This window comes from Procambarus clarkii, chromosome 69, assembly GCF_040958095.1.
Source record: "Procambarus clarkii isolate CNS0578487 chromosome 69, FALCON_Pclarkii_2.0, whole genome shotgun sequence".
Classification (NCBI taxonomy): Eukaryota; Metazoa; Arthropoda; class Malacostraca; order Decapoda; family Cambaridae; genus Procambarus; species Procambarus clarkii.
The window spans coordinates 24852295-24996473 of NC_091218.1; the positions used below are offsets into that span (position 1 = coordinate 24852295).

General features: G+C 42.7%; 2 protein-coding genes across 4 annotated transcripts; one reads left to right on the forward strand and one right to left on the reverse strand.

Moving 5' to 3' along the window:
- Positions 1-27483: 27483 nt before the first annotated feature.
- Positions 27484-102091, forward strand: Usp32 (Ubiquitin specific protease 32). Of its 3 annotated transcripts, none has more exons than XM_069311258.1 (32): positions 27484-27679; positions 29541-29668; positions 32115-32220; positions 32401-32522; positions 33325-33484; positions 33914-34095; positions 47256-47427; positions 47947-48110; positions 50431-50598; positions 50740-50882; positions 52651-52851; positions 54772-54907; positions 56908-57048; positions 58741-58885; positions 59085-59260; positions 60015-60180; positions 62397-62641; positions 64909-65082; positions 66569-66743; positions 72168-72319; positions 74192-74375; positions 79338-79456; positions 81860-82036; positions 86270-86368; positions 90146-90237; positions 91164-91371; positions 91495-91674; positions 92472-92699; positions 96316-96422; positions 96567-96741; positions 97643-97735; positions 101329-102091. In XM_069311258.1, the coding sequence occupies exons 1-32, from the start codon at positions 27622-27624 to the stop codon at positions 101497-101499; spliced, it is 4947 nt and encodes a 1648-aa protein (XP_069167359.1). In that variant the 5' UTR covers positions 27484-27621; the 3' UTR covers positions 101500-102091. The 3 variants fall into 3 exon arrangements, with proteins under 3 accessions (XP_069167359.1, XP_069167360.1, XP_069167361.1); XM_069311259.1 differs by having other exon boundaries at positions 52654-52851; positions 101329-102038; XM_069311260.1 differs by having other exon boundaries at positions 79341-79456; positions 101329-101636.
- Positions 102092-128417: 26326 nt separating this feature from the next.
- On the reverse strand, positions 128418-141776 carry ND-B8 (NADH dehydrogenase (ubiquinone) B8 subunit). The gene is made up of 3 exons (XM_069311261.1): positions 141617-141776; positions 133321-133427; positions 128418-128572 (listed from the first exon to the last, which is right to left on the reverse strand). Exons 1-3 carry the CDS (start codon positions 141709-141711, stop codon positions 128484-128486), a joined length of 291 nt encoding a protein of 96 aa, XP_069167362.1. The 5' UTR covers positions 141712-141776; the 3' UTR covers positions 128418-128483.
- Between the last annotated feature and the right edge of the window lie 2403 nt (positions 141777-144179).

Consider the following 144179-nt stretch of genomic DNA (forward strand, 5'->3'; position numbering starts at 1 on the left):
TCATCCCAATTAATGACAATTCCCCATTAAATATTGGCAAAAAATATGCCAAATCATATCACAGCCAAAGCCCATTTCACCCAAGTTTTACCTATCCCATATAAATTTAATGTGCATTTTCAATATCTAATATCCAGGTGCCCTATGTCACGCCCTATTCCCAAGACCATTTCATAGCGCAGTGTCCATCCAGCTGTTTCCAAATATCCAGATGTGTTTATATATCTTCAATCCTACGAAACCAGACCTAACCTAACACACAGCTAAGGCCAAATTTATCCCAATTTAATCCAATTTCCACCTAATTTGATCCAATTTATTCAAATTTAATCCAATTCCCGCCAAATTTACCCGAGTTTACCATTTCATAGCACAACCAAAGCCCCAATTTGACCAAGTTTCACCTATCCCAATTAAATTTAATGTGAATCTTCAATATCAGGTCGCCCCCCAATGTCACAGCCAATTCCCAAAGACCATTTCATAGTAATAGTGCAGTGTTCATCCAGCCATTTCCATGTTCCAGATGTGTTTATATATCATCAAACCTACCAAAAGCTGACCTAACCCAATACGGCTAAGGCCAAATTTAACCAAATTTTCCCCAATTTAAGATAATTTCCACCTAATTTGCCACAATTTTATCCAATTTCCACCAAATTTTACCATAGTTCACCTTATCATAGCACAGCCAAAGCCCCAGTTTGTCCAAGTTTCACCCATTCCATATAACTTTTATGTGTATTTCCAGTATCCAATATCCAGTGGTCGATGTCATACTTCATTCCCAGAGACCATTTCATAGTGATAGTGTAGGGTCTGACGAGCCATTTCCAATATACAGATGCGTTTATATACATCAATCCTACCTAAAAACCAGACCCAACCCTAACATGGCTAAGACCAAATTTAACCAAATGTATCACAATTTAAGACAATTTCTACCTAATTTGCCCCAATTTATCCAAATTTAAGACATTGTCTACCAAATTTACCCGATTTTACGTATTATAGCAAGGTCACACCTCGAGCTACGCTACGGGACACACCTCGAGCTACGCTACGAGACCAACGTGATCACGCTGCGCTCCTCACTCTAAGCTGTATATCAGCCCTTATACTATTGCCAGATGATATGTAGACCGCCACCCACAGGCAGCTAAGTACATGGAGTCCTAGCATGTTATAGCAAAACCAAAGTAACCGACCAAAATCAACTCATTCCATCTCAATTAAGTTTCAAAACATTCCTCTACGGCTGTGAGTACCAGTGCCTGCTGCCGCCACCGCGCTGCCTGACGCAAGTTTCTTCACAACATATACCCCCAGTCCATTCTAACCAATCATGTCTCCTAAACATGGGGCTGTGCAGAGAAAGAAGGACAACAAACCCCTTAACAAGGCAACCATCCCAGCCAACTTAAACAATATTCGTGTTTCTCCGTCTGGAAGCTCTGGGGTCCAGGGCAGCGGTGCTGCCCTCCCCTCCACCCCTTTGAGCAAGGGAGCAGAGACATCTCAACCCTCTCCTATGGACATGCTAGCATCCCACTATAAGCAACTCAAGCGAGCTTCCGGTCCCTCACCGGAATTCTATAACTGGGCCGAGAATCAGTGGTTCAAAAAGTTGTGCCAAGTCCTCGAGTCTCAAAATGCTATCATCTTGAGTCTTCTTAATGAGAATCAAGCGATCCGCGCTAATCTCCAACAACAACAAGAAATAACCCTCCTCCGCGAGGAAATTAGAAACTGCAAGGCAAGCCAAGACCAACTACAGCATGATTTAAATGATCTCCGTGAGGAAAGCAACCTTCTGAAAACTGATGAAGCCATTAAAAAACAGGAGGAAGGCCTCAACAAAATGACTGCATGTATCAGTACATTTTCAGCCCAGCGTTCTGTCTCCCAGGATGAACAAGACCAGCAAAACCTGCTAGACTCTGTTATAGTGTCGTCCCAAGATATACCTGTGGAACATGATGGTGAAAACTGTGTCGAAATAGCTCTGGATCTCATAAAAGACAAATTGCAGCTCATTCTAAACAAATCTGACGTTATTGCTGCCTACAGAGTAGGCAAAAAGAATCCATCAAGTCAAAACCAACGGAAAATTCGCCTGAAGCTGTCTTCCCAGTTCACGAAATCCAATCTAGTCCGGACAGCTGTAGCCCAACTGACGGGATTATACATCAACGAGTGCTTGACTAGGAACAGACAGCACCTCCTCTACCGCCTGCGTCAAATCCGTCAAAAAAACCCAGATGCGATTCATCAGTGCTTCGTTAGAGATGGACTGATAAAGGTGAGAAAAACCGCAGAGGGCAAAATGTTCACTATTACTAAAGAAGAGAACCTCAACGCTTTCCTCTCCCAATGTGGTCTGTCTCAGCTCATTATCACTCCCAGTGAATTAACTTAATTAACCCCCTGTCAACTAGTGGGGCTAGGTTTCCTAAGTCTCATTGTTTCATTTTCTGACTTAATTTTTAACTTACTCTTAACTAGTCATTTACTGAAATTTTTTAATTGAGTGCATAAATAGTTCTTCAGGTCTTATTAATTATACAGTCATAACTGAACTATTTATAATTAATAATCATTAGCTTAAATTTGCCTATGCTTATTATTCAACTTTTCTTTGATTCCATTTATTACCTAGGTTGCCTAGCCTTGCCATGCTCTCTTACTCCATTGTACCCCTGGCTTTGCCTGCATCTCAAATTGCAAATTGTTACTTACAGTGTACCTGAGAGTACTTGTAAGCAATCTACCTCATTTTTCATTTTTGCTCAATTTGTTTTTGTATTGTTTAGTCTTGTTTATATTTTTGTTTTGTATTTCTATATCTTGTGTTTTGTATAGTCATGTTTATATGTTTTTTCGTTAATCTCATTTATTACCTAGGTTGCCTAGCCTAGCCATACTCCCTTACCCCATTGTACCCCTGTAAGCCCCTTTTGAGTTTGCTTTGTTCTGTATTGTGTACATCTTTTTCCCTATTTTATAGCTTATTTCTACCTTGTTATTTGCCTTTCTTCCCTTGTTTTTCCTGCAATCAGCTTTTTTTATGCAGACAAGTATAGACCCTGAACTTAACCTCTTATCCACTATCTATGACAATTATCACTTTAATGATCTAAATTGCAGATATTTTGCAGCACATGATGTAAACAATGTATTAACTCATAATCACAATATCTCTGTAATCAATTTGAACGTTAGATCCCTAGGTAAACACTTCGATGATGTTAGTGCCTTGATTGAAGCTATTGACAACAAATTCTCTTTTATTATACTTACTGAAACATGGTTGAAAGAGGATACTACTCAGCTCTTTAACATGCCTAACTACTCAGCAATTCACAACTGTCGTCAAATTCAGAGAGGTGGTGGCACTGCTCTTTACTACCACCAAGAACTAACATGCTTAAAAGAAATTAGAACCAGAGACTGCTATGGGGAGTATATCTTCGCCAGCTTCAGAGTCAAGGGTGCCGAGTCTGTCCTGACTGTGGGTGCAGTTTATAGAATTCCTAACACTGATGTGTCCGAATTCAACTCAAACCTTAGAAATCTAATACTTGATAACAGACTGAACAAAAACCACCTAATTATCGCAGGGGACTTTAATATTGACCTCTGCGAGCCTGAACACCCCACTGCTGTTAGCTTCCTCAACTGTATGAATTCCTGCTTCCTCATACCCTTAATCACTAGACCTACTAGAATCACTGATAGCACTGCCACGACGCTCGATCACATCTGGACAAACATAACCTCTCCGCTTACTTCAGGTATAATCACCGATAGCACTACAGATCATTACCCCACATTTCTCTTAACTAACATTAGCAAACCACCTCTTGAGTCAAGAGTGATACGTTTTAGACTGCACAATGAAACTGCTATAGACAATTTTATAACTGCTGCTGATAATGTCAACTGGGAGTCCGAGTTAGGTAACATAGTGGACATCAACCTTGCAGTACAATCTTTTCTTCAAAAAACTCTTAGCCTTTATAATACCCACTGTCCTATGCTTACAAAACAAGTCACAACCAAAAGGCTTAACAATCCCTGGCTTACAAAGGGAATACTTAAATCTATTAATAAAAAACATGACCTTGAGAAGAAGTATAGGTTAGGAATTGTCTCCAAAGAATTCTCAAAGAATTACTCATTATTGCTGTCTAAGATAATTAGACGAGCCAAAACTAAATACTACGAAGATAAATTTACCCAAATAAAGAGCAACATTAAACAAACTTGGAGAACAATTTCTCAAATATTGGGATCAAAGAAGTCTTTAAATAACAAACCGACTCTCCTGTCTAATAACGATGGTCAGCTTTCAGCCTCTGATTCTGCTACTGAGTTCAATAGGTTCTTCTCTTCCATTGGTTCATCCCTTGCAAATGATATTCCATCTTCCAGTACAGACATTAATAACTATCTTTCAGGTAACTATCCACAGTCTCTGTACCTAAAGCCTATTAATTCCACTGACGTCAATGAGATAATCCTTTCCCTTAAAACCAAGTCTGGTGCCCTTGAGGAGATACCAACTTTAATTTACAAAAAAGCCTCCAGATCTTTAGCCCCTGCTATTGCTTTGCTCTTCAACAAGTCACTTGAACTCCAAACCTTCCCAGATATTCTAAAAAAAGCGAGAGTAACGCCTGTCCACAAATGTGGTAATCTCACAGATGTTAACAACTACAGACCTATATCTATCCTGTCAAACTTGTCAAAAATTTTTGAAAAACTAATCTATAAGCAGCTTTACTCATATCTAGCCAAACTCAATATACTTAGCCCTTGCCAATATGGCTTCAGACCCAAAAAAAGCACTAACGATGCACTTATTAGTATGCTTAACTCGATTCATACAGCTCTTGATAAAAATGAGTTCTCTGTTGGGTTGTTTGTGGACCTGCGTAAAGCTTTTGACACTGTCAACCACCAAAACCTTCTTCTTAAATTACATCATTATGGAGTCAGAGGACACTCCCTACAATACCTCAAATCCTACCTTACTGACAGGCTCCAATATGTTTCTGTGAATAATACAATTTCTCCCACCCTACCCATCAACATTGGTGTTCCCCAGGGCAGCATACTTGGCCCTCTCCTCTTTCTCATCTACATTAATGACCTTCCAAATGCCTCCCAACACCTCAAACCAATTCTATTTGCTGACGACACAACCTTCATTTACTCCAGTCCTGATCCCCTTGCTCTAAATGCCACAGTAAATACTGAGCTAAATAAAGTCCATCTGTGGCTAACTGCCAACAAACTCACCCTTAACATTGACAAAACCTTTTATATTCTGTTTGGCAATAAATCCTCTAATCAAATAAATCTCAAAATAAACAATACCCAAATTTGTAACAAATTAGATGGCAAATTCCTTGGCATTCTCATTGACCACAAGCTTAATTTCCAGGGACACATTCTAAACATATCAAAAAAAGTTTCAAAAACTGTGGGCATTCTTTCTAAGATCAGATATTATGTACCACGCCCTGCCCTGGTGACTCTCTATTACTCCCTTATCTATCCATATCTCAACTATGGTATTTGTGCTTGGGGCTCTACTACCCAAAATCACTTACGTCCTCTAATTACTCAACACAAAGCTGCTATTAGGACAATATCCAATTCTGGCCCCAGACACCACTCGGTACCCCTACTTAAATCTCTGAATATGTTAGACATTAAGTCACTGCACATTCTCTCATGTGTATTATACATATATAAAACGCTAAACTATAATGCCAATCCTGATCTCAAAAGCTTCATAGAAGGTTGTAACAGAACCCATGAGCATCACACCAGAAATAAATACAGTTTTGATATTCCTAGAGTACGACTTAATCAAACTAGAAATGCTCTACAAATCAAGGGGCCCAGAATGTGGAATGACCTTCCCAACCATGTTAAAGACTGTACCTCTCTCAACCAGTTTAAGTTAAAAGCGAAGCTATACCTAATAAATTCCTTGTAACCTACCTTACCCTTCTATTGTCAACCAATGTCTGTTTTTTTCTTTAAAGAGCGCTGTTTGTCGACATAATTGTATTTGTGCTGCTTTTTCATCTATGTTTTCATTTCTTGTTTTCATTCTACTCATTATGCTCAATTCGTATTAAGCTTGTCATTTAAGTTTATCATGCCCGAAACGCTTTGCGTAATAGTGGCTTTAGGCATTGTATGTACTAGCTATACCTATAAGTCAACCAATCCTTGTAAATATTTATTGTATGTATGTACCTTACCTAAATAAAATTGTATTGTATTGTATTGTATTGTATTGTATTGTATTGTAAGGTCAATGCCCAATTTTCCCCCCCAAGTTTCGCCTATTCCATACACTGCAAATTTAAGGCGCATTTTCAATATGCAGTCCAATAATCTCGACTGTTTTCTTTTTTTATTTGTTAGTTATGGATCTTTGTTAAATATTGTATTTTATATTCTTAGAAAAGTATTTGTTTGGATATTAACCCAACCACCCGGTACCCTAACCTGCGTGGATCTTTGCCGAATATTCCTGTCAATGTTGTTTATGGACTCAACAACCCTGAAGCTAACCTGCCTTGACCTGACGTTAATTGTTGCACCTTCTTTTTTTGGGGGGAAAGTGATGTTTTTGCATCAACCCAACCGCCCTTGCCCATACCTCTGATACCAAAAATCTTGGTTTCATATATGGTATCTTATTCTTGGGACACAGCCAATCCATCCCAACCTAACCTCTATTAACTATGGGTTTAATGACCATTTTTCTCTACATCAGTTCAAACACAACCCAACCTCATATAAATGGATCTGAACTCCATTTGTACACATGTTCTTAGGAAACATGATAAAATTCGCCATATCTCTATCATTAAATAATAAAATTTTCTTAACCCTGGCCTATAATCCCCCCCCCCCCCCCTCGAAATTCTGGCAAATTATGGATATTAAAGAATTAAAGTAGGAATATATTTTCACATTAGCTTAATATAACCCAAATCTAACACAAATTTGTCCCAATTGGGGGGGGGGGATTATAGGCCAGGTTAAGGAAAAATTTTATTATTTAATGATAGAGATATGGCGAATTTTATCATGTTTCCTAAGAACATGTGTACAAATGGAGTTCAGATCCATTTATATGAGGTTGGGTTGTGTTTGAACTGATGTAGAGAAAAATGGTCATTAAACCCATAGTTAATAGAGGTTAGGTTGGGATGGATTGGCTGTGTCCCAAGAATAAGATACCATATATGAAACCAAGATTTTTGGTATCAGAGGTATGGGCAAGGGCGGTTGGGTTGATGCAAAAACATCACTTTCCCCCCCAAAAAAGAAGGTGCAACAATTAACGTCAGGTCAAGGCAGGTTAGCTTCAGGGTTGTTGAGTCCATAAACAACATTGACAGGAATATTCGGCAAAGATCCACGCAGGTTAGGGTACCGGGTGGTTGGGTTAATATCCAAACAAATACTTTTCTAAGAATATAAAATACAATATTTAACAAAGATCCATAACTAACAAATAAAAAAAGAAAACAGTCGAGAGTATTGGACTGCATATTGAAAATGCGCCTTAAATTTGCAGTGTATGGAATAGGCGAAACTTGGGGGGGAAAATTGGGCATTGACCTTGCTATAATACGTAAAATCGGGTAAATTTGGTAGACAATGTCTTAAATTTGGATAAATTGGGGCAAATTAGGTAGAAATTGTCTTAAATTGTGATACATTTGGTTAAATTTGGTCTTAGCCATGTTAGGGTTGGGTCTGGTTTTTAGGTAGGATTGATGTATATAAACGCATCTGTATATTGGAAATGGCTCGTCAGACCCTACACTATCACTATGAAATGGTCTCTGGGAATGAAGTATGACATCGACCACTGGATATTGGATACTGGAAATACACATAAAAGTTATATGGAATGGGTGAAACTTGGACAAACTGGGGCTTTGGCTGTGCTATGATAAGGTGAACTATGGTAAAATTTGGTGGAAATTGGATAAAATTGTGGCAAATTAGGTGGAAATTATCTTAAATTGGGGAAAATTTGGTTAAATTTGGCCTTAGCCGTATTGGGTTAGGTCAGCTTTTGGTAGGTTTGATGATATATAAACACATCTGGAACATGGAAATGGCTGGATGAACACTGCACTATTACTATGAAATGGTCTTTGGGAATTGGCTGTGACATTGGGGGGCGACCTGATATTGAAGATTCACATTAAATTTAATTGGGATAGGTGAAACTTGGTCAAATTGGGGCTTTGGTTGTGCTATGAAATGGTAAACTTGGGTAAATTTGGCGGGAATTGGATTAAATTTGAATAAATTGGATCAAATTAGGTGGAAATTGGATTAAATTGGGATAAATTTGGCCTTAGCTGTGTGTTAGGTTAGGTCTGGTTTCGTAGGATTGAAGATATATAAACACATCTGGATATTTGGAAACAGCTGGATGGACACTGCGCTATGAAATGGTCTTGGGAATAGGGCGTGACATAGGGCACCTGGATATTAGATATTGAAAATGCACATTAAATTTATATGGGATAGGTAAAACTTGGGTGAAATGGGCTTTGGCTGTGATATGATTTGGCATATTTTTTGCCAATATTTAATGGGGAATTGTCATTAATTTGGATGAAATTAGGTAGATGGCCACAGCACTAACACTATGAAATGGTCTTGGGAATGGGGAATATGTGGTGGCTGGATAATGGGCATTGGAAATGAACGTTATTTTTAGATGAGATAGAGAAAACTCGGGTGAATTGTTCCTGGGGGGGGGGGGTTGAGTGGGCGGGGGAGGGGGAGGGACAGTATATATATATATATATATATATATATATATATATATATATATATATATATATATATATATAACTGAAAACTCACACCCCAGAAGTGACTCGAACCCATACTGCCAGGAGCAACGCAACTAGTATGTACAGGGACGCCTTAATCCGCTTGACCATCACGACCGGACATAAGGAAGTGATAGCCGAAGCTATTTGAACCACTTCCCCGCCGGCACTCGGATGGTAATCTTGGGCATAGCATTTTATCAAATCACCTCATTCTTAGGGGCACACGTGAGGAACACAAATGCAAACAAGCCTGAATGGTCCCCAGGACTATATACAACTGAAAACTCACACCCCAGAAGTGACTCGAACCCATACTGCCAGGAGCAACGCAACTAGTATGTACAGGGACGCCTTAATCCGCTTGACCATCACGACCGGACATAAGGAAGTGATAGCCGAAGCTATTTGAACCACTTCCCCGCCGGCACTCAGATGGTAATCTTGGGCATAGCATTTTATCAAATCACCTCATTCTTAGGGGCACACGTGAGGAACACAAATGCAAACAAGCCTGAATGGTCCCCAGGACTATATACAACTGAAAACTCACACCCAAGAAGTGACTTGAACCCATACTGCCAGGAGCAACGCAACTAGTATGTACAGGGACGCCTTAATCCGCTTGACCATCACGACCGGACATAAGGAAGTGATAGCCGAAGCTATTTGAACCACTTCCCCGCCGGCACTCGGAATGAGGTGATTTGATAAAATGCTATGCCCAAGATTACCATCCGAGTGCCGGCGGGGAAGTGGTTCAAATAGCTTCGGCTATCACTTCCTTATGTCCGGTCGTGATGGTCAAGCGGATTAAGGCGTCCCTGTACATACTAGTTGCGTTGCTCCTGGCAGTATGGGTTCGAGTCACTTCTGGGGTGTGAGTTTTCAGTTATATATATATATATATATATATATATACTAGTTATATATATATATATATATATATATATATACTAGTTTTCAGTTATATATATATATATATATATATATACATCCAGCAGACTGCTGCTGGATGGGTTACAGTTGAGCCAAAAACAGTTGGTCAGGACGAGATACGGCCTCATTTTAGAGACATTTACTATAGAAAAAAACTTGAACGTCGGGGACTGAACGCGGGCCTGCACGAGAGTTGTTCATGACACTCAAATGTTTAGAGATTAAAATCTCTATAATTAGAGGGGGCAACTAAAATACCGCATTATTTAGTGAAATATTGCAATGTCCAATAGTTTGGATGTTGGGGAACTGAGTCAGGACTTGCACGAAGGTTGAGGACACACGTGGGAGAAAGAGAGGAAGCAAGATTTACTCCCTCGGAAAACCTTAAAAAAAAATTTGTAAGCCAGAGTTTTGAAAACATTAGCAAACCTTTTGATACAGAATGAAACTCTTAAATATTAACATATATCTTGAAGAATAAATTTTCCTCTATGAGATATATCTTTTTAGTTAGTTAAAAAGTTTTCATTTATTGTAAAAATGATGCCTTCCTAACCTGGCTCATTAAAATATTTTTTTGTTTATGAAATCGTGTAAGTATTTATGCAATATTTATTATAAAACAATCATAATACGCAGTGGCATATCATTTTTATAAAGAGGCTTTATAAGGTAAATATAATGGCAATGCGAAAATCTTTCTATCTGACGTATTTTTGTTTTAAATAAATACACTTGGGCGAAAAACATGTCTATTGCCCGCGTGAGCGACTTGGGTGGGCTCTTGCAGATTCTATGTATTTTAATCTCTAAACATTTGAGTGCCAAGAACAACTCTCGTGTAGGCCCGCATTCAGTTCTCGATGTTCAAGCTTTTGCTATAGTAAATGTCTCTAAAAATGAGGCCGTATCTCGCCCTGACCAACTGTTTTTGGCTCAATTGTAATTTCCCATCCAGCCGCAGTCAGCTGGGCAGGACCCAGTGCAGGTTTGGAAGGCTTTGGAAATTAAAGCACCGTAAGATTGTGAGTGTTCAAGTCTAGGGGGGACTAAGCATTTTTTTGTGTGAATGTGCAAAGCCCGTGTTTATTTGTGTAAGTTAAAAATTGAGTTTTTGTTTGTGTATAAGAGTTTAGCAATGTGTTTAAGTAAGATTGTGCAACTGTTTTAAGTTTAGGGGGGACTAAGTATTTGCGCGAATGTGAAAGCCCTGGGTTTATTTGTGTAAGTTAAAAATTGAGTTTTTGTTTGTGTATAAGAGTTTAGCAATGTGTTTAAGTAAGATTGTGCAAATGTTTTAAGTTTAGGGGGGACTAAGTATTTTGCGCGAATGTGAAAGCCCTGGGTTTATTTGTGTAAGTTAAAAATTGAATTTTTGTTTGTGTATAAGAGTTTAGCAATGTGTTTAAGTAAGATTGTGCAACTGTTTTAAGTTTAGGGGGGACTAAGTATTTTGCGCGAATGTGAAAGCCCTGGGTTTATTTGTGTAAGTTAAACGAAAAAAAAATGAGTGTTTTTGCGAGCGAGTTTGTTTAAGAATGTGCTATCATTAAAAAACTTCCAAAGTAATGACAGTAATGCCAAAATGAATTCATCTTTTCACTTTTTTGAAAGGTGGAGGTGTAACATTTTCTGAAAACAATTGCGCTTGATATACCACGGCACTGACTTAAGTCGATGCGCTATATGAAGTTATTGGGCCCCCACCACAATAGCTGAAAACTATTATGATGTTAAAAAAGGAAATTAAATACAAAATACGAACAGATTCCCAGTATGTATTAAATTGCTTAAACCACTCAACTACTTTCCTTTATAGTATATTTACGAGTGTCAAATTAATGATTGGAGTGTCAAACCCAACACAATATGGCTGAGGCCCCACTATTTAAACTTCTTTTCGTATTCTATGAAATATCACAGGTATTGTTAATGCTTGTAACGTTTATTACAAAAGATAGACATACATTTGATGCTATTTTTCATATTAAAATCTAATTTGAGGCCCGAAAAATATATCTATAAACAGGTTAGAACCATACAAATTCAAGTATGCCTTTTTCACCAGTAATCAACTGTATGCCACAGAAAATGGAATCTTTACTTTAGCTACAGAAAACGGAGCAAAGCCAAGGGGGGATGACTGAAATAAACAGTTTCCAACCTGACTCTTCCCGCACATAAACATGTCTTTCTTGACCTCATTTCAAATTATATAGAGTACTGAAAGCTCATTTTCCATGGCAAATATACTAAGGAACTCATTTTACGACTAGAACGCAAACTAGGACCCCTCATTCAGATTCAAAACACGAGAATTATTGACTGAACATTTCCCCACTATCAAGCACACAGGACTCTTTAAAGCTATCTTAACTTCTTTAAAACCCCAATATGTCCCATTTCACATGCAGATCCTGTTCTATGACTCGCCCTTCATGTCAATGTACCCCACAGTATCATGCAAATTCAAGATAAGGCTTACTACACCTATATATCCAAAATGGTCTTTGTAAGGAATCTTGACCCCCCCCTTGTATGCTTGACCCCCACTGGGGTTATCCACCTCTGACCATTACAGAAAATGGAGCTGTGCCCAAGGACTCCCTATACTATTCCGTCATAGCCTCATTAAAGTACTCCAAAAACTTCTATATTCGCTTTCAACTGTGTTTCTTGGTTTGAATCTATTGAACATTCACCCTCTGATCCATTCAAAAGTAAGGGCCCCCAAATTGATACCGTAGTACTCTCGTAACACCCCCGGGACAAATCGTGCATTTTTGCTCATGCCATTAAAATACTCCAAAAACGTTTATATGCCTTTCACCAGTGTATTTTTTGGTTTCCAACTATTGAACATTCATCCTCGGTACCTCTCATAAGTAGAGACCCCCTCCTTGAGGCCCTAGACTCATCTTAAAAGCTCGAGACGAATCGTGCAAAAAAACAGGTTAGGATAGGGCACCTGTTCCTCAGGTACACCATGGGTGGTGGTCCCCCCGGGACCCCAGGGGGGACAACCACCCCACCCCCGCCAGCCAGCCAGGAGCGCGCTGACTGTGCCCTAACCTAACCACCTAAAACAAGAGGGATGGACGATCTGGCCCGACAGGGTCAAGTCGGCATGGAAGTGCCCAACCGTTTCTGAAATTTTTTTACCTCAATCTGTCTCCTTATTCACTACTACACCTAATCTAACTCCTGAGGCACATATAAATAGGATAACGACAGCAGCGTACTCTACACTGGCAAAAGTTAGAACATCATTCAAAAACCTAAGTAAGGAGGCTTTTAGGGCGCTTTACAATGCCTACGTGAGACCAATCTGAAATGCACATAAGTAGCAGGTTGTGGAAGCAAATTCTATTCATAATTTTAAAACTAGATATGATAGGGAAATAGGACCGGGAGTCATTGCTATAAACAACCGATGGCTAGAAAGGCGGGATCCAAGAGTTAATGCTCGATCATGCAGGCACAAATAGGTGAGGACACACACACACACACACACACACACACACATGAGGAAAGAGAGGGAAGGAAGAGGTGGGGGTGGTGTAGCTCTGCTGGTAAGACAAGGCTGGGATTTTGAGGAGATGGATATTCAGGGCTGTGAAGGTTTCAGTGACTACATAGCAGGTACTGTAACAAATGGAGGGAAAAAAATTATAGTCGCAGTCATATATAATCCACCACCAAATGACAGAAGACCTAGACAGGAATATGATAGAAACAACATGGCCACCATTAACATAATAGAAAGAGCAGCTTCTGTTGCTAGCAGGAATGGATCTGGACTACTAATTATGGGAGACTTCAACCATGGGAAGATAGATTGGAAGAACAGAGACCCGCATGGAGGACCAGAAACATGGAGAGCTAAGCTGCTGGACGTGGCAACAAGAAACTTTCTAAGCCAGCACACCAAAGAACCAACAAGAATGAGAGGAGAAGATGAACCAGCAATGCTTGATTTGATATTTACCCTAAATGAATGGGATATAAGGGAAGTTAAGATGGAAGCGCCCTTGGGAATGAGTGACCACAGTGTATTGAATTTTTAGTACCTGGTAGAGCTAGGACTTATCTCCCCCCAAAAAGAACTAGGAATCAAAAGGCTGGCATACCGAAAGGGGAATTATGAACAGATGAGAAGTTTCCTAAGTGAAATACCTTGGGACACAGACCTCAGAGACAAGTCTGTACAGGGTATGATGGACTATGTTACCCAAAAGTGTCAGGAGGCAGTAAACAGGTTCATCCCGGCCCAAAGGGAAAAATCCGAGAAGCAACAGAAGAATCCATGGTATAATAGGGCATGTATGGAAGCGAAGAAACTGAACAAAAAGGCGTGGAGGAACTTCCGGAATAACAGAACACCAGAAAGCAGAGAGAGATACCAGAGAACCAGGAATGAGTACGTCAGGGTGAGAAGAGAAGCAGAGAAAAATTTTGAAAATGATATAGCAAACAAAGCCAAGACCGAACCAAAGCTACTCCACAGTCACATCAGAAGGAAAACAACAGTGAAAGAACAGGTATTGAAACTTAGAACAGGCGAGGACAGGTATACAGAGAATGACAGAGAGGTGTGTGAGGAACTCAACAAGAGGTTCCAGGAGGTCTTCACAATAGAACAGGGTGAGGTCACTGTGTTAGGAGAAAGGGAGGTAAACCAGGCGGCCTTGGAGGAGTTCGAAATTACGAGAGAGGAGGTCAAGAGACACCTGCTGGATCTGGATGTTAGAAAGGCTGTTGGTCCAGATGGGATCTCACCATGGGTACTGAAAGAGTGTGCAGAGGCACTTTGCCTGCCACTCTCCATAGTGTATAGTAAGTCACTAGAGACGGGAGACCTACCAGAAATATGGAAGACGGCGAATGTGGTCCCAATATACAAAAAGGGCGACAGACAAGAGGCACTGAACTACAGGCCAGTGTCCTTGACTTGTATACCATTCAAGGTGATGGAGAAGATCGTGAGAAAAAACCTGGTAACACATCTGGAGAGAAGGGACTTCGTGACAAATCGCCAACATGGATTCAGGGAGGGTAAATCTTGCCTTACAGGCTTGATAGAAAAGGGGTGACACAGATTAAGCAAGAAAGAGAGGACTGGGCGGACTGCATTTCCTTGGATTGTCGGAAAGCCTTTGACACAGTACCGCATAAGAGGCTGGTACATAAGCTGGAGAGACAGGCAGGTGTAGCTGGTAAGGTGCTCCAGTGGATAAGGGAGTATCTAAGCAATAGGAAGCAGAGAGTTACGGTGAGGGGTGAGACCTCCGATTGGCGTGAAGTCACCAGTGGAGTCCCACAGGGCTCTGTACTCGGTCCTATCTTGTTTCTGATATATGTAAATGATCTCCCGGAGGGTATCGATTCATTTCTCTCAATGTTTGCGGACGATGCTAAAATTATGAGAAGGATTAAAACAGAAGAGGACTGTTTGAGGCTTCAAGAAGACCTAGACAAGCTGAAGGAATGGTCGAACAAATGGTTGTTAGAGTTTAACCCAACCAAATGTAATGTAATGAAGATAGGTGTAGGGAGCAGGAGGCCAGATACAAGGTATCATCTGGGAGAGGAAATTCTTCAGGAGTCAGAGAAGGAAAAAGACTTGGGGGTTGATATCACGCCAGACCTGTCTCCTGCAGCACATATCAAGCGGATAACATCAGCGGCATATGCCAGGCTGGGCAACATACGAACGGCATTCAGAAACTTGTGTAAAGAATCATTCAGAACTTTGTATACCACATATGTCAGGCCAATCCTGGAGTATGCAGCCCCAGCATGGAGTCCATATCTAGTCAAGGATAAGACTAAACTGGAAAAGGTTCAAAGGTTTGCCACCAGACTAGTACCCGAGCTGAGAGGTATGAGCTACGAGGAGAGACTACGGGAATTAAACCTCACTTCGCTGGAAGACAGAAGAGTTAGGGGGGACATGATCACCACATTCAAGATTCTGAAGGGGATTGATAGGGTAGATAAAGACAGTCTATTTAACACAAGGGGCACACGTACTAGGGGACACAGGTGGAAACTGAGTGCCCAAATGAGCCACAGAGATATTAGAAAGAACTTTTTTAGTGTCAGAGTGGTTGACAAATGGAATGCATTAGGAAGTGATGTGGTGGAGGCTGACTCCATACACAGTTTCAAGTGTAGATATGACAGAGCCCGATAGGCTCAGGAATCTGTACACCTGTTGATTGACGGTTGAGAGGCGGGACCAGGGAGCCAGAGCTCAACCCCCGCAAACACAACTAGGTGAGTACACACACACACACACCTACCTTATCATCCTCACAATATTGCATGTAAAGCACCGCAGATTTTGCTCAAAAGCAGGTGAAATATGGATCGAGTTTCTATCAGTGAGGTGCCGCCACCAGCCTCGCTCGGGGATCCATCTTGCTCGCCTCCTGATAAATGATGGAAATACCGGAGCCGGCGCCCCCGGCCACAGGCGCACCACCCGCCACCCTCCGAGGTGTCCCGCTGTGTCTCCGTCATAACTGCTCTTCTTCTTGTCTTAGAGTTAGCTACTCAGAACGAAATGGCCATGTAGCACGGGCTATGGCGAGCCCGTAACCTAAGTGATTATGCTAAAACCTTTAATGATAACTAAAGTAGGCAAAAGATTAATGTGTTTTGGAGGGAAACTAGAGTTTCAATGATAATATTTATACCATTAGGGGGTCTCTACTCCCCTCTACTCACCTCACTCTCCCCTCTACTCACCTCACTCTCCCCTCTACTCTCCCCTCTACTCTCCCCTCTACTCTCCCCACTCTCCTCACTCTCCCCTCTACTCTCCTCACTCTCTCCTCTACTCCCCTCACTCTCCCCTCTACTCTCCCCACTCTCTCCTCTACTCTCCTCACTCTCTCCTCTACTCTCCCCTCTACTCTCCTCACTCTCTCCTCACTCTCCCCTCTACTCTCCCCTCTACTCCCCTCACTTTCCCCTCTACTCTCCTCACTCTCTCCTCACTTTCCCCTCTACTCCCCTCACTCTCCCCTCTACTCCCCACACTTTCCCCTCTACTCCCCTCACTCTCTCCTCTACTCCCCTCACTCTCCCCTCTACTCTCCCCACTCTCTCCTCTACTCCCCACACTCTCCCCTCTACTCCCCTCACTCTCCCCTCTACTCCCCACACTCTCCCCTCTACTCTCCCCACTCTCTCCTCTACTCTCCTCACTCTCCCCTCTACTCCCCTCACTCTCCCCTCTACTCCCCACACTCTCCCCTCTACTCTCCCCACTCTCTCCTCTACTCTCCTCACTCTCTCCTCTACTCTCCTCACTCTCCCCTCTACTCCCCTCACTCTCCCCTCTACTCCCCACACTCTCCCCTCTACTCTCCCCACTCTCTCCTCTACTCTCCTCACTCTCCCCTCTACTCCCCTCACTCTCCCCTCTACTCCCCACACTCTCCCCTCTACTCTCCTCACTCTATCCTCTACTCCCCTCACTCTCCCATCATATGCACGATCGTTTGCCTTTTAATTGATTGTTTGCTTGTTGCTGGGAAGAACAGATGAGGATGAGGGGAAGGCTTCAATGACCCGACCCGAGGTAATGAAGATAAATGGTATCACCATCAAGGGGGCATACACACACACACACACACACACACACACACACACACACACACACACACACACACACACACACACACACACACACACACACACACACACACACACACACACACACACACACACACACACACACATATATATATATATATATATATATATATATATATATATATATATATATATATATATATACATATATACACACACACACACACACACATATATATATATATATATATATATATATATATATATATATATATATATATATATATATATATATATATATATATACATATATATACACACACACATATATATATATATATATATATATATATATATATATATATATATATATATATATATATATATACATATATATATATATATATATATATATATATATATATATATATATATATATATATATATATATATATATATATATACCTTGAGGTTACCTTGAGGTGCTTCCGGGGCTTAGCGTCCCCGCGGCCCGGTCGTCGACCAGGCCTCCTGGTTGCTGGACTGATCAACCAGGCTGTTGGACGCGGCTGCTCGCAGCCTGACATATGAGTCACAGCCTGGTTGATCAGGTATCCTTTGGAGGTGCTTATCCAGTTCTCTCTTGAACACTGTGAGGGGTCGGCCAGTTATGCCCCTTATGTGTAGCGGAAGCGAGTTGAACAGTCTCGGACCTCTTATGTTGATAGAGTTCTCTCTCAGAGTACCAGTTGCACCTCTGTTTTTCAACGGGGGTATTCTGCACATCCTGTCATGTCTTCTGGTCTCATGTGATGTTATTTCTGTGTGCAGGTTTGGGACCAGCCCCTCTAATATTTTCCACGTGTAAATTATTATGTATCTCTCCCGCCTGCGCTCAAGGGAGTACAGTTTTAGGCTCTTTAGTCGGTCCCAATAGTTTAGATGTTTTACTGAGTGGATTCTAGCAGTAAAGGATCTCTGCACGCTCTCCAGGTCAGCAATTTCTCCAGCTTTTAAAGGGGCTGTCATTGTGCAGCAGTACTCCACTCTAGAGAGCACAAGCGTTTTGAAAAGTATCATCATCGGTATAGCATCTCTAGTGTGAAAAGTTCTTGTTATCCAACCTGTCATTTTTCTTGCAGTTGTGACGGCTACTTTATTGTGTTCTTTAAAGGTAAGGTCTTCCGACATGAGTACACCCAGATCCTTTATATTGTCTTTACGTTCTATGTTATGATTTGCCTGAGTTTTGTACGTGGTTTCCGTTTATATATATATATATATATATATATATATATATATATATATATATATATATATATATATATATATATATATATATATATATATATATATATATATATATATATATATATATATATATATATGTCGTACCTAGTAGCCAGAACTCACTTTTTGGCCTACTATTCAAGGCCCGATTTGCCTAATAAGCCAAGTTTTCATGAATTAATTGTTTTTCGACTACCTAACCTACCTAACCTAACCTAACCTAACTTTTTCGGCTACCTAACCAAACCTAACCTATAAAGATAGGTTAGGTTAGGTTAGGTAGGGTTGGTTAGGTTCGGTCATATATCTACGTTAATTTTAACTCCAATAAAAAAAAATTGACCTCATACATAATGAAGTGGGTATCTTTATCATTTCATAAGAAAAAAATTAGAAAAAATATATTAATTCAGGAAAACTTGGTTTATTAGGCAAATCGGGCCTTGAATAGTAGGCCAAAAAGTGAGTTCTGGCTACTAGGTACGACATATATATATATATATATATATATATATATATATATATATATATATATATATATATATATATTAGTATATTTTGGTAGCAGTCTTTCCTGTAGACATATATTATTAAATATGACCGAAAAAGTAAGATTAATAATTCTAACACGAATTTTCTCAATCTTTCGTACATTACGCTTCACTGTTGGAGGTAAATCAAAAATCACTTCTCCAAAATTCATTTTTATTTCTAGTCTGACGCGACACGGGCGCGTTTCGTAAAACTTATTACATTTTCAAAGACTTCACAAATACACAACTGATTAGAACGTATCTCTGATTTTATATCTACATTTGAGTGAGGTGGGAAGGGTGATGTGGCATTAACACAAGACAGAACAGGAGGGGATATTAATAGGGTATTAAAAGTATCAACACAAGAAGAACAGAAACAATGGGTATTGAATAGAAGTGTTTGTAGAAAGCCTATTGGTCCATATTTCTTGATGCTTCTATATTGGAGCGGAGTCTTGAGGTGGGTAGAATATAGAACCAGAAAAACGGCCAGCCTACTCATGAGAAACTCTCCAGACACAAAACAGAACGCTTTAAAAGAGACTAATGTCGTCTATGCCTTCAAATGCCCACTTGGGGACTGTAAGCTCCAAAAAACCCAGTATATAGGCAAGACAACAACATCTCTTTCTAGGCGTTTAACGATGCATAAGCAACAGGGCTCCATTAAGGAACATATAATCTCTTCCCATAACCAAACCATCGCCAGAGAAATCCTAGTAAACAACACAGAAATCATCGATAGATACAGCGATAGCAGGCGGCTTGACGTTTGCGAGGCACTACACATCAAGAAGTCAACACCAGCAATCAACAGCCAATTATTGCACAACTATATTCTACCCACCTCAAGACTCCGCTCCAATATAGAAGCATCAAGAAATATGGACCAATAGGCTTTCTACAAACACTTCTATTAAATACCCATTGTTTCTGTTCTGTCTTGTGTTGATACTTTTAATACCCTATTAATATTCCCTCCTGTTCTGTCTTGTGTTAATGCCACATCACCCTTCCCACCTCACTCAAATGTAGATATAAAATCAGAGATACGTTCTAATCAGTTGTGTATTTGTGAAGTCTTTGAAAATGTAATAAGTTTTACGAAACGCGCCCGTGTCGCGTCAGACTAGAAATAAAAATGAATTTTGGAGAAGTGATTTTTGATTTACCTCCAACAGTGAAGCGTAATGTACGAAAGATTGAGAAAATTCGTGTTAGAATTATTAATCTTACTTTTTCGGTCATATTTAATAATATATATATATATATATATATATATATATATATATATATATATATATATATATATGTATGTGTGTATATCACGAAAATAAACACGTGATTAAGAATGTGACAATGTCAGACCACGGAGGAAAAATGAAACAGGAAATTTCCTTAAGTACTTTCGTATATTAAATACATCTTCAGAAGGTCATTTTACAGATCGAGTGATGGGTATAAATAGGCAGGAAGGAGTGGTGAAGTAAGGTGAGGTACAATACTTGGACAATTGGCCATGTCTTACAGAGTATTTATGTTGCGATATTCTACATTTTAAATCTTTAGATGTTTGCCCGACATAGAACTTATTACATTCCTTACAAGGTATTTTATTATAATACCTTACAAGGTATTTTATTTTATTTATATAATTGCGTCATTTATAAAATACCTTGTAAGGAATGTAACAAGTTCTATGTCGGGCAAACATCTAAAGATTTAAAATGTAGAATATCGCAACATAAATACTCTGTAAGACATGGCCAATTGTCTAATGCTTTGTTTGTGCATTTGTCAGAAAAAGCTCACCAAATTGATTGGGAGAGTGCGTCTTCAATAACAAATTGTAAAAGCACCTATAACAGAAACATAATTGAATCTGCTTTGATACAGATCACCAAAGAAAGTAATTTGAATATTAGCATTGGTCTATATAACTTAGATCCATTTCTAATAGATCAGCTAAAGGGCGATTTAAGTAGAATCATTGAAAAACATTTGTCTCACTAATTTATTGTATATATATACTTCTTTAAGTTATAATTACCTATATATTATGCTTGTATGTCTGCTGTATCAGATGGGCCATTGGGCTACATCGGATGTGTCAATTGGGTGCATCTGATGGGCCAATGGGCCGTCTGCGTTGTCCAAGTATTGTACCTCACCTTACTTCACCACTCCTTCCTGCCTATTTATACCCATCACTCGATCTGTAAAATGACCTTCTGAAGATGTATTTAAGATATATATATATATATATATATATATATATATATATATATATATATATATATATATATATATATATATATATATATATATGTAATATGCGAACTAGCCTGAATGGTGCCCAGGCATATATGCAACTGAATATTATATATAATATAATATATAAAACCCGCCAAATCGTTTAACAAGCAGGTACCAATTCACTGCTGGGTGCACAGAGGCTGTAGTTAAGGATTGACGCCCAGTCAATCCTGCCCAGCCAGGATACGAACCCCGGCCAAAGCCCCGGGCGAGTGCTTTACAACTGCGCCACTAAGGAGTGGCCAGCCACCCCGGAACACCAGGAGGGAGGCTAATGGCTCAACACCACCACCCACAGCACCCCTCCTCTCTGGCGAGCACCGGGGGGGGGGGGGGGATGGGGGCGCTCTACAGGAAGGGGATGGTAAAACAAAAGAGTAAGGAGAGGCTCGTATAGGATATTCAACCAGTCCTTGTTCAAATTACGTCGCTTTTCGCTGGTATGCGCACTCAGGCTAAAAAAGGACGTAATTGAAAATGGAATCGGCTCGAGAAAGTGACGTAGTGTTCCGTTTTCTGTTTCGGGTCCTCTGGTTAGGAGAGGAAATTTTCAGTTAACCGTTTTCATGACTTTTTAAACCTTTGGAGAACTTCCTGCCCTCCTAACCTACCAAAGGACCCTTAACTTGTTGGTTTGGAAAACAAAAAATCCAAAATTTATTTTCAAATTACGGCCGTAGCGTTAGTTTAGTTTAGTTCATTTATTATGCACCCCATACCCATCTTGTGGGCGGTAGTGGAAAGGGTTACAGAGGCACATAATGGGCTCAGGGACTGAACCCCACAATTCATTTAGCTAAGCAAGTTACAATCTTGATGAGTTAGTTACAAAATTCAATATAAGTCATCACATCAACAATGGGTTCGAGATCGACCTCAAGTACAGGTTCTAAATTAAGCAACTGACATATGTGGAGAGCTAGTGTCACAATTGATATGTTTGTCCTGCACACCGCCCCCCATCCAGTGGGCAGCGGTGGATAGGTTACAGTCACTCAGTTACTACCTACAGTTAGCAAACTGGGGATATTTGGCTAAAATGTCTGGTAGCAGATCATCATAGCTCCTTCCCTCTTTTTGTCTTACCACCCCCTTCCTGTATAGCGTCTCCCCCCCCCCCCCCGGTGCTCGCCAGAGAGGAGGGGCGGTGTGGCTGGTGGTGTTGACACCAGCCATTAGCCTCCCTCCTGGTGTTCCGGGGTGGCCACTCCTCAAACAACTCCACGCCACCCACACCTCTCCCCCCCACCACTCTCCCTCCCCTCTGTGCCCTTCCTTGCTCCTCTCCCCTCCTCCACCCCCACTCCCCCATTATCCTACACCCGGCCGTCCCCCCCCCCCCCACACACACAAGTCAAATTTTAAATTGTTATAGTTTGCCCCGAGGAGCGAGTTTACTGGGCAGCGCCACGTATCTTCTATCTGTAAACTACCTCAAGCCCATCATCACCCAGCAACAATCTGCTATCAGAACTATGACAAATTCTGCTTTCAGACAACACTCAGCACCCCCCCTTCCCCCACCCATGTTTAAATCCCTAAACATGCTAAATATAAACTCACTCCACACATTCTCTTGTGTCATTTACATGTACAAAACCTTGTGCCTAAATGCAAATTCTGATCTGAAACTCTTCCTTGACAGATATAATAGAACCCATAATCACCACACCAGAAATAAATACTGTACCTCTATGATATCCCCAGAGTCAAATTAAATCTGTGCTAACTTACTATGCAAATAAAGGGCCCTAGTTTATGGCCCACAATCTGCACATCTTGGTGACTGTTTAGTAGCGAGAGCAGTTGATTCCCGCTACTAAAGCGAGAGTCACCAATGTCCTTGTGTCTAGCATTGTGGTCACCAAGAATGATGGTGGACTCTGCTTGAGCGCAGGCTGACAGTTCAATATAATTTAACTTTCCAGCTGGAGCATATAGATTAAATACAAATACATTGAAGATAGAGTTGCTCACATAGAGCCCCACTCCATAATATTGTTGACCTGCAGTTTGTTATTTTCAGGAAGATGATGGGGGAGAGATACCAAAACTAGTTTCATAATTGTGCTTATTTTGGATGGAACAAACATGGGTATTGTTCTGTCCGTGTAAAGGAAACATGTGTCCGGTGTCACGTGTCAGATAGTCACGTGTCACACCTCTTTTTTGATGTGTCAATCTTCAGATCTAAGTGTTGTGTGTGTATAAATCCACAAGGGCCGTGATGAGGGTTCGAACATCACGGTTCGGTTCGTGATACAATACAATACAATACAATTTTATTTAGGTAAGGTACATACATACAATAAATATTTACAAGGATTGGTTGACTTATAGGTATAGCTAGTACATACAATGCCTAAAGCCACTATTACGCAAAGCGTTTCGGGCATGATAAACTTAAATGACAAGCTTAATACTAATTGAACATAATGAGTAGAATGAAAACAAGAAATGAAAACATAGATGAAAAAGCAGCACAAATACAATTATGTCGACAAACAGCGCTCTTTAAAGAAAAAAACAGACATTGGTTGACAATAGAAGGGTAAGGTAGGTTACAGGGAATTTATTAGGTATAGCTTCGCTTTTAACTTAAACTGGTTGAGAGAGGTACAGTCTTTAACATGGTTGGGAAGGTCATTCCACATTCTGGGCCCCTTGATTTGTAGAGCATTTCTAGTTTGATTAAGTCGTACTCTAGGAATATCAAAACTGTATTTATTTCTGGTGTGGTGCTCATGGGTTCTGTTACAACCTTCTATGAAGCTTTTGAGATCAGGATTGGCATTATAGTTTAGCGTTTTATATATGTATAATACACATGAGAGAATGTGCAGTGACTTAATGTCTAACATATTCAGAGATTTAAGTAGGGGTACCGAGTGATGTCTGGGGCCAGAATTGGATATTGTCCTAATAGCAGCTTTGTGTTGAGTAATTAGAGGACGTAAGTGATTTTGGGTAGTAGAGCCCCAAGCACAAATACCATAGTTGAGATATGGATAGATAAGGGAGTAATAGAGAGTCACCAGGGCAGGGCGTGGTACATAATATCTGATCTTAGATGAGGGCAGTATCAATGAGGGTTCGGTTCGATCATCCTGGATGTAAGTTCGAACCTTTCTCACGGCCCTTGTGGATTTATTAATTTGATATGTCACGCTATTGTGATTTCTGTATGTGTTGTGTATGTATTTTGTGGGAAGTAGAGTAGCGCACATCAACCATGGAGCGTCTCTCCTCTCCGCTAAGGACGGTAATATCTAGATAACTTATCTAAGTGCCGTGAGTAGTCACCATCACACGATATGTTTAGTGTTTAGTATTTATATCGAAACTATTCAGATTGTGTAAATAAAGTTTATCACTACTCTTCACCTTATCACTCGTATCTTGCTATCAGCACAATCTTATGTAAAAAAATCAGGGAAATCTAAAATTCTTGTCCTTTAGATTGTTTATAAGTAATCTTGAGCCAGCGTTTTTCATATATTTGCTCAAATTCTCCGGAAGCTAACATAGTCCCCAAATTATTTAATAAACGTATAAGTTAGGAAGCATGTGAGAATTTAAAATAGTTTGTCAATTCTATATGGGCTTGAAGGATCGTTTTCTTATACATAACTGTTTAATTCGTTTTCTATTTCTAACTTCTTTGATAACCTATAACAAATTTTCAAGAATTTTGCCTATAAAGTAAAAAAAACAAAAAAACACTCAAAATGTTTATTCAGGTAAAAGTACATACATAGAAGATGAGTTACAAACATAATGTTGGATTTATAGATAGAGCTAGTACATACAATGCCTAAAGCCACTAATACTCACAGGTTTTTTCGGGTAATGGACATGTTTCCGTTGAATTCCTTATTCCATTCCATTTTTCCAAGTATTGAATGTGGTATCTCTATAACTGAATCCGGAGCTCTTCATCCCCAAAAAAGAAGCAGTGCCTCTCTAACTTTCCAGGTCAATAACCTGAACATTGAAACATGTAATTACTTAAGTGTAGTTACAGGATACCTAAGTATAGCTGAGTGTAGTTACAGGATACCTAAGTATAGCTAAGTGTAGTTACAGGATGAAAGGTACGCTCGTGGTGTCCCGTCTTCCCGGTACTCTTTGTCATATAACGCTTTGAAAAGATGTAGGCAGCACAAGATGCTGTCTTTTGCTCTATGGGTTAAATAAAGCTGTCTCATCCATAAAAGTTCTTAACTTCCAAGCACAGTCTCCATGAACTTACGAATATTGGAAGATATTCTTGTGTTGTACCCAGATTTTGCTAGTGGAGGCTAATATTAGATCAGCCTTACATTTTATATTCTCTCCTGATTTGAGTTGATTTGTTTTTGTATTGAGGCTGGTATATGCTCCCCTGATGCCATTTATGACTTACCATCCTGTGAGATGGGAATATTAGATGAACTTATAGCTAGTTTTTTTTTTATTTACACTGTGTAATCTTTCATACAGAATAGGGTAGGAGCATATACAGTGCATAATATAGAGAGATGAGAGAAGAGTTAGATACATAATATCTGATTTTGGAGAGTATACCAACTGTTTTAGAGACTTTCTTAGCTATGTGTTGCATGTGGGTGCTGAAGTTGAGTCTCTTGTCTAGTAATAGGCCAAGAAATTTTCCATCATTTTTATTACTAATGTTTACATTGTCTATCTGAAGCTGAATTTCATTTGTAGATTTGCTTCCAAATAAGATTTGGAAGCAATTTAGCAAGCAATCTAGGAAGCAATCTAGGAAGATTTGAATTAATCTATCCAACAACGTAACATACTCTTTCGTTACAAGAAATATGCAAATGTCACCCCTATTTTCAAAAAAGGCAGAAAGAGCTCAGCAAAAACTACCGGCCTAATAACTCTATGTTAAGTTATCTATAATTACTTCATACACTCAGGAATATCTATTGATCCAGCAAAGAAGACAATCGTTTTTGATTGACGACCGAGCAAGCTCAGAATGACATGTCGGTTTGCAGTATCTTCAGCAGATTGGCTCTGCAGTGGAGATAAAAGGTGCTGAGGTTTTAGTTTAGTTCATTTATTATGCATCCCATACCCATTTTGTGTTGAAGGAGTATGGGTCCTACCCATTTTCGCACAGCAACCGCCAGTATCTACGATACTGGCGACCGTCAGTATCTATGATACTGACGGTCGCTGAGATGTGCTAGTCTGTATTAGCCTAGGTTAGATTGTATTTCACTCGGTTGGGTTAGGTTAGGTTGAGTTAGGTTGGGTAAGATTAGGTTAGGTTGAGCTAGTTTAAGTTAGGTTTCCAATCGTCATGTGTACGATGTGACTTGTATTCTATCGTAGCAGACGATGCTGTGTTGAGTGCCAGCATGAGGCGCCCAGTAATTTATGCTGTTTTTATATTAAAGTTGCGTGCAAGACTCTAATTTTGTAATGTTATAATTTTATATTTATTTCAACTGTATTGTGTATGTTATTACCTTCAATGTGTGTGTTTATGGAAATAGACTAGAACAAAACATTGCAGCTCGTCAGGTATTGGTAAAAGATTCGACAACACTTGTCAGTCTTGGTGGTCCCTTCAATTTTCATGAAATAAAACTTTTGACACTAATAACTAAGAAATTGCAGATAGAAGTTGTATTTAATTATTTAGTCCCATTATTATCTTAGAATTTATATTACTATTTATATTCTCTGGAATTATACCAAAAGCTGATATTTTATAAAAAATAGTGACCCCAATCTCACGGGTCCAGTTTTCCGAGAATCAAGTTTATAAGGAATGATTAATAAATGTGATATAAAATGGTAAATGTTATTACTACGGGTAGTAGGTAAAGAGGGCGGGCAATTAGTAATGTTGTATTAGTGAAGGTGTAGGGAGCGGGGCGGGGAGGGCCAGTCTCCTGCCTTCACGTAAACAGGGAAAGTAATCAGGAGAGTAACTGCGCAGGGTAATACTGTCATGTGCACTCTCCCTTAACACCTCACGCCTCACTACTCATACCCAACGCTACTGCAATGTCGAAATGGGTGGAAAAGAAAGTAAACCCATCTCTCTCTCCTACGAGGAGGCAATAAAAAGAGGTAAGAGCCGTGCAAGTGTTGTGAGCAGATATGAAGGAGTGCCACACAGGACTTATTAAAGTGCCAAGCATGCCTCATGTGACCCACAACTGCTCTCATAACAAAGGCACTTCCACCATCCAATTAGGACTCATAAGTTTATAATCATTAACTCCACTGTCGGAAAACTAGACGATAAAATTATCATCCAACAAGTAGGATTTTTTTAGAGCACCAAATTCCTCCTTATTTTTTGTTCACTGATTAGTTATAATAATAATTTAATTATTATTTGCACCTGTGGGGTACATTACACTGTGACTGGCCGTGGTGTTGAGGTAATATGCTTCTCCTTAGACCCATATGAAGAGAACACTTAATTCTCCTAGGATGATGCCTTAGTCCTATGCAGTAAAGTATAAAATATAGTCGACTTAATCGTGAACTTAGAACCCAACACTTGAGCTTACCACTGGCCAGTATATGTAACCACAAGCCATAACTTGGGTACAAGATCACATTTTATATTTATACTGTGGTCAGAATAGCGAGTTTACAACCAGAGGTCCCATCCAGCCACTTCGACTGGACGGTAGAGTGACAATATCGTTTCGTGCAGGTCGGCGTTCAATCCCTGACCATCCAAGTGATTGGGCACCATTCCTTCCCCCCGTCCAATCCTATTTTAACATACATGATCTACCTTAGCTTTAGCCCCTCTAGGCTCTTTTTTTTTCTTTCTTTCTCTTATGTTACTATCTGGCTCCATTTCATCTTGTTCTCTTTTTGCCATTTGACCTTCTGCAGTTTTCTTTATTAATATAATTCAACCTTATTCCTGTACGTCAATCTTATTCCTGTACTTCAACCTTATTTTTTTTTTTTTTTTTTTTTTTGAGATATATACAAGAGTTGTTACATTCTTGTACAGCCACTAGTACGCGTAGCGTTTCGGGCAAGTCCTTAATCCTATGGTCCCTGGAATACGATCCCCTGCCGCGAAGAATCGTTTTTTCATCCAAGTACACATTTTACTGTTGCGTTAAACAGAGGCTACAGTTAAGGAATTGCGCCCAGTAAATCCTCCCCGGCCAGGATACGAACCCATGACATAGCGCTCGCGGAACGCCAGGCGAGTGTCTTACCACTACACCACGGAGACTGCTAAAGTATGGGTAAATAAATAAATAAATAACTAAATATTCTTATATTTCATCATTTCATCTCACTCTCTTACCTTATAAATTGACCTTTGTTTTTTAATTAAAATAAATTTTAGTTTCTTTTCATTTGGCTCTTATCACTAACTTTCTTAGGTGCCATGGTGACTATTTTATGCTAAGAATATAAAAAATATCCAAGAAAACATGAAGTTTAGAGAAGTTTAGCTGTGTTGTGCACTGAATGACAGCTACTGGCAAACTGATTCATCCGTTACGCGTGTTTATGTTTGAATGCTGAGCAAGCAGTCGACTACCGAGCATAAACACAGGCTTTAAGTACTGAATTGTTCGAGTTGGGAGCCATTCGAGTATCGAGGTTCCTCTGTATTTGAAAAGTGCTGTTTAAGTATTTTTTCCCATATTGAGCATAGTAGCATAATGTTTAGGCAATTTGCAATTGTTATCCACAAAGCATTAAATTTTGGCAAATTTTAAACTTTGTCAAGGCAGACCTGTAGATAATATTAATATTTATATTTATATGAATATATAAATTTATAAAAATATATTTATATTTATTAATATTTATATTAATTTAAAAAAATCTTTTTAGATCAATGTTAATCAAGAATTATTGTTCAGTAGTTTTCTAGAATATTTGCATATTGAGTAAAATGTTAATGGGATATACAAGTTCTAAAAATTCTTCCTGTTTCCAGTCAGTGATGCAGAATTTGCACGCCTGAAAGATGCATACAAAAGAACTGCAACGCTTAATGGAGCCATCACTAAGCAGGCTTTCATTAGAGAAGTTCTGGGAGAAGGAGTTCCCTTACAGTTAGCAGAGGTAAATAAATTTGATGTTGCAATCCATGTATTTTATTTATGTATTTTTATTATCTTTTTCAGGGGGGATGGGGCACCCAATGGCTCCCTGAAGCTATCTTGCTGAGATTACTTCACACTAAAAGTCACATCAGTCATGGAGGTTCTGTTTTGCCTACTGGACACCAGAGCCAGTACCTGGCCCCGTTACAGGTGCAGGGAGCACGTGACAATTCACAACCCTACTGCAAAAAGCCTCCAGAAAGTCAGCAAAGCCTTACAGACAATTGGAAAGTTCACAGAAAATAAAAACTCAAATCTGCCAAATAACTCTACAAACAATTCACGCAAAACAATATTGGCATAAAGAGTTGACACGTGTGGTTTCTGTAATTTGCTTTCTTGCCTCTAGTGGTTTGCCATTTCGTGGAGAAAATCAGATTATTGTGTCACCAAAAAATGGCAACTATTTAGGTATACTTGAGATGCTGAGTGAATTTGACCCTTCCTTCAGAAGAACATCTCAAAATGTATGGAAATTCTAGAAAAGGGTACCTATACCCTTTTACCTATACATTATGTGCCTGGGTACTTATTTATTACTAGGCGGACAGGATCATTAGGTGATAAGAAGCGTGCCTAACCATTTCTGTCCCTCCCGGGAATCAAACCCGGAATTCTCGATTGTGGTTCGAAAACAAACCTCGACTGTACTTCTGGACTCTTAATGAAACCCCTCTTTCTGGAGGAGCCCCTGTGGCTCCCTGATTCATTGTTTCCTCTCAGGTTCGTTGAGGGATTGTACATCAGAACTGGCTGGTCGGGGGCTGGCTGTGGCTGGGCAGCCTGGTGCTGGTGATAAATACTAACAAGTTTTGACTTGTTAGTGAATCCTTCGTTGTGTGAATCGTTTACTTTATTGTTTAGCAGTTTCAAGCCTTCATTTTCTGTGAACCTTCTAGTTGTCTGTAAAGCTTCACTTTCTTACTGGAGGCTTTTTTTCAGAGGGATGGTGAATTGTCACTCTCTCCCTATGCTTCTGTGAGGAGGGCTAGGTTCTAGCTCTGGTTGTCAGTAAGCCAAACAACTTCTGTAACTGATGTGAATTGTTTTAGATGGAGTAATCATGGTAAGATACCTTCAGAAAGCCACATAGGCTACTCCAGAAAGAGGCATCTCATTACATGCAACGATGGGGTTATATCACATTAGGTGATTAAGTGTTAATTAGTAATAAAATTAGTTCCCCTCCATCAACCTAACTTATAAAGGATGTCAAAAATGTATACATACTTTAATAACCCATAAGTCTTAACTTTCATAGTTTTTCATGGAGAATATACATTACTGTACATAATTCAGGTGTGGCATGTCATATTTCTGCATCAAAATTATAGCACTGTCTGCCTTAAACTTACCACAAATGTATGAAATGAATTAGCAGTCATCCAAGCCAAGAAGCAAATAAGGTTGGGATATTTTCATTGACCTTGATCCAATATTGACGTGACACCTCAGCTCGAGGTGTCCCGTCTTCCCAGCACTCTGTCATATGACGCTTTGAAATTACTGATGCTTTTAGGCTCCACCACCTTCTCGCCTAACTTGTTCCAACCGTCTACCACTCAGTTTGCGAAAGGGAATTTTCTTATATTTCTTCGGCAGCTTTGTTTAGTTAGTTTAAATCTGTGACTTCTTGTTCTTGAAGTTCCAGGTCTCGGGAATTCTTCACTATCAATTTTACCGATTCCTGTTACTATTTTGTACATAGTGATCATATCGCCTATTTTTTTTCTTCTGTCTTCTAGTTTCGGCATATTTAATGTTTCTAACGTCTCCTCGTAGCTCTTGTCGTTCAGTTCTGGGAGCCACTTAGTGGCACGTCTTTTCACCTTTTCCAGTTTGCTGATGTGCTTCTTAAGATATGGGCACCATACAACCAGCGAGAACGCTAGGAAGCACCATGTGGCTTACTCGTTAATAGAGCGAAAGCTCGTCAGTAGAGACAAATTTTTGGCAAGTAGCTCGTCCGTTACTCGAAATGCTCGTAGATAAAGCCGCTCGTCACTCCAGGTTCCACTGTATACAATTGTTACATTTATAACTCAAGTTTTCATGAAATAACTTGTTAAACCTCTTCAGTAGTGTTTGGGTGAGTATTTAATAAGTACTTTAGCCATATTTGGTTGACTAAGGACTTGGAAAAGTACCATCACAGGAAAGAACTTATTTTCAGTTATTTTGGCTAAATGTTTTGCAATAAAAGGAAAATAAGATGTTTTATAAAAAGTGAATTACGGTATGTAGCTGGTGAGACATAATGACAATAAATATATAGAGATCCTGTTTGTTTTTTTAAGTTACATGTAAAATATAGTCAAACCTTTATAATATTAATGTCATGGAAGTCTGTGTTTCATGTCTACAGTAGTGCTGCAATTTCTAAGGATATTCATCTTCAATTACAGCTGATATTTTTGGCATGTGGAGGAACAACGAAGGGTATTACATTTAAGGATCTGTTATGCAGCCTGGTGCTCTTAACACGTGGAAATAAAGAAGAAAAGATCAAATGTGAGTTTTGTTCAGAGTTTTCTGAAGTACTGTAATGCCATATAGTTCACTTTCATAATTGAATAATTTTCAATAATTTAATTTCGGCACAATTTTCCTGCTCTTGTGTAGTATATACATTACTGTATTATTCAAACCCAGAAAATGGCGTTTCCTTACATTCAACGCTGGTTTTTTCAGTTATTTATGGAGTGTATGCCAGTGAAACCGGAACTCATGTTATAAGAAGTGAAATGCTCCGGCAGCTACAAGCTACAGAGGGGGGCTACACACCAGAGATACTGCACAAGTGTTTTGGTCAGGTGAGAAAGTAATACATTTTCTTTGCAAACAATATTAAAGGCTGTAGCCATTCAACATAGTACTGTATTAGACTTTCAATTCTTTGAAAAATTAAGGAAGGGAGAATAAAGTAAAATGGGGAGAACTAATGAAAATCTATTATATGTTGGAAAAGAGAAGGGGAATAGTAGACAATGATAAGTGGTAGGAAGGAAAATGAAAAAGAAATAGAGCTCATATGGAGGATGACTAGTTTGGAATGAGGAAATTAGAAAGGAAATGAGGAAATTATGGAATGAGGAAATTAGAAATTAGAAAGCCAATCATGGAAAAATATGCTTGAGGGGATTCAAATAGTGCAGTAAAAATGTATAATTATGATAAAATACTGTAGTAATGAGAAGCAGTATTAATAAAGCCTTGTGAGATATATGAATGTAAACTGTGAAACAAAAAAGCACAGCTGGAAATGTTTAATAATATTTTAACACTTGTTCTAATAAAGATAAAAGATTACATTTGTGCAGATTTATAATATTAAAAAAAGCAGTGAAGGAATGGTGTAAAAGGGTGAGACAAGGTAATAAATTATGGAGAAGATAGCAAAACAAATTTTCGAATTTGATTTGTAGATATGTGAAATCTAGAAGAATATTGAGCAAGTGAAACACTGCCTAAGAGTAACCTGCATATTGCATATTTGTTAAGTTAAAAATCTAGTTGTATTATTTAATATAGATGTTATTTTAGTGTACAAAATCTGTAATTACAGTATATTGTAATTGTAAATCTAATTGATTTTTAAATGTTATTTTGCCACAGAGTGAACGCATTTCCTATGAAGATTTCAAAGAGTGGTTGTTAATACACCCTGATGCCACAACAGTGACATGCTGGCTGTTGGCTGAGCCTTGCCATGTGTCACTCTCCAACGACCTAGAAACTCCAACCTTCTATCAAACACTAGCTGGTGTCACCCACTGTAAGATCAAGATGCCTCTCTCTACACTCACTTCACACACCTTGAGAAACTCTTTCTCCTTTAACATGATCGCATAATTTTTATTGTTTTGGAATCTTGTTAATTTTTTCTTATAATATTTATGATATTTTAAATGGATTTGTCATTTCTAAGCTGTTTTTCTGAGTTATTACTCTTTGCTTGTTTCCTTAAAGATTTGCTGGTCATATGACAGAAATTATGAATAGTGAGGCAGAACTATATTCTGGCAGAAGCATCTTAGGGGTTCTTCAGTCATGTGTGTGTGGTCATAATGGGTGACAGAGAATCACTGCACAAAACTAACTCCAGTCTAGAATGACTGACAAATGTTAACTTTTCAAATATGTAATTAATGCAAACATATTCCTTTTTTTAATATATTGCTCTAATTATTGGTAATTATTGCAGTGGAAGAGACAGATATCTTGGAACTTGAAAAACGATACTGGTATTTGAAGGGCTCTTCACCAACAGGAAAACTTGATCCAGACACTTTGGTCCCCATGATTTCTCCTCCACTTCCTCCAATGCTGGCAAAAGGAGTATTCAATGCCTTTGATGAAAACAGAGACAACCACATAGACTTCAAGGTACTATTTATAATAGTGTTTTGGTGTTCAGAAAATTTTAGTACAGATTTGTATATTTTCAATTATCAAAATCTTAAGTAGATATTTTTATCTCAGGAATTTTGTATCCAGCTACAGCTACATCATTCGTTTTGACTGATGCCACAATCTAATTTATTCATATCAGCCCAGATAGCTCCGGATAGCCTCCGGGTCTCGGCCAGAAAATGGAGTTTCATTACATTCAACGTTGATTTTTTCCCAATTTTCACTTGCTTTTCTGGGGGGAGCCCCGTCGGCTCCCCGGAGCTTTACCGGCTGATATGCTAATGTCAGACTTTGGCATCAGTCATGTGTATGGAGTTCTATGGCCTACCGGGGACCACGAGCCAGAACCTGTCCCCCTCAGAGAGGCAAGGGGAGCAATGGCCTATAGAAACCCCCGTGTGGTTGGAAGCATTCTATGTCTGCCATCGACCGGGTCAAGCATCCAGAAAGGTAAGCATTCCAAAACAAACCCCTATTCTGGTGAAAATTGCTACCTAAGCCAAACTAGTGGATAGAACTCTTCAACAGAAAACAAGGAAACTAGTATGACGTCATACGTCACCGCGCCGCTGTCTGCGCAGCTCCCCCCTCCCCGGGAGGGGGAAGGGGGAGCCCCAGACCTCCCACGCCGGCTATCCACCCATCAGTTCTTCGGCTGATGCTATAGGCAATGGTTATGTGCTCCGGCTCCAGTGGTTGTTTCAGCACTGTACCTAGAGTGTGGTGTCTGTTTTCTAGGTGGTGCGTGAGCCGGGAGTGATTCTTCAGTACTCGGGCTGCATGCGCCTAGGGATCCCTTCCCTAGATGCCCTGTAAGTACTGCCCTTGGGGCTTGGGGCCACCTTCCACAAGTTCCTTGGGTCCTGCCCCTGCTTGGCCGTTTACTGCTTGGTTTTCGGCCGCTCTTTGTGTGCTCGGGTGTTCTGTCTCCCTTGTTCGCCTTAGAGTAAGGGGCAGTGTTTGCACTGGTGGGGCGCGGGGTACTCTGCAGCTTGTCTTTACCAATCATAGCGGCCGGCTCTGTTCCGCTTGGGTACGCTGTCCTCTTGCGGGGTTTTCTTTTTCTTTTTGTTTATCTACCTGGTGGGGGGGTCTGTCTTCGTTCTTGCCCCTTGTGTCCCTTGTGTTCTGAGTATTTTCTGGTAGTACCCCTGCTAGGTCCCCGTGAGTGTACACGTCCCGGGGGTTCAGCTCTTAGAAAGTTGTTTGGTAGCTTTGGGTGCCGGTTAGCAGTACCCTGCCTGGGATTACCTGAGCGTGAGTCCTCTTAAAGTAAACGCTCGGGACCCTGGGAAACCCCTGGGGGCGCGCGGGTCCAATGGATGTGACCCCAGAGTCCCCCCCTCGCTTCCAGCGAGTTTGAGGGTTGCTCTCACCTTTTGTCTCTGGGTGACTCTCTGTTTTGCCTCCGTCTGCTGCCTGTGGGGTCGGTGACACCTTCGACCCGGAGTCCTGCGAGTTTGGTTGCTCGTTGTGGCTCGGTTACCCAGTTGTGCTAACAAAGCGGGTGCGGGCAGCAGGGGCGTTGCACTTGAGCCTTGGTGGTGGCAACGTTCTCGTGGTTTCCTCCCCGGGAGCCCCGGGGCTGCCCCGTTGTAGTTCGTTTTGGGACTTGGGGGTGTTGGTTGCTTCGGTTCCATCCACGCCCCCTTGTCTTTCCCCTGGTTCACCCTTCCTGCCTGCATCTGGTTCCTTACCGTCTGTAGGTTCGGGGCGGGGTTTTTGGTGGTGTTGAGACTCGGGCAGTCTTGGGGAATTCCCCTTCCGGGGTAGTGATGGGGGCATTTGGGCCTGTTCCTCCAGCCGTGTTGTATGAGTCTGCCAGTGGGCTCCCTTTCTTAGTGTTTTCACGGCTGCCCCGGTTTTCTGGTACGGCCGGGGCTTTGGGGGAACGGCTCGGCCCCGGGGCCTGTCGTGTAGGTTCCCGGGGCTGGGGAGGGGCTGACTTGGGGGGGCCTTGGCCCCGTTAGACCCCGTGGGGGTTTTTATCCCCCTCTAAGCGGGGCTTGTGGTTACGCGGAGTGGGGTCTTTCCTCCCCGCTCGCCGTACGTGCTGTTGGACGTCGGCCCCTCCCCGGGCTCGGTTCCTTGGCCTTTGAGTCGGTTGGTTCCGTCCTGTGGGTGGATGTTTCCTCCCCCCCCTTTTTGGGACGGTGTTTTTGTCATGTTTCCCCGTTCGATGGGGTTCTGCGTGTCTTCTGATCTCGGGTGCGCCTGCGCCTTCGTGTGCCTTTGGGACTAGTGTTGGCTTCTGTGTTCTCGAGGGTACGGGAAGGTTTTTCGCTACTTCCCGCATTATTGGAATGTCTGTCGGCTCCTCGTACTTGTCGCCCTGTTGGGCTACTTGTCGCCCTGTTGGGCTACTTGTCGCCCTGTTGAGCTACTTGTCGCCCGGTTGGGCTACTTGTCGCCGGTTGGGCTAGTTGTCGCCCGGTTGGGCTGCTTGTCGCCCGGTTGGGCTGCTTGTCGCCCGGTTGGGCTGCTTGTCGCCCGGTTGGGCTGCTTGTCACCCGGTTGGGCTGCTTGTTGCCCGGTTGGGTTCCTTTTTGGGCTCTTTGCTTCTTTGGCCGGTTTTATTGTTCCTGCTTCCTCTTTTGGCTCCTTTTCTCGTGCAGTAGTCCTGGCTGGCGCCTTCCCGCAGGGAGGGTGTGCGGTTCGGCCAGCGTGTTATGCGCATGCGCCGTGGAGTTTGTTTTGGTCTGGGCGGTGTTTCAGTGCTGGGGTTTTGCGCCCTTTTTTGCTACAGTGCTTCGCCTCTCGTTCTTCTCCCTGGCTGCGGTATGTGCCCCTTCGCGCCGGGGGTGTCCTGGTTCCCAGTTGTGGGGAGGACACCGCGGTTTTCCCTGTGTCATGGGTGTGGACCGCCTCCTTCGCCTCTCCCTGTTCTCCTGCGGGTCCGGCAGGGTCCGGCTCTGGCGTCTTCACCTGGCGGTGCTCCCAAGTTCTTCTGGGCACGGTTGAATCGTGTCAAGTTCGTGCCACCATTCGCCAGGTGAGTTTCTGCGGTCTGGCGTCTTTTGGCCGGGCGCTGGATGCGGCGGTGTTTATATACCTGTCTTTATTTAGGTATATTTTTGTACGACTGAGACCGTTCGCACACCAGTGACTGTCCCTTTATCACCCCTTCCTGTCCCCCTCATGTGCATGTCCAACCCATGCTGGAGTCATTCAGGGGACCCTCCTTTTTTAATGTTGTGAGGTGTGGGGGTTGTAGGGTTGGTTCTGTACTCACCTGGTAAGGCTCCTGGCTGTGCTTGCAGGATTTGAGCTCTGGCTCTTGGGTCCCGCCTATCTGGTAGAACTTGCGGGATAGTACCAGTGGAGTGCAGTGGTGCTGTTGGCACTTTTGGGGAACACTGTATTACCATCAGTGGTCTGTGCTTGTTACACGACCTACTTGCGAGCATAAGCCTTCTTGCTGGTTCGTCCGTGGACTTCCAGGGCGGTCTGGACTGTTTTCGTATGGCAGTTCCGGCCCATCCTGGTTGTGGGGGTATGTGGGCCGGTGGACTGCTCCTAGCAGCTGCCTGGTGAGCCATCCTCTGGCTGGTCTGGCCTGACCTTGGGCCGGGCTTCAGGTGTAAAAGAGCTCCCAGTACCTCATCCAGCAGGTATCGAGCGGGGTTTCTCCGCCGTCGGTCACCTGGTGCAGGTTTCTGGGCCTGCAGGGTTTTGTCATGTCTCCGTTGGACCTGTCTGGGGTCTGCCTCCTCCGTTCTCTGCCTTTGCAGAGGGGAGTTGCTATTTACATGTTGCAGTGGTGCCTGTTGCTGCTGCTGCACGTGTGCATTGGTACCGTGTTTCACGGTGGCGTGTCCTTGTCCCTGTGTCCGGTTGTGGAGTGGCACTTTGCTGCCGTTTTGTGCCTGGGGATTGCGTGGGGTTTTTGTCCCTGCCTGATTGTCCACCCCTGGTTGTTCTCCTGGGGTTTTTGTGCTTCTGCTCTTTCTTCCTGCCTCCTCTGCAGCAGGGATGTTCTGCGTGTGTTCTTAGGCGTTGGTCAGCCTGTGTCCTGTGATGTGCTTCTTTGTCTCGGTCTATTGCAGTTGTTCGTACCCCTTGGTTCGGGTCCTGTTCTGGCGGCAACCCTTCCGCCTTCTTTGGTTTTCCTAGCTTGCCCTGCCGGTTTTTTTTTTTTTTTTTTTTTTGGGGGTTCTTGCGATGTCTCGCGTCGGACCCGTCGTTTCTGAACTCCTGGCGGGCTTGCATGCTTTGGGGAGTTTTTCTGTTCGGCAGACGTTCCATCTCCTTGTGCCGCCTGGGTTTCGGTGGTCGCGCCCGAGATCTTCTCGCGGCTCCGCCTTTTCCTGGGCTCGGGGGGCCTTGTCGGGGCTGCTTATGTTCTGCCTCGTGGTCTCGCCTCCGGTTGGTGGTCGGGTGGCTTTGTGGTAGGTGTTCCACCTGCAAGCTTCTCTTGGCGGCAGTATGGGGTATTTTGGCGGTCCTTCCTTTTCCTGTCCCTTCTTAGGTGGTTACTCTTGTTCGCTTGGTTTACTCTCGGCTTGGTTTTCTAGTGGGGGTTGGGGGCCGTCGTCTTGCCACATGCTGTCGCCTCTTTTCGTGCGGCGCAGGCGGAGCCGCTTCAGCTTGCTTTCGGTCTTGGTGTTGCTTCTGCACCATTAGTCAGCTGTCTTGTGCGTCGTTTCACCTCCGGCCTGTTCGTGCGCCGCTTGCACCATCCTGGTCTCTGGTCAGCGTGCTCTGTCTTCTCCTCGGTTGGTAGTGCCCCTTCGGTTCCGGTGTGTTTTTTCGTCGGCTCTTTCCTTTGGGCCTTTGCCTCTGGGGGTCGAGTCGCTGAGTTTTCTTGCTCCTTCGGTTTTAGCGTTTTGGTTGTTTGATGGCAGCAGTCTCCATCTTTTCTGGCGCGGGGTGGGGCTGCTGCATTCTGGAGGGGTCCAGGGTTTGTTGGTGCTTCGTTGGTCGGGCCGGGGGTGTGTCGTTTTTGTGTTCAGTGGCGGCCCTCCGCTGTTGTTTGCGTGCCACGGCGTTTGGGTCCGGAGCGCGTTTTGCGTTGATCCGGTTCTGTTCTTCCCGGTTCGCGGGTGCTAGTGTCCCGGGTGGTCAGCCGTGTTCTTGCGGCTAAGCTGCCTGTGTTCTTCCCTCATGCCTGTGGCGTTCGTGGCTTCGCTGCTCTCGCTGCCGTCTGGGCGACGTGGCCTTGCAGTCTTCAGGCATGGATTTTTGGTGTTCGTGCAGGGGCCTTGCTGCTCGTGGTTCTCGTGTTGTTCCCGGGATTTTCGGGGCTGTGGCGCCTTGGGTTGGCGTTTGCTGCCGGTTGTCTCGCCTCCTTGGGGGGGTGCGTGGTGTCCGCCTCCCGGTTTTGTCCCTTTAGACCTTCCTCTGTGGGTAGTTAGCTCCGGGGAGCCGACGGGGCTCCCCCCAGAAAACCAGCGTTGAATGTAATGAAACGCCATTTTCTGGGTGAGACCCGGAGGCTCCCCGGCAACCCTCCCTCCCTCCGGTCGGCGTTTTTCGCGTGTTTTGACATCCAGCCTCAGAACTGATGGGTGGATAGCCGGCGTGGGAGGTCTGGGGCTCCCCCTTCCCCCTCCCGGGGCGGGGGGCGCTGCGCAGACAGCGGCGCGGTGACGTATGACGTCATACTAGTTTCCTTGTTTTCTGTTGAAGAGTTCTATCCACTAGTTCGGCTTAGGTAGCAATTTTCACCAGAATAGGGGTTTGTTTTGGAATGCTTACCTTTCTGCATGCTTGACCAGGTCGATGGCAGACATAGAATGCTTCCAACCACACGGGGGTTTCTATAGGCCATTGCTCCCCTTGCCTCTCTGAGGGGGCCAGGTTCTGGCTCGTGGTCCCCGGTAGGCCCTAGAACTCCATACACATGACTGATGCCAAAGTCTGACATTAGCATATCAGCCGGTAAAGCTCCGGGGAGCCTCCGGGTCTCACCCAGAAAATGGCGTTTCATTACATTCAACGCTGGTTTTTTCACACAGTATTTGTTTTATCTCAGTTAATTTTAAAATTCCGTATACATTTATGTTACCTGGGGCACTACTCAGTCATCAAACTGTCTACAATACTTAGGTAGTTGGAGTTTCCTGGCATTCCTGGATGTAGGAGCAGACTGGCTAGGTGACCAAAACTATGTGATCCCCCTGGCCCCTGACTTCTATGTGTTACACTTTGGGTATTGTTAAGTAATTCTTATCTGCCTGTTTGAACACCTCTTGTCACTGTTTTGTTGTGGTCACATGTTTAATTAGTCAAAAAATGTTCCCTTTGCATCTGAGATATTTGTTTACCTCATTTCTCTGTTGGTCAGTTTGTCATATATTTCTCACTCAATTCAGAGCTGGGTTTTGCTCCTTGCAATTTTGAAGAATGCTTTTCTGGGGGGAGCCCCGTCGGCTCCCCGGAGCTATCCCAGGCTGATATGCTAATGTCAGACTTTGGCATCAGTCATGTGTATGGAGTTCTTAGGCCTACCGGGGACCACGGCCAGAACCGGGCCCCCTCAGAGAGGCAAGGGGAGCAATGGCCTATAGAAGCCCCCGTGTAGTTGGAAGCATTCTATGTCTGCCATCGACCGGAACAGGCACCCAGAAAGGTAAGCGCCCCAAAACAAACCCCTATTCTGGTTAAAATTGCTACCAAAAACCGAACTAGTGGATAGATCTCCCCAACCGAAAACAAGCAAACTAGTGTGACGTCACACACTGCCGCGCCGCTGTCTGCGCAGCTCCCCCCTCCCCGGGAGGGGGAAGGGGGAGCCCCAGACCCCCCGCGCCGGCTACCCACACCTCGGTTCTTGAGGCTGATGCTATAGGCGATGGTCGTGTGCTCTGGCTCCGGTGTCGCTACTGCACTGTGCTTTGCGTGTGGTGTTAGTTTTGTGGGTGCGAGAGCCAGGAGTTATCTTCAGTACTCGGGCTGCATGCGCCTAGGGCTGCCTTCCCTAGGTGTCCTGTAAGTACTGCCCTTGGGGCTTGGGGCCACCTTCCACAGGCTCCTCGGGGTCTGCCTCTGCTGGTCCGTTTTACCTTTCGTTTTTTCGGCCGCCTGTTGGGCTCTTGGGTGTTTCTGTTCTCCCTTGTTACCGGCAGGTAAGAGGCAGTTTGCACTGGTAGGGGCGCAGGGTGCTGCTCAGCTTGTATTTCCCGACATCGCAGCCGGCTCTGTTCCTTGGGGTTCGCTGTCCTCTTGCGGGGTTTTGTTTTTTCTTTTTCTTTTTGCCTGGTAGGGGGTTCTGTCATTTTATTCAGTTTGTTTTTGCCCTTCCACTGTTCTCCTCGGTGGCGCCCCCTGCTAGGTCCCCGTGAGTGTACACGTCCCTGGGGTTCAGCTTTAGAAGTTTGCTTGGTAGTTTTGGGCGCCGGTTTGCAGCACCCTGCCTGGGACTACGTGAGCGCGAGTCCTCTTAAAGTAAACGCTCAGGACCCTGGGAATCCCCTAGGGGGCACGTGGGTCCGATGGATGTGACCCCGGAGTCCCCGCTCGCTGTGTGCGAGTTTGAGGGTTGCTCGGTCCCCTTGTCTCAGGGTGACCCTCATTGTTTTTGCCTCTGCCACGCTGCCTGTTGGGTCGGTGATACTTTCGACCCTGAGTCCTGTGAGTGTTGCTGCTTGCTTGTGACTCAATTTACCCAATCCTCTGATGATTCTATTCGGGTACGGGCGGCACGTGCGTTGCAGTCTAGGTTTCGTCTGTTGCAACGTGCTCGGTTGGTTGCTTCCCCGGATGCCCCGGCGCTGCCCCGCTTTGCTTTTCGAGACCCGGACTTGGGGGTGGGGGTCGCTTCTATCCTGGTTCAGTCCGCACCTCCTCGTCCTTCCCCTTCTGTTCGTTCTGGTCCCCCGCCCCTGCTTCCGGCCCCGAAGCGTCTGAGGGTTTCGGGGTCGGAGCAGGGGTTACTTGATCTCGAGACTCGGGCTGCTTCGGGGGTTGCCCCTTCCGGGGGGGCGGCAGAGGTATTCGAGTCTTGTCTCCCAGCCGAAGCTTCAGGGTCTGACCAGTGGGCCCCCCTTCCTCCAGCTTTTCCGGCTGCTCCGTCCTTGTCTTGTGGGGTCGGGGCTTGGGGAGAGGACTCGGCCTCGGGTCCTGTGGTGAAGGACCTCGAGGCTGGGGAGGGGCTGACTTGGGGGCCTTGGGCCCCGCTGGACCCCGCCTGGGTTTTTCTTCCCATTGAGCGTGGCTTTTTGTTACAAGGAGTGGGGTTTTCTTTTTCCCCCTCTCCGTACGAGTTGGATTTGGTGTCGGCCCCTCCCCGGGTTCGGTTCCGTGTTCCCCCGGGTACGTCGGTTCCGTCCTTCCGGAGGTTTTCGGCTTATCGCATCCAACCTGGTGTGGTGCGAGCGGCCTTTGCAGCTTACCTCCTGCGTGACCCGGATTATGCCTCGGAAATGGATCCGTCCACGTTCAGGTTTGGGACTTCGTTCCCTTTCTGGCTCCGTTACGAGGTTCCGGAGTCGTCTTGGCTAGCAGACTGCCCCTTGTTTGGTCTGGATTCCTGGCATTCCTTCTGTTGTTCCCGCACGCTGGAGTGGCGGGAAGCTTCCACGGTGCTTCAGGTTTTCCTGGGGGGTGAACTTGAGTACCTGAATGAGTGCTTGTTTGCCCCTGCCCTTCCCCGCGATGTGGGCGTTATTCAGCTCCATGTGCAGGTTCCCTCCCTTTCGGCGGTGCTCGTGGCGGAGGACTTGCGCGCCCGGGGCCTTTTGTGTTCGGCCTTGCGGTTCTTTTCCCTCCTGGAGCTGTCTTCGGATTGGCTCGTGGAGGATGTGGGGATGCTTGGGTCTGTCCCGGGGTCCGGCACCTTGTCCTCGGCTGCGCGTTCATCGGCTGCCTTGTTGAAGCTGTTCACGCCGATTTTGCGGGATGCGGTTTCCCTGTTCTATGCTTCCCGTCTCGCGTGTCGGCAGGCGGTGCTGGGTTCCTCTGTGGAATCTGCTTGGGCTCTGGCTCTTAGGCATTCTTCACCTTTTTGTCCTCTCCTGTTTGGGGAGTCGGCCGTGGCGCAGTTTATTCAGGCTGCGTCGGCGGCTTGTCGTCCGATGTGTGACTTATTGGTTTTCCGGGGGTCCCGGGGTGGGTCTTCCCGGAAAGGTCGTGCCAGGGCTCGGGGTTCCTCTCGTCGTGGTAGGCCTCTGGTGTCAGGTTTGGGGTTGGCTCCTCCTGCGGACCCTCCCTCGTCTGGTCGGCGCGGTGTTCGCGCTGTGCGGGGTTCTGGGTCTCGTAAGGGTCGCCGGCCCTTTCGCAGTTTGCCCCCTTGACGGGGCGATGGGGGGGCGGCTTGCGCTGTTCGCCCGCGCCTGGTCCCACGATTCGTGGGCCTTTCGGGTCGTGTCTCGCGGCCTGCGGTGGCGTTGGGTGGCCCCTCCCCCCTTTGGGGGGTCGGGGCTGGCAGGGCAGGTTTCTTCCCCTGCGCTCTGTCGAGTCGTCTTGGAGTGGGTACGCTTGGGCGTCGTCGAAACGACGTCGTCCCTCAGATGGGTTTCCCGTCTGTTTCCGGTTCCGAAACGGGACTGCGCGGACCTGCGGTTCATTCTGGACTTGTCCCGTCTGAACCCCTCGGTTCAATGCCCCTCCTTTCGGATGAATACGCTGTCTCAGGTTCGGCTCCTCTTGGAGCCGGGAGCTTGGATGGTGTCCCTGGACCTCCGGGACGCTTATTGGCATGTCCCAATTCATCCGCGGTTCAGGGACTGGCTCGGTTTTGTTGTGGGGCGTCTGAGTTACTGCTTTCGTTGTCTCCCGTTCGGGTTGAACCTGGCACCTCGCGTATTCATGCGCCTTACACGGGTTGTGGTGGCTCGTTTGCGTCTCCTAGGTGTTCGGGTGTTGGCCTACCTCGACGACTGGCTGGTTTGGGCTCCCAGCCAGTCAGCTTGCTTGCTAGCCAGGGATTTGGTTCTTTCCCAGCTCGCCGAGTTCGGGTTCTTGGTGAACTGGAGGAAGTCCCATCTGGTTCCCTCTCAGGTTCGGACTTGGCTGGGTCTCGTGTGGGACTCTCGAACCGCCTCCTTGTCTCTCCCTCCCGAGTCTCTCCTGCGGCTGCGGTCCCGCCTTCATCTGTTTCTGGAGGGCCCTCGGGTCACCCGGCGGTTGCTCGAGGGGCTGTGCGGGAGCCTGAACTTCGCGATGGTGGTCTACCCGCCGGGTCGGGTTTGGCTTCGCCGGCTGTTCTGGTTCCTTCGGGGTTCCCCCTTCCGCCTCTCTCGCGATCGCAGAGTTCGACCCCCGGGGGCCTTGCGTCGGTTGCTGCGTCACTGGCTTCCTCTTCGGGTTTTTCGGGGTTCAGTGCCTTGGCGCCTATCCGAGCCCTCGCTCGATGTGTACACGGATGCGTTGTCTCTCGGCTGGGGTTTTGTGACCAGTGCTCACCAGGCCGGCCAGGGGCATTGGGATCCGTCCTTCTGTCGAGCTCACAGTACGGTGCGGGAGTTCGTGGCGGTGTGGTTTGCTCTGGGGAGGATTCGGGTGGCCCGCGGATCGACGATTCGGCTCCATTCGGACTGCTCTCAGGTGGTTCATTGCCTGAACTGCGGGGGTTCGATGCGGTCCTTGTCTCTTTGGGGTTGGTCGCTTCGGGTGACTCGTCTGCTGAGTTCTCGGGGTTTGGCTCTCCTGGCGGTTCACGTACGGGGCGTGTCCAACGTCTTGGCCGACGCCCTGTCTCGCTTCGTTCCCCTCTCCACGGAGTGGACGGTCGACGACGAGTCCTTCCGTTGGCTTTGCCAGACGTTCGGGCGCCCCGACGTGGACCTCTTCGCGTCGGCGTGGTCGCGGCGTCTTCCCGTTTATGCGGCGCCCTTCCCCGATTGCGAGGCCGTCGGGGTCGATGCCTTTCGGCTAGACTGGTCGAGGTGGGGGTTCCTGTACCTCTTTCCCCCGGTTCGGCTGTTGCTCCAGGTCCTGACTCGCTTAGAGACTTACCGGGGGAGAGTTGTCCTTCTGGCCCCTTGGTGGCCGGCCCAGCCTTGGTTTCAGGCGCTGGTTGCTCGGTGTCCGAACCCGAGGGTTTTCCCGCGGCTCCGCCTCTTTCAGCAGATCGGGCCGGTACGTCACGTTGCTGGTTCGATCTTCTCCTCGAGTCTTCGCGTATGGTTTTTTTGACTCGAGTCTATCATCATCTCTATGGTGATCAGGTGGCCTCCTTGTTGGTGTCCCACCTGAGGGCTTCTTCTCGGCGGCAGTATGAAGTTTCCTGGCAGTCCTTCCGTTTCTTTTTGCGTCTTCGTCGTGTTAGCTCCTTGTCTGTTCGGGTGGTCTTGTCCTTCCTCTCGTGGTTGTTTCAGGACCGTCATCTTATGCCTAAAACTGTCGCTTCGTATCGTGCGGCGCTGGCGGAGCCGCTTCAGCTTGCTTTCGGTATCGATGTTACGTCTGCGCCGTTTCGCAAGCTGTCTCGTGCATTGTTTCACCTCCGGCCTGCTCATGCGTCGCCTGAGCCGTCCTGGTCTTTGGACAGAGTGCTCGCTTTCCTTTCATCTCCTCGTTTCGTTGTGGCCCCTTCGGTCCAGGATTGTTTTTCCAAGACACTTTTCTTGTTGGCTTTGGCCTCTGGGGGTCGGGTAGGGGAGCTTCATGCTCTCCTCCGGCGCAGGGGTTTCTGCTCTTTTGGTCGTGGTGATAGTTTTGTTCGTTTGCAGCCGTCTCCTTCTTTTCTGGCGAAGAATGAAACTGCTGCGTTCCGGAGGGGTCCATGGGTGGTTGATGCTTGGTTGGTCAGGCCGGGGGTGCATCATGTTTTGTGTCCGGTTGCGGCGCTTCGCCGTTATTTGCGCGCCACAGCTTCTGTGTCCGGGGACGCGCTGTGGGTTGATCCGGTTTCCCTTCTTCCCTATTCACGGGTTCGGGTCTCTCAGGTCGTCCGCAGGGTTATTAGGTCCAGCCAGCCTGCGGTCTATCCCCGTGCCCATGACGTTCGTAAGTTCGCGGCTCTTGCCGCCGTCTTTGGGGATATGTCTTGGTCTGATATTCGGGCGCGGGGATTTTGGCGGTCGAACAGGGTCCTGGCTGCTCGTTACCTTGTGAATGTCCCTGGGCCTCGTCGGGCCTGTGTTGCTTTGGGTCGGCGGTTGCAGCCAGTTGTCTCGGCTTCGAGTTGAGGGGTGAGCGACGACCGCCTCCCGGGTAAGTCCCTCTTTTTCTATCTGTGGGTAGTTAGCTCCGGGGAGCCGACGGGGCTCCCCCCAGAAAACCAGCGTTGAATGTAATGAAACGCCATTTTCTGGGTGAGTCCCGGAGGCTCCCCGGCATCCCTCCCTCCCTCCGGTCGGCGGTTTTTCGCGTTTTTGACATCCAGCCTCAAGAACTGAGGTGTGGGTAGCCGGCACGGGGGGTCTGGGGCTCCCCCTTCCCCCTCCCGGGGAGGGGGGAGCTGCGCAGACAGCGGCGCGGCAGTGTGTAACGTCACACTAGTTTGCTTGTTTTCGGTTGGGGAGTTCTATCCACTAGTTCGGTTTTTGGTAGCAATTTTAACCAGAATAGGGGTTTGTTTTGGGGCGCTTACCTTTCTGGGTGTCTGTTCCGGTCAATGGCAGACATAGAATGCTTCCAACTACACGGGGGCTTCTATAGGCCATTGCTCCCCTTGCCTCTCTGAGGGGGCCCGGTTCTGGCCGTGGTCCCCGGTAGGCCTAAGAACTCCATACACATGACTGATGCCAAAGTCTGACATTAGCATATCAGCCTGGGATAGCTCCGGGGAGCCTCCGGGACTCGCCCAGAAAATGGCGTTTCATTACATTCAACGCTGGTTTTTTGGGTGTTTTGGACGCTGCTGGTTATTCCTGTTTCCTCCATTCTGAGTGTTGGGATTAGAAGTGTTTTGATCCTAGAGTGTGTAATGTTTGTCATTGTTAGCCTTCTGGCAGATCTTGATTCTCTTAATTTACTACAGTGATAAGTATCAATTGTTGTCTGTCACAGTGGGATTCTGTGTACTCTTATACAGTATATGATGTACTTAATAGTCTAAAGGATAGGGGCAGGGTACAAAAGCAGGACCTTGCTTCTCTCAAAGACAGTTGAATGAGTGCATACATACACATTCACTAACATTATGGGACGAAATAAATGTTATGCATTTGTTTTATAGCTTTGAATGCATTATGTGTTAAGATATAATTTAATGCTTTTGTAGACAATTAATTTGTATTTTTTTGCAGGAAATGGCCTGTGGAATATCTGCTGCATGCCGGGGCCCACAAACAGAAAGACAAAAATTTTGTTTTAAAATCTTTGATAGAGATAGAGATGGGCATCTTTCAAAAGATGAATTAACAGCTATGATGCAGGCTCTGCTACTCTTAAGAGACGAAGAACAAGATGATGATTCAGGTATGTTCAGGAGTGTTTTATATGCTTCCATTTCAGTGAAATGATATGGAACATTAACCTGATATTGTAAAACTAAATAAAACTAAGACAAGCCATTGGCATGATAATCATAATTTAACACAACTCCATTTCCTGCATTCACTTCCATATTTTATCATGTTTTCTCTGATGTGCTACATGTGCCTCTCTGGGTGGAGCCCCTTGTTGCTCACTAATGCTGATCTAGTGGTAAACACTGCATCAGTTGTGGTGTTGTTTTAGGTCTACCAGGGACCATGAGCCACAACCCGGCCCCCTCTAATGATCTGCACGGTGCAGTAGCACTCTTGTAAAACTGTCCGTCAATTTTAATCATGAAAACAAAATATATATATATATTTATTAATATAATTTTTATTATTTTTATTATTATTATTATTATTATTATTATTATTATTATTATTATTATTATTATACCGATTTTCTCATGTAGATATGTACATGTGAGGCTCTCATAACAATAGCTCTTGTCTTTAACAGATGATATCTGTGTGGGTGTTTCCCCAGACAGTGTCCAGAGACTAGTAAGAGAGTTGCTAGAAAACCATGATCCCAATAATTCAGGATTTGTCACACAAGAGGAGTATCTCATGTGGACACTGCACAATCCACTTTCTACAGCTTTACTGGATATTATATTCCAGGTTAGTTTTATCTGGATATCCCAGTTATTTTATTATTTTCTCAGTATTAAAAGAACAAAATTCCTTCCATTCATATACATGCTTGCATACATGTATTTGGTTTGGTTTTCTGATGTCAGGGACAAGAGACCTGCTAGACTTATTAAGGTTGCTTCCTCGGTAACAACTGTCCATTTTCCATAATGCAGTCCAGGTCAGTTGACTATCAGCTATCTCTTTACTGCTAGGTAAAGAGAGGCATCAGGTGTAATATATATATTTATATATATTAGTATATTTTGATAGCAGTCTTGTAAGCATATGTCGTTGAATATGACCGAAAGGGTAAGATTAATAATTCTAACACAAATCTTCTCAATATTTCTTACGTTTTTCTTCACTGTCGACGGTAATTGAAAAATTAACTCTCCAAAATTAATTTGTTACATTTATTATTTTTGGTCTGACGCCTAAAAGCGTTTTGTCAGGGGCCTCTTACATTTTCAAAGACTGGTTTACACATAAAATATATCATGCTTATATTCATTTTGGGTGAGGTGATATGTCACAAATGTTTTGGGTGAGGTGGGTGTAAATTGGGTATGAAAACATAAGAATGAAAGTAACTGCAGAAGGTCTATTGGCCCATACTTTATCTTGCTGCTTCTTTCTTGGTTCGGGTCTTGAAGTGGGTAGAATATAGTTAAATATTCATTGTAGTTCACCTCACTTCACCTCACTATATATAGTGGAACCTCGGTTGATAACTGCCCTAGAGTACGAATTTTTTGGTACAAGACGTCAAATTCATTGTAAAATTTGAATTGGTGTATGACGGTTTACTTGGAAGACGACGTCTGTTCATACGTGTATGGGTCAAACGAGCTCGTGGTGCTGGGGGTGTGGGGGTGAGGCACTCTCAGTATGTTTACAATTCTATCCTGTGAAGTGATGACTGCAGCCGTGCTTGAATTCTTTGTGGAGAATTTCATTGTTTGCCTACTTTTTTTTTTAAGATAAAAGTTCTTATTTTATATGATGCCAGGGTCCCAAGAAAGTCAGTGGTAAAGTTCAACTTAAGGAAATATTTGTGAGGATGATGATAAAGGAAAACCAAGAGATCATTTACGGTGAGACAATGTGATGTCTCACTTCAGACAAGTGTTACAACGTATGTAAAAAAAAGTGTTGCCAGACAGGTTTTTAATGAGAAAAACAAGCAGTAAGCCACAAGCCTTCCTGCATACCTAGTGGTATGCAGGCAAAACATACGAGAGAGAGAGAATAAATTGAATCATTGTAACATCTAAATTTTTTCTGTGGAGAGCCCCTTCGGCTCCTCGGAGCTGTACCGGGCTGATGTGTATATATTAGACCATGGCAACAGTCAATCGATGGAGTTCTAGGCCTACCGGGGACCAGCGCCAGAACTTGGCCCCCTCAAGGAAGGCACGAAAAGCAGTGGCCTAAAGACCCCCCATGTAATTGGAAGCAGTCTTTGTCTGCCATCTACCAGGCCAGGCACCCAGAAAGGTAGGAATTCCAAAACAAACTACTACTGGTCAAAAATTGCAAACCAACAGCCGAACTAGCAAGCATGACGTCACCACAAACACTACACATCCGTCTATGCAACCCCTCCTTCCTCGGGAGGGGAGCAGGGGGTCCCAGACCTCCACGCCGGCTACTCTCCTCATTTCAGAAGGCTGTTGTGTTGGTGACGGTTGTCAACTCTGGCTCCACTCTTTGCGCAGTGCTGCTTAGCAGTGTTGTTACTTTGTGTTGGTGGTGTGCGAGCCAATTGCCATTCTTGAAAATAACATTTCATTACATTTAATGCTGCTACTTTACTTATAGAACATTAGTTTAAAATTTGAACAACAAATGCAGTGTTGTACAGTATTAATTTTTGTATATTTTCTGATCCCCTTTCTTTATAGAATTCATTGGCTCAAGATAATATTAAAACAGTGCCAAATTAGTCCACTTTAAAGCCTGGACATTATCGAACACAGTGCAGAGTTACAAACCCAATAAGATTTCAACTAAGATTCAATAGAGCAAAAGTTGTTAAACACATTGGGCATAATCTTACTGAGGCGAACATATGAGTCATAAATACTCATACTCCGCCTGAGTAAAACAGAAACAAGAAACAAGTAACACTTAGTGGGCCAGCCAGAGGCTTAGGTCCCGCACAGGAATATCTCTTACAAAAAAAAGAAGCAGCTATATATCCTGTTTGCTATAAAGTATTTGATGGTTTTGCCCCTATGGTGGCCGCTTTAGGAAATTAAGTATTTCTATATAATGTGTGTAAAAGTATCTGTTAATTTCTCAGGTGTGCCATATTGTGCTTGGTTTAAAGCCTAGTAGTCGTACAGAAGAAGGAGAGATTGTTGTTGGTTGGTTGCGGAGAGCAGAAACTAAGACTCTTACCATCGGGCAGTTTTGGTACATCATTAATATGGAATGGTGGAATCTTTGGCTGGAATATGTTAACCATCAGGTGAGATCAATTATATCATTTATGTCTGTTTTCATCTTGTAAAACATATTTGAATTAATATATTTTTTATGTTGTGTTATACAAAAAATTTGTGCAGTATGTTATAAATGATCTTACTTTAGTACTTGTATTGTACCTCAGTCGCCTGGATCAGATAGCAGTTCTCTTAGTCCATCATCACACAGCAGTTCACCTGCTAGTTCTCAGTGTGGCTCTCTCAAACGTACCAAGCTACAGAAAAAATCTGCAAATTCAGAGGGAACTGTTGCTTCTGATGCAAGCAAGTAAGTGTTTATTTTTATTATGATTAGATATTTACTAATGTTTTCTGTGAAGAGCCCCTTCGGCTCCCGGATCCGAAGTTCATATATTAGACCGTGGCAACAGTCTATCGATGGCCCCCCTCATGCCCCCCCCTCATGCCCCCCCTCATGCCCCCCCCTCATGCCCCCCCCCCTCATGCCCCCCCTCATGCCCCCCCTCATGCCCCCCCTCATGCCCCCCCCTCATGCCCTCCCCCTCATGCCCTCCCCCTCATGCCCCCCCCCCCCTCATGCCCCCCCTCCCTCATGGCCCCCCCCTCATGGGCCCCCCCCCCCCTCAGATGAGACACGAGGAGCAATGGCCTATAGACACCACCCCCATGTAATTGGAAGCAGTCTATGTCTGCCATCTACCAGGTCAGGAACCCAGAAAAATAGGAATTCCAAAACTACAGTTGGCTAAAAAATTGAAAACCGAAAGCTGAACTAGCAAACAGAACTTCCCAATCGAAAACAAGCAAACAAACATGACACCTCCACATTCACCGTGTGCTCGTCTGTACAACTCCACCCTTCCCAAGAGGGGGACTGGGGGTCCCCAGACCTCCGCGCTGGCTACTCCACTTCAGTTTAGAAGGCTGTTGTGTTGGTGATGGTCGATCGACTCTGGCTCCATTCTTGTGAGTAGTGCTGCACAGTGGTATTGCTCTTCTGTGTTGGTGGTTTGAGAGCCAGAAGTAACACAAGAGTACTTTGGCTGCATGCACCTAGGGTCACCTTCGCTAGGTGCCCTGTAAGCACTGCCCCTGCGGTTTACAGTTAACTTCCATGAGCCATTCGGGATGCTACCTCCGCGTGGTTCTGTTGCTGCTTGGTGATTGCCCGCCCTTCGGGTTCAGCTGAGGTGGTTCTTGTTTGGCCTTGGGTAGGAAGTAGTATCGTCGCTGGCTGGGGTGCGAGATACTGTGCTGCTGTCTGAGATACATATAGCAACCAGTTCTGTTTCTCTGGCGACGTGCTTTTGTGGGGTTTTTCTTTTGTTTCCTTTTGTTTTGCCTGGTGGGGGGTCTGCCTAGTGTGGCTGTAGGACCACTTGTTATGATTTTGGTGGCCCTCTGCTAGGTCCCTGTGGGCCTGCGGGCCACTCCAATCAACTGCCTGTCAGACCAAGTGCTGACAGGTCAAGCCTGGTCCTGAGTTTGGGGAGTAGAAGAAATTCCAGAACCTTATCCTGGTACAATCCAGGTCATGGTAGTGGGTATAGTGACCTGCTAGGACAACAGGATGTTTGAGAGAATGCTAATGGACAGTCCTTGCATTGCCAGTTAGTCTTTAGATTAGCTTGAATTTTTTGTTTTGTACTTTCCTTGCAGTAATTCTAGGATGGATTGAGTATTCTCCAGTGTCTCCCTAGCACCTGCTATGATCCAGTAGGAATATTTTTTTGGGAGATCCCTCTTCTGCCAGAACAGGTTGTTGACCGGCCATTGTCGTATAAAGTATTAACCTGTCACTGGGGCAAGAAGGATCTTAAATTAAGGAGCAACCAAATGCATAGCTCAGAATGAATGTTAGACTTCTATATCTTTAAAATTAGCTAGTGATTGTTTTATTAACTGCCCTTAAATTCTTTTTATTAACCTAAATTTTGTTTTGTTTTCAGTACTGTAATTTTATTTTTGTTTTATTTTACTGTATTTTATTTTCAGTTTTTAATGCTATCATGTATTGTTGGCAATTATTGAAATACTGTATTTAGTAACTGAATTCAGCACTTACTTTTTTTCAGTAGTGTGCTAGTCACCAGTATAGCCAGCTTAGGAGGGGCAGATTCGATTTCTTTAACAAGCTTAGAAAGTGACGGATCTGGCCGCTTAGATCAATCAGGGTCTCGGCAGGGAACGCTCCAGCGTCACGGCCAGTCTGCATCCAGCCCACGTAAAAATTTCAGTTCAAGCAATCTTTCGGTTCATAATTATGAAGCTAACAGGTAAACAAAAGATGACTTTTTATTTGCAAATCTTCTTTATTATATAATGCTATATTAGGTGTATATCAGTGTCACATGTTTGTCCTGTATGACAGTGTCTGATGTAGAGCCTCCTCCACACATCATGCTCAAGTGTATTACTTATGCCACTAATATGAAGTCAAGACATTTCTCATACAGTATATTCAGTCTTTATATCATAACTTTAAGGCTTATCAAGTGTTTGTTGTCACTTAAGTATAGTATACTGCATTAACATGTATTCACTAGCCCTGTATTTAATTGAATGTATTTATTTATACAGTTGAATGGGCCATCACTGTTTATGTGGGATAAGTTGGTGAGACACCTGTCAGTTGTAAAACTGTAAATGCTAATGCTAAGGTCTTAAGGGATGAAGATGGAAGGGGGGGACAGGATTACTAACACAAAAGTAACCACCATTTGAAAAGAAATGGTGAAAAGTAAAAAAGAAAAGAAATTTGAGGTAAGAATGGAAGAAACAAGTGATGAATATGTGTGGGTGTGCATGGATGAGAGAGAGCACTGAACACTGAAAGGTTTGACAGTGAAATCCTTAGAATGCTTAAAGAAGCTGGTGATAATTGAATTATGGGTAATGTTCCAGAGAGATTTGAGAAAGACACGTGAACCAGTGTAATGTTTGCTAACACAGAGAACACCTTTGTTTTTGACTAGCCAAAGAATGTTACCTGATGGAGGTGAGGAAGAGCAAATGGCAGAACAGTTATGAATGATGCAATATTTCCAATTGTAGATAAGAGACAAGATATTTATTCAGGTAAAGGTACATACGTTGAAAATGAGTTACAAACATAATGTCGGATCAATAGATAGCGCTAGTACATGCAATGCCTGAAGCAACTAATACACACAGCATTTTTCAGCCAGGCAGTAAAGTCTTGGTGGCAGGGACCTCAACTGAGGTAGACCTATTGAGTGAAGGTCTCTCAAACAACATTAATTATAGATCTGAACAGAGGGTCCCGAACTGCCACTAGAATTAATATTTAATTTTAGTTTGACAACATAACTACGATGTCTTTTCTTGGGGAAGCCCCTTCGGCTCCCAAGACCTAACCGGGCTGATATGAATGTATTAGACTGTGGCATCAGTCAATGCACATGGAGTTCTAGGCCTACCAGGTACCATGAGCCAGAACCTGCCCTCCCCCCCCCCTCAGTGAGGCATGAGGAGCAATGACCCATAGAAACCCCCGTGTGGTTGGAAGCATTCTATATTTGCCAACGGCCGGGTCAGGCATCCAGAAAGGTAAGCGCCCCAAAACAAACCCCTATTCTGGTTAAAATATTGCTACCGAAAGCCGAACTAGTGGACAGAACTCCCCAATTGAAAACGAGCAAACAAGCATGACATCACCACGCTGCTGTCTGCACAACCCCCCCCCCTCCCCAGAAGGGGGAAGCCCCAGAGATCTGTGCTGGCTGGCTATCCACCCTGCAGTTCTGTGGCTGATGTGAACTGGCAGGGTTGTGTGCCTCTGGTCCTGTACTCACCTAATTGTGAGTATAATCTCCCATCCTGTGTTTCCAGTTCTGTGTCTTGTGGTGTGGTGCTGCCTTAGTAGTGGTGCACGAGCTATGAGTTATTTCACAAGTACTCGGGCTGCATATGCTTAGGGTCCCCTTTCCTAGGTACCCTGTAAGTGGTGCCCTTGGGGCATGGGGCCAGACTATTCCCACTTACAAACTTGGGTGAGGCTAGCCCCTAGCAACTGGTCTTTAACTTTTGACAGACACTGACAGACAGACATTTTCTCCTTTAGTATAGATACATGTTACATTATTTATAATTTATATGATGTGATATACTTTTGATGATTTTAGAAAATTCTCTTGTAGCTTACCGTCTGTTCAGCATTCATGAAATTTCAATAGGTGCAGTAGCACATCGAGTCCAAGTCACTCCCCTCGTCTGACTCGCCGTGCAGCCACCAGTCCAGGACCACTGCTTGTCCCATCACGACCACCTGCTATTGACAATTCTCCTCTAGTGGAGCCAAACACATCGAAAGTAAGTGAAGCTTAGACATTATAGTTTCTAATTTAAGGCATAGTTACCAAACAGGTCTCTCAACTTAACATTACTGGAAGGAGGAGCCATTTCTAACCTAACCACAGCTCCTGAAAAAATATTAGAAAGTTTACTTTTGCAAACATTTGGAACAAGTTAAGTGAGATGGTGGTGGTGGATGGCAAAACAGTAGTTTCAAAACATCATATGACAAAGAATACTGGGAAGATGGGACATTGCAAGTGTAGCTCTCATCCTATAACTACTCGTAGGTAATTATACCCCAAATCACAACCAAATAGAATGCCCCAATTAAGGACCTCAGAGTGACTACCTACCTGTTGATTATGTGTTGAAGGTTCCCTGCGGCCCGGTCTCTGACCAGGCCTCCTGGTTGCTGGTCTGATCCACCAGGCTGTTTGATGTAGCTGCTCGCAACCTAACTATGAGTCAATGAATCATGTACTGTACTTTCCAAAGCAAGGCTCTCAACTTGGTGGCCAGGCCTCTCAGGCAAACTCTTGTATACACCAGAGTAGTAACTCAAAAAGCACGTAAAGAAGGGTCACCCTGGGCACATGCAGCTCGAAGCGAACAATATGCTAAGTCCACACTAGAATGCTGGTAGATAAACATAGGCATATGAAACAAATAATAAAAATATAGAACGTTTGACAAGGAAATAGCCCACACAAGACAAAGTCCAAAGGATGACGAGCACTTAGTTGAAAATGAAGAGGGACCCTACGATGAGGCGACCTGGGAAGCTTCTTCATAGATCACCACCAGTGACAGGAGTGACCAGTAGTCAACTGCTAGTCAGGGTCACTTGGTGGGAGCCATTTGCACTAAGGGGTTTGAACTAGTTTTGAGTTAACCAATTGTTTTGAATAAATCATTTATGGAGTGTAATGGCTGTTTTTATGCATCTTTTCTATGAACCTTGCAATTGTTTATATTGCATCACTGACTGGATGCTTTCCTGGTGTGGGTAATTGTAACAATCTCTAGCTCATACCTCTTTGAAGGGGCCAAGTTCTGGCTTTGGTTCCCAGTGAGCCAACAGGGTTCATATGACTTATGTGACAAAGTAAGGGGTAGCTACTACTCGATCCTTCAGGGAGCTTCAGGGGAGCCACCAATGGGCTCTTCCATAAATGTGTGTTTGTCTGTCCAAGGTAGGAACCAAAGTGCTTGGGGCTAGCCTCGCCCAACTTTGCAGGATGACTGATAGATGGTAGGGGACTGTCATAGGTGGGTCAACGTTGGCCTAATTGCTCCTTTATAATAAAAAAAGGTTGACTCATATTGTGATCTCAGGGAGTCCCCCATGAAGTTTGAAATAGTTATTTTTTCCCACAGTTTTTTAGCTGTTCATGATGTTATATATTGACATGCAAAATGCATGTTCTGATGGCAGATTTACTTTCTGGAGGCTTTCTATACTTAAAATAGCCCAAACGTTCGGTGGTCAGCCTGAGTAACAACAGGTACCCCATTTAGTACCCGTTTACAATATATGGTACCTTAGGGAATTACTGGGATTTTGTTTCTAAAATGGTAGTCTTGCAAAGCCCTTAACACACTCGGGCATTATTTTTTTTGCAGATTGTTATATAATTAAATTATAATGTTTGCTTTGAACCATATATATAAATTGTGCACTATTTAGTTGCCAGTGACAGCTCTAAGCAAATTGTTAGATGGATGTGTACATTACTAATTAAAATTTTAGATGTGGACCACATTGTCAGCTGTACTGTATTCTGCTGTAACAATTTTGGTGTTAAGAAATAATGACTAGATTTGCTTGCTTTGAATTTATAGCTGCTGAGCTAATGAGTTGAGTTTGTCTGTCAAGATGTGGTACAGTATTTGTTGATGTAGATTTTATGGATGTTGTTTAAAGTATGTAGTGTATAATTTGAACTATTATTACACTCTATTGTCTGTTGGTTTACTATTAGTTATTTGGTATGTATTTGACATGTGTTTTGCAGGTAATGCTTTTAACGGGCGAGGGCGGACGTTTAAAGCGAAGTGTTCCCCTTGTTGAGCGTCGCGACTTTGTGCTGGTCCCTGACTCACTGTGGAAGGCTCTTCAGCAGTGGTATGGAGGAGCACCTGCCCTTCCTAGGCAGGTGAGGCTCAAAAGAAAATGTTATTTACTCCTTAAGTCAAATACACGTATTGAGGTGTGCTAGTAGACTACGTACGTACGGTGTGACGTCATTTGCCTAGATCGGTGTGTCTTAGATGGTGTCCATTTAACTCTGTGATTCCCAAATGATTTTGTACTTCTGCCCCTTGGTTCTATGAACTCATTTTTAGTGCCTTCTACTCTATTTAGTACCTTCAGTGGGGTTATTATGATCTATTTTTAAACCAGAAAATAGTGTTAAATTTTGTCTTCTCGTAAACCAATCCAGCCATATAAATTTGGCTTTTATGTGAATTGAACCCAGAGCCTCAGACTTAACAGACTGGTAGCATTAATATATTTCCACACAATATGATCCATCAACTTCAGTGTGTGCTCCAGAAAGCAAACATGGTATACCAGGTTTACATGCCCAGTGAAGGATGTCATATTCAATCTACTTACATTGGTATGACCACCACAAAGTTTTGTGAAGACTGACCTGCCATCTACAAGCTGGTGCCCCTAGAAACCATATGCTTAATATAAATGCCCAGTATTTATTTATATAAATATTTATATGTGCCTAAGTCTTAGTTGCATATAACACATTTTATATACAAATATATACATGCATATCATTAATTTGTTGTTTTTCTTGATACTGGAGTGTGATAGTGAAACAATTGAGTTGCAGAATGCAGCACCTTGTCACTGTTATTGCTCCATATAGTGTTATGTTGGGTATAAATAGGAGCTGCCTCACATGGGTGAATAGGGCTTTACAGTTTATTTTTGTTCTTGTGTTAGATGTAGGAGCTACCTCATGGGAATATATAGGCTTTCTACACTTTCCTATTTTTCTCTTATGTTCTTATGCTGGATGTAAATAAGACATGTTTCAAATGGGCCAATACATCATCTGCAATTTCTTTTATTCCTATTTTCTTATGTTGGGTATAAATTGAACCTGCCTCACGTAGGCCAAAAGAACCTTATACTATTAACCTTATCCCTACATTTTTATGTTAACACATTTTCAGCAGAATCGAATAATGCTGCAACAAATATTCCCCAATTGTCAACTAGAAGTATACATGACGCGTGCAGCATTGTGTCGGTCACCACCCACATGCTCACTCACTCTTACCTTACTGTTAGAGCAGCTTATTTTATATTCTTATTGGTAATATTCAAGTTAAATACTTGTAATATATTCCTCCTCATCCCCCTAAGATCTTTCAGGTCCTTCATAGCCCGTGTAATTTTGCATAGCGTCAGTGGCCTCTAATATGGTTGCTCTGGCCGTTTAACCACTGGGTCGTCGTGTGCTAGATATTGTATGCATCTTTTTACTAAGGCCTTGAAGGAAGCTAAGGCTTTCAGGATTTCTGCAACATGGCCAATAATTGGTTGATGTTTGTAGTTGTGATTGACATTTCCTTAGCAGTGTTACTTTTAAATATTATTGGTCACTTAAAATTGCCTGAGACAATTCACACAACAGGGCCATTTACTTGAAAAAGACAGAGCAGTTTAAGAGTTCAACAAGACGTTACACACTGAATGTCGTAAATGTTTTCACATTGTTCTTTTATTGCGGATAAACATGCACACACTTCGTGCAACTTTTAGGCATTAGAATACTGTACTTGTTTATAATGATTACAATTTTAGCTTTGGTCACTAACAGGTTATTCATGGACGCTCTAGTGGAGAAGTAGAATTAGAGTTATACCCTCTAACTCTCCGGTTGTTCCGCCATGTTCAGCAGCAGTCCAGAACACCAAACAATTCCTGGGTTGGAGTTGTAGGTGGTTATGGGGCTGCAGCCTTAAGTAAGTTTGCTCAATATTAAATTGTCCTCAGCCTCCACTGTACTGTATTTGAAATAAAATGTTTCTTATTGTAATGTTTATTATGGAGGAATCTTCAGATATTCTCTACTCTTATCATTTGCAAATTACAAATTGATGAAAGATGACAAAAGTATTATTGTACGTTTCTGATCTTTATTCATCTTTTAAATTTCTTCAGATTCAGCTCCATATTATGTGACATCTTTACCAAATTCCACGTCATCCCCAAAAAGATATTTGGCATATCTAGCAGCGTTTAGTCGTTTGGCCACTTTACGGCAGGTATATGATTATTTAGCTACAAAGTTGCGATTGCGTCTTGAGGATATAAGATTGTGGTATGTGCGTGATGAGGTAAGGAATAAAATGTCGGCTTCTGTATTTTTATTTGTTGAACTCTATCTTTAATGCTGACAAGATGATTTAGATTTTAATATAAAATACTAAGTCTGTTTTATGATATTCTATGCATCCTTAATTTCCTCCTGCAATAACTTGATCATTATCATCATTATAAGTCAGTAATTGAAGATGTTCTCCCATCTTGAACTGAATTTTGTCTTGAATTGATATTTCTTTTATTATACATGTTCTAGTTTTTAAATGTCCTTTAATTTGATTAAGTCTAATTTAATAATTCTTGTATGACATGAGTTTCATGTAGTCTGGATTTGAATTGGTGAATTTGAGTTTCAATAGCCAACACATGTACCTCAGATATAGCAGTTAAGAGTTCTTGGGATATTTATGTAAACATATCCGCCATGTAATTTTCTATCGGAATAAGTACTGATAAGAAAAATTAAGATAAAATTTTTTAAGTAAATAATTGAAAAAGTAAATAACAATATGGGAGCTTAAACTCTAAAGTGTGGCTATGGAAATGCAAGCATGTCTGTCCAGACACACAAAAAAATAAAAAAATAATACAAAAATAATGGAATCAATATATGATGATGACCAAACTTTTAAGGTTAAATCAGGATAGTTGCTTCGTTATTTTATTAAAATTGCATGGAAAATGTTTTAAGTAGCACCATGGAAATTGTTTAACAAAGAGCTTTTACAATATTGGAATATTGTTTGACTATTATTGACTAATCTGCAGCCTACTGGCATGATTTTGTTGGAAGAGGAAGATACTACCTTAGAGGAAGTTGGTGTGGCTGACCTTGCTCATGTATTAATTGAAGTCAGGAATAAGGACCTCACATGGCCAGAAGAAATGAGCCAAATTGCTTCTACTAGATTGATGCGTACACAATCCAGCCAAGGTTTGTATTATACGTTACATTTTAGATACTGTACTTTGTTGGGAATACCTTTTTCTGTGGTAAGGCTCCTCATCTCCCTGAAGCTATCTTACTGATTAAGTGCCTTACTACTTGGAGTCATCAGTCACAGTTCTTCTTGCCAACCGGGGACCACGAGCCAAAATCTGTACCCCTCGGAGAAGTGCAGGGATCAATGGCCCATGAATACTTTACATTTTAAGTTTATCATCTTGTCATCAAGCAGGGAAGGCACCCATAAAGGAAGATGAATCAAAACAGACTACTGCATGGTTGAAAAATGAGACAAGTGCCCTCAAAAAGTCAAAAGAACTCCCCCAACAAAAAAACAAAAGACCAGAACTTTGCCAAGCCAGTCCCCTGCTAGTTAGCTCCACCTCCCCTTCGTTGGGAAAAGTGGGGAGCAACGCTGGTCAGTTTTTGACTGATGTTCGTGCCTGGTGGTCATCGGTGCACTCAGGCTTCAATCTCCTATTTCGAGTGGTGTTTTGCCTTTTAGGCTGTTCCTACATGAGTGTGTGTATAAGCCAGGAGTCTGGTGTACTGGAGATGCATGTGCTCAGGGTTATCTTCTCTGTGCGCTCTGCAAGTACTACACTTGTGTGGTTGGGGTTACCTTCCCTGGGGTGATGGGGAAACACTCCCATCAGGGGGCTTCCTCGCTTGTGGTGGACCTTGCCCTTAGGGTAAGCTGGTAGTCTTGGGCTTTTTGTCTTGCCCTGGGTTTGGGAGTGTTTTTGGAGAGCCCTTTCAGCTCCCCGGAGCTTTACCAGGCTGATGTGTATATATTAGACCGTGGCAACAGTCAATCGATGGAGTTCTAGGCCTGCCGGGGACCAGCGCCAGAACTTGGCCGCCTCAAATGAGGCACGAAGACCAATGGCCTATAGACACCCCCATGTAATTGGAAACAGTCTGTCTGTCATCTACCAGGTCAGGCACCCAGAAAGGTAGGAATTCCAAAACAAACTACAGCTGGTTAAAATTTGCAAATGTACAGCCGTACTAGCAAGCAGAACTCCCCAATCAAAAACAAGCATGACGTCACCACAGCCGCTGCGCCACTGTCTGCGCAAATCCCCCTTTCCTGGGAGGGGGGGGGGAAGGGGGGGTCCCAGACCTCCCGCACCGGCTACCCAACCCCAGTTCACAGGCTCTTGTGTTTGGTGGCGGTTGATCGACTCTGGCTTCATCCTTTTGAGCAGTGCTGTCCATAGCAGTGTTGTTCTACTGTATGGTGGTGCAAGAGCCAGGAGTAACACAAGAGTATTGGGCTGCATGCATCTAGGGCCACTTTTCCTAGGGGCTGTGTTAGTACTGCCCTTGTGGTTTAGGGTTAACTTCCATGAGCCGTTTGAGAGACTACCTCCGCCTGGTTGTTTTGCGACTCTGTGATTGCCCACACTTGGGGTTCAACTGGGGTTGTTCTTACTCCTGTTTGACCTTGGATAGGAGGTAGTATCATTGCTGGCTGGGGCGCAAGGTACTGTACATCTGTCTGATATATGCATAGCGACCGGTTGTGTTTTCCTGGGGACGTTGTGCTTTTGAGGGTTTTTTGTTTTTTGTTTTGCCTGGTGTGGCTGTAGGATCACTTGTATGATTTTGGTGGCCCTTCTCCAGGTTTTCAGTGATTGAACACATCGCAGGGGTTCAGCTTTTAGTTTGTTTGCTTGGTAGCTCTGGGATAACCAGTTAGCAATACCTTGCCTGGGCTTCCTTTAGTAGTCAGCCAAAGGGCCCTGGGAACCCCCATTGGGGCACATTGGTCCGATGGAGGAGACCTCCGAGTCCAACCTTGCATTGGTCACATTTTTTCAACCAGGCAGTAGTCTGTTTTAATTCACCTTCCTTTCTGGTCAATGGCAAGATGACAAACTTTAAATGTGGTGTGTTCATAGGCAGTTGCTTCCCTGCCCCTCTCTGAGGGGTCCAGGTTCTGGCTCCTGGTCACCGGTAGACAACAAGAACTCTGCGATTGATGGTAACAAGTGGTGTGGCACTTAATCAATATGGATAGCTTCGGGAAGCCTCCAGGGCTCACCCAGAAACTGGCATTTCATTACATTCAATGCTGGATTTTTACTATAAGCTTGTAGAGTTTATGAATTATGTTTAAATGAAATGCATTTTATTACAGTATATTTTTATTCTACTGGTAATTCTGATTAACATCTTTTGGTTTTCTTTTGTGGCAGGTGTCAAAGAGAAAGGGGTGACAGGACTGAATAACCTGGGCAACACATGTTTCCTTAATGCAGCCCTTCAGTGCTGCTCAAATACACATCCTCTCACCACATACTTCATCAACAATATGCACCTGTATGAGCTCAATCCAGACAATCCTTGTGGGATGAAAGGCCATATGGCAAGACAATATGGAAATCTAATGCAGGAGCTGTGGGGTGGTGGTGCAAGAACTGTAGCTCCACTTAAATTAAGGGTTTGTTATTGAATTTTAGTAGTGTACTTTCCTTATATGGTGTCTTAAGTAAACAAATATATATATATATTGTGCTGTTAATAGTAACAATATATATATACTGTAGATCTATTTACAATACAATGTGTTTCTGTGATGTGCTTACTAATCAGTGCCTCTGGGGAGCAAAATCTAGCTCTTTGTGCTCTGCTTCTTAGCCATTTATCCCCGACATACTAATTATCTCTCTCAACGTTATAGCACTCGCTATATTTTTTCCTTAAAATTGTGCATGGGCTTGACTTCACCAAGCTATTCCTTAAATGTAACCCACTTGCCGACTGCCCGTACATGGAATGAAAACTTTCTTAACATCTCTATAACTCGGTTGTGCATCCAGCTTCTACTGATGTCCCCTTTTCCTGCTTCCTTTGTCCACTTTGTCTATTTCCCTCAGGATTTTGTATGTATTGATCATATCACATGTTTCTTCTCCTCTATAAGGTTGTGAGGGTGAGTTCCCTCAACCTGTCCTCATAGTTGAGCTCTCTCAGTTGTCACTAATCTAGTTGCAAGCATCTGAACTCAAGTAATGATCTCACATAGTTTGTGTATGAACTTTAAAACCTCTTTGTTTAGATTCTTTAATAATAATATGTTTGCTAACTTTCTGTATGCTGCTGATACTTCACAGACGCACACTGTAACTTCTACCAAGCCAAGGAAAGTGAATGCAAATTGGCAAAGGTGACATTATATATTTCATGTTGGATGAAGTGAGGGAAGATGTTACCCATCTACCCAGTTTGAGGGAGATTACTTTTCCTTGAGATGATTTTGGGACTTAGCATCCCCGCGGCCCAGTTCTCGACCAGTCCTCCTCATTGCTGGACTGGTCAACCAGGCTGTTGGACGCAGCCTGACGTATGAGTCACAGCCTGGTTGATCAGGGACTGGGTAACCTTACCCAACATTCTCACTGATGAGCTGGACGGTAGGTGTAATGTGAACAGGCTGATCTGCCTTGGTCATATAGATGGTAGAATATATCTAAGTACAATATAATTGTTAATCCTCTAACTGGGCAGGTTATTTTGATGGATTCAGGTATGCGTCTCCCTTTAAACACAAGGAGTATAACTAGCCGACCTCCTATGGTGTTCAAGAGAGATCTTAATAAACACCTCCACCAGGTTTTGGAGGTGGAAGTTGCAGAGACCAGGCTGTGGAGACAGTTATTCCTGTAACCACTACAAGGTAACCGCAAAGTAGCAACAAATGCCACTCCTATTGCACCCTATGTCACTATCCCCCTAGAAATGGCAGGTTTTTTTTAATAAAATTTAGCATCTTAGGTCATCTCCAGTCAATGGGAGCATATAAGCTAATCAATTAAGAGCGATCGGTGCAGCGTAAAGGTTAATAGTGGATGAGTGAACAGTATTTGATGTGTAGTACTCCAACTATGTCTTATCTGCTACTGTTATTGTGTGTCTGAATTGTTTCAGTGATGCTGATCAGAATATCTTAGATGATGGTCTTGCCGTATGTATAAATTATGTGATCTTTGAGATAGCCTTGTTTTGTGCATTGTTGGGTGCCTTGAAGGAGATGCCTTCTTGCCTATGTGTTGAGGCTGGCAATCCCCCAAGTGGACATGTCTGGACCATACATCATATAATAGACATAGAAAACATTCATTTCTATAAGAGCATTTCATAAGCACACAGTGTGCTCAGTAATCGGTACACCCTTTTGGTTATACTCCTCTGCCTCCTGTTGCCATATGTACCGGATGATTCAAATGTGCCTTGTTTCACTCCTTGTTATCGATTTATTTAGTATCTTCTTCACCAAGCATGTACATGTTATCTTGCTTTATTCACTTTAGCTGACACACCAACCTCCTCCTCCTGTTTTTGTTGCAACTGGTCCCTGCTCCCCATTTTGAGTGCTTGCTGTTGCCTGGCACTCCATATTCCCACTGGGTCTTTCCTAGGAACTTTTTCTCTTCATTGGCACTATTTCTTTGCTCTTTCCTCCTGATTCCATTTGTTCTATCCTTCAAATCTACTTACACTTCTTCTTTGGTGTTTTTCTGTGTGTGTCTGTCTCTCTTTGTTTGTTTTTCTGTCTCTTCCTGAATGTAAGAGAGAAAAGTATGTATGACATGTTCAGGGATGTTTAATGTCATTTGTAAGCATATAGTTATATGTAAGCATAAACATTTTGTCTACAAAAACTAGGTTCCCTACAATATAACATATCTAATGATGTTTTTTTAACAGTGGACAATAGGAAAGTACAGTGGAAACTTCACTGGATTTCAACAACATGACTCCCAGGAGCTGCTTGCTTTCCTTCTTGATGGTTTACATGAAGACCTAAATAGAGTTCATAACAAGCCATATATTGAACTCAAGGACTCGGAGGGACGTCCCGATACACTAGTTGCCCAAGAGGTTAGTTTGTACTTGTCCGTTCTTAATATTAACACAATGAACATAATAGTAACCCCTTTCCAAGATGTTTTAATCCATTCTCATTTTGATTCAAGATTTAGTCATTGAAAAACTTTTCTTATAAATTTTCTTACTAAATTATTTCCTACATCTAATGATTTGGAATAAAGTCGGGAAGATTCCAAGGCGGCATCCTGTTTCTAGCATGACTGGTTAGCTCCTTACACTTCTGGTCACACCAGACCCTTGCAAATCAATAAAAGCAGAATAGCAGAAAGGTAGGACGAGACAAACAGACGGCAGCAAGGCTAGTAGACAACTTTACAAATGATCCACCCAGTAGTTTGGTTAGTCATCCTCTAGTTCCAGCTGCCTACCACTAGGTGGCAGCACAGCTCATGGATCAGTCAGTGGGCCACCTAAGCAAATCACCTAGTGTGACAGTAATCTTTATGGCTCTCCTAGTCGCCACTATGCCTTTGGAGTCCTGGTTTTTCCAGATAAGTGCTGGCCATCCTTTAGGCTTAGTTATGTGGGGCATATTTCCTTGTGTATTTTTCCAATTTGTACTATTTGCTTCATAAGCCTGTGTTTACAAGCCTCATTTGTGTTGTGGATTTTGGCTAATTGTTTATCTCAAGCTGCATGTGTCTTGGGTTACCTTCCCTAGGTGCTCGCTGGTGTTGCTTCTGCCCTAACAGGGTTTTGCCTTCTCTGGTAATTACCCAAGTGCAGTTACAGGATGAGAGCTATGCCAGTGGTGTCCCTTCTTCCCAGTACTCTTTGTCGTATGATGCTTCTCACTACTGATAGTTTTGGCCTCCACTCCCTTCTCACTTAACTTGTTCCAACCAGCTATCACTGTTTGCAAAAGAAAACTTAATAATATTTTTGCGGTGCCTTTGTTTCCTAAGCATGAATCTATGACATGTTCTTGAAGTTCCTTGTTTCAAGAATTCTTATTTATCAATTTTGTTTATTCTCATTACTATTTTGTATGTAGTGATCATATCACCTGTTTCTTCTATCTTCTAGGTTTGACATATTTTACTTCTCTTGCCTCTCCATGTAGTTCTTGTTTTTTAGTGTCAAAAGTTTGTTTCTCTCTTCTCCTCGGTTTGTAGTGGCTCCTTCAGTATTGTTTTTACCAAGGAAGCTTTTACCATTCAGATTTCTTTTTGTTGTGATCCATTGCTTCATCCTTCCTCTTAGTAATTTTTGCTTAAAATCTCTATCATATATTTATCTTTCTTAACTGCAAACTTCAGTTACTGCATCAAGATTTATCTAGAGAGCTTTATTTTCCTTCTTCCATTCAGTCTCTGGTTTGGCCATTACCTGTTGTTATAATTCTCACCTTGACAGCACTCGGCTTCATTTTAACCGTACTGTATTATTCTACAGCTTTTGTAGTTGCAATAACTAGCTTTTATTAAAACATATTTTTTTAATTTTTATTAATGAGAAGTTTCCTTTGTGCTTACAGGCTTGGGAGAATCATATTCTACGCAACAAATCCATAATTGTTGATCTCTTTCATGGCCAGTTGAAGAGTAAAGTTACTTGTCGGGTGTGCAGCAATGAAAGTGCAAGATTTGATCCATTTACATACCTAACATTACAGCTGCCCATGGAGAGTTTTGTATATTTGGAAGTTATAGGTAAGCAGTCTTATATTTGGTAAATGTGTGTAACACAGGTCTATGTATATTTATAAAATATAAACAAAACTAAAGGCCATTACAGGTTTTACCTCATAATGGTAAATATGAGAGGAGTCAAGATGCTGATTGTCGATGATAGACATTATATTACTGATGCCTGTAGAGGACGACTGTGGGTGCTCTTGCCCACTGTCATAATGAGTGACACTCAAGCATGGCTTGATGGCACTCGTGACACTCAAGCATGGCTTGATGGCACTCGTGACACTCAAGCATGGCTTGATGGCACTCGTGACACTCGAGCATGGCTTGATGGCACTCGTGACACTCAAGCATGGCTTGATGGCACTCGTGACACTCAAGCATGGCTTGATGGCACTCGTGACACTCAAGCATGGCTTGATGGCACTCGTGACACTCAAGCATGGCTTGATGGCACTCGTGACACTCGAGCATGGCTTGATGGCACTCGTGACACTCGAGCATGGCTTGATGGCACTCGTGACACTCGAGCATGGCTTGATGGCACTCGTGACACTCGAGCATGACTTGATGGCACTCGTGACACTCAAGCACGGCTTGATGGCACTCGTGACACTCAAGCACGGCTTGATGGCACTCGTGACACTCAAGCACGGCTTGGTGGCACTCGTGACACTCAAGCACGGCTTGATGGCACTCGTGACACTCAAGCACGGCTTGGTGGCACTCGTGACACTCAAGCACGGCTTGGTGGCACTCGTGACACTCAAGCATGGCTTGATGGCACTCGTGACACTCAAGCATGGCTTGATGGCACTCGTGACACTCAAGCATGGCTTGATGGCACTCGTGACACTCGAGCATGGCTTGATGGCACTCGTGACACTCAAGCATGGCTTGATGGCACTCGTGACACTCAAGCACGGCTTGATGGCACTCGTGACTCAAGCACGGCTTGATGGCACTCGTGACACTCAAGCATGGCTTGATGGCACTCGTGACACTCAAGCATGGCTTGATGGCACTCATTATCTGAGTCTTGAACTTTTCACCCAATCCTAAGTGCTGCTCATTGTAATGTAGTTGGTAATGTAGTGACAGGTTTCACTATCTCTGCACTTGTGGCCACATAATGGCAGTAACTTGAGATGAATAACATTCAGGGATGAGAGATTAATATTGCCAAAATTGTATATATTGGCATCCTTTATAACATGATCTGTTGCACATGGAAACATTTGAGGGATCCTTATATTAATTTATTTCATCCTAACATCTGTGGAGCTGTTCACAGCAAGAGACCAGTGATGCTAACTTAGCTGAAACAGCACACACACAAGGGGCATAATTTCTTGACAGCAGCAGTTTTACGTGTAAACAATTATGTTGAATAGTTTGCCATATTTTTTCTGAAATTCTGTTTTAAAATGCTTCAAATTCGATATACTGTAGTTAAGATTTATATAGTATAATAGCATACTGCTAATGCATTGTGCCATAATAATTGTCTTAATCATTGGCATAATCATCCCTTCAAAAGTCAATATCCAGCATATATAACTTAGCACTCATTTGTTCCTGAATACTTAATCCTTAATTGTAGCAGTGTACATGGTGTTACCAGGTACAGCAGAGCTGCACCAACTGCTTGTCCTGCCAAATGCAACTGTGAGTTGTTGTATGGGAATATTGAGGGACAAATGCCCTTATCTTCAACTTACAAGCCCTTATCTTCAACTTGCATGCCCTTATCTTCGATTGCTTGTGCCTGCAGAGTGCCTAATAGATGAAGTTCATCTAGCCACCAGGCATATTTGTGTGGTGAAATGGTGTGCACTTTCTTTCATTCTTCCACAAATCCTTACATTTGAAGATACAAATGTAGGGTTTACAGACATTTTCCCATATACTGGTGAGAACATGAATGAAATGGACTATTTTATGGCATATTTCAATGAACCGCTCATGGAACACATTGTTCAGGAAAAGAAAATACAGTGGTACCTCCCATAACGAATTTAATCCGTTCCATGTTCGTCAAGTGAAACGGACGTCATACAAAACGAGTGTCCCCCATGTAACCAGTGTGATGCACTGTGTTTATTGTGAAATTTCCCTAGTGTGCATGACATCAAATGTTCCCCAAAATATAATTTTTCTTTGTAAAATGATAAATTACCGTCCCTGAACATGTCTATGTAAAAATAATTACCAAATTCCACTTACTTTGGCTGTGAGGGCGTGGACAAGGTGCGCTGTGACGTCATCAGGGGCTGGTCGCCCGTGTGTGAAGCTCCCAGACACGGTCGCGCAGGCCATTCAAGCACCGCGTGTTGCCACAAATATATTTTCAAATATTTTTCCTATGCATTTCCAATGCGGTTTTATTTGTTTCTTTTATCGTATATGATGCATATTTGTGACCTTTACAATATGTATACAGTAGAATGTTCATAATTTTCCATGAAACTGTGATACATGTGTCAGTAATGTGTCCACAATAAATGTTTATTGTCACAATATTACGTGGTAAAAATGCACTAATATTACAATATGTACAGTTTCACATACTATTTACACAGTAACACACTGTATTACACACTCAGTACTTTGGAGGTGCGTAATAGTCAACGAAGTAGTCCATGGTACACAGCGCGACTTTGCTCTCCTTGCACCAGCTACAGATAGATTTTTGTTTCCTGTTTCATCGTTCTGTGTGCTTGCAAATAATGCACTCGCGTGCACCCTTGGCTTTAGTACTTGTAGGTGGTATGTAGCCAAGCTTGTAAAGCACAAGGTAGTATTGAAACGATTATAGGAAAAGCTCAATTTGTAAGGTAGTCTTGAAAAGATCGCTTTGTAAGGTCCCACACAGGAAGAGATTCAGCTAGCCTCAAAGAGTGTCCATCAGTCAGGAAGAGATTCAGCTAGCCTCAAAGAGTGTCCATCAGTCAGGAAAAGATTCAGGTATTCTTAAAAATATCAATGAACACCACCACCATGGAAGCCGCTAACACTGTTCATCTATGCTACTTGTATCAGATGCATCATCACTGAACGCAGAAAACGATTCATCTATGTATCATCTATATACATTAGAGATGGCAAGGGTGGGGCTCAGAGCTACACCTGGATACGCTCGCTGTATCATCCTCATAGGTGCTGTATCACAGGCATCCGACCGTTGTGTTAAGCCCTTATTGCGCCTAGCTTCACCAATGTTATGACCCTTATGTTCTTCAAACAATAGGGTCTGAATTGCACTGACTGAGTACAGTCTTTCAACACCGTGTGGGACAGGTGTTTGAGAGCCAGAGGCACGTGTGCTACAAATGGTTGCTCACGCACTACTAACCCAGCCAGCAGCCCTTGTCTTCCATATTCGTTATAGCAAAAGGTTCGTTCAGTGTTTGTTGGGTAGGCTGCTCCATTATGACAATCTTTCTTTGTTTCAAATGTGTTCCATTTGTTTTGTATTTATCACTTACGTCTCAATAATGGAGCAGCCTACCCGACAAACACTGAACGAACCTTTATGACATTTGTCCATTTTTCAAATTGTTTCAACAGTTCTTTTATTTTTCGTTTTTTTTTTTTTTTTTTTAAGAAACATGGAGCAGTCGACCTGTAGACCACCGAACGAACCTTTTGCTATAAGACAAATGAAAAATAAATATTGAACACATTTGAAGAAAGGAAAATGTCATAATGGTTTATTCAGTGTATGTAAGGTAAGCTTCTCCATTATTGAGACGTAAATGACAAATAAAAAACAAATGGAACACATTTGAAACAAAGAAAGATTGTTATAATGGAGCAGCCTACCTGCCGAACACCGAACGAACTTTTTTGACATTTGTTGTATATCAGATATTTCATTTCCTTTTTCCTACAAAAACGTCAATGCTTTGCAACATCTCAGCAGTCACCCTTTTATATCCCAGCATCATTAGCATCTTTAAACAAGAACAACATAATTTATGTGCATCGTCGGAGGCGTCTAAGAATGTGCAAGCAGCAGCGCGACCCCACCATGTGGTGTTGACGTTACTCAAACCAGCGTTCGTCATACGGGACGATTTGACGCCGATCGGGCCGTTCGTTACCCAAAATATTCGTCTTTTGGGGCAATCGTTATGCGAGGTACCACTGTATAAAGTATTTAGCACGGGTGGTACGTGAACAAGGGGACACAGCTGGAAACTTAGCACTGAAATGAGCCACAGAGACATTAGAAAAAACTTTTTCAGTGTCAGGGTAGTTAACAAATGGATTGCATTAGTGTGATGTGGTGGAGGCAGACTCCATACATAGTTTCTAATGTAGATATCATAGAGCCCAATAGGCTCACGAACCTGTACACCAGTTGATTGACAATTGAGAGGTGGGACCAAAGAGCCAAAGCTCGACCCCCACAAGCACAACTAGGTGAGTACAGTAATATCATGGAGGAGGGAAAGGCCAGTGTTTGACAGAAATTTTGCAGTATCTGAATGTCAGCTAAGAAACTAAGAAAAAAGTGACAAATACGTGCAGTGCATTGGAAAGACAGACGAGAAGTGAGTATGTTTGTAACCATTCATACTGGTGGGATGGTGAACAGTGGCAAGGTCAGCAGAGCAATCAAAGGACCAGACATATTCAGTTTGCTTGGTCTCCTGTTCCAAGATTTGCACTTATCAGATTGTCTGCAGTGTCATTGGGTCTAGCCAGCATGGGCTGATATTTGGGTTCGGAGGTTTTGGCAACCCTGTATTTAGTTAACATTCATGGTTCCCGGCCTGGATTCTCTCCGTCATCTTAGTACCAGTTGCCTCTCCTCCCTGGCAAGTCTGGTGTTTTTGTTCTCTGTGGTCAGTTAGCTTCAGGGTGCCACCGGGAGGCTCCCCTACTAGCCCAACATTTAATGCAATGAAATGCCTCTTTCTGCTAAAGCCATGGTGGCTCCATTTCTCTCGCATCTCTCCAGGTTTGTCAGTTTGTCACTGGGTTGTTCATCAGCTCCAGAGCAGATCAGGGTAGCTGGCTTTAGGCTGAGGCCAAGCTACCCGGTAGTGGCTATCAGTACTAATGAGTTTGAACTAGTTTTGATGAATCTTTTGTTTCATTTGAAGTGTTTGCTGTGCTGTTTGGCAGTTTCAAGGCTTCGACTTTCTGGATGATCTTTCCGGTTTGGTGGTGAATTATTACTCTCTTTACTTCTGTGAAGGGGGGATAGGGTCTAGCTCTTATTCCATGGTAGGCCAGAGAGAATTCCTGCGATTAATGTGATCCATTAGATGAAGCAATCTCGGTGAGATACCTTCAGGGACTCTCAAGGCTGTACCAGAAAGAGGCATTTTATTGCATTCAATGTGGCTTTTTTAATTGCTATGATGTATTGTGCATTCAAAGTTATTAATGTTTAAGTAAAATATAAAGCAGCTTATTAATTTTCAGTTGTTAAACTTGATGGCAGTATTCCTGTTAAGTATGGGCTGCGGTTAAACAGTGAGAGTCGTTACTATGATGTAAAGCAGCACCTTCACACACTTACCAATATACCTCCACACCAGATAATGCTCAGTGAACTGGCAAATGCTCAGATCAAGGTAAATATGATTTATACTCTACTACAATAATATTTTAACAATCCATAATGTTCAAAATAATTAACAAATCCTTGTTTTGAAATACTGTAGAGAAACCCTATACCAAGTGATTATTTTAAGTTGACTTAAGTGTTTTATGTTTCCTGTACTTTATTCCTACCTTCAGTAACTTTATATATATTATATAAAACTGATTGGTGTAGAATTGGTGGTGTAGATTGTACTCAGATTTTTTCATAGATTGTGAAAGTGTGATTGTTTTATAATCACACTCTATATTCTGTATTGAAATCTTGTTGTTTTGAATATTCATAGCAACAAAATACATTTTATTTTGAATGTTCCAATGAGGGTTTTTTCTGTGGAGAGCTCCTCCGGCTCCCTGGAACTATACCGGGCTGATGTGTGTATATTAGACCATGGAAGCAGTCAATCGATGGAGTTTTAGAAAGTACTGGGGCTGCATGCACCTAGGGTCACCTTCCCTAGGTGCCCTGTAAGTACTGCCCTTGCAGTTTGAGGTTACCTTCCACAAACTGTTCGGAAACTATCTCCACAGGGTTCTTTTGTCTGCTCGGTGATTGCCTGCCCTTGGGGCCAGCTGGTTTTTTTTTCCTGCTGGCTGGGGCGCAAGGTACTGTGCAGCTGTCTGATATACGCATAGCGACTGGTTCTGTTCCTCCTGGAGACGTTGTGCTTTTGTGCGGGGTTTTTCTTTTCTGTTGTTTTGTCTGCCTGGTATAGCTGTAGGACCACTTATATTATTTTGGTGGCCCTCCAGGTCTCACCCAGAAAATGGTGTTTCATTACATTCAATGCTGGTTTTATTATTTTGATTTTTTTATCTTAGAATTTTCACCTGTAGTGAAGATTATGGTAGTCTTAATACATTAATGATGCTTTCAGTATTAATGGTTTACATTATTAATAGTTATATAGGTGAGATTACAATGGAAATTTTGGGAAAGGGAATAAAAGAGTGAGGAAAGGTTGGGAAAGTTCATCAGTTCATTACAAAATATGGATGATGGGTCACCACTTTTCCTTGGTGAAAGAATGCTCTGACAACCTGGAGGGCAGTTGAGTGTAGCTTGTGATTCTCCTCATTGTGTTATTGGTAGGGAAACAGATTAAATGGTTTAAAGTGATCCTGTTAGTTCACAGCTCTTCCTCCCTCTTGTTTGGCTCCATTGGAAAGTCAGAGATGATAACCTAACCCAGTGTGTCCAAATCTTCTTTGGTAGTCATGTAGGAAATTAAACAGAGAATGTGAAAATTCTTCCACTCTGCAGATAAAATAGATGTCTTGAAGACTTCCTGCTTAAATGACCCTTGATCCCTATTTCATTGGTGATCAGGTCCAGGTTGGCCTTTACTGCCGAGATCTTCGCCTCAGTAGTGCCACTAGGCTTAATTTCCACTGTCATAATCTTTAATGTGATCCCAGTGATGGAATGAGGAAGCATTTTGGAGTGTTGAGTGTGTGTGTGTGTGTGTGTGTGTGTGTGTGTGTGTGTGTGTGTGTGTGTGTGTGTGTGTGTGTGTGTGTGTGTGTGTATGGCTTTACCTGACAACCCGTGACAATTAACCTCCTGGAAATTTGTGTCTGTCAGTAGACGCCTTTGATATGTGTTCTTCCTCACTTTGATTGTTTGGTGCTTGTATTCCTATTATTTTAACCACTCCCTGGTGCTCGGTGTCACCTGCCTTCTTTTTTGTCCATATATTTTAGCCTTCCAGATATAATTTTAAAAGAAATAAGATTGAAATGTTTGAATTACCAGGCTTCATAATTGCTATATAATATTCAGGATTGAGATACTGCATTTCTGTTTTCTATCAATAGTGCATTTTTCATCTTTATCATTACAGTATATTCCTATGGATGAAGGGCGTGTGAGGACAGTATCTGGGTGTGCTCTGTTTGCCTACGAGTTGCCTTCACCTACATCCTGCCATTCAAATGAAGTGCGATCATCCTGCCGAAGTGCCAGAGATAGACACGTATTCACTCACATACAGCGTTCTACTCATCATAGTTCACCTTGCTTAAGAGGTTTGTATATTTAGTAACACTAATATTTGATCACATAGTATTTTTAATTAAAAAGAATAAAGTTGTTAAAAAGATTTAACAAAGTTGTTATGTTCGGTACTAGTTTGGCTTTTAATAGCAATATTTTTACCAGGATTGAGGTTTATTTTGGGGCGCCTACCTTTCTGGATGCCTGACTCCCGTTGATGGCAGACATAGAAAGCTTCCAACCACACGTGGGTATCTATAGGCCATTGTTCCTCGTGCCACTCTGAGGGGGCCAGGTTCTGGATGGTGGTCACCGGTAGGCCTAGAACTCCATGCACTTGACTGATGCCATGGTATAATACATTCATATCGGCCTGGATAGCTCCGGGGAGCCTCTGAGTCTCGCCCAGAAAATGGCGTTTTATTACATTCAACGCTGGGTTTTTTCCCACGGACATGAATGTATTCTGTCGGGGCATGTGTCCTCATTGTTTACTGTGGACTCGTGCGGCTAATTTCAATTTTGAAGGATATTACTGTCTCGGCACCGATGCCAGAGATAATCAGATTCAGACAAAAATTGATAAATTCATGATTTCAACGGTCTGTGAAAAATCTTCGTCTACAAGTCATGCTGCACCCACTGGGAATTCAACAAGTCATGCAGCATCTGCTGGCAACGAATGCCCTACAGGCCATGCTGCACCCACCGATGCTGCATTCTCATTGACAAGTCGTGTGGCATCCGTCGGTAGCAAATGCTCTACAAGCCATGCTGCACCCGCCGATGCTGAATTCCTGTCAACAAATCGTGCAGCATCTACCAGCAATGAATACCCTATAAGCCATGCTGCACGATCTGATGCTGAATTCCCATCAACAAGTTGTGCAACATCTGCCACTAATGAATGCCCAACAAGCTATGCTGCATCCGCTGATGCTGAATTCTCATCGACAAGTCGTGCAGCATCCACCAGCAAGGAATGCCCTACAAGCCATGCTGCACCAACTGATGCTAGATTTCCTTGATTTTATTATACCAGGATAGATTTCCTGGTATAATATTTTTGTTTGCTATTCTTCATCTTAGATTAGGCAAGTTGAAGTCACCTAGGAAGACAATATCAGGTATCGGGTTCGCCAAATTATCAAGGTTATTCTCTATTTTGTTTATCTGTTCTGCGAATTCCTACACCGTTGCATCTGGGGGTTTGTATATTAGAATAATAACTAAGTTTATTTTCTCTATTTTTACTCCGAGTACCTCTATAACCTCATTTGTAGAGTTAAGGAGCTCCGAGCATACAAGGTCTTGCAGACCCACTCCTCCATGTGACCTATTTACCTTATCACACCTGTATAGATTATATCCTGGTATCCAGATCTCACTGTCCAAAAATTTCCTTGCATAGGTTTCTGTGAAAGCTCCAAATACTGCATTTGACTCCGTGAGGAGGCCATTTATGAACGGTACTTTGTTTCTTGTTCTTGTTTTTAGTCCTTGTATGTTGGCAAAGATGAATGAGGTTACTCTATTTGGGGTAGTTTGACTAGGAGACTTTTTTGGCAGGTGCATTATGCATGGAGCTTCATCTCAGCGACAGTATGAGAGTTCCTGGCATTCTTTCTGCTATTTTCTCTCTCTTCGTAGGTTGTCTTCTGTTTCGGATCGGGTTGTCTTGTCTTTTCTGTCTTGACTTTTTCAGAACCATCATTTGATGCCTAAGACTGTCACCTCGTATCGTGTGGTGGTGGCAGAGCTGCTCCAGCTTGCATTCGGGGTGGATGTCTCTTCTGCCCTGTTCCATAAGCTTTCTTGTGCTTTGTTTCACCTCCGGCCTGCTCATGTACTGCCTGAGCTGTCCTTGTCCTTGGACAGGGTGCTCTCCTATCCTTCCTCTCCTTGGTTTGTGTTGGCCTCTTTGGTTCAAGATTATTTTTCAAAGGCTTTGTTTCTGTTGGCATTGGCCTCTGGGGGTTGGTTCAGGGACTGCATGCTCTCCTCCGGCGCATGAGTTGCGCCGGAGTGTGTGCAGGTTGTGTGTACTTTGTTTCACCTCCAGCTTGCTCATGTGCCGCCTGAGCCATCCTGGTCCATGAACAGGGTGCTCTCTTATGTTTCCTCTCCTCGGTTTGTGTTAGACCCCTTCGGTTCAAGATTGTTTTTCCAAGGCTCTGTTTCTGTTGGCATTGGTCTCTGGGGGGTCGGTTTAGGGAGCTGCATGCTCTCCTCTGGCATAGGGGTTTCTGCTCTGTCAGTCCTGGTGGTAGGTTTGTTCGTTTGCAGCCTTCTCATTCTTCTCTGACGAAGAATGAAACTGCTGATTTCCGGAGGGGTCCTTGTGTCATTGATGCTTGGTTGGTCAGGCCGGGGGTGCATCATGCGTTGTGTTCAGTTGCGACTCTTCGCTGTTATCTGCGCACTTCGGCTTCGGTGGCTGGGAATGCACTTTGGGTTGATCCGGTTTCCCATCGTTGCCTATTCCTGGGCTTGGGTCTCCCAGGTCGTCCGCAGGGTTATTAAGTCTATATGCAGGCGATGAGTCACAATAACGTGGCTGAAGTATGTTGACCAGACCACACACTAGAAGTTGAAGGGACGACGACGTTTCGGTCCGTCCTGGACCATTCTCAAGTCGATTTGTGAATGGTCCAAGACGGACCGAAACGTCATCGTCCCTTCAACTTCTAGTGTGTGGTCTGGTCAACTTATTAAGTCTAATCAGCCTGCAGTCTATCCTCATGCCCATGACGTTAGGAAGTTTGCAGCATTGGCTGCCATGTTTGGCAACTTGTCTTGGGATGATATTCAAACGCATGGATTTTGGAGGTCGAACAGATTCCTGTCCGCCCATTATTTGCTTAACTTTCCTGCTCATGGCCGTTCCTGTGTTGCTTTGGGTCGCACGTTGCAGCCAGTTGTCTCTACTTTGCGTTGAAGAATTTGTGGCGGTCGCCTCCCGGGTATGTTCCTCTTTTCCTTTTCTTTGGTTATGTAGCTCCAGGGAGCCATAGGGGTTCCTCATAGAAAACCAGCGTTGAATGTAATGAAACGCCATTTTCTGGGGTGAGCCTCAGAGGTTCCCTGGCAACCCTCCCTTCCTCCAGTCGGCAGTTTTTTGCGTGGTTTGATGCTTAGCTTCTGAACTGGATGACTGAGTAGCCGATGTGGGGAGATCCGGGCCTCTCCATTCCTCCTCTCGGGGGTGGACTACGCGGACGAGCGGCGCGGCAGTGGAGTGTGACAGTTTGCTTGCTTGTTTCCTTGGGATTGGAGTGAGTTCTACCTCTCTTTTCGGTTGTTAGTTGTCATTTTCTTACCATGTGGGTGGTTTGTTTTGTTACACCTACCTTTCTGGGTGCCTAACCTTGGTCAGTGGCTGATAAGGAATACCCCCAACCACATGGGTTTTTTTCAGGGCCGTTTCTCCCTGCGACCTCTCTGAAGGGGCCAGGATCTAGCTCGTGGTCCCTGGTAGGACGAACTCCATAGCTAATGCCCTGGTCTAATATATCACACATTAGCCCGATACCTCCAGAAAGCCTCCGGGGCTCACCCAGAAATTGGTGTTTCATTATATTCAACGTTTTTTTTTTTTTTTGTAAAGTTTTTTTGGGAGATTGCATTGTTACATATTCTTTTATCAAATTGATCATATCACTATTCAGTTTTATTGGTCACTAGGAGGGGTACCCAGCAGTGCCCTGGTTAGTCTGTCCCGGGCACCCCATTCCACCCCTCTTCTTTTCTCCTCCCTCAGCATTCCCCCTCATTCCCTGTTGCTCACCCCTTTCCCAACCCCCATCTCTTCTACCACTCTCCCCCTTTCTTTCCCTTTTCCCTCATGTCTCTCCCCATCCTTCCCTTTCCCTACCCTTCCCTCCCCCTACCCTTCCCTCCCCCTACCCTTCCCTCCCCTCCTTTCTCAAACACAGACATTTCCTTTTAGTTATTTAGAATGGGTATCTAACTGCACCTAAGTCTTTTACCCCTTCTTCTCTACTCTTCACCCCCCCCCCCATCCCCATATCCTTGGTTCCCCTTTCATCACGCCCTCCATCTTTCCCCACTCCACCGCTCTGCTTCCATCCTCAAGAAACCTCAAAACAACTGTATGGGTCTCGGAGGCTTTTTCTTTTCTTCTTCATATTTCTTTTTCTTTTCTTTTCTTTTCTTTTGTACCAATAATTCCACAGAAATCACAGAACATACTGAATTTCATGCTTGACTCCATGTGAATGGCATGGGGGGATCTTTATAATTACTAATATTTCTTAAAGCATTTAACTTTGGCCTACCCTGACCAGCCTTTGTATGTCCTGTACCCGAGACCATTCTCCACCCAAATTTGGGTGAGGTTATTCCCAAGCATCTGGCCTTCAACTTTGGACAGACAAAGAAACACAAAGACAAACAGGCATTCTCCTATGGATACACTAGTCAGACATTACAGATGGAATTCTCAACACCTTAATCTCCGATAAAGGTGTATATGCAACCTCTGTGTTGAAGTTGAAACAGCAAACCCAAAATTCTTTCATGAGCATACAACATTTTACACCACCAAAATCATACACATCTCTATCCAAGGAATGGGAACTGAAGTGATCTGGCAATCACTAGATGATTAATGGCTCATTCCTAGGTCAACCTGCAAACAATTCCTCCAGTGTTTCAAGCAGACTTTGCAAGCTATATTTACTTGAGCTTGTATTGAAAGACATTTCTCAGAATGGATTGAAAGTCCTTTTCTTTCACACTGAGAGTGAAGTTCCTCATGGGGGCACGTTTCTAAATATTGCTCTACACTTGTTAATTGACCCTTATTATACATTTTATCTCCCAGAGTAGCATTAACATACATAAACAAAAACTTCTAAGTGCCCTAATAATACTTTTAAACAGAGTACACCAGTGTAGCTAGCTACAACTGTATGTTCCAGACCAGTATTTTATGTCTTTTTCTTATTAATTAATTTTTTTGTTATTTCCAGAAGGAGTGAGTAGTCCTTCTCACAGCAGTTGTACAACAGAGAGTATAGTCGCCAGTCCCAGTAGCCTTGAGCTCAGTACCTGTAGATCAACGTCACAATCTAGTCATACATCACATCAGGTGAGTGGAGACAACTGAGTGTGTTGGTGCATTATTATTTATTAAAGCAGTTACACGACATAAAAAGGAGAAAGTATACAGTACTATAGTATGTTCTTTTGCAGATAACACTAGGATTTTTATGAGCGTAGACAACATAGAGGACATGGCAAACCTCCAATCAGATGTAAATCAGGTCTTTCTATGGGCTTCAGAACATAATACGGTGTTTAACGAAAATAAATTCTAGCTCATGTGCTACGGAAATTTAAAAATGCAGTCAAATCCTAACATAGAACGAAAAGGCAATGTAAAGGATTTGGGTGTACTCATGTCAGAAGACCTTACCTTTAAAGAATACAATAAAGTAGCAGTTACAACTGCAAGAAAAATGACAGGTTGGATAACAAGAACCTTTCACACTAGAGATACCATACTGATGATGATACTTTTCAAGATGCTAGTGCTCTCTGGGTGGAATACTGTTGCACAATGACAGCTCCTTTCAAAGCTGGAGAAATTGCTGACTTGGAGAGCGTGCAGAATTCCGTTACTGCTAGAATCCACTCAGTAAAACATCTAAACTACTGGGACCGACTAAAAGGCCTAAATCTGTATTCTCTTGAGCGCAGGCAGGAGAGAGACATAATAATTTACACGTGGGAAATAATTAGAGGGGCTGGTCCCAAACCTGCACACAGAAATAACAGCACATGAGACCAGAAGGCATGGCAGGATGTGCAGATTACCCCCGTTGAAAACCAGAGATGTAATAGGTACTTTGAGAGAGAACTCTATCAACATCAGAGGCCCGAGACTGTTCAACACGCTTTCACTACACATAAGGGATGTAACTGGCTGACCCCTCACAGTGTTCAAGAGAGAGAGAACTTGAAAAACACCTCCAAAGGATACCTGAGCAACCAGGCTGTGACTCATACGTCACGCTGCGAGTAGCTGCGTCCAACAGCCTAGTTGACCAGTCCAGCAACGAGGAAGCCTGGTTGAGGACTGGGCCGCAGGGACGCTAAGCCCCGAAACCGCCTCAAGGTAACCTCAAGGTAAGGTAAGCTGCTGCAATCTTAATAGCCATCAACACCGCTGTGCTCAAAAAAAAAAAAAAAAAAAAAAAAAAAAAAAAAATTGTCATATAATTTTTCATTTGTGTTTCCTGACCACGGGAAAAATAAATCGTAGGTGACATATTTTGACCGCAACAGGGCGAGGAAGTCGCAAAAATTGAGGCGTTGACAAAGTAATCGTCATAGGCGGTCGGCTCCGCCTTAGCTGTCAGGCGGGAGTTGCCACAAAGATGATATTGCCTAATTATTTCAATGTCTCAATTAATTTTTTCTTAGTTTGTTTTGCAGTATTATTATTCAATAGTGTGTAGTGTGATATATTTATATAATATAATGTGTGAACCATCACTATACTCAAAAGTATGGTGTGCATATTAGTGATTCAATTATTATGTACATAAAACAATAAACAAATAGTTTTACTGTTATTACACTATGTACACAGGTTATATGTAAGTATCTGTATGTTTTGTTCACCATAACAAACCACTCAGTTGGTATGGTGAGTTAAAACAACGAGTGGCCGCCACACACAAGCCAGCCAACGCCGCCTCCTTCCCTCACTCACCAACATTCCTCCTCCCGCCATACTGTTTTTGCTTTTATTCACTATATATAGACATTATATATAAGTATCTTCATAAATGGTGTTAAGACGGGAGGTCTTTGATGACTGCAGGCAAATAAAAACAGGAAACTAGGATTGTTGGATCAGACGAAGAAGTCATGGCACTGTATGATGCCAAACTATATAAGCCTCTCATCTTCTGAGAGGTAAGTCCACTACGGGCTCACCATAGCCCGTGCTACTTGGAGCTTTTGTTCCGAGTAGCTGAATCTAAAACATCATCGTCATCATCAACAACTGAGAGGGTGGTAGGTGGTGAAGCCTGTGAGATGCCTGGTTGGGCATGCAAATGTTCATTTAAAACAATTGAACATTTGAAGGCCTAATAGGAGGTTGGCCAGTGTCCTAGCATATTTCTATAGTGCTAAATGTCAACCCTTTAACCCTTAGATGTGAGCCATCGTCTTAGTGTTAAAGGCTTCAATATTTGTTATAAATATTCACTTACTGGTTCAGGTATAGCCTTTCTGGGAATAATGAGTGATTTCCAGTGAATACTTAGAAACCCTTATGTGACTGCAGGGTAAATTTAAAACTAGCTTTGGTGCTAGTGCCAAGAGGTCGTGCTGGTCATATGGTCAGCGAATGTTACTTTAAGAGGCAATCGAATAATTCTGCATAGAAATAAACCATTGTAATTTACTAACAAAAAAAGTTTGTAGGGAAATCTGCTTTTTCTTTTATATACTGTATAACTTTTTCTGAATTGTACAGGAAATGGCAAGCAGTAAAACAGCTAAACATAATGGCAACAGCAGCAGCAACAGCAGCAGTTTGGCATCATCACATTCCTTGGGACCAACAACTTCATCAGCAAGGTCATCAATTCAGCATGACAATGACCTTTATAATACTCACAAAGGATTCATTATTGCCTTTCATAGAAAAATGGTAAGAGCCAAGTCAATTAGATCATTCCAAATGTTGTATATAACTTCACATCTGCTCTCTTCTCTTATTCTGACAGTCTTGCATCCTGATTCATCTGACAATAATAATGTTTACTTTCCATCTTACTGTAATAGTTTAGAATTATATTACAATACTGTCATATAGGAATAGTTTACCTGGCATTGTTCCCTCATAATAATTTGATTCAACTTCATAGTTTTAATTTCTTCTTGCTCCATCATAGTGTAATAGTATACCAGTCACCTTGCTCCATCATAGTGTAATAGTATACCAGTCACCTTGCTCCATCATAGTGTAATAGTATACCAGTCACCTTGCTCCATCATAGTGTAATAGTATACCAGTCACCTTGCTCCATCATAGTGTAATAGTATACCAGTCACCTTGCTCCATCATAGTGTAATAGTATACCAGTCACCTTGCTCCATCATAGTATAATAGTATACCAGTCACCTTGCTCCATCATAGTGTAATAGTATACCAGTCACCTTGCTCCATCATAGTGTAATAGTATACCAGTCATCTTGCTCCATCATAGTATAATAGTATACCAGTCACCTTGCTCCATCATAGTGTAATAGTATACCAGTCACCTTGCTCCATCATAGTGTAATAGTATACCAGTCATCTTGCTCCATCATAGTATAATAGTATACCAGTCACCTTGCTCCATCATAGTGTAATAGTATACCAGTCACCTTGCTCCATCATAGTGTAATAGTATACCAGTCATCTTGCTCCATCATAGTATAATAGTATACCAGTCACCTTGCTCCATCATAGTGTAATAGTATACCAGTCACCTTGCTCCATCATAGTGTAATAGTATACCAGTCATCTTGCTCCATCATAGTATAATAGTATACCAGTCACCTTGCTCCATCATAGTGTAATAGTATACCAGTCACCTTGCTCCATCATAGTATAATAGTATACCAGTCACCTTGCTCCATCATAGTGTAATAGTATACCAGTCACCTTGCTCCATCATAGTGTAATAGTATACCAGTCACCTTGCCCCATCATAGTGTAATAGTATACCAGTCATCTTGCTCCATCATAGTGTAATAGTATACCAGTCACCTTGCTCCATCATAGTGTAATAGTATACCAGTCATCTTGCTCCATCATAGTATAATAGTATACCAGTCACCTTGCTCCATCATAGTGTAATAGTATACCAGTCACCTTGCTCCATCATAGTATAATAGTATACCAGTCACCTTGCTCCATCATAGTGTAATAGTATACCAGTCACCTTGCTCCATCATAGTGTAATAGTATACCAGTCACCTTGCTCCATCATAGTATAATAGTATACCAGTCACCTTGCTCCATCATAGTATAATAGTATACCAGTCACCTTGCTCCATCATAGTGTAATAGTATACCAGTCACCTTGCTCCATCATAGTATAATAGTATACCAGTCACCTTGCTCCATCATAGTGTAATAGTATACCAGTCACCTTGCTCCATCATAGTGTAATAGTATACCAGTCACCTTGCTCCATCATAGTGTAATAGTATACCAGTCACCTTGCTCCATCATAGTATAATAGTATACCAGTCACCTTGCTCCATCATAGTATAATAGTATACCAGTCACCTTGCTCCATCATAGTATAATAGTATACCAGTCACCTTGCTCCATCATAGTATAATAGTATACCAGTCACCTTGCTCCATCATAGTGTAATAGTATACCAGTCACCTTGCTCCATCATAGTGTAATAGTATACCAGTCACCTTGCTCCATCATAGTATAATAGTATACCAGTCACCTTGCTCCATCATAGTGTAATAGTATACCAGTCACCTTGCTCCATCATAGTATAATAGTATACCAGTCACCTTGCTCCATCATAGTGTAATAGTATACCAGTCACCTTGCTCCATCATAGTGTAATAGTATACCAGTCACCTTGCTCCATCATAGTGTAATAGTATACCAGTCACCTTGCTCCATCATAGTGTAATAGTATACCAGTCACCTTGCTCCATCATAGTATAATAGTATACCAGTCACCTTGCTCCATCATAGTATAATAGTATACCAGTCACCTTGCTCCATCATAGTGTAATAGTATACCAGTCACCTTGCTCCATCATAGTATAATAGTATACCAGTCACCTTGCTCCATCATAGTGTAATAGTATACCAGTCACCTTGCTCCATCATAGTATAATAGTATACCAGTCACCTTGCTCCATCATAGTGTAATAGTATACCAGTCACCTTGCTCCATCATAGTATAATAGTATACCAGTCACCTTGCTCCATCATAGTGTAATAGTATACCAGTCACCTTGCTCCATCATAGTGTAATAGTATACCAGTCACCTTGCTCCATCATAGTGTAATAGTATACCAGTCACCTTGCTCCATCATAGTGTAATAGTATACCAGTCACCTTGCTCCATCATAGTATAATAGTATACCAGTCACCTTGCTCCATCATAGTATAATAGTATACCAGTCACCTTGCTCCATCATAGTATAATAGTATACCAGTCACCTTGCTCCATCATAGTGTAATAGTATACCAGTCACCTTGCTCCATCATAGTATAATAGTATACCAGTCACCTTGCTCCATCATAGTGTAATAGTATACCAGTCACCTTGCTCCATCATAGTATAATAGTATACCAGTCACCTTGCTCCATCATAGTGTAATAGTATACCAGTCACCTTGCTCCATCATAGTGTAATAGTATACCAGTCATCTTGCTCCATCATAGTATAATAGTATACCAGTCACCTTGCTCCATCATAGTATAATAGTATACCAGTCATCTTGCTCCATCATAGTATAATAGTATACCAGTCACCTTGCTCCATCATAGTATAATAGTATACCAGTCACCTTGCTCCATCATAGTATAATAGTATACCAGTCACCTTGCTCCATCATAGTATAATAGTATACCAGTCACCTTGCTCCATCATAGTATAATAGTATACCAGTCACCTTGCTCCATCATAGTATAATAGTATACCAGTCACCTTGCTCCGAGGATATCATGGTTCCGTTATGTTGATGTATATTGTTTATTGCCTGAGAAAGGAAACCTGGACACATTTTTATTAAAATTAAATAATCTAGCCCCATCCATGAAGTTTACAATGGAACTGGGAAAAGATGACTCTTTACCATTCTTAGATGTGCTAATTTATTTAAGTAAAAGTAATTTCAAGTTTTGTGTATGTAGAAAACCAACAACTGTTGGAGCTTGTGTACACTTTTACGTATCTCATCATCAAAGAGTAAATCAAGCTGTATTTTCTTGTGTGTTTGTGACGGCTCTAATGATTCATAGTCCCGAGTTAATAGATGATGAAGCCTGCCAGTCAGCAACAGTCCATCCACCCACCAGTTCACCAGCCCACCCCCACTCCTGCCTGCCTCCCTCTCAACCAGCCAGTTACCCATCCAGCTAGCCCACTTGCCCCCACCAAACACTGCAACCCCCCCCCTCCCCCCTTCCCCAATGGGGGAAGGGGGTGCAGACGGATGCATGACTGTTGTGGTGATGTCATACTTGTTTGTTTTTTTTGACGGGGAGTTCTGCTTGCTAGTTCGGCTTTCAGTTTGCAGTTTTTAACCAGCAGTAGTTTATTTTGGAATTCCTACCTTTCTGGGTACCTGACCTAGTAGATGGCAGACAAAGACCGCTTCCAATTACACGGGGGGGTGTCTTTAGGTCATTGCTCCTCGTGCCTCTTCTTGAGAGGGCCAGGTTCTGGCTCTGATCCCTGGTAGGACTAGAACTCCATTGATTGATGGTTGCCACGGTCTAATATGTGCACATCAGCCCGGTATAGCTCCGGGGAATCGAAGGGCTCTCCACAGAAAATAAGTTTTTTTGTGTATCAGTGTGTTGTTAGATTTAAACTGTGGTGCAATGCAGGGATTAAAGCCCACATTTAGCATTGAATGGTTATTTTTCTGTGGCCATGTTCTAGTGTCTATAATAACCAAAGATTTAAATTAGATTGCTGTAACATCTATATAGTAATTTTGGCAATCAATTTTTTTTTTATTTTAGTATTTGGAACATTTGGCACCATGAGATTAAAGTTATTTAAATATTATAATTAATGAGAAGTTTTCATTTTACTATAAGCTGCATTGGTTTAATGTAAAAATTTTTAGTGCTACCAGGAACTAATAAGTTTCATTATTAATGATTTTATTTTTGTTCATTAGATGCGGCAAGAAGTGTATTTCCTTTCATCACAAAAGACCAGACCAAGTTTATTTGGGTTACCTCTCGTTATACCTTGCAGTACCTATGCAACACATCAGGTTAGTCACCATGAAAATACAAATTGTATGTCATATAAATGGATTTTATTTAAAGATAAAAATTGGAATCTCAGAAGAGTGTATCTTGTCTGTTTATTGTACCTTAAAAATAGAATGAATAGATCTCTCCTGTTAGGTCCCGTGATGACATGCTATTTTGTTTTTGTTTATGGTCATCATGTTTATCACATTGTGTGTGTGTAATTACCTAAGTGTAGTAATAGGATGAGAGCTACACTCGTGGTGTCCCATTTTCCCAGTATTCTTTGTCATGTGGCAATCTGGAACTACTGACAGTTTTGGCAGCCATCACCTTATTTATCTTGTTCCAACCATCTACCACCCGGGAAAAGAAAGCTTTCTAATATTTATGCTGCACCTTTGTTTCCTTAGCTTGAATCTATGTTCTCTTGTTCTTGAAGTTGCCAGTTTCAAGAAATTCTTTTTTGTCAATTTTGTCAATTCCCATTACTATTTTGTACATAGTGATCATATCCTCTTTTTTTTTCTTCTATCTTTTAACTGTGGCATACAGTATTTAATATCTCTAGCCTCTCCTCACAGCTCGTCTTTCAATTCCAATAGCGATTTTGTTGCATGGCTTTGCATCTTTTCCAGTTTGTTGATGTGTTTCTTGACATATGTGCACCATTTAGCTGCTACATAGTTGAGTTGTGGTCTCACAAAAGTTATGAACAGCTACTCTAGTATGTCACTATCCATGTGTTTAAAAGTGAGTCTGAAATTGGAAAGCATAGCACAGGCTCCTCGCACAGTGCTCTTTATGTGCTCCTCTGATGACAGTCTACTACCAAGTACTGCTCCTAGAACTCTCTTTATTAGAGTTATTTAATTCTTTTCCACATAATTTATAAGTTGTGTGAGGCTTATTTGCTCCTATTCTACATTCCATAACATGGCATTTCTGCAGGGAGCCCCCATCGACTCCCCTTAAACTATCATCGCTGATTAAGTGCCAGACTACCCAGTGTCATCGGTTGCAAACTTCTTTTTGCCTACAGGGACCATGAGCCAGATTCTGGCTCTTGGGAGCAATGGCCTATGATCATTTTACATTTAAAGGTTATCATCTTTGCCATCACCAGGGAAGCACCCAGAAAGATGGGCAAATCAAAAACCATTACCTGGTTTAAAAAAACGAGACCGAAGCTCCCAAAATGTCAAAAGAATTCCCCCCCAGGTTATCTTGAGGTTATCTTGAGATGATTTCGGGGCTTTTTTTTAGTGTCCCCGCGGCCCGGTCCTCGACCAAGCCTCCACCCCCAGGAAGCAGCCCGTGACAGCTGACTAACACCCAGGTACCTATTTTACTGCTAGGTAACAGGGGCATAGGATGAAAGAAACTCTGCCCATTGTTTCTCGCCGGCGCCTGGGATCGAACCCAGGACCACAGGATCACAAGTCCCGCGTGCTGTCCGCTCGGCCGACCGGCTCCCAAGAAGAAAAGAAACAACCAAAACTTAATGAAACTTTCCCCCTGCTAGTAAGCACCACCTTCCCTCTCGGGAGGAAGGGAAAGCCAGGCTGGGTTGACCGGCTTCAGTTATTTACTGATGTGCTTACCTGGTGGTCGAGTGATTCTTGGCGGTCTTTGTGCCTTTTTCTCTCCTTTTGTCATTTTACTTCCATCTCCAACCGGGTTGTTTTATTCTTTCTTTCCAGGTTGTTCCTTGATAGGTGTCTTATGCAGAATACTGTCGCATCTTATCATGCGGCATTAGCGGAGCCGAGCCAGCTCGTGTTTGGGGTTGACGTTTCTTCTGCCCCATTTCACAAGCTTTTTAGCGCGTTGTTTCACCTCCGGTCTGCTCATGGGCCACCTGGTCTTTGGACTGGCTTCTTTCTTTTCTCTATACCTCTCTTTTTACAATGGCCCCTTCGGTCCGGGATTGTTTTTAGAAGACGTTGTTTTTGCTTTCCCTGGCCTCCAGGTGTCAGTTGAGTGAGCTTCATACTCTCCTCCAGCGCTTGGGTTTTCTTCTTTGGGTCCTGGTGATCGATTTGTTAGGTTGCAGCCGGCTACTTCTTTTCTGGTGAACAAATCTGCAGGCTTCTGGAGGGGTCCTTTAGTTGTGGATACTTAGTTCCTCCAGGAAGGTGGGGGGTGAATCATGCACTTTATCTGGTAGAGGCTTTACTCCGCTACCTTCAGGCCACCAGTTCTGTTTCGGTGAACTCAATGTGGGTTAATCCGGTTTTCCTAGTGCCCTGTTCTAAGGCTCATATTTCTTAGGTTTTCCACAGTGTTATTAAAGCTAGAGCTAGCCAGCCTGCAGTCTACCCTTGTGCTCAAGATGTCCATAAGTACACCGCTCTCAGCCATTTTGGGTAATATGTCTTGGGTCGATATTCAGGCGTGGGGGGTTTTGGAGGTCTAACAGGGTCTTGGCTGCCAGGTATCTTGTCAACGTCCCTGGTCCTCTGTGGCCTTGTGTTGCTCTGGGTCATGTCTCGTGGAGATCAGTCACTTCTTCGCATTGATACCTGCGGTGCTGCCGTCTTCCTGGTGAGTGAACCTTTTTGTTTTTCTCTGTTGATACCTTACCTTGAGGTTACCTTGAGGTGCTTCCGGGGCTTAGCGTCCCCGCGGCCCGGTCGTCAATCAGGCCCCCCTGGTTGCTGGACTGGTCAACCAGGCTGTTGGACGTGGCTGCTCGCAGCCTGACGTACGAATCACAGCCTGGTTGATCAGGTATCCTTTGGAGGTGCTTATCCAGTTCTCTCTTGAACACTGTGAGGGGTCGGCCAGTTATGCCCCTTATGTGTAGCGGAAGCTTATTGAACAGTCTCGGGCCTCTGATGTTGATAGAGTTCTCTCTCAGAGTACCTATTGTTGATAGTACTGAAATGTAATGAAATGTAATGAAATTTCAGTTTCTGGGTGAGCCCCAGAGGCTCCCTACCACCCTCTGTCCCCCAGGTCTTTGGCAGGTTTTATCATTATAAAACTGGACTGTGAGCGGTCCAGCTGACCCAGTACTGCCTCCTTCCACCAATGGCAAACTAGCGGGGCACTAGTTTCACAATTTTGTTTTCAATGTGGGGGAGTTCTTTTGGCAATTTTGAGGCTGTGGTTTCATTTTAATCATGCAATAATCTGTTTTGATTTGCCTATCTTTCTGGGTGCCTTTCCTTGGATGGTAGCAAAGATGATACACTTTAAATATAAGGTATTCATAGGCCATCGCTCCTTGCACCTCTCTGAGGGAACCAGATTCTGACTCGTGATCCTCAGTAGACCAATAGAACTCCGCGACTGATAACATCTAATAGTATGGCACTTAATCAGTGTGATAACTTCAGGGAGCCTCTAGGGCTCGTCTACAAACTGGCGTTTCATTACATATGATGCTTTTTTTTTTTTTTGCTGTACAAATTGATATCATAATTTATTTACCTGTTAATTAGCCTTAGTGAAATAAAACTGGAATAAAGTACTTATCTGTTATTACCTGTTGATTATTTCGACGATCAACGTCCCGGTGGTCCAGTCTCTGATCAAGCTGATTTCAGCCTGATGTACGAGTCACAGCCTGGTTGATCAGGTATCCTTTACAGATGCTTGTCGAGTTCTCTTTTTGACCACTTTTAGAGGGCGGCTAGTTATGCCCTGTATATGTAGAGGTAGTGTAGAAAGTCACGAGCCTTTGATGTTGATCACGTTCTCTCTCAGCGTGCCTATTGCACCTCTACTTTTCAGTTGGGCTATTTTGCACATCCTGCCATGTCTTTTGGTAAAAGTAATTAATATTTCAGGATTTGTATCAAGGCGTGTGGACGCAGGTGTCAAGATTAGTCTCGCCTCTACCGCCAACTGAAGCTGCCGGACCCAACCATGCTCATGATTGGTAAGTGTTTCAAAGAAACACCATTTTCTGGGTGAGACCTGGAGGCTCCCCGGCAACCCTCCCTCCCTCCCTCCGGTCGGCGGTTTTCGCGTGTTTTGACATCCAGCCTCAGAACTGATGGGTGGTAGCTGCCGTGTGAGGTCTGGGGCTCCCCCCTTCCCCCTCCCGGGGAGGGGGGAGCTGCGCAGACAATGGCGCGGTGACATGTGACGTCATACTAGTTTGCTTGTTTTCTGTTGGGGAGTTCTATCCACTAGTTTGGCTTTTGGTAGCAATTTTAACCAGAATAGGGGTTTGTTTTGGGACGCTTACTTTTCTGGATGCTTAACCCGGTTGATGGCAGACATAGAATGCTTCCAACCACACGGGGATTTCTATAGGCCATTGCTCCCCTTGCCTCTCTGAGGGGGACAGGTTCTGGCCGTGGTCCCTGGTAGGCCCTAAGAACTCCATACACATGACTGATGCCAAAGTCTGACATTAGCATATCAGCCCGGTATAGCTCCGGGGAGCTTCCAGGTCTCACCCAGAAAATGGCGTTTCATTACATTCAATGCTGGTTTTTCTGTCTTATAAAAGTGTTCATTTGTGTTTCTTGACCACAGGGAAGGGGATCGTAATTAACATATTTTGGCTGCATTAGGGCAAGCCGTAGTAGGGCAAGGAAGTCTGGCAAAATTGAGATGTTGACAGTGTAATCGATGGAGGCGGTCAGCTCCTCCAGAGCTGTCAGGCAGGACATTAACATGGCAATGTAAAATTTTACAATATAAAAAAATACTCAACATTCACTTGGGGTCCCTTAAATGTACATGTCAGATATTTGTTATAAGATTGCTTTTTGCATACATTTAAATGATTAGTTTTATTCAACATCTTTGTTCATGTTTTCATATGCATAAAATAATGTATGGTTATCATTTCAGTGATGACAGCTTGGGTTATGAATTCCCTTTTGTCCTACGTGTTGTTGAGCGTGAAGGGCTTCAGTGTGCATGGTGTCCTTGGTATAGATTTTGTAGAGGATGTCAGTTGCCGTGTGATGATGACAATTTCTCTCAGAATGCTGCCTTCCTTGCCATTGATTGGGACCCAACAGCTCTTCATCTGCGATATCAAACAGCTTTAGAGAGGGTTAGCATTAATTAAGTACTGTAATATGTATTGCTTGGTTTATTTGTGTGCTACTTTGGATTAAATATAATTGTGTTTTTTAAGTACAGTATACTGTATATCAACACTAAATTTTTCTAACAGGTATTTATGGAACATGGTAGTGTTGAAGAGATGCGTCGCAAACATGTAGAACCTATTGCACTGTCAGACTGCTTAGAAGCTTTCTGTTCTGAAGAAACTCTTGAGTATTCCTGTGACAAGTGTAAAAAGATCCAACAAGCATCCAAAAAATTGCAAATATGGAGATTACCACCTATATTGGTAAGTTTTTTAATAATGCAGTTGCAAAATTCCTCTGAAAGTGAAAAACATTACTTGGAGTGAGCATATTTTGCCATCAAGTACTGTAGATGAAACACATAGGGTCATGGGAGATTCCTGGGCAGGGATTGTCCATGTTCTGTTTTTTAATTATGCATGTGGACATAATTATGGGAGTGGCTTATTGTGTGTCCTATGCCTTTCTCTACCCATACATAGACCCATACCCTCTACCCATATATAGACCCATACCTTCTACCCATAAAAATGAATAAATGGGGATTGAACATATTTATATTTTGTTGAGTGATACCTGACTCTTAGGAACTTCAAGTTACACATTAGCTTTTTCTAGCCATAGCAAGTCCTCACTCTTATGAACCCCACTCTTAACAAATTCCTGGAGGGTCCAAACAAATTGTATGTGGTACAAATTATTCAGTGGAAGATACAAGTTCGATTAAGCAAGGATTGTTTGTCCAAGCCTTCGCCAATGCTGAGAGTCCACTAATCAATGTACAGTGGTACCTCTGTTTTCGAATTTGTAGTAGTTTGATGTTTTCTTAATTTTCAGCAGTGCTACAAAAGATTGTTAAAGGCATCATTGAGCAAAGAATTATTCATGGCAGTTACTTCAATTTTATAATTTACAGAAAAATATGTAGTAATTTTGTTTATGGTTTTGTACTGTAAAAAATGAAGTGACACCACTTTGAACTGAATTAAGATTTACAAGTACTCTAATATTAATTAAATTTCCTTCTGACCTTTGTTTATTTACTGTTCCCAAAATTTAGATCGTTCATCTGAAGAGGTTTCAATTCGTCAGTAACAAATGGATCAAGAGCCAGAAAATTGTTAACTTTCCCTTAAGAGACTTCGATCCAACAGAGTACTTGGCTTCTGTACCCCGACAAACAATCTATCTGCATAGAGCAGAGCTGGAAGGAGTTGAACCAGCTGTATATATGGCAAATCTTCAAGATAAAGATAATATATTTTTAGAAGTGGTACCTGAAAATAAGGTAAGAATCCTGATAGCATTTTGGCACTTATATATACAGTACTGTACATATTAATTCTAAAATGCTAAATACAAATTTGTATTTCTGGTATTAGTCTTTATAATGGTAACATTATTCTGTAATTTTTGGATTATCTTTTCTAGGGAAACCCTTTGTGGCTCCCTCCAGTTACCATCTGCATTGTAGGTGTCAACTACTAGGTGTCATCAGTTATGGAGTTCTATTGCCTACCTGGAACCCAGAGACAGAACCTGGTTCCCCTCACAGAGACGAAGGAAGCTGTGACATTTATACATTTAGTTCATTTATGCCTCCAATGAGAAAGGCACCCAGAAGTCAGCGAGTCAAAACAAACCACAGCTGGCTGCCTCAGAGACCTGTACGCTCAAAAATGGCCATCGAACTCCCCCAAACTACGTAAACAATCAAAAATGTTATGAACCACCACCTGCTCATTCACCCCACCCTTTCCCCTTGTTTGGAGGGAGGAAGGGGGACAGCCTGTGCCAGGCCACTGCTCATAGCCTGCTCCACCATCAGTTCTCCTCTGATGTGTGCTGGGTCTGCCACAGTCGCTCTGGCCCCAGTGCTTGTCTTAGGGTTTTTTCCTTGGTGTCTGTTCCTTGCATGTCTGTGTGTGTGTCGGCCAGGAGTTTTGTGCACTTGGAGCTGCATGTTTTCAGGTTAAGGAAGGTGCTTCCTTTGCACCTCCGAGATTTTCTTCCCTCAAGTGTTTGGGGGGAAGCTCCTTCAGAGGTCCACCTCACTTGTGGTGGCGTTCACCTTGGGGCAAGTCTGGGGTTGTGATTGGCACATCTTGTGCTTATGAAAGGGCCAGAGAGGAAAAAGACAAGAAAATGGGCACAATATCGGAAGAGGCCGAATCTGCAAACATACCAGCAATACAAGCCAGCAAGAAACCATTACAGTACACAGCGGTGAGGAGAGAGGCAGAAGGAAACTTTGAGAAAGATATAGCGGACAAATGTAAAACAGATCCAGGCTTTTCTATAAATTAATTAAAAGCAAGCTGCATGTAAAAGATAAAATCCAGAGATTGAGAACAGGGAACAGGACTACTGAGAATGAATAAGAAATGTGTGAAATGCTGAATGAACAGTTCCAAACTGTATTTGTACAAAATGAGGACTTCAGAGAACTGGACCAAATACCAATTCCAGAGCACACCATAGAATACATATAAAGATCTCAAGCCAAAGTGAAAAAATTACTCACGAGGCTAGGAAAAAATAAAGCGGTTGGACCTGGAGGAGTTTTACCATGGGTGCTGCAAGAATGTGCAACTGAGCTGAGCATTCCACTCCAATTAATGTTCCAGACATCCTCGTGCACAGGAATCTTAGCAGATATATGGAAAAAGGCAAACATAGTACCAGTCTATAAAAATGGTAGTCGAGAGGAACCTCTAAATTATGGACCCTTATCATAAACAAGCATGGTAGTGAAAACACTTGAAAAAATAGTTAAAGCCAAATGGGTTGAACACCTACGTGCTTGATACCTGCTTGATGGGGGTTCTGGGAGTTCTTCTACTCTCCATTACCTAGAGAGTAATGACATAATAACGAACAGACAGTATGGTTTTCGAACAGGAAGATCCTGTGTAACAAATCTTCTTAGTGTTTATGATAGTCACAGAGATACTACAGGAAAGAGGTGGTTGGGTTGACTGTGTCAGTCTGCACCTAAAAAAAATAAAAAGGCTTTTGATAGTCCCATACAAGAGGCTGTTCTGGAAATGGAACATGGTGGAGGTATGACAGGGAGGCTTCTGACATAGATGAAACATTTTCTAACTGACAGAGAGATGAGGGTATTAATCAGGGATAATTTATCTGACTGGAGGAGTGTTACTAGCTGAGTACCACAGGGTTCAGTTCTTGCACCAGTAATGTTCATCATCTACATAAACGATCTACCAGATGGAAAACAGAATTATATGAACATGTTTGCAGATGATGCGAAGATACTGGGGAAGATAGGAGATGCAGACGATTGTACCTGTAGTGCCTTTCAAATTGATCTAGATAAAATAAGTGCTTGGAGCAACAAATGGCAAATAGAATTCAATGTGAATAAAAGGCTATGTAATGGAATGAGGAATTGAAATAGACTAGTAAGCTGTTGCCAGAGGAACACATAAAGTACATTGTGAGAGAAGCGTATGTGTCGCTTTCCAACTTCAGACTTGCTTTTAATTATATGGATGGTGAAATACTAAAGAAACTGTTCATGACTTTAGTAAGACCAAAATTAGAATATAGAGCAGTTGTATGGTGCCCAAATCTCGAGAAGCACATAAACTGCAAAAGGTGCAACGGCATACTACAGAATGGCTTCCGGAACTGAAAAACAAGAGTTACGAGGAGAGACTGGAGGTGTTAAACATGCCAAAACTGGAAGATAGAAGAAAAAGAGGACATATGATCACTACTTACAAATACTAATAGAAATCAACAAAATTGACAAAGAGGAATTCCTGAAACCAGCAACTTCACGAACAAGAGAACACAGATTCAAGCTAAGGAAACAAATGTGTCGAAAAAATATTAGAAAGTTTTCTTTTGTACCACTCTGTTACAGGAGTGGTACAGATGGAGACGGTTGGAACAAGCTAAGTGAGACGGTGGTGGAAGCCAAAACCATCAGTAGTTTCAAAGCATTATACGGTACGACAAAGAGTACTGGGAAGACGGGATACCACGAGCATAGCTCTTATCCTGTAACTACACTTAGGTAATTACCTGACTAATCTTTGTCAGTATAGATTATTGACCTATGCCTCTTTCCTTTACTCCTCAGCCCTCAACTATTTGTATGTACCTGACCTCACAGCAGAATAAATACAATAGGTTCTTTACGGGGTCACCATAGCCCGTGCTACATGGAAATTTTAGTTCCGAGTAGCTAAATCTAAAACAACAACAACATCCTGTCTCCTCACTTGAGAATGAACCTTGTAGGTTTTAAATGTTGTGTAAATTTCTAATCAGTGTAATACATTCTACAGTTAAGTTTTATTCTTTTAGTTAACCTCGAACAAATATAACAGAGAAATCCTCTTCCATATAATGAATATAATGAAATTCCAATTTCTGGATACCCCCTGGTGGCTCCGTCTGTTCTTCTTCCCCAGGGAGTCTGGTCCTTACATCATTCATCAAACTGATGGTGTAGCTACCTGAGAGCCAACCTTCCTTCCCTCCTCCTTCCCGGGAGAGAGTGAGGCAAATGAGCGGGCACTGGTTTATAACATTTTTGACAGTTTGTTTACATAGTTTGGGGAGTTCTGTGGCTGTTTTTCAGCCTGCAGGTCTCAAAGGCAGCCAGCTGTGGTTTGTTTTGACTCACTGACTTTCTAGGTATCTTCCTAAAGGTGGCATAAATGAATAACTTAATATATAAATACCACAGCTCCCTTTGCCTTTGTGAGGAGACCAGGTCCTGGCTCTGGGTTATTGGTGGGCCAGAGAACTCGGTGACTGATGGCACCTAGTAGTTGGGACCTACACTAGAGATGGTAGCTTCAAGGAGCCACCAGGGCTCATCCAGAAATTGGCATTTTATTACATTCAATGCTGGGTTTTTTTCACAGATAATTGAGCATATTAAAGGAAACTATGATGACGAGTTGTTGTTGAGAAATGGTAAAAACTCTATGAATGCTTCAGTAAATGGGAACATCATTGGCACAACTATCAGGTAATTGGTCTCAAATGTTTTTTTCTAGAGTTAATTTCTTTACAATTTAGGGTTTTGCAATGTTGTACACATTTCCTATAAGATTGGGTTGTATTCTTCTCTGATTTTAATAAATACATGGCATTTTAATTGCATTATCCACAGTTCATATCCAGGGATGCCTCGTGATGGAAATGTTGGGGGTAGTGAAGGAGGAAATAAAAGACGTATAAGAAATGGCTCGGTTTTATATGGGGACACCCTTCAGGATTTCCACCAGCACCGCTTGGAGGAGGGATATGACCCACTTGACCTCAAGTACAACCTCTATGCTATTGCTGTAAGTATTTTTTGTGCATGTGAAAGCTTAATATAATGGATAAAAATATTCTTCCTACAATGCTTTAAGCTGAATTAACTCGCATCTCTCATTTTCAGTTTTTAAAGGTATTACCTGTTGACTACCTGTTGAAGATTCCAGGAGGTTAATGGAACCTGGCCCAGCCTTTGACCAGGCCTCCTGGTTACTGGTTTATACAACTATTAAAAACTAAAAATGTTAAGATTTGTTATGTTTGAGAAAAATCTTGAAACAAGTAGTAAAAATGCAATATTTGTTTTTGTTTTCTGACATGAAGTGTGTCACTTAGATTTTCCAATATATACTCTGGCCACAATTTGCATGCAGATTTATACAGTTAAAACTTAATGTACAGGCAAAACTTAATTTATGTTAGTTGAGCTTATTTATATGTTAGTTACTAGGGAGGAGTAGTAGTAGATTGCACTAGGACAAAGAAGATAATCCAGGCCAGGAGATACAGCCCAATGCAACACATGACCAGCTAGGACCAGGAACATTAATCAATTACCGGGCTGCCACAACTCTTGGTAAAATGTCAAAGACCCTGAGGTTGAACATCAGTCCAGGACATGCTGGAGGACATTGCGGCCAATGCATCGTATTGGTGAATATCATGGGCTCGAGGATAGACTGCAGGCTGAGTAGATTTGGTGATGCTGCGGACAACCTGGGAAATACTAGCCTTGGAACAGGGGACCAAGAAAACATTCAACCAACAAGGCATCTGCCCTGACTAAGCTAGGGCCTATCCTAGTTACCAGTAGGATCTTGCCTTAGAAAGAGACTGAGTACTAACTCAAAAATATTATAACATTTAATGTATAATAATGAATATATTATAATTTGCAATTAATAATTGTGTGCATCTTTATGGCAGTGTCATACGGGAATTATGGAGGGAGGTCATTATGTCTGCTATGCCAAGAACCCACAGGGAAAATGGATTTGCTTCAATGATAGCAGTTGTAAGGTAATTGTTAATCTTTTCCCCATTTACTCCAATGAATTAATTTATTTGAATGAGATTTTCATCTTGCTTTCATCTTTATATTTTACTTTAAATAATACAAATATTTATGAGCAGCATGTTTTATCTAATTTATCATCATAATTAAAGCTTCAACTAGAAAATAAGTAAAAATATAACATGCTGTTTTATTGTACAAAAATAAACATTTTGAATTGTGATTTAAGTACAAGTTAAAGGATATTTCTGGGGGAGCCCAGAGCTATCTGGGCTGATATGAATGTATTGGACCGTGGCATCAATCAAGCGAATAGAGTTGTAGGCCTACCGGGGACCACGAGCCAGAACCTGGCCCCCTCAGAGAGGCACGAGGAGTAATGGCCCATAGAAACCCCCGTGTGGTTGGACGCATTCTATGTCTGCCATCATCTGGGTCGGGCACCCAGAAAGGTAGGCGTCCCAAAACAAACCCTATCTGGTTAAAAATTTTGATACTGAAAGCCGAACTGTTGAACCCCAAATTAATAACTAGCAAACGAGTATGACCTTACAACCGTCACCATGCCGCTGTCTGCGCAGCTCCTCCCTCCCCAGGAGGGAGCAGAGGGAAGCCCTAGACCCCCCCCCCCCCCCATCCCTCCGCAACGGCTATCCACCCCCAGTTTTGAGGCTGATGTGAGACCTGGCGGTTGTGCGATTCTGGTCCCTGACGTCCAGTGCTGTGCCTTATGGTGTGGTCCTGTTCTGTGGTGGTGTGTGAACCAGGAGTAATTTCACAAGTACTCGGGCTGCATGCACCTAGGGTTACCTTCCCTATGTGCCCTGTAAGTACTGCCCTTGTGGCTTGGGGTTATCTTCTACAAAGTCACTTGGGGTCTACCTCTTCTGTGGACTTTTGCTGCCTGGTGATTGCCCACCCTTGGAGTTAGCTGGGGTGTTTCATGCGCCTCTGTTTGCCTCTGGTTAGGAGGAAGTTTCGTCACTGGTAGTAGCCCCCGGTTCTGCTGTTGCTCCAGGTCCACCTCGCTCGCTTGTAGATTTACCAAAAGAGAGTAATCCTGTTGGCCCATTGGTGACTGGCCCAGCCTTGGTTTCAGGCGCTGCTTGCTTGATGTCCGAACCCGGGGGATCTTCCTGTGGCTCCGCCTCTTTCAGCAGATTGGGTCAGTCCATTACGTAGCTGGTTCGATCTTCTCAAGTCTTTACGTCTAATCTTTCTGAGGTGGGTCTATCACCATTTGTACAGAGAGCAGGTGGCTTCGTTGATGCTCCTTCAAGTCGACTTCGAGTTGAGGAGCAAGTGGCAACTGCCTCCAAGGTCCCTCTCGTTTTATCTTTGGTTAAGTACCTACAGAGAGCCAAAGGGGCTCCCCCCAGAAAACCATCGTTGAATGTAATGAAAAACCATTTTCTGGGTGAGACCCAGAGGCTCCCCAGCAACCCTCCCTCCCTCCCGCTGGTCGGTGGTTTTGACATCCAGCCTCTAAACTGGGGGTGGGTAGCTGGCGTGGGGGGTCTGGGGCTCCCCCTTTCCCCTTCCCGGGAGGGGGGGTAGCTGAGCAGACAGCGGCACGGCAACGGTTGTGACATCATGCTCATTTGCTCGTTTTTAGTTTGAGGAGTTCAGTTTTCAATAGCAAAATTTTAAAAAGATAGGGTTTGTTTCGGGGCACCTACCTTTCTGGGTGGCTGACCCGGTTGATAGCAGACAACTTAAATGCTTCCAACCACACAAGGGTTTCCATAGGCCATTGCTCCTCGTGCCTCTCTGAAGTGGCCAGGTTCTGGCTCGTGGTCCCCAGTAGGCCTAGAACTTCATTCGCTTGACTGATGTCAGGGTCTAATACATTCATATCAGCCCAGATAGCTCCGGGAAGCCTCCAGGTCTCGCCAACAAAATGGCGTTTCATTACATTCAACGCTGGTTTGTGATAAATCTAAGATATGGTAGTTTATATTTTAGTTAATACTGATTACTGCACTTCTGGGAGGGACCCCTCAGTGGCCCCTGGAACTAGCCAACTGGATAGCTCAACATGTATCATGCCCCCACCAGAACCTTGGGAGACATAATATCCTACCACAGACCAGAGATAGAATATAGTCCACTCAAAGAGGGACAGGGAGCTGGAGATACTAGATCAGCCCAGGTCAAGAGCAAATACCGCCAAAAAGGTAGAGCGCTTGAAATCATACAGCTGCAAGGAAAATATTAGTAACTTTGACAATAAAGAACACAGTAGATAGATCATTACCATCACTACTTGCACCTTCCCACCTCTGGGTAGCACCCCCAGCAACCTTGAGTCCCCCAGTGATATCAAATTGATCATGTGCCAAGTGCTGCCAAAGCACAAGTTCATCATGTTCCCACCACCGGCCTCTCCTTTTTTTTCCAGATAAGTGTTGGTTATCCTTTAGACTCTGTCCTGCAGGGGACTGTGCTTGTATTTGTTCTTTCTTAGTCTCACTGTTGTGTGGACCTTGAGTCACTTGTTCACCTTGAGCTGCAAGTGTTTAGGGTTTCCTTCCTTAGATGTTTATTAATGTTGGCCATGCCCAGTCAGGGTTGCTTTCCTGGAGGGTTTGGATTGTGTGGGGTTGCTAGATTTCCTACATGTCATCTACACCTTCTTCAACTGCATATTTATTTAGCTGGGTTAGGTGTTTGCTTGGTGAGCATCCCCTGCACCTACAGTAGTGTTCCTGGGGCTAGATTCACGAAAGCACTTACGCAAGCGCTTACGAACGTGTACATCTTTCCTCAATCTTTGACGGCTTTGGTTACATTTATTAAACAGTTTACAAACATGAAAACTTCCCATTCAAATGTTGTTATTGTTATAAACAACCTCCTGGTGCTTCGGAGCTCATTAACTGTTTAATAATTGAAAACAAAGCCGCCAAAGATTGAGAAAAGATGTACAGGTTCGTAAGTGTTTGCGTAAGTGCTTTCGTGAATCTGGCCCCTGGTTTGTTTTTCCTGCCGGCACTGGAAAATTCCCCACAGGTCTCTGTAGTGTAGATTGGGTATGGAACTTTCTATCAAACCTGCCTTCACTGTGTGCAAGCTTCAGGGATGCACAATGGTTTTGGTTCATTCCACTGGTTGAATTCATTCATCCCTCCTTCCTCTGCTGTACTGCTTGTTGAGTAGTGGATAGTTCCCATCCAATGACATGCTGCATGTGTCAGTGTTGGGTTTCCGATTTGGCTCGGTCTCCTTCTAATGTAATGAGGAATAACATAAATCTAATGTTATTTAATAACATAATGTTTAATTACATTTAATATTAATAATAATAATAATAGAAATACTTTATTATTATTAATTATTTTTTTTGTTTTAATCACTGTACCTTTCAGGTGATATTTGCTCTTGGTCTAGGTTGATCTAGTATTCCCAGCTCCGTGTCTCTTTGGGTGGACCAGATTCTATCTCTGGATGCCAGAAGTCTTTCATAACTCACAAGGGCGTGGCAGGGCATGATACCTGTATAGCTATGCCCAAGTGGCTAGCACCAGGGAGCCACTGATGGACCCACCAGAAAGAGGTGTTTCATTACATTCACTACTGATATTTTTATCACTCACAGGAGGTAAATGAGTCACAAATTGATCTCAATTCTGCCTACATGTTGTTTTACCAGCGTGATGGCCTTAGCATGGAGAAATATATGCCAAATGTAGAAGGTAAGGTACCTTTTCCAAAGGAGTTAGATGAAGAAAGTGAAGCTGAATATAAGAAACAGTGCCGAGTAATGTAAAGCAACAATAAGAAATGGAAGATGCTTTGGGAGTTATCATAACTTACATTATTCACCAATATTTTGAGTTAAGATTTACTAACAAGGTGTTATATATGATAAAGAGCTTATTATAAAAGTAATCACTTCATTCCTACCTAAACTTTATTATTTAATGTTATATATGATTTTTTATATGTAATACTGTATATGAAATATTTTCATCATTCAGTTAGAATAACATTCAAATTGCTTCTATATGAATGCTCATGCTCATTTAAAATAAGGATGTTTTCATTGCATAGTAATCTGAATGTCACATATATCAAGGTATTAAAACACCATTAGTATGTTTTCAAAGGAAGATATCTAGGAGGAAATTCAATGGGGTTGTGCTTATAATAACATAAATAATAATTAATTTTGTTTAATGTTTGAGTACCAAATACATACTGTATTAATAGACATGAGGAGATATGTTCTAGTTTCTGGTGATTGTGTTTTTATAAATTGTTATAGTCTGATCATGTACTATACCTCTGCTTCTTACTTCCGAACCCTTCAACCCTCTCTAAATTTAGACATTTGTAACTTGCATTCATAAACAGAAAAAGACAAGATTAAAAGCTCGGAAAGAAAACTGTAAAATTGTCAGTGGATTTTATGGATAACATATTTGTATTAATACACTTGAATATTTCTTGTATCATGAAATAGCATTCGTATTCATTTGGTATTCCTTGGTTATGGTACATTTTGTATGCTACTTCTCATAAGACAAACACTGTCCTCACTTGTAAATGAATACAACTCTGCGTACTGTATTACAGTGGCAAGCCCTTGAGGGGAAGAAGACATGAGTCAGGGACTAGCAATTAAGTATGTAAAATAGGATAAGAATTACAATGTTAGTTCAGTTGTTGCCAGAACTGAAATCTTATCAGTGAATTAATTTCATTTTTAACATAATGTATTAATATTTTATATCAGTAGCTGAGAAATTTCAGCTTTCTAGTCTTGATAGAAAAGTTACTCTAAAACATTTGCTGGCAACAAAGGAGGACAATGTTCATGTCACATACTTGTACTGTAACAAAGTATAGCTACAGGATGAGAGCTATGCTCGTGGAGTCCTATCCTCCATATAATCTTCGTTATATGACATTTTCAAACTACTGACCAGTTTGGCATCCACCATCTCTCTCAAATTTTTCCAGTCATCTACAAATTTGTTTGCAAAAGAAAACTTTTGTATATTTTTCTGCACCTTTGTTTCCTTAGCTTGAATCTGTGATCTCTTGTTCTTGAAGTTTCAAATTTCAAAAGTTCCTCCTTGTCAACTGTGTTGATTCCTGCCACTATTTTGTAGCAGGTGATCATATCACCTGTTTTTTTCTTTTGTCTTCCAGCTTTAATGCTTTTACTCTCCTCATTGCTCTTGTTTTTTTTAGTTCTAGATGCCATTTAGTAGCCTGTCATTGTACCCATTCTAGTTTATTGATGGGCTTCTTGAGATACAGACACCACTCAACTGATGTGTATTCTAATTCCAGTGGACCTCTAGTGCACCAGGTCCACAACATGCAGGTTGTTGATTCCTATTCCTTTTAGATTCACTTTCACTAGTACAGCAATGTGTTGACTCTACCTCTTTTTTGTCTTCTGTCAAATCTTCAAACTGAGTAGTCACTTGGGAAAATCACCTTATTTAAAAATGGTTCTTCAAGTTTTGTCTTTGCCAGAGTGACGATACCAGTTGTTTTCACCAGCATCTTTTAAATTTAATATTTTGTTTATCTCGCCACATCTATGTTTGTATGCGTTAAGCAGAGAGCAAGTCGCAATAACGTGGCTAAAAATTAGAAACCCAACCCACATATCCAGTTTATTGATGTGCTTTATGAAAAATAGGGCACCATACAACTGCTGCATATTCCAATTTTGGTCTCACAAAAGTCATGAACAATTTCTTTAGTATTTCACTTCTAGGTATTTAAAAGTGAATCTGAAGTTGGAAAGTGTAGCATAGCTCCTTGCACAATGTTCTTTGTGGTCATCTGGTAACAGCTTACTACACTATTTAAAACAATTCCTAGATCTCTTTCCTTTGCAAGGATTTTTAATATCTTTTCCCATAATTAATAGGTTGAGTAAAGCCTGTTTTTTTCCTATTCCACATTCCATTACATTACATTTATTTACTTTAATTCCATCTGCCATGTGGTACTCCATTCACTTGTTTTGCCTAGGTCATTTTGAAGATCATGACAGTCGTTTAATTTTTTTTCTAGGGGAAGCCCCTTCAGCTCCCCGGAGTTAACCAGGCTGATATGAATGTATTAGACCCTGGCATCAGTGTAAGTGAATGGAGTTCTAGGCCTACCGAGGACCACGAGCCAGAACCTGCCCCTTCCCCCCTCAGAGAGGCACGAGGAGCAATGGCCTATAGAAGCCCCAGTGTGGTTGGAAGTAGTCTATGTCTGCCATTGATCAGGTCAGGCACCCAGACAGGTAAGCGCCCCAAAACAAACCCCTATTCTGGTTAAGAAATTGCTACTGAAAGAGAAACTAGTGGACAGAACTCCCCAAATGATAACGAGTAAATGAGCATGACGTCACCACGTCACCGCGCCACTGTCTGCAGAGCTCCCCCCTTCCCAGGATGGGAAAGAGGTAGCTCCAAACCCCCGCGCTGGCTATCCACACACCAGTTCTGTGGCTGATGTGAGGCTGGCAAAGTCGTGCAACTCGGGCTCCTGATTTCCAGTACAGTGCCTTGTGGTGTGGTGCTGTCCTCAGTGGTGCATGAGCCAGGAGTATATTCACAAGTACTCGGGCTGAATTGCCTAGGGTCACCTTCCCTAGATGCCCAGTAAGTACTGTACTGCCCTTGGTGTTTGGAGCTATCTTCCACAAGTCACCGTAGGGGGTTACCTCTGTGAGGTCTTTTGCTGCTCTGTGATTGGCCGCCTTTGGAGTCAGCTGGGGTGTTTCCTTCACCCCCCGTTTGCCTCTTGTAGGGGTAGTATTTGTCACTGGGGCGCAGGGTACTGTGCAGCTAGTTGTCACCTCTCATAGCGGCTGGCTCTGTTCCGCGTGGGTACGTTATCCTCTTTTATTTTTTTCTTGCCTGGTGGGGGATTCTGCCCACTTGGTTTTGGTGTCGCCCGATTGTATCTTGGTGGTCCCCCGCTAAGACCCCGTGAATGTACACATCCCAGGGGGAGTAGCTCTAGCCATTTTGTTGGGAACTTTGAGCGCTGGTTAGCAGTACCCTGCCTGAGCTTCCCTTAGCATGTGTTCCATCTAAGGACCCTGGGAAGTGATCTAAGTGCCCCCTGTGGGGGCACTTCGATCCGATGGAAGCAACCCCTGGGTCCCCTCTCACCTTGTGCGAGTTTGAGGGGTGCTCAAGAGGGTTTGACGTCATGCTCATTTGCTTGTTATCATTTGAGGAATTCTGTCCACCAGTTCGACTTTCAGTAGCAATTTCTTAACCAGAATAGGGGTTTGTTTTGGGGCGCTTACCTTTCTCGGTGCCAGACCCGGTCAATGGCAAACATAGAATGATTCCAACCACACGGGGGTTTCTATAGGCCATTGCTCCTCGTGCCTCTCTGAGGGGGCCAGGTTCTGGCTCGTGGTCCCCAGTAGGCATAGAACTCCATTGGCTTAGATTGATGCCATGGTCTAATACATTCATATCAGCCCGGTTAGCTCCGGGGAGCCTCTGGGTCTTACCCAGAAACTGGTGTTTCATTACATTCAACGCTGTTTTATACTGTATGTGTATGTATGTATGTATTATATATATACATATATATATACACATATATATATATACACATATACACTCCTCCCTAGTAACTTATCAGCTGTGAACATTACTGGTGCTAGGACTGAACTTTGTGGTACTCTGCTAATGGCATTTCTCCAGTCTAATATATTGCCTTGATCACTGCTCTCATTTCTATTTCTATTAGAAAAATTTTCATCCAAGTCAGTGGCCTGACCATCACACTGTTTTCTAGTTTCCAGAACAGTCTTGTGTGTGGGACTTGTATCAAATGACTTTTTTTAAGTCCAGATAGAAGCAGACAGTATCAGCCCATACCGGGCTGATGCTCTGGCTTGGGGGTTTAACCAAGGTCCTGGCAGCTCATTGTTTTGAGTTCCAGACTCTGGCAAAGATGGCGCAGAAGCCTTGAGCTCCCGTGGTACTGCCACCTGTTGGCAGCCATTCACAACCTGAGTTTGTTTAGAATAATTCATTTGAGTCTTGATGAATTGCTCATAAGTCATGTGGCTGTTGCGTTTTCTTTGAACCTTGCAGTTGTCTGTATTGCTTCACTTATACTCTGGATGTTTTCTCAGTGAGGTTGATTGTAGCAATCTCTTGGTCCCTATACCTCTGTGAGGGGACCACATTCTGGCTCAGGTCCCTGCTAGGCTATTTAGGGCTCCCATGGCTCAAGTTACTCACCAGAGGGAGCCATCATGTAAGATAACCAGGGAGTCATCAAGACCTTACCAGGAAGAGGCATGTCATTATGTTCAATGCTGGTTCTTTGTTTACTCTTTATAGCAATATATAACTCATGGTAATTTGGTTAAACTCTAATCCAAAGAGGCCTACTTAATAACATTTTATATCTGTTTTTGTCTCAAGTATTTGAGATGACATTGTCATTTTTATTTTAGATTAAAATATTTGGTTTAGTACATGATCATAAACACTCAGTTTAGTAAATAGAATTTCTCTTGTTATTCTTATCTATATAGTCGTGATGGCTTGGCACTTTCTCCTGATAATTAACTTGTTATTCTTATGAAATAAATATATTTTATTTTTTATTTTATTTTAAATAAATTATATAATCATTTAAGTTTATAATTATGTAGGATTATCATTTATTTGAGTGTACAGTAATGTCAAAGTATATTTTAGTTTTGCTAAAGTTTGTGGAATCTGCCCCAGTCCCGCAACACATCTCTGTCCGTACCTATTCACCGATATACAGTATTGTGTGTTATTATTTGTTAGTGCAGTAGTTATAATTTTATGAACGTTTGTGTAAAATAGGTTTTTTAAAGTTTTTTGGGGAATTACTATATACTCTATCGCAAAATATATTGTTAGGAAATATTTTTTAACATTTTTAAGGGGCCATTACATAGTCATTGTCATATTACAAAGATTTCACACAAGAACAGCTGTAATTGAAAATATTATGCATCATCTTTGCCATTACCAGAATGCTCCATATTTAACAAGTGATTGCTGTTATTCTGACACTAAAGAACTAACTAGAATTTGTAGGTGAGTTTGTAGTATTTACATAATTGTAATGAACATAAAGATCATATATGTAATAGTAAAGCTATTACTAACATTAATTGACAAACATATTTATACAAAATTTATCTGCAAGTGTTGATCTGAGATATGATGGAAAGATTTACAGCAAAACCTTAACAGTTTAAGTTCAGTAGTGTGTTAAAACCACAAATACAGTACACATGTTTTGTGCACCCAATGAAATTTAAGTACTGTACCTGTATAGGTACAATTCATTGTTGAAAATATGCAAATAAGAACACTTGTATTACTTGTATGACCAGATTATTTCTTGTGTACTATTTATACATGAATATAATGGCCAGGTTATTGCTTTTGTACTGTTCATACATAAACATAATGGCCAGATTATTGCATATGTATTACTTATACATCAGCACAACGGCCAGAGTATTTTTGTTGTCTTTGGACTCTCATGGAGCTCTTTTTGGCTTAGCTCCATAACAGCTTGGATGTCCTGGCATCAGTCACTGGTGGAGCCGCTTACTTGCCTGTAGTTCTGGCTTTGGCAGTTCTGCCCAAGTTGTTCATTCCCCTCTCTATGGAGGCAGTGGCAGATTTTTACTTGTCCCATCTCAAATGTCAGCAGGTTGTTCTGGCCAGTCTTTATATTTGGCCTGGTCCTTAACTATTTTGTCTGCCTCCATTTTGCCTAGCCTCTTTTTATAGGAGGCTGTCTCTGAGGTTCTTTCAACTACTGGTGCAGCATTTTGGTCCCTCAGTCAGGTTTTGTTGCAGAAGAGTTCTGTCCCCTCTGCTTGGATGCAGTCCGGCATGGTCAGATGTTCGAGCCCTTGCCTCTTCTGCTTGTCGTCATCATGATGCATCACAGAAGGGTGGCCATGGCCATGGATCTTTGTGCTGGCCCTTTCATGGTTTGCCTCATTGATAGCACTGTGAGGAATATTTGATCCATTTTATCTGTTCCTAATCCCACAATTCATAGGCTTACCAGGTCATCTTCCAGGGTCTCTGGTGGAATTGGTCCCTACTCCCTCTGTTCAGTTCAAGGATATTGGGTCACAATAGTCCTCTCCTCAGCTCTGCAGTCATTGCAACATGGTTGGACTCAAATATAGTCTAGTTAACATCATCTCTTTGGGAACAGTTGTTCCCAGTCTCCAAGCAAGGTTGGACGTATGGTACATTCTTGACCGCTTGGAACTGTACAGCTTTATTCCCTGTCTCATCTTATGCATGATCACTTTAGCACAGATTTGTCTGGTATTATAGGCAAGTTCCTGGATGGTGTCCCTATTTACCCAAGGTTTCAGGTTAGGGTTTGTTTTGGGGCATCACTTCAAGGTTTAGCCCTTCAGCTTGACTCTGGCCTCCTCAGGTCTTTACCAGGTTAGTGTCGGGTAGTTGTGACCTGGCTACATCTCTTGGGGGGGTTTGTGTCCTGGCCTATCTCGACAACTGGTTGGTTTAGGCTCCCAGCCAGTCTGTGTCGGCTGGCCAGAGATCTGGCTCTTTCCCAGCTTGCCAGGTTCCTGGTGAACTGGCGAACGTCCAAGTTGGTTTAGTTGCGGGTTCAGACCTTATTGGTCTGTTTTAGAACTCTTGGTCAGTGTGTCTTTTCCCTGCTTCCCACAGCACTGCTCCGCCTGCAGCAATGTCGCCGTCCAGTGTTAGATCGGCCCCAAGTGACTTGTTGGTTGAGCAGTTGTGTGGGAGCCTGAACTTTGCCTGCATGATTTCAGCCAAAACATCATGTGGTTCTTCTTGCCTGCATTTCCTGTGACCACGGTGATTAGTCTCCTTCGTGGAATGGCCACTTGGCTTTGTTTCCCTGAACCTCTGGAATGCATCTTAGCTCATCCTGTTCTCTGTCGGTGATCAGAGCTTGTTTCCTTCTGGGGTGGGGTTTCTCTCCTGCTTTATCAGGTGTCTTTCCATTTGTCTTCATTCTGGCTTCCCACATGTTAGCACACTTAGTTCAGTGTCATGTCTTTGCCTACCTCAAATGTTGTCTGGTGTGGGCACCCAGCCAGTCTCCATGTCTTATACCCAGAGTTCAGATTCTTGTTGGGTTGTCAGGTTCTGGTTTCTGTTGGGCTGCTTGTGGTCCCTGTTGGTTCCGGCCCAGGTTCGGACTTGATTGAGCCTCGTTTAGGGCTGACTGTTGTCCTAGCCTTCCCCCCTTCTGGTGTACGTGCCCTGGCTATTGCTCTGCTGTTATGGATGTTGAGCCGTCCCCAGGTGCTTCGGCAGTCATTCTAGTATTGTGTGTGCATGCACCTACATTTTGCTGTGCTTGGCTTTGCTGGCACCATGTTCCTTGGGGCAAGCCCTGTTGACCCTTACTGGCTGCTGTGTCGTCTGCTTTCTTGGTCCTTCGTTCCTGGGTACCTCCCTCTGCTGTGTGGCTAGGGTTTGTGGCCATGTGGCTTGCGCTCTGGGAGGGTTGGGTCCCCAGACTCAGTGCTCTGGATTCTTCAGGATCTTTACCCGGTATTTCTTTGTTTCCACCGGGAGCGAGGTTCGCTCTGGTCTCTGCCTCCTTGGAGCTGTATGTTGTATGGAGCTCTTCTGCTGGGTTCTTGGGGTTGGCTGTCTGTGCTTTCATGTCCTGAGGGTCCATTTCCTCACGGTTAGTTTGTCCCATTTTTGTGGGGTGGACCTTCTGGGCCTCCTCTTTCCTACATTTTTCCGTGCAATTCAGGTGGCTGGTTCTGGACCTCTTTGCGTCGGTGTGGTCTCCTTCCTGCCCTTCTGCTTGGCTCCATCTCCCTTTACAAGGCTCTGCAATGGGGGAGGGGTGCATTCAGCTGCTGGTCTGGTTGGACAATGGGTTCCTGTGCCTTTCCTTGGGCCAGCTGTAGCACCTGTTCCCAGCCAGGTTGGGGTCTGCTTCGAGAGTTTCTTGTCCCTGTTGGCCAGCTCCATCTTGGTTAAGGCATTTCTCAGTTCCAAGGTGGGTCTGGCCAGTGTTGGTTTCACTGGCTCGTCCTTTTCCTGTGCTCTTTGCATCTAGTTTTTTTTATACATTCTTCTCATCATCCCTTTGGTGATTGGGTGGCATCGGTGACAGTGTCTCACATGCTCACAGCAACAGTGTGGGCATCATGGCACTTTTTTTGCTACCTCCTTTCTTTTCAAGAAAGTTCTCTTCCTTTCACCGAACACCTTTGATCTTCGATGTCTGATTGTGCAGTACTCTCCTTTCTCTTTGGATTTTCTTATTCAGCATCTTTTGCCAATTTCTGTCACCTCTTGTTGTGCAGTATTGGCAGAGCCACTGCAGCTTGCATTCAGGATCATTACTGCCTCAGCTCTGTTTCACAGGCTGTCTCATGTGCCTCTGGCCTGATGATGTGCTGTTTAAACCTGTTTCTTGGGTGGGTTCTTTCTCTTCCTCCTCCTGCTCGGTTTCTGGTGTCTCCTTCGGTCTGGATGTTGTATCTTTCTGGTTCTTGTTTAGGTCTCTTGCCTCCAGTTGTCTGATGGCTGAGCTTCTTGCTCTCCTCCATCACAGAAGCTTCTGTTCCTTCAGCCCTGCTGGGAAGTTTGTTCCTTGCTGCTGGCTCCACGCATCAAGAGCCTGAAAGAGCCCGAGTTGATGTGCTTATAAAGGGGTTTCCTGGTCTTTGTTGCTTGTTTCAGCTGGGGATGTATCTTGTTGTCTTCAGTTGCAGTTTGTGCCACCGGTTCTGCCTCGATGGCCTACTGGTGGGTTATCCTGTCGCCTAGGTCCCATATTCCGAGGTTCGTTTCTCAGGTTGTTTGTAATGTCATTAAGTCTTGCCAGGGTGCGGTCTTATCTCGCTCCTGTGCTGTTCAGTTCTTGGTTGGCTTGGTGAACATTCTGAGCTGGGTGTGGGGTGTTTTTGGGCTCATACGGGGTTCTGGGGCTGAGCCTCTTTTGCTGTGTCTGGGTCCCAGTGCCTCGTAAGCCTTTTGGTTGTGTCATGTGTGATCCGCTGTCTGACCAGCCTGCGGTCTGACCTCGTGACCATTCTGTTTGCAATTGTGCCGCTCTTCGGCTATCCTGACATATATGTCCATGTGTACACAATATTAGCAGTGATGTGTATGTACACACAATATAAGCAGTGATGTGTATGTACACACAATATGAGCAGTGATGTGCATGTACACACAATAAGTGCACTGGTGTTCCTTCACTATGAGACAAACTTATGTCAATATAGTAATGATATTCCCTTTAATACTAGAATCTTAGCAGTTGTTAACCCCAGGAGTATCACTTAATACACCAATACTGTATTTCATGTTAAATTAACAAATATTATGTGTGTTATGTAAATAATTTTTGTATTGAATGTACTGTTGGAGAAAGATATTTTGAGAGTTGTGGTAAGTGCACTCATTATCTTTAGGGTATATACTTCCTGCCATAATGTAGCTCTTGTGCTGATTAGTGGAATGACTTCCTGAAAGTTGTGATTATGAATGCAAGAGTCTTACAAGCTCCCATGATGTATCACATTCTTGAACATGTAAATATAAGTGTCTCTTACTTTTCTATGTTGTCAGATTTATAAGTGAATATATATTTGTTTCTTATGTGACAAATCATACACCATTATTGTTCTAGTCAGAAACATCCTAGAGCCCAGAGAATGTTATTTTGTTTTTGTTTTTTATACCTGACATTTCCAGTGAAAAACTTACTGAGCATGTCACCACTATACAGTAATATGAAAATAGAATGCATAACATGTTTGTGTTTTATGTACAGTAGCTCCGTTATTTTATGTGCGCTAAAAGTCGAGTTATTTCCTAGGAAGATACCTGTTAATGTGAAAAAGTTTGCATGCTAAATAAAATATTTTATGAAATATCACATAAAAATAAATGTCCACAGAGCTGTACTGTGATTTTGTTTACAATTTGTTCATTGCCATTTGTAGTTATACTTTGTGTTCTTTATATTAATGCTACTTTTAGAATTACCTTTTATGGAAGAAGCCCCCAGTGGCTTCCCAAAACTATCCTGCTAACATTGCCCCATACAAATAGGTCATATTAGATGTAGTTGTGTTTGGCCTACTAGGGACCAGAGCCAAAATATGGCTCCCTCACAGAGGCGCAGAGAGCAAGTGACAATTTGCAACCACACTGGGAAAGCATTCAGAAAATCATTGAACCTTTAAAGACAACTGGAGGGTTATCAAGAGACCAAAGCCTAGAAATTGCTAAGCAACTCCACGGACTATTCACACTGAACAAGAGAAATATTCAAAACTAGTTCAATTCCTCCTCCCTCAACCTTCTTGCGAGGACTCCTTTCTGTCCCAGGTGTTGGGCAAGGACTATGGCTCTACCTTGTAGCCTTTGTGGCATGCTTCTAGGGCTGAGGGAGAGCTGAGAAGTGTCCATGGGTGTCCATCAACCCTTCTTAGATTTGGTTCCCTTTCCAGAGGAAATTTTTGCTTCAGGGAGATGGTTCAGTTCCAGATCCCATTTGGTGCCTAGGAATCTTAAGTTTTTCTGGAAGTTTCCATCTTCCTGCATTATCCCTTCGATGGCTTGCGCAAATTTGTTTCAGTACATCGTGCAGAATTTAGAACTTGTTGTAAATGGATCTGGCTTTTTTTGAGTACAGGTCCATTTCAGTTTACTGACTGCAATGTGAGGTTCCAGATAACTCCTGGCTGGCTGACATTCTCCTCATTTTTCCCTTGGGGACTTAGCGAGGGTACTGTTGGACCCGCACTCTTGATTGGTGGTAAATGCATTCCATCTTTCAGGTGATCTTGAGCAGCACTTCCTATGCACCGCTCATAAACTGCCTGTTTGCTCCAGCGCTCCCCAGGTATATGGCAAGTGAAAGCTCTGTGTACTGCTGCTTGGGCTGTTCGGGTCTCTTTATTTTAGATGACTAAAAGGCGTGTTTGCATTTTGCAGAGGTTTTGCTGGTTTGCGTCCTCATGGAGAGGCTCTTTGAGCAGCTCTCTGAGGATGTGACTTTGATTGGTATCGCCCTGGGGTGTGGAAACCTTGATGTTTGCGAGTCCTACCCTCGCAGCTTTGCCTAAGATGCTGCCCCCTCTCCTTCTGGACACGGCGGTGGCATTTTACTCAATTCTTGTATTTCAACAGACTGTTGGCCTGTTCATTAAATTCAACCTGGTCCCTTTTCTTTTTGTCCATCTCCCCTCTTTCTGGGGGATGCAGTGTCCCAAGTTCTGTCTGGCAAGCCTTTTCCTGTTGGCCTATTGATCATTTGTTGTTTTCTTGGGGCTACACTTCCTGTTGCAATAGGTTTGTTCTTTTTCCAGTGGGATGGCAGATTGTCATCCACTCCCTGCACCTTTATGAGGATGCCAGGTTTTGTTTGGTCCCCAGTAGGTAAAACAAAACTTCTGTGACATGTGATCTTTTATTATGGAGCAAGATAGCTTCAGGTATTTAAGACTCCTCCAGAAAGTTTTTTTCATTACATTTAATGCAGGGTTTTTGTCTCTTTTGTCTTGGTGCATGCTGCCTCTCCTTCTCCCTGGTAAGCCTCATTTTTGTTCTCTGAAGTTGGTTAGTTTCAGGGAGCCACTGGGGCCTCCCTTCAGAAGCCCCAGTGTTGAATGTAATAATACATGGCTCTTTCACTCCCTCCTTAGCAGATTAGTTGGTTTGTCAGTGGGCTGTTCATCAGCTCCGGAACAGAGTAAAGAAGATGGCTGCATGCAAATTCTAGACCATCCAGAATCCAGTGCAGAATGATAGTTGCATTCAGTACTATGAGTTTCATGCCAGTTTTGAATGCTTCTCTTGTTCTGTGTGACTCAACTGTGGAGCTGTTCGGTGATTTTGAGACTTCAGTCTTTGATAACCAATCAGTTGTCTGCAAGCGTCACTGACTTTCTTGATGCTTTCCCGGTGCAGCCGATCCTCATAAACAAAGGCCAAAGTTCATTCCATGTACCCGCCAAACCCCCTATATAAATGAAAAAGGGTTTACGCAGGACTCTCAACTGATGACGTCCGAACACTTCCGGAACAAGTGCTTCGCTGACGACTTTTGTTTGAACCACAATGCTATAAATGCAACCCATGTACTACAAATACAAATAATCTCCAACAGAACCTAAACACCTAATCTAACCAATTCCTAAATATGCACAGTATGCTAATATATAATAATATTAATTTTGAGAAAATTCCTGTTTTGAATGACCAGCATGTTAAAATTTATAAATGCATCTTTTGGGTCGACTGCCGGAAGGAATGGACTTGGTCTGAGGACGGGTAGCCCGGTGTGATGGCAAATTCTCACTTGCTCTGTGCCTGTGAGGGAGTCTGGTTTTGGCTCCGGTCTCTGGTAGGCCAAACAGAGCTTCCACGGCCGATGCGACCCATTTGCATGGATCAATTTCAGTGAGATAGCATCAGGGAGCTACTGGCATTCATCCAAAAAGAAAGGGGTTTCAGTAAATTCACTGCTGGGTTTTTATTTGTATTCCAATGGGTTGAATAAAATTTGAAGGATTTTTCTAACGTTCAAATTATGTTATTGTCATATGTTGATCATCTAGTGCAATGCCTTTTCACCATATACCAATTTACATTTTTGCATCATTGTTTGAATACCAATGTTGTCCATAAGATTCCAATAGGTCATTGGTGTCTCCCAGCAGGCATGGGAGACACCGAGTAATTGTTGTCCTTCATCTCCTAGTCTGCCATCCTAAGAGGATCATAGTGTTTCCCTGGACCAACACAAAGATCGACAATACAGTGGTTTACGTTCTTAACTCGCAATAAAGGATCTTAGGTTTGATCCAAAGTCAAGACAAAAATCATTGGGCAAATTTCTTTTAACCTGATGCCTCTGTTTACCTATCAGAGATTAAGTACCCGGGAGTTAGGCAACCGTTTTGGATTGCATCCTTGGGAAGGTCAGTAATTCAACCTGGGGAGATCTTGCCCCAAGCCTAAATTCATGCTACCCAACAACAGGAATTATATTTATATTGATATAATATTTCATATTTTTACTCTTGCATGCAGATTTTAATATATTTCATATATGATAAACAAAAAAATATTTTGTGTTTGTTCCTGGCTCCCATCACAATGTAGCATTTATGAATGCCAGAAGAAATGTTCACCACTGGCCAGGCCAAAATAAGAGTACTATACATGTATATTTTGTTTTGTGCATATGTAGGGTTGCAAATGGACTCACTTTGAGGGTTAACTCTTCTAATCAAAGCATGTCTGAATATTATAATTTTGGTGCAATTGCATAAAATGTTATTTTATTATGGTGCTACATAGCCTTCCTGGCTTGGTGCCTTCTTTTTATAATTACGTTAAAGTTTCATAGATGGTTGGCTGAGTACATTTGTTAATGTGTTTACCAATCTTGCCTGTCGCAAGCTCTAACTTTGGTCCTCCACATGTGATTACAAAGCATTAAGTTCTTTAATGTAAAATCTGTTTTAATCATACATTAAATCTTACATATGCAGTATATTTTTAAAGAGAACCATTAATATGCAAATGCATACTGTTTTTATTCATTGAATTGACATATTGCATTAATTTCTAATCAATATAGATTATTGTTACTTAAGTATTGTATAATATTTGTTTAACCATAATCTGATTTCATAAATGATATCCTACAGGAATACGACCAATTTTTACATAGCATATATACGAAAAAGCTTTTTTTTTTTTGTATTTTTTTTAGCCGAGATTTGAGTATTTTTTTATATCAAAAATTTCTTATGGGCAAAGACTTGTGTAGTAATTACTCTGAAAAACACATTAGCACTGATAGATACACATTGTGATTGGCAGACAATTGCTTAGCTTAGTGGAAGTACTGTATCTCTAATTAGTCATCCAATCATGCTAATTCACTGTTGGGTATAATTTTGTATATATTTGGCTAAAGTCCCAAACAGGAAATTTTATGATTGTTAGTTCACTTGTGGTAAAACTGGTCTTCTCCAGTTTGTGAAAAGATAACAACTGTAAAAATAATTTGGAAAAAGTCATCAGGTAAAATCCTTCTTTGGAATTTATGGATGTAATGCAGCCAAGCATGTTTATTTACACCAGTTTGAGTTCTAGTGAAATTTACAACTATTTGTAGTGTTGTATGACTGAACAATTTTTGTTTGTGCTCAATATTAATAAGTTTGCTTGATGTACTTGTAACAACAAATAATTTTATTGACATTTTTTGCCACTTTATCCATTTTTTTGAGTTCAGTATTATTTACATTTAACACATTGATGAACTGTGTGTTTATATATGTTTTTCTTTATGCAGTTTGGGATGAAATTTCGTAATGCACCATCCTTATAAGGAATGCTTGAAGAGTATCACCCTTCGATTGTAGGTGTTCCTAATAAATTAATTCCGAGTGCAAGAGAAGTGTACTCCATTCTTCTTTAGGGTCTAGGTTCTGTGCATTGATGTATTGAGAAGTTTTTGGAATGGGTGGTGAAATGCCAAGCTTTGCTGTCATGTGAAAATGTTGCTGTTCATGATAATTGGTGCTCACCATCCAACCTAGTTCCTTTCAATTGATGCTTTATTGTGATATTGATTATTGGTAAGGTAATATTCATCATATCCAGATGCCATATTTCATACTGTACATTTATCATTACATTTATTATACTATACTACAACATACTTTTTTTTGCAAGAACATATACTGTATTTGGAACATATATAAATATTGATATACTGTATATTGTGTTAACTTTCGTTATCATACTGTGAAATTTTGTAATTTACAGCTGAAGGCCTTTTGCTCATGTACTGTATTAACTGTTAACTTACGTACAAAATATAATGGCCATACATTCATTTGTATTTTGAAATTGCTCCTTTGCCTTAACAAAAAATATCCAATGATTTCGTATCTAAAATACTGTGCAGTGAAGTTACAGGATGATATAGAAGGAACCCTCATCTGTCAGATGCTTAAGGAAACCCCTACGTTAAATATAACCTAACCTGAGAAGAGCCCCTTAAGGGGCGAGGTGACTGTGCACCGGAAATTCCTCAGATACTCCATTTTTCGTGAATAATATCTTCATGGTAAATGCTCCAACTTTTCCTAATAGATCAACATCATACCATGAACAGAAAAAGTTAAAAAAAAAAAATAGAAAAAAATTCACTTTCAAATTTGTTATAAAAACATTAAAATGTCACCAATTGTTATTCATTATGGTCTCAGAATGGCATATAATGATCATGTTCCTCTAGAGAAAATATTGAGGGTATAGTTTACTGTAAAACATTTTTTCAATGTGCCCATCCAAATATGTGCAAAATTTAGACGCAAAAATTGTATAACTCCAAATGTTACAGCTTTATGACTAAACGGACTAGAGTAAACCTTAGAATTAAGAACTTTGCACATATGTAAAAATGGTGAGAATCGGTTAGAAACTGAATTTTTTATGGTGTCTCGAAGTTGAAAATTCTGTTTATACAAAAAAATTTAGTTGAAGTTCTCGACAATGAATATGGTACTGTACTTCTAAATTAATTTTCTTGTATGTTTAAATAAACATACTTGGCATTCACACTCGAATATGTGAAAGTTAAAGTTTGTGTGTTAAAATGAAGTCAAGAAACAATACCCCCTCCCCTGCCCCCCCCCCCCCAAAAAATAGGGATATTGATGACCAATCCACACACTAGAAAATGAAGGGACGACAACGTTTTGGTCCGTCCTGGACCATTCTCAAGTCGATTGTGACAATTGACTTGAGAATGGTCCAGGACGGACCGAAACGTCGTTGTCCCTTCATTTTCTAGTGTGTGGATTGGTCAACATACTTCAGCTATGTTTGTGACTCATCGCCTGAATATAGGGATGCGTTAGGGATAACTGTAAAACAGACACTGTGCCCCATAACTGTCTAACAGAAGGATAGACTTATATATGAATAAGATTGAGTGGATATAAATAGATGCTGCTTCGTATGGGCCAATAGGCCTTCATTCTTATAACATATATATGGGCAATAAAGGTACTACAATATAAGTGATAAGGCCCTCATCTTATCCTCATTCATCAATACAACCTAAATAGACAATGAGAATAGAGTTTAAAATCTGTAAATAAATTGGCCCCCAAAAAATTAAGACAACTTATGCCACCTGTGGCTGATTAACATGTCGACCAATTTCACATGCTTAGTGCCGGATATGCATTCTCCAAGATGTAGAAGTCACAACAAAATCCACAGAGAGAGAGAGAGAAAAACAGAAAATTGGTTGTCAGCTTTTCATACAAAGGGACATAAGAAATATTGCTATTGGGCAATGTATTTATATGATATATACAGCATAACATACAGTACTAACAAGCCAGTGTGTGAAATCTGGCCCTCCAAATGGATGAAGGTGGCACCAGCTGCATATACACTCTGTAGACCCTCCTTACTACTACTGTACTATGCTATGTATCCTCACAATCCCAATGTACCTTCTTGTATATATATACATATATACATACATTATATATATATATATATATATATATATATATATATATATATATATATATATATATATATATTATATATATATTGTGACGGTAACGCGTTGGTGTTCGGCTGTTTAAGGCTAGGGGTATGGCCTCGTCACATAGTTATAAAAAAAATAAAAAAAACTGGAACTTCGTCTGTGGTAAGGTAAGGAGAAGACACACAAAACACAAGTAAACTTTAACAATGAAATTTTAATTACGTTAAATAAATCAAAACATAAATAAAAGGGACAAACAAATTCTTATAATAAAATCAATCAATCAAAAGAATAAGAATAATTAAATGACACAATGAAAAGTTACATTAAGACAAAATAACAAGAAGTGCAATACAAAAATAAAGGTAAGGTGCTGGAATATTGGCTTTAAGCTACCACCTCTCTCAGTATACGCTAACGTCTAGCCGGGAGGAGTGGTAACCGCGGAAGCACAGAATATTCTCAGGTCTGAGGTCGTGGCGACCCCAGACATCAAGTAGTATGGGGGGGGGCGAGTGCAGTTGCAGCCAGACCGGCGACCAATCAGCGGAGCCGGTAGCAATCAACAGGTAGTTTGGCGGTTTGAGTCTGAACAGGTGTCCCTGGCTGCATACGTTTTGCGCTCTGGCAAACCTTGGAGATGATGATGTCGTTGTTGGACATTTCTTCCCTAGTAGTTTTATATAGTTTGTTGCGACGTATTTGTAGAGGGAAGAGCAGGCTCAATCTCTTGAAGGAGATTATTGTCACAACTCTCCCCCGAAGCCTGCGGTTCTGGAAGAAGTACGTTGTTATGTGGTGGAGTAATGGATGGAGTCGCTTCTACTTCATAAACTCTGGAGAGGGCATCGGCTATGGTGTTGTCAGAACCCTTGATATAGCAGGTCTCCAGGTTGAAGTCTTGTAAATACAGAGCCCATCGTAGAAGACGCTGGTTGGAGAATTGGGCTTGATGTAGGAAGCGGAGAGGGTTGTGGTCTGAGAAGATGGTGGTAGACCTGGCGCCTTGTAGGTACGGAGCGAAGTGTTGGAGGTTCAGGACGATGGATAGTAGCTCCTTTTCAATAGTGCTGTAGTTCCTCTGGTGTGGTTTCAGTTTGTAGCTGTAGTAGCTGACAGGTAGAACCTCCTCGCCTCGTTGTTGCACCAGGACACCACCAACGCCGGTACCACTGGCGTCGACATGAAGGACGAAAGGCTTGGTGATATCTGGAGAGGCGAGAATGGGGTTAGAACAGAGGAGGAATTTGAGTTGTTCGAAAGCAACGGTTTGCTGTATGGTCCAATTATACCGTTGCTTGGGACTGGTTAATAGAATTAGAGGTGTGGCGACTGTACTGAAATTCCTCACAAACCTACGGTAGTAAGAGGCAAGACCAAGGAAGCGCAGGAGCTTCCTGGTGGTAGGCTGTGGATACTGTTGGATGGCTTGAGTGTGTGAGTCTAACGGGGCTATGCTGCCACTCCCAATAACATGACCCAGATAACGCACTTTACCTTTCGCGAAAGTGGACTTGCCCAGGTTGATGGTGAGGCCGGCTGTCAGGAGCTTGGAGAACAGACGTCGCAGCTGGAGCAGATGTTCACTCCAGGTGTTGGAGGCTACGACGATATCGTCCAGGTAGGCGTATGTGTTATCCAAGCCCTGGATGACACGGTTGACAGCTCTTTGAAAGGTGGCCGGGGCATTACATAGTCCGAAAGGAAGGCGTTCATATCTGAAAAGTCCAAAAGGAGTGATGAAGGCAGATATCTCTTTAGCGCGCTCCGTTAGACACACTTGATAGTACCCCTTAAGCAAGTCCACTTGGGACAAGTACTGGGCACTACCAATGGCATCAAGGATGTCATCTATCCTTGGCAAGGGGTAAGCATCCTTGACAGTGACATTGTTCAGTTTACGATAGTCAGTGCATAACCGCACCTTACCTTGGGGTTTGGGCACCAAGATACAGGGTGAGGCCCAGGGGGACTCACAAGGTGTAGCCAGTCCATGGTCCAAGAGGTACTGCACCTCAGCACGCATGACTTCCTTCTTGCTCGGGCTGATTCGGTAGAAGGGTTGACGAATCGGCCGGGTGTCGGGGAGCAGTTGGATGTCGTGCTGGGTAACATTACACTCTTGGGGATCACCTCGGAACAACTCTTGTTCTCTGAAGATCTTGACGAGAGGTGCACTATGATTATCCTGAAAGTATTTGGGAAGATCATTAAGGATTTCGGAATTAGAAAGCGCTGACTCCTTGTCAGTGCTTTCGGGAGGAGAAGCTGGGAAGGTCTCACTGTGGATGTAGGGTTCTGTGAAGGTGGAATAGTTAATTAGGACAGTGGGAGGAGTACCATTATATTGCTTCAGGAGGTTGACGTGGCACAGCTGGGTCTTCCGCCGCCTATCTGGAGTCTCTATTACGTAGTTGTTATTATTCCTGCACTCTTTGACGCAGTAGGGTCCTGAAAACCTGTTTTGTAAAGGTGAACCTGGGATAGGGAAATAGGCAAGGACGAAGTCTCCCGGCTTGAATTTTCTTACTTTGCTGGTCTGGTCGTAATGAGTCTTCATTCTCTCCTGGGCTTTCAATAGATTATCATGGGCAAAACGGTGGACTCTCTCTAGAATGTGTTGAAGGTTTTGAAGAAACTGGGGCACATTCTGATGCTCACTGAAGGTGGCATCTCTGAGAGAGTCTTTGAAAGCCTTAAGGGGAGTACGGCACTTACGGCCGTAGAGCATCTCATAAGGAGATACTCCTAGGGACTCATTGGGGAGACTTCTGAAAATACACATTATAAGGTCAATCTGCATATCCCAATCCTTCGAGGTTTCACTACAAAACTTTTTCAAGAGTGCTTTGATGGTCTGATGACTACGTTCAAGAGAACCCTGTGAAGCAGGATGATAGGGGCTGGACAATACCTGTTTGATGTTGAACTCCTCCAGTGTCCTTTTGAAGAGATCACTGGTGAAGTTGGTACCACAGTCACTTTGAATCTCCCTGGGAAATCCGTATTGAGTGAAGATCTTCAATAGATGTTTTATAACCGTAGCAGCCGTGATGTTCTTCACTGGAACTGCTATGGGAAATCTGGTGGTAGGACACAGGATGGTTAGGATGTAGGCGTTACCTGAACTGGTCCGAGGTAAAGGACCAACACAGTCTATTATGAGTCTGTGGAAAGGTTCCGCAGGCACCTGTATGGGAATCAGTGGCGCTCTGGGAATGGAGATGTTCGGTTTGCCTGCCATCTGACATGTATGACACTGTTTTACGTACTGTTTGACGTTATTTACCATACCTGGCCAGTAGTAGTCTTGACGAATCCCATGGTAAGTCTTGTTGAAGCCGTAGTGGGAGAATGCTCCGTGGGCCAGGTGTAGAATAGTGGGCCGCAGGCTGGTAGGAATCACAAGTTGTTCGATGTTGGCCCAATCGTCCTCCTCCTCCAGTTTACTGGGTCTATATCTGCGGTAGAGTAAGTCGTTCTCTAGGAAGAACCCAGGAATACTGTCGGGTTGAGTCTCAGCCTGGAAAAACAATGGTGTTAAAGTAAGATCTTCCCTCTGCAACTTACGAAACTCCAACTTGGTCAGATGCGGGGGGAGTTTCTGAGGGTCTTGAGGGACAGCGGTAGCAGTAGAGTCAGCTGGCTGTGGACGTGCGGCTTGTGCACGGGTGGTCACGAGAACCGGAGGAGAAACTTCATCACTCTCTTGAACCTCTGCTGGAACATACTCTAGAATAGGGTTTATTGGCACAGAGTTACACACCTGGGGTTTGTCCATGACGATCAGGTTGGTCGGTTGCAGGTGTTCTGCCAAGTCGTTGCCTAGGAGAAGTTGCACTCCAGGCATGGGAAAAGGCTTTTCCCTGACGGCGACTTGGACTTCCCCGTTCACGTAGGGACAATCCAGGTGGACTCTGGCGAGAGGGTATGGAGTGGTAGCGGTGAGGTCAGTGATGAAGACAGTTTCTCCGGTGTAGGTGATGTTGGGCACAGCCGACTTCAAGATGATCGATTGTAGAGCCGCTGTGTCCCTCAAGATCTTCAATTTGAAACGTCCCTCCGGATTTGAACCGTTGGCAGAGATAGTTCCAGTATACAGGTGGTTACTGAAAAGAGAAAGATCATTAACATTAACACCAACATTCATCACAGGCTTACCGGACTTAGGAGGAGTTGGTTTGGGTTTTTGTTGGTCAGTGGTTCCCTTGTATTGAGACTTACCACACTTGTCTATGGTATGTCCATAGAGTCTACAATACTTGCAGTACAGTTGTGAACCAGCTTGATCGGGGCTCACCTTCTCGTAACTGTACCACGACTTCTTACTGGAGGATGGTTCGGGTGTCAGCCGGTGGATGAGGCTGTGTCAGCCGACTTAGCACACTTCAGGTAGTCGGTTTCTTCTTTATCTGCTAAGTAGAGGCGGACAGGAGGCGGCACACGCCTCAAGAATTCTTCAACAAGCATCAGGTTGACGAGTTCTGTAAAAGTAGAGACATGTGCTGCTTCCAGCCATTTCATGAAATACCTCCGTTTCGTGTTAGCAAACTCAAGGAAGGTAGTGGTACTTGCCTTCAGGTGGTCACGGAATTTCCTTCTATAACTTTCGGTGGAAAGTAGGTAGGCGTCCAACACTGCTTGTTTCAGAGTGTGGTAGTCATTCTCAGACGCCAAAGTACTGAGTGTGACTGCAGCTCTACCTGTAAGATGGACTCTGAGAAGTGTGGCCCATTGGTCGACAGGCCAACTGAGTTGATTAGCAAGGGTTTCAAAGGTGGTGAAAAACACATCAACTTCTGCTTCTACAAAGGATGGCATTAACTTACTTGCATGTGATATATTAAAACTGACGGGAAGATTGGCAGTAGCTTGTTGGCGTTGAGCGAGGTGTGAAGTTTCCAACGTGTATTCTCGTTGACGACACTCAAGAGCCAGAGTCGCTTGTTGCTTGTCATGTTCACGTTGTATCTCCAACTCGCGTTGTTTGGTTTCAAGCTGTAAGCGTTCCCGCTCACGGAGCATTGCAAACTCACGTTCGTGTTCTTCTCTCCTCAAAGCAGCTTCGCGTTCTCTGAGGGTGATTTCTCGTTCTTGTTCTTCCTTCCTCAAGGTAGTTTCACGTTCCCTGAGGGCGATTTCTTCCCTCCTTAAGGCAGCCTCACGTTCTTGTTCTTCCCTTCGTATGGCAGCTGTTCGTTCTTGTTGTTCGAGGGCTTCCCTTTGCTGTTCGCGTTCAATCTTGGCCAGCTCTAGTTTGAGTTTCAGCGTTGCCAAGTCAGGTTTATCTGCAATATAGTAAGTTTCATGAGTTTCAGAGTCTATCTTACCTTGCTCTAAATAGTAATCCAGCAACAGGTTGTGTAGGTCATTTTTGTTGGCTTGGTAGGGAACTTCTAGTTGATACTCATGTGCAAGAGTTTGTAATTCAGTCTTCTTGGCACGACTTAAAGTCCCTATTTCACCTGCTGGATTTGTACGGAAAGCTTGGAGACGAAACATGGTGAAATTAGCAAATAAAGGTACACGAATATTCAATAGTGAATGTCAGAAACAGGACAACGTGGCAACTGGTACCTATCCTGTGAGATCTTTAACAATTAAAGTTAAGTAAAAGATGTTAAATGATTAAATTAAATCAAGGGCGCAGGAAATCTTGTACCCGGTACTCATGTAAGAGGATAAGGGCAAGAAAATCCTACTAACAAATGAAACAGAGTTTCGAAAACAAATGAAACGGTTAAATGCTTCAAAAGTAAAATTGGTAGTCCAAGGATGTAGGCATACCTTGCCAAGTCTCTATAGGACATAAAGCAAGTTTTTCCTACTGAATTTAATATGATACTTACAGAATTAGCGAACTTTTGTGCTCTGAAAAGTAAGCTAATTCCCTACCGTTGTATGTATCATCATCTCTGACTGACGTGTAGGGGTGCGAGGTGTCAACTGGTGACGAGAACTGCTGCTGAGGTCCCAATTCAGCAACTAAAGTTCGAGCTAGAGGAACTATGGCCCTCTTTGTCCTCCTACAGTCAGATTGCAGAAGATTGGGTACTCTTGACCCGGGGCAGACCACAGTACCAGGGTACCAATATGATGATCTGTCAAAATGAGAAATATTCAAGGGACAAAGATGGTAAACACGAGTAATAACACGGAGGGAGAGATGACCAATTAAGAGTATGACTGCGGCCTACAGTCACCACGTAATCCAAAGTTGTCTCACCTTCACTATATGTTACTCTCGTAATGCACAATACACCGCACCTTATAAAAAATGAAATTGAATATGAAAAATAGTAAAGCTACGTTAACAAAGTTAAATACGCTTACCATAAATTACCGCTTGACACCAGTACCTGAGTGAAGCTCCTAGGACAGGCCCCCATATAACTTGTGACGGTAACGCGTTGGTGTTCGGCTGTTTAAGGCTAGGGGTATGGCCTCGTCACATAGTTATAAAAAAAAATAGAAAAAACTGGAACTTCGTCTGTGGTAAGGTAAGGAGAAGACACACAAAACACAAGTAAACTTTAACAATGAAATTTTAATTACGTTAAATAAATCAAAACATAAATAAAAGGGACAAACAAATTCTTATAATAAAATCAATCAATCAAAAGAATAAGAATAATTAAATGACACAATGAAAAGTTACGTTAAGACAAAATAACAAGAAGTGCAATACAAAAATAAAGGTAAGGTGCTGGAATATTGGCTTTAAGCTACCACCTCTCTCAGTATACGCTAACGTCTAGCCGGGAGGAGTGGTAACCGCGGAAGCACAGAATATTCTCAGGTCTGAGGTCGTGGCGACCCCAGACATCAAGTAGTATGGGGGGGGCGAGTGCAGTTGCAGCCAGACCGGCGACCAATCAGCGGAGCCGGTAGCGATCAACAGGTAGTTTGGCGGTTTGAGTCTGAACAGGTGTCCCTGGCTGCATACGTTTTGCGCTCTGGCAAACCTTGGAGATGATGTTGTCGTTGTTGGACATTTCTTCCCTAGTAGTTTTATATAGTTTGTTGCGACGTATTTGTAGAGGGAAGAGCAGGCTCAATCTCTTGAAGGAGATTATTGTCACAACTCTCCCCCGAAGCCTGCGGTTCTGGAAGAAGTACGTTGTTATGTGGTGGAGTAATGGATGGAGTCGCTTCTACTTCATAAACTCTGGAGAGGGCATCGGCTATGGTGTTGTCAGAACCCTTGATATAGCGGATCTCCAGGTTGAAGTCTTGTAAATACAGAGCCCATCGTAGAAGACGCTGGTTGGAGAATTGGGCTTGATGTAGGAAGCGGAGAGGGTTGTGGTCTGAGAAGATGGTGGTAGACCTGGCGCCTTGTAGGTACGGAGCGAAGTGTTGGAGGTTCAGGACGATGGATAGTAGCTCCTTTTCAGTTTGTTGACCTTTGCTTTTAATTTGCTTTGCTTTAGTTTAATTTAATTAAACTAAGTTCCAAAGGGTAACGAAGGACACTACAGCCGAATTAAAAGCAAAGGTCAACAAACTGATCGAAACTGTGAACGCCAAGAAATCCGGACTCCACCTGCCAAAGATCATTGGGGAATATAAACCTGGATATGCGTATGGAAATGTCAAGACGCACAAGCCTGGAAACCCACTTCGGCCAATCATTAGCCAGATACCCACACCCACGTACAGACTGGCGAAGCGACTCAACGGCCTGCTGACTCCTTATGTTCCTTGCGCCTTCAGCCTGAAGTCTCCAAAGGAATTTGTGGACTTACTGCGGGGCGCACGGGCCACAGGGATAAGAGCATCGTTGGACGTAGAATCGCTGTTTACCAACGTACCTGTGGACGAGACAATCGGAATGATAGCCGACAGAGTGTATCGTGATCCAGCCTGTACTCCTCTTGACATGCCAGAAAGTATTCTGAGGAAACTACTCCAAGCTTGTACTAAAGAGGCACCCTTCTTGAGCCCGGATGGGCACATGTATAAGCAAGTAGATGGGGTCGCCATGGGTTCTCCCCTAGGTGTCCTGTTTGCAAACTTCTACATGGGTACCATCGAGCAAAAAGTCTTAGTCGACATGAACTTGAAACCGGCCATATACTGCAGGTATGTTGACGACATTTTTACACAGGTACCTGATGTCAGACATCTGCAGGAGCTGAAGGAGGCATTTGAGCAGAGTTCCGTGCTGCGTTTCACTTACGAGACGGAAAAGGATGGGAAGCTGCCTTTTCTAGATGTAACAGTCATGGAAAAGGGCGGAGGTTTCCACACTGCAGTCTACACAAAGGAAACAAACATAGGAATGTGCCTAAATGCCAACAGCGACTGCCCTGACAGGTACAAGAGGAGTGTTGTTAACGCATACGTCGACCGTGCTCTCAGCCACAGCTCAGAATGGAAGCAAGTCGACGAAGAACTCTGTAGGGTAAGGGAGGTCCTAGTCAATAACGGCTTCTCCAATGGTTTCATCGAAGACATCATAAGAAGGAAAGTGAAAAGCCATGCAACCTCCGAAGAGACAACTAACACAACACCTATACCCCCTATTAGACTATTTTACAGGAACTTCTTTTCCACAGCTCATAAAACAGAGGAAAGGGTCCTGAAAGATATTGTTAATAGAAATGTTATCCCTACGGACAAAAATCAGAGGATACAACTGACGATTTACTATAAAACCAGAAAAACGGCCAGCCTACTCATGAGAAACTCTCCAGACACAAAACAGAACGCTTTAAAAGAGACTAACGTCGTCTATGCCTTCAAATGCCCACTTGGGGACTGTAAGCTCCAAAAAACCCAGTATATAGGCAAGACAACAACATCTCTTTCTAGGCGTTTAACGATGCATAAACAACAGGGCTCCATTAAGGAACATATAATCTCTTCCCATAACCAAACCATCGCCAGAGAAATCCTAGTAAACAACACAGAAATCATCGATAGATACAGCGATAGCAGGCGGCTTGACGTTTGCGAGGCACTACACATCAAGAAGTCAACACCAGCAATCAACAGCCAATTATTGCACAACTATATTCTACCCACCTCAAGACTCCGCTCCAATATAGAAGCATCAAGAAATATGGACCAATAGGTTTTCTACAAACACTTCTATTCAATACCCATTGTTTCTGTTCTGTCTTGTGTTGATACTTTTAATACCCTATTAATATCCCCTAGTGTTCTGTCTTGTGTTAATGCCACGTCACCCTTCCCACCTCACTCAAATGTAATGCCACATCACCCTTCCCACCTCACTCAAATGTAGATATAAAATCAGGGAAACGCAAGTTCTAATCAGTTGTGTATTTGTGAAGTCTTTGAAAATGTAATAAGTTTTACGAAACGCGCCCGTGTCGCGTCAGACTAGAAATAAAAATGAATTTTGGAGAAGTGATTTTTGATTTACCTCCAACAGTGAAGTGTAATGTACGAAAGATTGAGAAAATTCGTGTTAGAATTATTAATCTTACTTTTTCGGTCATATTTAATAATATATATATATATATATATATATATATATATATATATATATATATATATATATATATATATATATATATATATATATATATTATATATATATATATATATATAAATAAAATAAATAAATAAATAAATTTAGCAGACACTGTTTAGTGAGGAACCATAGACCCTTAAAATATTATTAAAGTTAATGAAAATATCATTGTTCTTTTCCAAGTTACAAAACTCTTGGCTACATCCACAAAATTCACTTCGTTTACCCAAACGCAATACAGGTCTGGTCTAATTTTGTACATTTGGCCAAGGGTTCTCATAATCCATCCTATCATTTCCCTAGCTGATGCTATATTTGGTTATGATCACTAAACATCAGGTTTTCAGACATCATTATGCCCAGATCTTTTACATATTGTTTTTCTTTTATGGGTAGATTTGATATAAATGCCCTTTCAGCCACAAATATCTCCAATAAAGTCTACGGGACTTTAGTACGTATGTACTAAACGACCCAACGCACGTTGTTTACGTTACGGCCCAACTTGGTGTTTCTCTACAACACACTTTGGATCACTCACATTATCCAACTAGGTACTATACATAGTGCAAAATCTTGCAAGATTGTGGATAAAAGAAAAGTTTAAATTCTACTTTTATTGAATATTTCAAACATACAGTATATACATAACAAGCAATTAAATATGCTTATTTAGATGCATTCAGCTTTGCAATAGCTTCCGCAACTTGCTGAGCTGACAACCCTTCTAGCGATGCACTACTTTCTTGACCCATCTCTGTAAAGAGATAAAAATTTATAATTAACAATGGGTTGGCCCAACTATAAATAATTTTAAGAAGATTTACAATGACAATTTACCTATAAAACTCCCATTTAACATTACTGTAATGTACAGTGGCTAATTTTGCTACCGGACTGACCTTCCCCGGGAAGGAAAAGGGGGAGCTCCAGACACCCACGCCGGCGATCCACCCTGTAGTTCTTTAGCTGATGGGATATGGCATGGTCGAGTAGCTCCAGCTCCGGACTCTTGCTGTGCTGTCCTCTGTTTCAGTACTGCTCTTACAGTGGCATGTGAGCTAGGAGTAATATTCACAGGTACTCGGACTGCAGGTGCTTAGGGTCACCTTCCCTGAAAGCCCTGTAAGTACTGCCATAGGGGCTTGGTGTTCACTTCCACAAGTTATCTTGGGGTCTACCTCTGTTGGTCTTCTGCTGCTTGGCAATTGACCACCCAAGTGTTTTGGGAGGTTTCCACCCTTGTTTGCCTTGGGGTAAGTGGTAGTTTTTGCACTGGTGATGTGATGTGCGTGGGGAACTGTGCAGCTAGTTTTCACCTATAACAACGGCTGGCTCTGTTCCCTCTGGGTACGCTGTCTTCTTGCAAGGTTTTTTCTTTTCTTTTTCTTTTTGCCTGGTGTGGGCATCTGCCTTGGTGTTCCTCCCCGTTTATACTAGGGTTGCTTTTGTTTGGTGGTACCCCCTGCTTCGCCCTCATGAGTGGACACATCGCAAGGGTTCAGCATTAGTAGTGTTGATTGGTAGCTTGGGCGCTGGTTAGCAGAACCCTGCCTGGGGATTACCCTTAGCAGACCCAGTCTAATGGCCCTGGGAAACCCAGCCGGAGCACTAGGGTCCAATGGATGCGACCCCTGGGTCCCCTCTCGCTTTGTGCGAGTTTGTGAGTTGCTCTATCCCCCTTGTCTCAGGACGACGCTCATTGTTTTTGCCTCCTGATTGATACCTGGTTGATGGGGTTCTGGGAATTCTTCTACTCCCCAAGCCCGGCCTGAGGCTAGGCTTGACTTTAGTTGCTCTGCTTGCTTGTGTACTTCTCCTCCTACTCTTCACCGTCTGGATGCTCTGCATCATACTGGGTTATGCCTCAGCTCTGGTGCCTTTCGTTCGACTCTTACCCTAAGCCTGTATGTTGAAACTGGCGTCCTGTCTCTACAGGATCGCCGTGATCGCTACTGTCTTCGCTACCTTGCACGGTCCTTACAACTCCCTCACTTTTGCTTATGTCGTACTTTGAACTTTACCCCTCCTGTGGTCCGTTTCCCTTCACCACTTAACCTTTTCTGGACAGTTGTCTTGCTTACTAACCTTTTCTGGACAGTTGTCTTGCTTACAAGATTCTCTTTCGGTTCGTGTTACCAATATTTCTCCTATTGTTGTTCCGTCCTTGCCTCCGTCGAGGGTCCCCCCTTCTTAAGTTTTGTAAAACTTTGACCCACATTTTACCCCTTCTTACAGTTCTGAAACGCCTTTTTTTTTAACACTTTCCTTCGCACTCCCCCCTCCATTTCTGTCTTCATCAATTTGTCTAAATCTGCAGACGGTATAGGCTACTCTCTTGTTTTTCCTGACCACACCTGTATGTCTCGCCTGCCTCCAGAGACTAGCATCTTCACAGTAGAACTTTATGCTATTTTGTATGTTCTTCGTCAACTGCTTTCTCGCTGTCAATTCTCCTTTGTTGTTGTAGTTGACTCTCACAGTGCCCTCATGGCTCTGGAGTCCTTTAATCCAATCCATCCTGTGGTAGTCAAAATTCAACATTGACTGTTTCCTATCTCCAGCAGATTTAAGATAGTGGAGTTTTTCTGGGTTCCCCAGCCTTATTGGTATGTACTTAAATGAGCGTGCAGACGCTGCTGCTAAGAAGACTATCTGCACTTGTCACATCTTCTGTAAAGGTGTTCCTTATTCAGACTTCTACCCAGTTATTCATTCCTCAATCCTTGGCCGTTGGCAGGGTCGTTGTTCTTCTGTTACTGGTAACAAACTGCGTGTTCTTAAAAGTAGTGTCTCCCCATGGCCTTCTTCCTACCACCGTAACCAGCGAAGGGAAATGGCTCTTGTGAGGTTACATGTTTAACTCGCAGGCACTAAATGGAGCACCGCCCTGCTCCTTATTGTCGAAACTGCTTTGTCCGTCTTACAATCGTGCATATCCTTGTTGAATGTCCAGACTGCCAGGATGTGCGTGTGTCTTGCTTCCCGACCGTCCCTCGCGGTCACTTGTCCCTCGATAGAATTCTTGGTGAATCAGATACCTTTGATATCGTTTCGCCTTATGCATTTTTGTTCTCATATTGGCATCCTTAGCGCCCTATGAATATCCCGCACATTTGATGGTGCTACATAGCCTTCCCGGCTTGGTGCCTTCTTTTGATTATTACTTAACCACTGCACTGTGCATAGTACCTTAAGACATTTGATGGGGTATGGGGTGGTGTACATGATGCCATATGGTATTTTTACATACATATGGCATTTTTTCCTGTGCCTCACGACTCCAGTAAACAGACGCAATCTTAAAGAAAAAAATTGTCTCTTGGCTGTGAGAGTGCCAGAGCTACCAAGGTTAGCACATACAGCAGGAACTCACAGCACAGCTGTGCAGGTCAAGGCCACAGCACCACTTAATAATGATGATGAAGAAATAAGTAACTGCAATTATTTTGCAATGATAGTGTCATACTGTAAAGCATTTCTTGGAGATTGTGATTTGGGCCTCTCAATGATTGCCTGTTTGCTCCCGTTCTTGCTCTTTCAAGGGATGTGGGTCTCGTACAGCCCCATGCCAAGTTCCTCTGTTGTCAGTGGCGCTTAAAGCATATGACCTTCATGCCTGTCTTCATTTGGGTTCTGTTGTGTTCCTGGGTCTCCTTGAGCTAAATACTGATTGGCTCACAGATGATGTGGGGACACTTGGCAAGGGGCCACATCCATGGCTCTTGGCCTCTGCTGCTGCTGCGGAGGCCAAGCTGTACACTCCCATGCTCCAGGAGGCAATGGCCACGTTCTTTGCAGCCTGCTCTTCGATAGGCTGGGCAACATGAGTTCAGAACAGGGCGCTCCTGCCTCTCACCAATTGCTAGACCACGATGGCAAGGCCTTAAATGACCTGATTTCCACATGTATCGACCTGTTTATTGAACAAGTTCCCAGTGCGAGTGGGCCTAGGAATGAACGATTTGCCCCTTCTCTCTCTCTCCCCCCCTCTCTCTCTCTCTCTCTCCCCCCCTCTCTCTCTCTCTCTCTCGCCCCCCCCCCTCTCTCTCTCTCTCGCCCCCCCCCCTCTCTCTCTCTCTCTTGCGCCCCCCCCTCTCTTTCTCTGCCCCCCCCCCCCTCTCTCTCTCTCTCTCTCTGCCCCCCCTCTCTCTCTCTCTTTCTCTCTCTCTCTCTCTCTCTGTGTCTCTGGCCCCCCCCCCCTCTCTCTCTCTCGCCCCCCCCTTCTCTCTCTCTCTCTCTCGCCCCCCCTCTCTCTCTCACCCCCCCTCTCTCTCTCGCCCCCCCCCCTCATCTCTCTCTTGCCCCCCCCCTCTCTCTCTCTCCCCCCCTCTCTCTCTCTCTCTCTCTCGCCCCCCCCCTCTCTCTCTCTCTCGCCCCCCCCTCTCTCTCTCTCTCCTCGCCCCCCCCTCTCTCTCTCTCTCTCTCTCTCGCCCCCCCCCCCTCTCTCTCTCTCGCCCCCCCCTCTCTCTCTCTCTCTCTCGCCCCCCCCCTCTCTCTCTCTCCTCTCGCCCCCCCCTCTCTCTCTCTCTCTCGCCCCCCCCTCTCTCTCTCTCTCTCGCCCCCCCTCTCTCTCTCGCCCCCCCTCTCTCTCTCTCGCCCCCCCCCTCTCTCTCTCTCGCCCCCCCTCTCTCTCTCTCTCGCCCCCCCCCTCTCTCTCTCTTGCCCCCCCCCTCTCTCTCTCGCCCCCCCCTCTCTCTCTCTCGCCCCCCCTCTCTCTCTCGCCCCCCCTCTCTCTCTCTCACCCCCCCCCTCTCTCTCTCTCTCTCTCTCGCCCCCCCCCCCTCTCTCTCTCTCGCCCCCCCCTCTCTCTCTCTCTCGCCCCCCCTCTCTCTCTCTCTCTCTCGCCCCCCCTCTCTCTCTCTCTCTCTCGCCCCCCCCCTCTCTCTCTCTCGCCCCCCCCCTCTCTCTCTCGCCCCCCCCTCTCTCTCTCTCTCTCTCGCCCCCCCCCTCTCTCTCTCTCTCTCGCCCCCCCCCCTCTCTCTCTCTCTCTCGCCCCCCCCTCTCTCTCTCTCGCCCCTCTCTCTCTCTCTCTCGCCCCCCCCTCTCTCTCTCTCGCCCCCCCCTCTCTCTCTCGCCCCCCCCCCCTCTCTCTCTCTCTCTCGCCCCCCCCCTCTCTCTCTCTCTCTCTCTCTCCCCCCCTCTCCCTCTCTCCCCCCCCCTCTCCCTCTCTCTCTCCCCCCTCTCTCTCTCCCCCCTCTCTCTTCCCCCCCCCCCCTCTCTCTCCCTTTCTTTCTGTACCCCACCAACCAGGAAACCCAACCCCCAATGTCAACCCCATGGAACTACCCCGAACCCCTCAGGTGTGTGTGGTCCAATGACCTGAAAGGGAGCTCTACATTTGTTTCATTTTTCATGAGCAATGCCTGGAGATGAGCAGGAATGGGAGATGAAGTAACCACCACTGGCCCCAGGAAGTTATAGGTAAGCCCCCTCACCACAACAAGGTGGAACTCTTGAGAGGAATCAAATTTAAACAATCAAAAGAGATCAAATAACACATACCATATCTAGCCCATGCCTTTGGTTGGATGTCAGAGCACTCTCTGATCAGGATGGGAAATTTGGGATTAGCTTTCTTCAGAGCAACATAATTTTTCTCAATGAAGTCTCTGTAAATGAAAACAAAGCTACATTATGAAAACTAATAAATTTCAACATGGCCATTTTCTATAATCTGTTTAACCAAAAAATTTAAAAACTGCATCAATATCACATTATTCCTTTGTGGAATATTAATGACATTGTAGGTAATATTTTTTTAAATTACCACTAATGTTAATGAGTTTATAACAAGTTAGGCAGCCCACTGCCTCATAATTCTATTGTATTACCATATAGTATATTCAAGAATACCTGAAAATTAGGGATTGTTAGTTTTAGGATGACCTTGATGCTTCTCAGTTAACCATGTTCAGGAATGAATCTGAGAAGATGCAGCAATACAGTATACTATTAGAATCAGTCTAACTGAAATGAATAACAAAGTAGCTATACAGTAGAACCTCGGCTCAAATGTCCCTATTTACAAATTTTTTGAGTTACGAGCTCAGTTTCATAAAATTTGTAAATGCTCACTCGTAAAATTTTTCATGATCCCCGAATGCCCCAAGGAAATAACCCCGAGACGTAAGGGCAATACTTTCGGAGCACCTAGGGAGGGTGGCCCCTAAGTGCATGCTGCTCCAGTACTCAAAACTCCTGGCTAGGGAGCCAGCCGACCGAGCAGACAGCACACTGGACACGTGATCCTGTGGTCCCGGGTTCGATCCCGGGCGCCGGCGAGAAACGATAGGCAGAGTTTCTTTCACCCTATGCCCCTGTTACCTAGCAGTAAATAGGTACCTGGGAGTTAGTCGGCTGTCACAGGCTGCTTCCTGGGGTATGTGTGTGTGTGTGGCGTGGGAAAAAAAATTAGTAGTAGTAGAAACAGTTGATTGACAGTTGAGAGGTGGGCCGAAAGAGCAGAGCTCAACCCCTGCAAGCATAACTAGGTGAATACACATCCATTTTATAACACAGTCACAAGGGCAAAAACACCAAAGAAAACAGGAACACGGAGCATGAGCGACAGCGACCACTCGGCACGACTACATCAAAGAACTACTGTAGATGGTTGCGGCCTGACTTGACCAGGCCGGCTCCTTCCCTCCCCCCCAGGTTAACTCCACCCTCCTAAACCGTCTAACGGTGGAGCTAACAAGTGGGGGGGGGTTAGTTGGATGAAGTTTTGCTTGTTTGTTTGCTTCTTGGGGGGAGTTCTTTTGCTCTTGTGAAGATGTAGGTCGCACTTTTCAACCAGGTAGTAGTATGTTTTGATTCACCTACCTTTCTGGGTGCCTTCCCTGGTCGATGACTAGATGACATGTACAGTACTTTAAATGTAAAGTGTTCATGGGACACTGCTCCCTTTGCCTTTCTGAGAGGGCCAGGTTCTGGCTCGTGGTCTCCAGAAGGCTTACAAAGAACTGTGGCTGATGACACTTAACACTTTCGCTCACCCCGCGCGCCACCCCTCGACAGGGCGATATGGGCCCCAGCGTGTCACGGAAGCGCGCGTTAATTCCGAAAAGTGTATACTCTCTTCAACTTTGTCACCTCAATTCTCCTTCTACGAGAATAAATTTGGTATCATTGTGTTCGCAATAAAATTCTCTACAGCACTAAATGCATATAAACTCCAAAAGCCCGGCTAATTACCCGCAGCAAACAGAGAAAGTGCGAACGAGTTACCCGGGAGCGCGCAAACGGGATAAAATGTTTTCACTATTTTCACTCTGGTCACCTCAATTTTTGTCCTAGGTCTTTCATTTTGGTCTCAATGGGTTCGTAATAAAATTCTCTAGAGGAACATTAGCATATAAAAAAAAACACCTGGTCACGCTCCAACCGCCGACGAGTTGAAGACGGGCCACGCGTTAGCCGTGAGTGAGCGCTCAGAGGCCTTCCTACAACACTCCCAATTCCCACCCTTTTCAAGCCTTTCTTTCGCAATTTTCTTCCTGGAAGGGCCTTGTTCATGATTACTATCCATCGTGGAGTAAGCGTAGATAGTTTCTAAAGCCGCAGTAAGAAATATAGCCACGGAAAATAGCCGAAATGTTCACACGTTTGAGATGCGAGGGGAGACGACATTGGTCACAACAGTGGAGCAAAGACAATGGGCCCACGGCGTGTGCCAAGCCGCCTGAGGGCCACGAGGCTCAACAAAGGAAATGGGAAGACATCGGCGCACATTTTAAAACCAGTCCCCAAAAAATCGGATACAAACCTGATTTTTGGCGAATTTTTAAAGTGGATGACGAAATGCTGCGTCATCCCCGGCATTACCGCCAGTAAACGGATGACGCAATGCTGCGTCATCCCCGAGCGAAAGTGTTAAGTAGTATGGCACTTGATCAGTAAGATAGCTTCAGTGAGCCGACAGGGCTCTCAACAGAAAAAATTGTGGGCACCCGTCCTGAGAGTGAGAACTATGTTATTGAATGGGTGACAACGGGTAGCGCATAGTGCAGCCGCTCACAGCACTGCCACGCACCTTCTTCCTACAGCATCACTTAATATAGATAAAATAAATAATTATTTTATGTTTCTGGTATCATTAAAGATCCTAATTGTGATAAAGACTATGTACAAGGTTAAGATATCAGTGAAAACAATGCAGTTATGATGTTTCCAGCAGGAAGCAGACAATCACAGCAAACAGCTGCTGTTTTGAGCATGTCCACATCAGCATTATTTTTTTTTTTTTTTTTTTTTTTTTTTTTTTTTTGAGATATATGCAAGAGTTGTTACATTCTTGTACAGCCACTAGTACGCGTAGCGTTTCGGGCAGGTCCCTGGAATACGATCCCCTGCCGCGAAGAATCGTTTTTTCATCCAAGTACACATTTTACTGTTGCGTTAAACAAAGGCTACAGTTAAGGAATTGCGCCCAGTAAATCCTCCCCGGCCAGGATACGAACCCATGACATAGCGCTCGCGGAACGCCAGGCGAGTGTCTTACCACTACACCACGGAGACTGTATACCACTACACCACGGAGACTGTATCTTCAATCTTTTTACACTTGCGAACCAGCAAAAATAAGAAATATTTCGCGAACCAGCTGAAGACTAAGACAGAATAACGAAGCAGAAGATTTTCTAGAATAGACAATTGCTTCCTTAAATTAAGAAACCAACATGGGAAAATAATATTTTAGACTTGGTGTTAACTAACAGGGTGTTAACAAATTAATGACTTCGAAATAGAGAGTGAGCTAGGGAACGGTGATCCAAAAGAAATCAGATTTAGCATAAAATGGAATGGAATTGTAAGAGAAAATTCAGTTAAAGTGCCAAATTTCCAAAAAGCTGATTTTAATGGCCTAAGAAATTTTTTGGGTGTAATACATTCAAAAGTTCTGGGCATGGGGGGTGGGCCGGTCTTCATTATGCCTTCAGCTGAACAAGTCTATGTGGGTGGGGAAGGGGACAGGTTGACCAGTTTAGCAGTTACCAGGGAGGATGTTATTAAACAAATAGTGAAACTCAAGCCAAACTAATCCCCAGGACTGCATAAAGTGTTTGCCAGGGTGCTTAAAGAATGCAAAGAGGAGCTTTGCGAGCTATTGTCTACAATATTTATTAAATCATTAGGGTCATTACCAGTCATGGAATGTTGCTAATGTGGTATCAATTTTCAAGAAAGGAGATAGATCACTTGCATTAAACTATCGGCCAATTAGCCTAAATAGCTAACGTCTATTGTGGGGAAGTTGCTCGAATCGATAAGTGCAAATACCATTCATCTTTATCTTAAAAAACATAGATAAATAAATGATTCACAACATTGTTTTACCAATGGCCATTCATGTTTAAAAAATTTGCTATCATTTTATTCCAGCATTGTTGAGGCAGTTGATAGTGGTAAGGTTTGTGACATTGTGTACTTTGACTTTAGCAAAGCTTTTGATACAGTGCCACATGAAATATTGATTAAAATGATAAGAGGCTCATGGTATTGGAGGTGCTATGTAAAGTTGGATTAGCCATATGGCTATACTATTAGCCATAGCCATATGGCTATTGGTATAGTTATGTATACGCAGCATGGCTATACCATGCTGCATATTCCAACTTTGGTCTAACAAACCTTGAAGAATTTTTGTATTATTTTACTATCCATGTATTTAACCCTTTCCCTATCTTGTGACAATGTGTTACCAGTTTTTCTGCAGAGTCCTATTCTTGTGACATCATTTGCGTCCAACAATAAAATATTTGTATAAAATTCACTTTTTATCTACTTGACTCTGGGATAGTTTCAAAATGAGCATCTTTACATTGCGCACAATTTGATATCAAAATTAAAGATGTAACATGAAACCTGATGTCAGAACACTTGAAAGATTATAAATATGTTTTTGGGCAAATTTGGGGAAAAACTTTTAAAAGGGCGCTCGTAAGCCAAGGTACCACTGAACATGGATGGTGAAATACTAAAGAAATTGTTCACAACTTTTGTTAGACCAAAGTTAAAATATGCAGCGGTTGTGTGATGCCCATATCTTAAGAAGCACATCAACAAACTGGAAAAGGTGCAAAGACATGCTACTAAGTGGCTCCCAGAACTGAAGGACAAGAGTTACGAGGAGAGGTTAGAAGCATTAAATATGCCAAAACTAGAAGACAGAAGAAAAAGAGGTGATATGATCACTACGTACAAAATAGTAACAGGAATTGATAAAATCGATAGGGAAGATTTCCTGAGGCCTGGAACTTCAAGAACAAGAGGTCATAGATTTAAACTAACTAAACAAAGATGCCGAAGAAATATAAGAAAATTCACTTTCGCAGACAGAGTGGTAGATGGATGGAACAAGTTAAGTGAGAAGGTGGTGGAGGCCAAAACCATCAGTAGCTTCAAAGCGTTATATGACAAAGAGTGCTGGGTAGACGGGACACCACGAGTGTAGCTCTCATCCTGTAACTACACTTAGGTAATTACTAACCCTTCACACATCAGTTGTTTAATTTAAAACATCTTGTGGTCGGTCTTGAGCCCGTTGTTATGTGACGATGTGCACTGAATTTTGTATCTCATCAAGATTGTAACTTACTTAGCTAAAAGAATTGTGGGGTTCAGTCCCTGAGCCCATTATGTGCCTCTGTAACCCTTTACACTACCGCCCACAAGATGGGTATGGGGTACATAATAAAGTTTGTTCAAAAAGTAAAACCAAAAAAATACCTAATTCCATCTACAGTTTCCTACCTTGTGCTTCAAACTCGCTATTTTGTACTACCTACTCCTCCCAATTAAAGTATTCAAGATGTAACTAAGTACTACATAATACTTAGTACTGTACCCACTAAGTCTTAATTACTTTGGTCAGTAAGGTAAGTAAGTAGTACTTACTACTTACTTAGGTACTTAGTACCTAACTAAGTACGACCTAATTAACTCCATGTAACCTACCTTACTTCTAAATATCAACCTATGTCACTATTTAAAACAAAAAAAAATGCTGTTTGTTGACCAACTTGTATATTGGCTATTTTCTACCATGTTCCCCCCTTTTATTATTTTTTCTTCTTTCAACGCAATTTACACTTTAACCCTCAAACCACGCATATCATATATAAATGATATCAGTGATAAAACCGAAACCGCGCACATCATTTATACATGATTTCGTGTCTAGCGCTATAATTTAAACGCCCCGCCTGGGATAGGGGCAGCTATAGTACAGCCACAACCGATAGTTGCCAGATGCCGCCTAGAAAAAAAATCCAGGCCAACATTCTTGGGTGTTACAGCGTCAGTATTGAGCAAGCCACCAAGACTGGCGCACGCAGCACGAGCTCACAGCACCGCTGTTCAGCTTGTGACCACAGCATCGCCTACAAATACCATAATATAAATGATACTGCTATTATTTAGCAGCAATAGTATTACTGAAGCCCCCTGACTGTGATAAAACTGACCAGGATTCTGATAATAGCAGGATTGTGGTGATATTTAGCGCTGTGCCCTATGGAGGGAGGAGTAAGGCTGTGGGAAGGAGGGTTGTGGCGTTGTTTTCTGACTGTGTGACCACCATTTATTGACTGCACTCACCATACCAGCTTAGTGGTTCGATATGGTGAACACAAATGTAGATACTTATATGTAACGTGTGTATAGTGTGAGATAACAGCGAGAGGAGAAGGTTGGGAGCCACCATTTTGGTGAGGGAAAAGCGTCGTCTGCACGACTTGGCATGTTTACTGATGGCCACTATGGTCTTTGGGCACCATGCCAGCTTATTTGTCCAGGTATGGTGAATAAAACAGGTAGATACTTATATATAATGTGTGTATAGAGCGTAATAACACCACAAACAATATTGTTGGAGGACAAATATTAGTGCGTCTGGCCATGAGGGCGGCCGCCGATCAGCTGAGTGTGAGAGTAGCTACGTCTTATGGCCTTTACTCACCATACAAGCTTAGATGTACAGTTATGGTGAACAAAACATGTAAATACGTATATATAACGTCTGTGTATAGTGAAAAAATACAGAAGGAGTATTGTGGGAGGTGAATGAGGGTGAGTGAGGTGGTGTTGAGTGAGGGAGTGGCAGTGAGTGGCTCGCTGGTGTTTGGCGGTCACTCCTCGTTGCTTTTTGACTCACAAGACCAACTTAGTAGTTCGTTATGGTGTACAAAACATGCAAATACTTATATATAACCTGTGTATATAGTGTAACAACAGCAAAACTATTTGTTTATTGTTTTATGAACATAATAATTGAATCACTAATATGCACACCATAATTTTGAGTACAGCGATGGTTCACACATTTTATAATATAAATATACCACAATTCACTATATGGAATAATATTACTGCAAAAAAACTAAGAAAAAATCAATCAGAGACATTGAAATAATTAGGTAATAATATATTTGTGGCAACTGCCGTCTGACAGCTCGGGCGGAGTAGACCTCGCCTGGCGAAGGCTCTGCCAACGCCCCTTTTTTGCCACACTTCCTTACCCTATTGCGGCTAAAATATGCCACCTACGATTTTTTTGTTATTTTTTCCGTGATCAGGGAACAAAAATGAACACTTCTATAAGACGAAAAAAAATTTTGGATTTTTTTTTTTGTTGCGCCTGTGGGTGTGAATTCCATTTGGGCCCCTAGCGGTTTGAGGGTTAAGCTATATTACTATTAAGTTTTAGTCTAAGTTTTTTTTTTCCCCACCTCACCTTGCTCGAAACGCTATGCGTACTAGTGGATTTAGGTATAGTATGTACTACCTCTATCTTTAAATCAAACAGAATGTCTCTTACAACTATGCATGTACTTTTCCTAAATAAATATTATTATTATATGTAACTTCACCAGTGTTATAACTCCTGCCAATTTATATTGCAATCATTATGGTAAACTCAAGTTTTGTCACAATGTACCTATTAATCTTACCTGTACTTGTTAGCTTAATGATCTGGCCAAAACACTGAGCGTCTTAGTGGCTTTACAATGTAAGAACACTCATATTATGTACTCTCAAACCCCATGTACTTTCTTGTACATAAATAAATAAATACATAAATAAAAACACATTATACAGGTATTGGGAGTGCGGCCTCGGGTCCTGACCTCCTGGGGTCCTGGCCCCCCCGAGAGTCCTGACCTCCTTGGCGGTCCGTCTAATTACCACAAGCTACACAAGTTTCACAAAGCTTTCTGGCAATACATTAGTAATGAATAAATATGATATATTTACTCATTATAACGTTGGTACTGAATGTACAACACGAAAAAACATATTAATCTGAAAAAGTACCTTTTTATAAAGAAATTAAACAAAAATAAAGAGCTGGTGACGCCAACTCAAGTCGACGATCCAAGCATCGGTTAGGTTAGGTTAGGTTAAGTTAGGTTTGGTTAAGTTAGATTAGGTTAGGTTAGTTTAGGTTAGGTTAGTTAGGTCAGCCTAACCTAACATATATTTATTCATTAATAACGTATTTCCAGGAAGATTTATGAAGCTTGTGTAGCTTGTGGTAATTAGACGGACCCCTCCTGGGGTCCTGACCTCCTGGGGTCCTGACCTCCTGGGGTCCTGACCTCCTGGGGTCCTGACCTCCTGGGGTCCTGACCTCCTGGGGTCCAGACCTCCCGGGGTCCTGACCTCCCGGGGTCCTGACCTCCCGGGGTCCTGACCTCCTGGGGTCCTGACCTAGGCCGCCCACACCTCATCTACCACAACACTTAACATGAACTATTTCAATACAGATGTTATTCTTGACATCTCCAGATAATACCTGACTCCCTGGCTGGCTGGAGACCGTTGACACAAATGAATACGCAATTCACGGAGGTGTGGAGCCAACTTGATGATGGAGGAACTCGTAGCCATCTTCCCGTTGTATTATACAGCCACCCGGCCACGGCTGCCAGGTCTAAGCTGCTAAAAGTAGCGAGTTGACGCTCTAAAAGTAGCGCATTTGTAATAACAATAGCACAATTCTTTTTAGTGAATGATATGGGTTTCAAAGTAATATATTTTGATATATAGAGTACGCTACACGATGTTAATTGTTATATTAATATTATTTCTGCACATACACACACACACACATATTATTTATATATATATATATATATATATATATATATATATATATATATATATATATATATATATATATATATATATATATATATATATATATATATATATATATATATATATATATATATATATATATATATATATATATATATATATATATATATATATATATATATATATATATATATATATATATATATATGCAGAATAACCACATATGAAAAATAGAAATTTTTTTTTTTTTTTCTATTTTTCATATGTGGTTATTCTGCATACTTGGATCAGTGTTTTTGTGATCATTGTTGCATATATATATATATATATATATATATATATATATATATATATATATATATATGAAAATGAAAACTCACACCCCAGAAGTGACTCGAACCCATACTCCCAGAAGCAACGCAACTGGTAACTACAGGGCGCCTTAATCCGCTTATAAGATTACCATCCGAGTTGCCGTCGGGGAAGTGGCTCAAATAGCCTCGGCTATCACTTCCTTTTGACGGCCGTGATGGTCAAGCGGATTAAGGCGCCCTGTAGTTACCAGTTGCGTTGCTTCTGGGAGTATGGGTTCGAGTCACTTCTGGGGTGTGAGTTTTCATTCGCATATAGTCCTGGGGACCATTCAGGCTTGTTCGCATATATATATATATATATATATATATATATATATATATATATATATATGTCGTACCTAGTAGCCAGAACTCACTTCTCAGCCTACTATTCAAGGCCCGATTTGCCTAATAAGCCAAGTTTTCCTGAATTAATATATTTACTATAATTTTTTTCTTATGAAATGATAAAGCAACCCTTTTCTCTATGTATGAGGTCAATTTTTTTTTATTGGAGTTAAAATTAACGTAGATATATGACCGAACCTAACCAACCCTACCTAACCTAACCTAACCTATATTTATAGGTAAGGTTAGGTTAGGTAGCCAAAAAAAGCTAGGTTAGGTTAGGTTAGGTAGGTTAGGTAGGCGAAAAAACATTAATTCATGAAAACTTGGCTTATTAGGCAAATCGGGCCTTGAATAGTAGGCTGAGAAGTGCGTTCTGGCTATTAGGTACGACATATATATATATATATATATATATATGTCGTACCTAGTAGCCAGAATGCACTTCTAGGCCAACTATTCAAGGCCCAATTTGCCTAATAAGCCAAGTTTTCCTGAATTAATATATTTTCTCTAATTTTTTTCTGATGAAATGATAAAGCTACCCATTTCATTATGTATGAGGTAATTTTTTTTTTATTGGAGTTAAAATTAACGTAGATATATGACCGAACCTAACCAACCCTACCTAACCTAACCTAACCTATCTTTATAGGTTAGGTTAGGTTAGGTAGCCGAAAAAGTTAGGTTAGGTTAGGTAGGTTAGGTAGTCGAAAAACAATTAATTCATGAAAACTTGGCTTATTAGGCAAATTGGGCCTTGCATAGTAGGCTGAGAAGTGCGTTCTGGCTACTAGGTACGACATATATAATATATATATATATATATATATATATATATATATATATATATATATATATATATATATATATATATATATATATATATATATATATATATGTCGTACCTAGTAGCCAGAACGCACTTCTCAGCCTACTATGCAAGGCCCGATTTGCCTAATAAGCCAAGTTTTCATGAATTAATTGTTTTTCGACTACCTAACCTACCTAACCTAACCTAACCTAACTTTTTCGGCTACCTAACCAAACCTAACCTATAAAGATAGGTTAGGTTAGGTTAGGTAGGGTTGGTTAGGTTCGGTCATATATCTACGTTAATTTTAACTCCAATAAAAAAAAATTGACCTCATACATAATGAAATGGGTCGATTTATCTTTTCATAAGAAAAAAAATAGAGAAAATATATTATTTCAGGAAAACTTGGCTTATTAGGCAAATCGGGCCTTGAATAGTAGGCCAAAAAGTGAGTTCTGGCTACTAGGTACGACATATATATATATATATATATATATATATATATATATATATATGTCGTACCTAATAGCCAGAACGCACTTCTCAGCCTACTATTCAAGGCCCGATTTGCCTAATAAGCCAAGTTTTCATGAATTAATGTTTTTTCGTCTACCTAACCTACCTAACCTAACCTAACCTAGCTTTTTTTGGCTACCTAACCTAACCTTACCTATAAATATAGGTTAGGTTAGGTAGGGTTGGTTAGGTTCGGTCATATATCTACGTTAATTTTAACTCCA

Excerpts from the sequence above, each read along its gene's own strand:
- Usp32 (XM_069311258.1), top strand. The coding sequence starts at position 27,622 with ATGGGTGGAAAAGAAAGTAAACCCATCTCTCTCTCCTACGAGGAGGCA. Across the intron at positions 32,523-33,324 it reads TGCACAAGTGTTTTGGTCAG|AGTGAACGCATTTCCTATGA; the intron begins GTGAGAAAGTAA and ends ATTTTGCCACAG. Across the intron at positions 65,083-66,568 it reads ATACACTAGTTGCCCAAGAG|GCTTGGGAGAATCATATTCT; the intron begins GTTAGTTTGTAC and ends TTGTGCTTACAG.
- ND-B8 (XM_069311261.1), bottom strand. The coding sequence starts at position 141,711 with ATGGCTACGAGTTCCTCCATCATCAAGTTGGCTCCACACCTCCGTGAA. Across the intron at positions 133,428-141,616 it reads CCAGCCAGCCAGGGAGTCAG|AGACTTCATTGAGAAAAATT; the intron begins GTATTATCTGGA and ends TTTCATTTACAG. Across the intron at positions 128,573-133,320 it reads AAAGGCATGGGCTAGATATG|AGATGGGTCAAGAAAGTAGT; the intron begins GTATGTGTTATT and ends ATCTCTTTACAG.